Here is a 144,179-nt window from a genome sequence, read left to right on the forward strand (position 1 = left end):
ATCGCCGACACATCTATGTACACCACCGACCCCTCGTGTGTCTACGCCGCCGCCGCCGCCGAGTACGTTACGCCGTATATATGTGTATATACAGACAACGGTATAGGAATTTATAAATTTTTTTTTGTTTCTCTCCGCCGTCTCCGGGTCGTGGTCCTCCGCAACCCTCGCGGAGTATGACTCGCGAACAAATAAAATTTATATACACAAAACTATTTATTATTATATTACGATGGGGTGTATACCTATATACGTAAATATATTATATTATACGACCCTCTCCGCTCGACAATTTCTCTTTTTTTTTTTTTTTTAGGGGGAGGCGTAGGGGTTGATTGCGCGTATACTTATGCGTTTATACCGTACACATTCGGATACGCGGACGCATTAATATACTTATAAACGAAGACCTCGAAGTACATTATACATAACGCGTTCGAACGGTGCGTATTTGGTTTTTACTTTTTCCTCCACGGTCGAACGGTGTACGAAAGTTTTGTATATATTGTATTATATTAATATACACCCAACGACGCAAATCTGTGAGACACCGTAATATATATATATATATATGTGTGTGTGTGTATATTATGGGCGCGTGTGCGGTGTATTTTATATTTTAAAACGAAATCGTTTTTGTACTAACTACATTGAACTTCTTCTATAAGCGCCTTGTTTTAATTTGACATCATCATTATTATAATAAACTACACGCGATCATATAATATATTTTCTTTAATTATTCCTCGCTAATATTATATCCACGCGTATTTATAACTTACATAATTTACAGTGAATTTATCTTACAATTGTATGCATAACAATTTAAGATGCAACGTTAAAATAAACAGTTATAAAATATTGTCTATCATTGTAGTTCAAAATAAATTATTCATCCGAATTTAATCATGAATGAAATGAAACAAACATTGAATTAAAATAATACAATTTTATATAATCCAACTTTTTGAAATCGTATGTAATTATGACGGACTTCAGAGTTCAGCGAGTACGTGATATTATAATGCACGCATTAACATTTAGGTACAAATTACAGTAATAAAAAAAAAATATTATTATAAATGCAACAGTCACTTCAAATAAAATGTAAACTGCAGTTTTGCTTTAAATGCATTTAATTTTGGTAATAAGAAAGATTGAAAATATACAGTGGCTATAAAATGTATATAAATAAAAGCAAACCAAAAAATTAACAATATGTAGATTACACAACGATATCTATTTTCAAAAAATCAGTCCGTCATAAATTAAACAAATTAAGATTGATAAATAACAATTATCTAGAAAAATGAATCCACAATTATGGACTTAAATATAAAACTTTATAATCATAAATTTGTACTGTCTTAAAAATAAAAATTTGGAGATTTATTTTAAATTTTGTCTAAATGAATAAGTAATTTTTCGAGGAACAACCGTAAATATTGTTAATTACGTAGAGAGTATCAACCATAATCAAATACTAGGTACTAATGATTTTGGTAAATAATAAAAGTGTCGTTTGTACTACTAGATACAAGTAAAATATTGTATGATACGATAATCACATTTAAAGGAAACGGTTTATGTCAGAAGAGATAGGTATATTAGTTTTTAGTTTTTTCGTGTTTAGTGAAACACAGCCGTTTTTTATATCATGAAAAATGAAACAGATACGTGATTATGTACTATACAATACTGAAAAAAATCAAATTGTGAAAAGTATACTCGACATTAAATTTACATGGTTATATTTATAAAGTATAGCAAATGGTTAACTGAAGACTGAACTGTGTATTAAATAAGATTATTTCTCAGATGCTCATCTCTCTTTTCTTATTTATACTTTTATACTATTTATACTTTATGCGATTACTCAAAATCTGGTTTTTTTTTTAATTTTTAAATATACTTGAAGATCATATTTATGGTATTTATGTTCTATTTAAGGAGTTTCTTACATATATGGTTAAAATGTTTCGAGCATCTTAGTTAAATAAAAATACAATTAAATAATATAGTGGTGAAGATTCTGCATCTATCCCATTTAACCTGCAGTTTTCGACATTTGATGATTAAGGCAAAACAAATAAAATCAGAACACATAATTCAATAGTAATTATTAGTTAATAAGTTTCGTGCTATCACAAACGATAACGTATTTTTTTGTTATCTAAAACCCATTTATGTGTAGCATACACAATTTAATTTAAATGAAAATAATTTACAAAGCTCATGACGTCACTACATCAGTAATAAATAGTAGGTAGGAAATTTAACACCCATTTAGACCATTTTACCACGAAACAAAAATAATTATTTAATTCACCATTATGCGTGCGTGCCGCAAACTCGTTGTGATTTGTTTAAACTTAAACTTTAGTCCAATAATTTAAAAGTTATTTCTATTGAGATTCAAAAATATTTGAATTACAATGAAATAATAATATACAATTTAAAAACTAATCCAATGAACCCTATTTCGTTTACTAATACTTAATAATATATTTCATTATTTAGTATAATAGTTACTTAGGAACATTATGAAATACTTGCCTAAAATATAATAATAATTTCAACTTACAAAAACTCCAAAGCACAAAATAATAATACAAATAATAATAATCGTTTATTTATTTAAATATAAATTCACGTTGTATTTTCTATAAATACAGCATGAACCAATTTATAATGAACTAAACGTTCGTTTAAGACGCGGATATATCTAGAAAATGCAATGTTTTATAATTTATTAAATTATAATCATAGAACACTTATGTTTTTCATAGATAGTATTTATTTTTATTTTAAAAATGAAAGTTGTTTTTCTTATTTTATAATATTGTTAAAAGTTAAAACGCAATTATATAAATATATGTGGTTTCGCCAAAAGTAGTTTTAATTAAATTAACAGCCCAATAAATTATACAACGATTCCATTTAAAAAATTACTGTTTTCTTAAAAGTTCGAGTTCAATACTGGTAGGCTGCATATTTTCAAGTTTGAAAACACATTCATATTATTATTACGGACATCGAGCACAATATACGGCGAAGGTTTTTTTTCTTTCATAGAAGTATTGACTCTTATGCCGTATTATACGCATGGACTGCGTGCAAATGATTAAAGTGTTTCGATTATATTATTTATTATTAATAATATTGCGATTGCATAATATTCACAGTAAATAGTCCAATAAAGCGTTGAATATTTATAGTTTTTACATAGTGCGCATTGTGAATTGTAATATAAAAGTCGTGTTATCAGTTGTTAGTGTTTATTTGGTACGCTTTTTTTTTTTTTTATTTGACACCACACACGGTTTTAAACCCTAATATATTATAGCCATATAGACAGTTATGTACAGGCGACGGGCGTGCAATAAACGAACCGAAGCTATGTAGTGGTGTCACGAAATTCAAATTTTTTAATACCCTCGTTGATAAACAGCGCATATTAGGATGTGCGTTTGCATTACATCGATTAAACGACTATGAGAAGCTAACAATTATTAGATTATGTATTTTTTTTTTAAACGTCTGGGGTAATTCGTGCCTGTAATACTCATAGGTACAAAGGTACAAAACATACTTGTTACCTACAGTTATTGGTGTTGTGCTGGACTTAGTATCATTTTCACAGGTTGTATAAATTTGTAAGTATGTCAAAATATATACATTATTATTATCATTACCGACTTTGTAAAAACTATTACATCATAGTAGGTATAATTAAATTATATTATTATATTTATTTAGTAAAATAAACTTCAGCAATATTATGTTTATTGTTTATACTTCCCTAAATACTTAATTCACTTGCATTGTAGTCGTGTTTACTTAGTTGCAATAATAATAATATTATGTTGAACAATTACTTATAGAATAACTAATTTTTAGTATTAAGAATTCTTTTATTACCTAACTGTACATAGAAACTACATATACTTTTAATGGGTACGTTTATATCCGGACGTTTTGTCGAAAGATAATTTAACGGAAATCAGAATCCAGATTATATGTACTCGCTTGACCTTTACACGAAAAAGAATTTCGAATTTTAATTTTCTTTGTTTAAAAATCATTTTATTCTAGAAGTATATGTAGATATATGTACATTAATATGCAATGGGGTATGTAACATATTTATATTGCCTATTTTTTTTTAAATTAAATATCAAATTGCTTATTTACAAATCCTTAATTAAGCCTATGTGAACATAAATACATAATATAATCTCCAATTGTGCCAAAAAATCCAATCTCAACAAAATACAAACCGTTAAAATAAAATCTTACGCTCTATCACCAATGTCCCACCTTATATTTCTAATTTCATTCTCCACTCTGACTTAAAACCGAAAACTATCCACGAAGAAGCTAAAACGTACTATAAACGTTTTTTCAACAAACTATCTTCTCACTCAAATCCTTTGATATCCGGTCTAGCCGCTCACACGATTCTTGGAAACTGGTGCAGAGATCTTCTGAATTATGATAAACAAAAAAAAATAATTAAAAAAAAATATATATATATTTATGCAAAGGGAAGTGCGATCACTGGATGGTTTTTTTCCTCATCCTATTCGTGTTTTTAAAATAATGTAGCACGTATTCTTATGATGACATTGGGTATAGATTTTATATTCTCTAATATAATTAGAAAAAAAAAAAAAATATTTCCTAATTTAATTAAATTTTATCGATCGACAATATTTGCATTGTCTTTCTAAATATTTAAATTTAATAAAACTATAATGTAATATTACATGCTGTTCGCAAATAACCTAGTTGAATTGAACTAGATAATTTAAACATTACATAGGTACAAGGTACCCACTATCTTTCGCGGAAGTAATACGAAAGCAATTCCCGAGGCGTCGTCAGTTCAAAACAGGAAAAAAAATGGTACCCACTATCCCACTAATCTATATTAACTTAAATATACAATAAAAATACAGTATACATCTATATTATCTATTACTTAATGGCTAATAACAACATTTTCAGACAAAGAAAATTAATGTGATTTTTTTTTCGTTGAAATATTTTTCAAGAAAATAAATTTTGGATTTTGGTTTTAGTTAAATGATCCTTCCGAAAATAGCAATTGGGAAATACTTATTCGAGAATGCGTACGATTATCACTTTAATGTTAATTTTTGGCAGCATCACATAAACACATTGTGTTAAAGTATTTAAAGTACATAATATAGACGTATAGCCTTATAAAAGTTAAGTGATTAATTAATTAAACTAATTAGTTTAGGTAAGAATATAAGATGAAAATATGAAACAAATATATTATTACCTGTATACGTCAACATTTCTACCAATAACTTTACTGATTTTTACTTATGACATCTTTTCGCCTTAATAGGGGTTGATTTTGACCTTAACTTAACCGTAAGCACATATAGTACCACAAATGTATAAAAAAATAAACTACATATTTTTAGAATTATAAATTGAAGTGGCGATTCAAACAAGCGTGTCTTCCTACGTCACCGAAACCCAATTTGCTGAATACCAATTCATCAACAACTAATTCACATATTCCCAATTTGCCTACAGACCTGATGCCCAAAAAAATATTATTAAATATCAAAAGTCAGTATAAATTGTATAGAAAGAATACTTATACTCGTACATAACTTTAAACATAGCAATCTACTATGCGTGAATATTTCGTATATTTTTTTCAAAATCTATATTTCAGACGCTTATAAATAAATATTTGTAGATTTACACTCAAAATCTTTTTTAAAATTTATGAGAAACCTTGTATTATCGTTATTAATGTAAAAATAAACGTTTATAAGCAGTTCTTACTTCTCAAGTATACCCAATACTAAATACAGCATGTGTGTTGTGTAATATCCAACATAAATATATAAGATAACATATATAAGATTTTTAAATGTACCTACGACCTACGTACAGCACTACTACTATAGTAGCAATAACAATTTTATTAAATTTTACTGCTATACCAGTAATATAAACGTGCATCCTAATAGGAATTAGGATGTTATAGAAATTTGTACAAATGATAAGTGTCTTTCAATGTGTTTAATTATTAAATTTTAGATATGAATTTTTTACCACGAATTAATAAATTTCTTAATAATTCTAACTTTAAAGGCTTATAAAAAAATAGTATGGCCTCTTAAATTTATTTATTTTTAATTTGTGTACATAAATAACTTATGTAGAAAAAGAACTAAAAAATATAAATAAATGGTTTGATAAATTTATGGTTCACAGTTTTATTTGCTTTTTTTTAGTCCTATATGAACTAATTAATTTACATGAAAATTGTATTAAAAAAATCAATAAAACTATAGGTACCTACTTGAGGATTCATTTTTAATTTAAAACTATTACTAAAGGCGGCTATATAGGTCAAATATACAGTTTAATTTATATAGTGAAAGACGTAGGTGCATTGTGCACAATAAATACCAAGTACATAGTTATAATTAAGTATTAATATATAGTATATGTTTGATACTACTTTTATATACTTAAAAATATACAATTCTCAGAAAAATTTGAAAATTGAATTTGCAATAATTTATGAACGATAGTAATTTCTTGCATTTTTTATTTCAATCAGTTCCGGTTTCTAAAACGTATCAATACTTTCAGTTGAAGAGACGACGAATGCACTCTATAAATAATGCAGGTTTCACCGGCAGAGTTAATATTTTTACGTGTGTTTTTTCTCTATTGGAGCGTGTGATCTAAAATCAGTAGTATATAAAATATTATAGTTATAGATCATATATACGTTCTATATTCACGAGCTTCGAAGAGCGTCAATTCATAAAATACGAGAGTCTAAAATTGATGTATTCGATGTTGAAAAAACCTAATAGAGTCACGCATCATCGCTGTTTTCTTTTATGCGTTTTATATTTATAAATTAATAATATATAATAAAAACTAGCAATACAATACAATCGTAATAAAGTTCCGTTAAATTAATAAGTCTAATTGTCCAAACTTGGATTTTTTTATAACAATATAATATGACATATTTTGCAAATTGACATATTGTACTTAATCATATTTTATAATTACTTCTTCATATTTTTATCGTATACATATTTAGTTTAAAATATAAAAATGATTTTTATTATTAAATCATATTGGAAATTAGTCAATCATTGCTTTAAACACATAGATACACGCGCATATCTTTTAATTATTGCTTCCATCTTACGCTTTGAAAATGCTCTTTTCTACCTCTTGTTTCTATACCAAATTTACGGGTAAGCAAAAAGTACATTTTTGATTTCTATTTTAATTCGATATGTATATATAGTATATATATATATATATATTTAAATTACAAAACTAACGACTGAACAACATAATTTATTTGAAAAATATTCGAATTTCACAGTCGAATAATTTAATAGTGTCGAATGTTTTTAATGATTATTCAAACAACTATACATAATAGTATGATATTAATAATATATATGATTTTCATATTGCAATTAAATCAAGTACAACTGTACAAGTGGTACTTTATAAACTATTTTAAAGTAAATTTTTAATTATTTTTGAAGGCATTACATTTTAATAAAAATTAATTACTAACACGTAATGGTAAAAAATGTATAAGTATTTTTTATTATTTTTTAATTTAAAGGAAATATATTTAAAAATTTACAATCTATATACAATTATAATATTATAGCCTATAGTGAATAAATCGTGTAGCTAAATTTGATTAGGATGTACATCCGACAAGATGGGATTTATAAATAATAAAAAATAAAAAAATCAACCACGAACTATAGTATGTGAAAATGGATTATCGAAATCAACTTTTAATTAGTATTATTCATTAAAATTATACAATAGTGTATAATTAATATGACGTCATTGTCTTAACTATTGAGTTATTGAAAATTATTTATTGTTCCGCTGAATTAATATTGTAATTGATACGGTACCCAATAAGGTACCAAATAGAGGCGTAATTAGGGCGAGTACCCTTAGATCCCTCCGGAGCTTTATTTGAGTTATTTTACTAATATTTTGCAATATTTATGATTTAAAGGTAATCTAACTATAATATTATAAATAACCGTGGTGATCTTAAAATTTTTTGAACCTTAATAGTTTAAGGTTTTTTTTTTTTTTTGGAAGTGATATAGTTACATATTATAGTTTTCTACTAAAAAAATTTGATCCCCTCAGAGCTATTTCCTAATTACGCCACTGATGGTGTCAAATTAAATTTTAGATATATCAAAAAATATATACGCGTATACACATTGCACGTAGTTATATACTTATGTTTAATTATTTCAGTATAAAATATAAATATATAATGTATTGGTCATATATTATTGTGTGGTTTCAGGTTTGAATAAAACGTTGTCTTATTGAATGTTGAATCAGATTATAATATAATAGAGTAATAGATCATATTTTCATGTCCCTGTCGTTAAAGTTGTTTAGTCAAAACTCAAAATGCATGTTATTTTTGTATGACAGGTATGATACTCTGGTAAAGTGAACACTTTACCACTTTACTGTATATACTGATAACTGTTGTAAGCTCCGTTGAAGAATTATCCCTAGTTTACTGGTTATTCAACATTTCAAAAAAGAATACAGTTATTGAATAAAACATCGCGACGGAACAAACGCAAATGTTTTACTATCGGCATCGTCGTGGTACGCCACATTTTGGTGGCGTTCAGTATTGCGTACTTGCGTGAGCGGAAAAAACAATTGTACAAAAAGGAACGTGTCAAATGAGTCTTAGCAGTCTTATTAAATACTAACCAACTATAAATACATATATATCGAAATTGATATTATTATTTGTAGGAATTGACATTATAATTGTATATGTTTTCGTAAATTAATATTAATTATTCACAAACCCTATAATCTAAACTGTAATAATTGTAGTATATCTACCTATATTCAATATTGTATGTAATAAACAAAATTTTTAAATACTCTACGTCTACAGTTTTTCGGTACTCACTTTATAGATCTATAGGTCCACAACCACAACCACATTTTAGTCGTAAAACCAAGGGGGGTTTCAAATTTTTTCTTGAAATAAGATTGAATAGTTTCATATTTTATTACATAATATAACATATTTATACTCTAACCCTCCCCCCAAATATTTTTCTGGCTACGGCCTGGCGTAAGACAGTAGGTATCGTCTCACAAATCGCAATAAGTCAGTCGTCACGCCGCTGTTAAACGTCGTCAAACACCAAAACTGTAAGACCTCACATAAATAATTTACTAATGATGGTTGATGACCAACGAGGCAACGAGTTTGAGTGTTGAATATACCTATATTAGAAGTGTATAGTACTAGATAAATACTTAAATTCAATACTTATATAAAAACTATAAACAAATTTTCAAATCATTTGAATCAAATGAATGAAAATCAAACCTATTTTTAAATTTGGCGGTTTGGCACCCCAACACACGATGATAATAGCACCGAATAGATCAAGTTTGATAATAGCACAGAAATAATTCTGTGATAAAGATAATACTTTTAACGGACGTAGGATATCTGCATGTTTTGTATTTGTCGGCTTGTGACTTTGTGGTTTGTGCCATATTGCCGTTACCTGTTCGTTTGTGATGAACATTTTTTAAATTTTTTTTCTGTTTCATCAACAATTAATAGATCTGCACTACTGTATGCAAATTAATTACCTACTATTTTACTCGTTAAATGTATACAAATCAAATAAACTAGTAATTATTATTTTATGTCAAAGCAAAACAAAATAAATGCTTTAGTGAATGAGGTGCACTATACATCAAGATCATCAAGTAAATAGGCAATATTATTGATTATAGCTATTACTTTTACACAACACTCATTAGTATTTACTGATTAGAAGAAATAGTTTTAAACCATGTCTGAAAACGATCAGTGTGAATCGGAATACTTCAGTTCCGGGCCAGTTCGATATAGGAAACGATTGGATGCACAGTTTTATGATACGCCGTGTGAAGAAATGGCCATGAGTTTATTGGGCAAGATACTTGTCAGACGATTAGATGATAATACCATACTTAGGGGTAGGATTGTTGAAACTGAAAGCTATCTAGGCAATGAAGATGCAGCTTCCCAATCGTTCAAAGGGAAAATCACTCCAAGAAATGAACCAATGTTTATGAAACCAGGAACAGCTTATGTTTATTTTACGTACGGAATGTACCATTGCTTCAATATTTCAAGCAAAGGTATTTTCAGTTATCAAACATAGTTTCAGTTTCAGATTAAAACTGTTTTGTCTTGTTAGGAGATGGTGCTGCAGTTTTGATAAGAGCATTAGAGCCTTTGGATAATTTGAACACCATGGCATCCCTACGAAAACAATTTAGAAAATGTCCAAAAACACAAATGAAGAATAAAGATTTATGCAACGGCCCTGCAAAGTTATGTATTAGTTTTGCGATTGATATAAAATCTTGCAATAAACAAGATCTGACTTCTTGGGATGGAATGTGGGTAGAAGAAGATGAAAATAGTAAATTAATAGACACAATTGTTTGCTCGCCAAGAATAGGTATTAAATGCGAAAAAATATGGCAAGATAAATATCTAAGATATTATATTCGTGATAATCCTTGTATTAGTAAGATAGAAAAAACAAAAATGAATGAATTGAAGTATTCGCAAATTGAAAATATAAAATAAATTTTAAATACTAAATACCTGGTCTTAACTTTAAATAGTGTATTAAATCTTTATGTTAATATTTTTTATTTTCCTTCTAAAAATTATCATCAGGGCTTATTTAACATGTTAAAAATATTTTATGAATTTAATTGTTAACACCATGTTTGGTGTAATTTTTGGTTTTTTATTTCAGCAGTTAATGTTAATACATGGGATACATAACTTTATCTAAAATATAATAATAGTATCTATGTTTATTTAATGGTTAAAATTAACCATTAATATATAATCTATAGCCATGGTTAAGATTAAATATTATATGAATAATAATTAATTAACATAACAATCAATTAAATGTTTATAAAAATTATTATATATCCATACTATATATTATTTTTAATTGATTCACCATAAAAATTTTTTCAGTACATTATGTATTTTATTGCTGAGGTATAAATTTATTTTTTATTTATACAAGATCTAAAAATAAGTGGTTTTTTTTTTTTATAGAAAACAACTTTATTATTTTTTTTTTTTTTACTTAAACCTGAATAATCTTTAATAAATAAAAACTGATCATGGTTTTTTTTTTTACATTGTATTAAAATGTTGAGCATTTATTATAAAATACGAATGTAGTTATACAGTTAAAAAACAAATTAACAACAATTAATACTATTTAATTTGAGTATTTATCCCTAGTATAGCAATTTATGTAAAATAAATAACAAGAAAATGGTAACAAAAAACATCAACAATGTCAAAAATGAAATAATATTTTATCACAAAATAATCACCAGACTATATGAATTTACTGATACTTAAGTCATTACTCATTATCAATTTAGTCATAACACTCATTTCAAAATGAGAAACATTGATGTTGCTTAGTTTTTTGGCTCAGCAAAACATCCAAGCTTATCTGTAAATTTTAAACATTTTCTACTCTTCCTTTACGCTTTGGATCTGTTTTCTCTTGACTTTGAACTACAGAATGCTATCAGGAAAAAATATTTTAAATATAATTTATTTAGACTGAAATTATAATATTATGTACATATAATAAAAATATAAATATACCTTTTGAGAGTTGGAACATTCTGGATTATTTTTGCTTACTGTGCAAGGTGACTGGTCTCTGGAGTGTGTAACACTACTACAATTCGATTCTGCACTACATTCATCACCTAAATAATTACCATTTTTACTTTAAAAATTATACAAAATTAAAAATTATTTTTTTCTTTACTATTTGTAGATCTCATAGAAATAGGACATGGCATAATCACATTAGATGTATGCACAGCAACATCAGGGAAATGGCTCCTTAGATTATGTTCTAAATAAAAGTTAAAAAATATCAGTAAAAAATATTTCTAGATTTATAAAAAATATACCAACTTTGTTTTAAGGCACTATTACATGGTGCATAATTTGTTTCACAGCTAGTCATTTCTAACAAACTTGCAATTTGATTAAGTTGTTTTCTTCTTGCTTTAATACGACCATTCAATAATCTAAATATAATTAAATTGGCCATTAAAAACAAAAATTCTATATTTATATTAAAAAAAATTAAAAAAGAATGTTACTTCTGTCTTGCAGCATTACATCGAATATGATCATCAAAAATTAATTTTACTGTGTTTGTAAGTTTATATTTTGTATCATGCATAGTAATGTGCAAAGTTTTTGTTTCGTTATCAATTTTAGTAACCTAAATATTAATAGTTTAATTAGAATATTTTTTATATTAAACAATCAAAAAATATTTTAGTTTTTACTTCAGCGTCATGAAGATAACAAGACAATTTGCAAACACCCCAACCAAGGAAACGACTATGTGGCTCAACTAGTACTAATTGACTACTAATGATTGATAAATAACGTCTTGTTTTTGCACCATTTTCAGCAATTATCATGCAAGTAATTAAATCATTACCATCTAAAATTTAAAAAAAGTATATTAATATAGATTTTTGGGTAGCAAATAAATTTATGAGTATGTATTAAGTTAGTGAGATGTAATCAAAATTTTTACCACTCACAATGTTTTTTACTAATTTAAAAATTATAAATTCATTAAACAATTATTTATTTATATTAACAAAAATCCATAAACATTTTATTTATTTTAAAATTTATGTTTGAACTCAAATTATTTTAAAATATTATGTTATATAAACATTATTTAGTTAATTAATTTTTAATACATTATGTATATAAGCATGTTGTTAAAGCCAATAAAATCTAAAATTAATGCTCTAAAGTTTATTAGATACATTTACTTTAGCCTAAATTGAAAAATAATTTTTATATAAAATAATACTGTGTGATTCTTTATTTAATCAAACAACATTCATAGTTTAAAAAACCATTAATATTTTTGAAAAAAATATTTTTTGTTGTTATAGTTTTTAAGTTTTCACCTTTTTGAACATACATTTTTAATTTTATATACTGAAACTAAATATTTTTGGAATATTTTGATAAATAAAAATATAAATTTAGAAGAGTGATTGAGTTATAATACAAGAATTTAAAGCTAAAGCAAGTAGAGCAGAGAGATAAAGGGATATTTTACAAAATATTAGTCTACTGGTAAACTCTCCCAGGTCAACATTATGGATATCTGTAGGAAATATGTAAGCTCTCCCATATCAACATTTTCAAACTGAAATATATATTAAAATTCAAAGTTGCAATAAATTAAACAAAACAAGTAAAAACTGTAATACAAAAATAATAAAAACTATATCTCAAAAAATATTAGATTAGAAATAGATACCATAGATTTTTTTTAAATCTGTGTTTATATTATAAAAAAAACTTAATTTTATTATAAATTTTGTGTCTTAGATTTATTTTATGATTTTTATTAAATTAAATAAGTAGTACTGAAGATCCAGAAGAGCTTACATGTTTCCGTCAAGTAATACAGGAGTAGACCCGGAGAGTTAATATGTTTCTGTCAGGTAGTACTGGAGTAAACCCAGGAGAGTTTACCATCGGGAGAGTTTACAACCGCCCAGTCTATATACCTAACTTAAAATACTTATAAATTATAATTCATAAACTACTCACTAAAATTTTGATTTTTATGTATTAAAATACCCGAGAAAATATTCTGCTTTAGAATTTGAAATTAAAAATGTATGTTGTAATGTAAAAACTAAAAATTATTGTTTTATTTTGACTAGAGAATATGAACATTTTTTTTTTTTTATATAAAGTTAGTAAATTTTAAATTTCCTGTATATAAAATATATAATATAATTTAAAATTCCTTACTCAAGTTAATCGGAGTATCAAATACAAAACACTTAGTTCTGTCAACTAAAGGTAATTGTGTTTCTTCTTTTCTTTCAAAAGTCATTAATAACTTACGTATATTAAGAAAAGCACATATAAAATGCCTTGTTCTTTCAACCTAATAAATAATAAAACATATTGTTTAGAGTATATTAAATTTAAGTAGTTTATACAAGCAATCTTGTAATAATGTATTTAAGTTTATTATAATGATAAAATAACTTCAAATAATTAATTAACCTAATAAGATTAAATGAATTATAAATAAACTTAAATACTAATATTATTATTTAAATTATTTTCAAATAAAAATATCATGGTAGTACGTACATCCCCACATGGTAAACGTTTTGAAAGTGGTATTCCTGTCATTGGAGAATGGGCAGGCGGAAGTAACAATGTGGAATCACTTAAAAGTCTTTGAACATTAAGTACCTCTCTATGCATCTCATTATATTCATCTTCAAAAAGTTCTAAAAACATTTCTTCTTTCTATAAAATATAAGACTTAACTATTTTTAATCATAATTTTAATTATAAATAAATATATTTAATAGTATTATGCTTACTTTAAAAAATTGTCTAAGAAGTGGTAAAATCTTTTCTTTAGTATTAAGAATAACAGCAATATGTCTGTCGGATATAAATACCTGTTCCTCATGAATTGTTATTTTTTTCAGTAATGCTATGGCCATTTCTAATGTTACTGATCGTACATAACATACTAGAATATAAAAGGTAATAAATTTATTTAATAAATTAAATAAATGGTAAATCACATACCAGGTTCTGACACAGCAGCAATTATGTTAACAAGCTTATCTATAAGTTCATTTCTTTCATCATAATGAACAAATGAAGAACTATTTTCACTTTTAATGGGAGTTAAAAATCCTTCATAATACTCTTTGGAAAGACTTGAATTTTCTGATATAGCAAACAATAAACATATACCAAACAGTGCAGAACTGTCAGATTTTTCAATTATCAATTGGCTGAAAATCGATTCTAAACAGCGACTATGTACAGAATCAGCTAAACAAATAAATAAAAAAAAATCAAATCGAAATTTTTCATTTGGATAAGGTAAATAAATGTAGAAGGAAAGAGAGGAAGAGATACACTATAGAAGACAAAAAAATGTAGAATAGAAAATTATATGAAAATAGCTGTTGACACTAAAGGAATAAGTAGGTTTCAAAACCCTAAAAAAGTGTAGGACAAGAATGACTATCAACTGATCTCATGTAGCTGAAAGCAAAGGACGAAGAAAAAAAAAAGAAGAAAAGAATTAGTATAAAAATACCTTCATTTTTAGATAAAAGTATTTCTTTTTCTTCATCTGTAATGTTCATACTCGCTAATGATTTCAGGTCAAAAACATCACTTGATTCAATATCTGATTTTTCTTCATTTTCTTTTTCTGGTAATACTGATGCTTCATCTCGTAATTTAGTTTCTTCAGTAATCTAAGAAAAATAAATAAATTTTAATATGAGAGAAAACAATTCAATTTTTAATAATAAAACGTTTAATATCTACTTGATTCTTTGCAGAAAAATTGCTTTCCAATAAATATTTAGCTAATGGTGTAACTAATTTAGTTTGATGAATAATTAAAAAAACTTGTGTTAATAAAAATAAACAAATATCACTATTCATCAATGGTTGTTGTTTAACAGCATCTACAAACTACATAAGTATTACAAATTAATTATTGGACATTTTAATAGAATGTATAACATTTGATACTCTTAGGTATTTAAAACTTTTATTTACTTCTTCTGTTTCAACAATAATGTATTTATCTGGTGGTGCTAACGAATGAATATAATAAGGCACAAACAGTTTATCCATTAAATGATCAACAAGTACTTCATTTAACATATCAACTTTTGAGCTTAAAATATCATTCAAATAATGTAAATCGTCTAGATGTGAACTGACAAGATCTGCAAGTTTTACTCTATACTGATCTCTAAGAACAAAAAAGTATTTGTTATTATGTGAACTTTATGAAGTATTAAATATTAAAAATTAAATTACTGAATATTTTTTTGAGTATCAACATCAATTGGTTTAGCTCTTGCACTAGCATCTAATTCTAAAACATGTTTACCCATAAACCAAACTAAATTTCCAAAATATGGAGCACATGTTTTATCCCTGATAAATCGTAACATGCTTTCATCTTCAACTCTGTAAACATTAAGTGTCAATGTACGAACATATGTACGCACCATAGAATCAGGATGGTTGAAAAACTTAATTGCTTCTGTATATAGTGGAAAATCATTGGTTGCCTATAAGTTATAAATAAGAATTTGAATTAAATAATGGTAAAACATTTAAATACATTGTATTACCTCATTATAAAAAAAATGAATAGTGTTTAAATTAAGTTTAAAAGATAATGTTTTTAAAAAAGATATATAATAAGCTAAAACATCCTCATCAGAAAAATCCAGTTTATTTATGATTATGCTATTAACATGGTTATTGCTGAGTAAATAATCTAGAAATAAAATAAAAATATTAATAGTTGATTAAAAATAAATATATGGATTTAAAATAAACACTTACATAAAGCAGTCTTATTTTTAATGTTTTCAAATATAATATTTAATGTCTGAAGCAATTGAACACAGACATAATTTCCACACTTCTGATTCAAGATATGTAGAAAGTAATTAAACATATTATTTTCCAAAAAGTACCTAAATATGTACAACAATTGTCCATAAATATAAAAATAATCATTTTTTAAACTTATATTTTACATTCTGAGTAATTAATGTATTCATTTTACAATGATGTGTGTTTTTAAAAATAAAACTCACAATATTAAATAAATATCAACTTATGCTATTTGCTTTAAAACAGACAAAACTTATTAAAATACTAATAATAATAATATATTATTTAATTAAATAACAAAAATTATTATCTTTTCGATATATGTATAATAAAAAAAATTATAATATAAATACTGTATAAAAATTCTTTGATGTATTTGATTTTGTCTTTTAAAATATTCATTTAATACGATAGACAATTAAAAAATACAGCATACCAAGACTAACAAATTTTTTAGATATTAAATTATAACTGATGTTTTATTTTAATATATATGACAAGACTGACAGAGACTTCATTTTTCATTAATAATATTGATATAATAAGAAAGTAATAAAACTTATTAAGGTTTCATATCTTTTAAATATAGTCTAGAAGTCAATGTTATTATTAAGTTGATATTTTTTTCTTAATTAGCATAGTTTATTTTGAAGGTTGTACAGTATTATGGCCTTGCCAATCATAAAAAATATTTAATTTTACCAGAAAACTATTGAATTACCTATTATTTTATAATAATAAAATATGCTGTTTAACTTTATACAATTTAAAATAACATTTATTAATATTATTAGTAAATATATCAAATTTAGCTGTGAATTTATTTTGATAAAAATAATGAAATGACCAATATTCTATTATAACTGCTTGACTAGGCACCATAACTTTGAATAGTCATGTAATACTAAAAATATATCATACAATTTGATGATCACTATTTGTTAATTTGTTTCCTCTTGGTAAAAGTTAGGAATTTAAGTTTCCATTTGTTATTCTAAAATACTTTTAAGGGTTCTAAGTTTAAAAGAGTATCTATTAAGATCACTAATTATTATGATAAATAAAATATGGTATTTTAAACTGTATTATATGAATTTATTAATTTGGATAATATGATGACTATAACATTTATATTAAAAAGTAATCAATAAGTCATCATTATTGTTTTGATGTTATTGCCTACTATGTGTCATTCATTTTGTTTGTAAAACAACTATAGGTTTAAATAAATTAAAATATAAGCTAATTTTCTCAAATGACAAAACTATTTCAACCACCTAATTATTAGTCATTAAAAATAGAGAATAATAATAATAATAAAAAAAATACTTAGTAGATAATTATTTAAATGATTTTATTGCACATTCATATTAATTAAATATTCTGTAGTCTAAACTAAAAACTATCCACCTGTAGTTATTATTAAATTTATAATACAAAGCAGCGTTTCTCTAACTTTTTTATTCACTAGCCCTTGACCAGACATCACTGATTGATGTAACCCCAAATGTTAAATTGTTATATATTTTTAATATTTTTATATTCCAATTTTTGTGCAAACAATTAATAAATATTTCAAAAATAACAAACCATTTTAAAATTTAAATACAAAAAATTTCTTACCCCTCATATCTAGGTTAGGTATCTATTTTACCTATTACCTTTTTACGTACCCACAGTTGAGGAACGCTAACATGAAAGATTTATGAATAAGTTCCTATAGTAAAATAAATAATTACTCAAATACTGCTGGACTATTTTGATCTCCCCAAATCAAAATTTCAGCCATACTCCTAAACGATTCAACTAACAAAGTGCGATTGGTATCTACAACATTCTGATTTTTGCTTAATACTGTATAGATATATCTGTAAACAAAATTATACATAAACGACGGTGTTTCAATGCGAATACTAATGATATTGTACACCACAGGAATTACTTGAGATACTCTAACGAGTGGAGATTTTCCGGTTTTACCAATTTTTTTGAGCGAAACATATTGTTGCTTGTTTGAGTGTGTACAATTCATACCCAATTGTGTAACAATTCAATGGTGTTCAACATCGGTGCAGATCATTATTATTGTGATTCACTGATTCTGTGTAAACAAATTGAAAAAAAGTGAAAAATTTTTATTGTTACCAACGATATCAATGTTATTCTTATAATTAAACGACACAACGCTTAAAACCATTTCATTAACGTTATTAATATGGTTACGTATGGACTGTGATACAGCGGCCGTCGAGGACACTGGACGCTGCGTTGTAAGAATATCAAATTCAAAACAATAACATTCCTAATCGCGGTGGTGGTAACGGGTTATAGCGCGCGGGCGTGAGAAAATATGTAATCGCTGATTAGAGAATTGATAACAGATGTGCGAGGCAACTTTTACTTTCGCCGCTGCTGGCCCGTGTGATTGAACAGCTGATCGACAAAATTTTTACCAAATTTTTCACCACACTCTGTCAAAAAACGAGAAAAATAAAACTAAAAGACAATATATTAATTGAAAGGAGGGTTTGGATTTGAGTGATCAAAAGTGACAGGACGCTAGGGTTTTAAATTCTGATAGTCGAACGGACAGGCGACCGTTTTCGCCATGACGTTTCTTCCATGGAAAATGGTTTTTTTTGTGTTTTTTTTTTAATTATTTTATTTACCGTGGGTGGAATCACTGGAATGTCCTTGCACTTGCTAAGCCCCGAAATCACGACGTCCGACGACGACGGCAGCCACCAGTTTTGATATTTTCCGATGTTTGGTTCCCACATCAATAAAAACTATTTGGCGGCCAATAAAAACGATTTGTACATGTTAAACGATCACCAGACAACGTGCACCGCGATTTCCCGGTAGGTAGTGTTCGGTTTCGGGTCGGCCGCGCAAAATGCAAGCCATCAAGTGTGTTGTAGTCGGCGACGGGTAAGTCTCACAACTTAGTAGCTACATAACGATACTCCTATTGTGTGTATATATATATTGTATGTGTTTGTTTGTGTTGTCTATGTAAAAAAGAGATAATTTCTCACGTCAACTAGTACTCTTGTCAGTACGCCCAATAACTGTCTCACGTTTACCAGTCCCCGTTATCTCTGTAGTTTTTGGTTTCTTTCTCTAGAATACCGTTTTCAATTATTAAAGTGCTGTAACTATCAAGTACCATCATCATACACTACGTTGTATCTCTGTGCATTGTAGATTTTGATATGAACATGTAGACAGTTGAGTCTAGTCGCAAGCTTGTAATCATTTTTTGGGTTTTGTCGTCAATTAGAGATGACTCACATTATGCTTCCATAACATTACTTACCTAACTACCCAATATTTTCAGAAACATATTTTGTCAGTTATTTCAGTTGTTTTCATCCGTCAAAATTCAGTGTTTTATGTCAAACATGTTTTGCACACCTGTTTGATTTTTACACTAATATTTAACTATAGCTTGTTAATATTGCACATTTTTTTAAGAATTAAATATATACACATATACATAGATCTTTTTTTATCTAGTATGAATTTTGTTCATTTTACAGAGCGGTTGGTAAAACATGTTTACTCATTAGTTATACAAGCAATGCATTTCCTGGAGAATACATACCTACTGTGTAAGTAATTTGAAACCTTTAATTAATCCTACAGGTGTCTTATTAAATATTTTATGCGTTATCAATAAGGTAAATTTATTACTGCACTTAATTAATTTTTCTGTAATACCAATAATACTATTATTGTGTTTTGGAAATGGTTATTATTGATAATATTTTAATTAAATTGGTTATATTTAATAAATTATTTATTTTAAATATTTTAAATGCTGGAAATATATGACTTATTAAGATTTATAATTTTATACTAAGTTTGTTCTTTGTAGTACACATTTATATATGGTTACAATATAGATATACTATATTATATTAAAAACTAAAATTAATTACATACCTGATAATAATAGTTAAACTAATAAAGATACATGCTTAAGCAACTGTAATTACTTATCTCATGTTTTTATTATTTAAAATTATAATTTATGGTAACATTTAAATTCTAAATTATATTAATTATTCAAATCATATACTTTCTATTTATTGCTTGTATTTACTATTATTTAATAAAAATTCTTTTAAAAAACATTATATTGATTAATCTTCAATCTTAAATTCATTATAGTGTAAAATATAATTTTAAATTTAATGCATTAAATTTATTTTATTTTATTTTAGATTTGACAACTATTCAGCCAATGTCATGGTTGATGGAAAACCTATAAACTTAGGATTATGGGATACTGCTGGTCAAGAAGATTATGATAGGCTTAGGCCTCTTTCATATCCACAAACAGTATGTTTATTTTTATAATCATTTTTCTAACAATTAACAGAATATGATAAATACTATTTTGACATTTTTACTTTAATCAGAAATTTTACTTTTTTTAACAGGATGTGTTTCTCATATGTTTTTCATTAGTAAATCCTGCTTCATTTGAAAATGTGCGGGCAAAAGTAAGTTAATATTAAAAATTACTCTTTAATAAATATTTAATTAAATGTTTACATATTTTTAGTGGTATCCTGAAGTTCGACATCATTGCCCAAGTACTCCAATTATTTTAGTTGGTACAAAACTTGATTTACGAGAAGATAAAGAAACAATTGATAAACTGAAAGAAAAAAAGTTAACTGCTATTACATATCCACAGGTAAATATTTATTATTTATATTAATTGACTTTTATCTAATAATTTTATTAATTATTTATTTTTTAGGGTTTATCAATGGCCAAAGAAATTGGAGCAGTGAAATACTTGGAATGTAGTGCTTTGACTCAAAAAGGTCTAAAAATTGTTTTTGATGAAGCCATTAGAGCAGTTTTATGTCCTGTACTGCCAGTTAAGCCAAAACGTAAATGCACAATAATTTAACAATCATGACTATGTTGTCACTGGTGAGTTAATTCATTATCTTAATATCTAAATTTTCCAATCGTGAATTTTGTACGGTTAGGCTGTAAAGTTTTAATTTATTATTGTAATATCTATTATAAAAAAAATATCATTAATAATATCTTAAAATTAATTATTTTTCTGGCATTTAAAATTGAGGCTTATTTTATATATTTGTGAAATACTTAGGGACTTTAAATCCAAATGGAGGATTGTCCAAGACTGATAACTGTCAGTTCACCAATCGATACACATTTTGTTGGTGTATAACAACTAACAAAAAACAAAAGTTCTTCCTGCAAAATAATAGAGCGCACATAATAATTAAATTATGTAATATAAAGTATGATAAGAAATTTATATATTAACTAGGGACCTTTAATGCTGTTGAACAAACTTATGGCCTAATTTTATAGTCTAATCATGTAATCTATAGCTTAATCATTTTTATAAAGAAAAAAATAATATATATATATATTTAAATAATCCATAAGTTAATTAATTCTCTAATTGTAAATTAATACAAACCAATTTTCATTGTGAATTTTTTTTTTAATTATTTTACAATTTATTTTCTATTAAGTTGCTTGGTGCTACTTACTTTCTGTATCTTTTAATATCACTATAATTTTTTTTTTTTTACTCTCTAATGACATTGCCACAATATATGCTACTGTGTATGGTAATAGTTTATAATTAACATAAAAAAAATAAATCTACAAAATACCATCATTCATTTTGAATATCTTATAGTTACATGATAAATTGGACAACGTTGGCAATTTATTCTGAATTGTAAAAATATAAGCTAAGTGATGTAATATTGTTACAGTTCAATAGTAGCATGGTTATTTTAAGTTAGGCTGTAATCAAAAAATTATTTATTTATCTCTTAAGCTTTATGGATTTAAAAATAAGCACTGTGTGCTTATTATTATTCTCAATTATTTATCATGTATAACTGACATAAATGCATTTTCCAGTGGTTTAGAGTATAAAATATTGTGTATATAGAAATTATATGAAATATGTACAAAAGCAACAAAACCTATAGTATCATTTTTGTAATATTTGTTATGTCTAAAAAAATCAGAATTTTAATGTTATTTTTTACTGAGTTTCTTTATAAAATGTTGTTGGACTACTAGACGCATGATATTTATTATATAGTCATGTGTTTTTTTTTTTGTACGATATTCATTTTTTTTCTTTTTATTTTAACCTTGTAATTTCTAAATAAATGATATATCTTGTGTAAAAAAGATAGTTACTTTTATTTTTCAACCCCATATTTATGACTTAAAAGAATGTAGTCATTACTTTCATAAATAAATGATGTTTTATTGCATTTTTAATTTATATTTTTTATTACTAATTGAACATTTGTATTTCTTCTTTATTAATGTCTAATATATTTAAGAATACATTACTATCCTTTATACCTTGAATAGCTTATTATGATCATAGATCTGATGCGAATTATTTCAAAATTGTAACTGTTAATTAGCAAAATGTATAAAATAAATTAATTTGGGACCAGTTAAAAATGTTTATTAATTGAAAATTGAAATTGTGGAAAATTAATTAATTCATTATGATTTATTTTACATTTTGCATAATATACTTATGAATGATAACACTGTATATTATATATACATCATAATAGACCATTGAGTATTCATTTTAAGCTATTACAATTTTACAATACTCCTCATATAACCTTTTATCTTTATAAGAATTCCATTTTTTTTTTTATATATATTATTACTAATTATTATTTTATATTATTTTTAAATTAGTTATTTATTTTGTTACTTTAATTCAAATTATTTGTTCTGTGTACCACTACGATTAAAATTTTTGATTTCCATGTTATTAACTATCAAATAAATATAAAAGTACTGAAATCTAGATCAATTTTGGAATTTTAATATGTTTAAAAACTTAGTTTATCTGTACCCAAATGTCACAAATTATTAATATCAAAACCTTAATTTATTATGGTTTACCCATTATTATTAATAAATTGAGAATATAGATATTAGGCTTGCATTTACAATTTAATTAAAAAAAAATTATGACAAGAGTTCATCACCTACTTCTACACCGTGCTTTGACAAAAGTTTATATATTTTATTTTGTATCTATTTTTAGGAGTAATATTATCAGAATGTCTAAAAATAAATAGTTATTATATTATTATTATCAAAATGTATTCAATTTTTAGCGAAGAAAAATTAATATTCTTTTAAAAGATTTATTATTCTCTCATTTTGACACGTATTTGTTTAAATTAACGTAGATCATTTGAGATGATAATTAGATTTTTAGATTTTTCATCAATGCCTATTTGTAATAAATGGTTGAATATACAACATTTACCATGTCCAATTCTCAGTCTAATTATGGATTATAGTTCACGTTTGATATGATCATCTGCTGAATTATAATGTTAGCTGGTCTGATTGATGTCTTGCTAAAAATGTATATGTAGCCTGGATATTGTCAACTAATTCAGCAGAAACATAATTTGTACAATTATTATACGTGTTTAACATCTACAGTTTTCTTTAAGTTTGCTAACGGTAGTCATTCTGTAATAAAATATAGAAATAAATGTAATGAAGCCATAAAGATCGTATTACATATTAAACACATATGATTATTTCAATGAATAGACATTTTTTTAGTTTTGGCAAGTTGATAATTCCGTGAATTTTTTTCTATCCTTACTGATATCATGACAGAGATTGAATATTGGTCATTGAGTATTCAATTCAATTTGTAGTAAACCTTGTCAAAAGACAGAGTTGTAGTTTATATAGTTTGTATTGTTATTTTAAATTTGGTGTAAGCAATAAGTAATCTCATTTTTTTTCTGACTTTCTCAATATGCTCCAATTTTCTAGTGTGTGACTGAAAAGTTAAAGTATTGTGATTTAATAACAATAAAGTGTAGATATAAGTTGGAATATGTAAAATATTACTGTGGTCTGTGATTAAACCTAAGCCGATTCATTATTATTTTCAGTATGAGAGATGTATAGTAAAGCCTACTTTTTTATTTTTATTATACAATATCGTTCAAAAACATCAAAACGACAACTTATTACAAATTAATTTCTTGATAGTATACTACGTATTATATTTATCCTCCAAACTTGTATCATTAATGCTGGTGTTCGACTAAGGGCAATAACATTCGTTTCCTATTTCCTGTTCATGATATCAAATATTTACAGTGAACTAATTTGTAACTCGTATTTTAATTTTTAGTTTTTACTATAATATATAATATTATTTTGATTACTAAGAACATCTAGTAAGTACGGAAACGTGAAAATAAAACATCTTTGTACTCATATTACTAGTTATTTATTACTTATTATTAGTTTTAATTTAAGTACTATTTAAACATAAATTCCAAAAATTTTTGACCAAATATGAGAATAATTTCTATGTTTATTGTCTAATATATTCTACTTAATATATGTCAAATAAAAAACCACATTTATCATTTCACGAGGTCTATATAATATAATATGGTCTCTGACTTGTGTATCACCGACCACCATCGTCCATCACCTATACCGGCTATAACCAGTTACAAATAATTTTATTTTAAGATCTTATTTTTCTCTCATCTTGCGACATTTCGCATTTTTTGAGTAAAATGTGAGCCAACTGGCAACTTTTTCTCGTAATATATAGTGACCTACTACTGGTATGGCGTTACCTATCCAATAATATGAACTCAATTATCCATTACTAAAAACAAATATGTTTAATAAATTATTTTTAGAATCTATCATAATGATTAGTCTTAATTAACATGATTTCTAGTATTTTTTATCAGCAATTAAAAATGTAAAATGTTTGGTTCAGTCGTATTACGCACAAATAACAAATATTTATACAGTAAAATATCTCGTTTAAATTACTCATTAATTTATTACATAATATGTGTTATCATTACATATTATAATATACGTAGTTATTACACGGTATATTTGAAAGCGGCTTTCTTTGAGATTTTTTAGGCAAAGTCTCAAATATCCTAGAGGTGATTTCAAATTATCGGCTTATTTGACCTGGAGCAGTGCAGTGAACACAACTGTTTCGTTTCAGTTACACGTGACACTATAGTAGACATAAGCCATTTGAAATAAAAAATGTAATTACTTATTTAAATTTTCAGTGACACGAAATTAAGCAAAGCACCTACTTATGTAGTACCAAGATATACATATACCCTATAACTTATGAAGTTTTACAACACCAAATATTAATAACAGCGGCCATAGACACTCGTCCATATCTACCTATATTTGTCCTACCAGCTATTATTGATAGCTACTACCTATTGACTTTATTTTCCTTTTTTTTTTTTGTCTTCACTATATTATAAATTATAATAGGTATTATATTATATTGCCTATATTTGAACAAGATAACTTTTCATCATAATATATTTATCTAGTAAAAAATGGCTTATGCAAAAATTATACAATATTAATGAAATATAAATTAATTTTGCTTAAAAAAATATTTATTTATATTATAATCTTATGATAAACATTATTCATAAGCTATAAGAACTTTTGTTGTAAAAAAAAACTTTGAGTTTATGTAAAAAAAACATCAATATAGTTTAAAAATAATTTAATTAACCACATAAATCCGTAAAATAAGTTAAAAACAAACTAACAAGAGTAAAAACTTTAACTTTTAAATTCAAGTTACACTTGAGCAACATTAGGTATTCCAAAATGCAATGCTATGTAAAAAAAAAATATTTGTTTAAAAAGTAAGTATATGTATATATAGGTACTAGAAATACTTTTGGATAGTTTGGAGGTAGACACTCGAAATTTTAAAACGCTGAAAACTCAATTCAAATTAACCTTAAAATATGCCAACGTCACATTTATTGTGTATATATACGTGGTGATGCAAAAGTTTATAAATTTGTTGACTTTAAGTGATGTTTTCGACATCAGTATTAAACGCGAATTGATATAAAAATAAAGTCATGGACATTACCTACCGTAATTCTGTATGTAATTATTGTAATCATATACGTATAGACCAGATTATGCTACAGTAGCAGTAATTATCTGTTATTAATCAGCTTAAGAAATATTTTTCGGATATAGCATATTATTATAATTATTGAGAATTTCAGGATGTAGTCTACTCTAATAATCTCGAGTGTCATAACAACAAAGGCGATTTTTGTTGGAATTTATGGAGCCCCTGTTAATATATTGATCGTAACAAGTGTTGGTCGGAGGTATATTATATATTACACGACACGATGACTCGCAGCTAAGTATTTTTACATACTATTACCTATAAAGTCTAATATAGTAATAAATAACAATAGGTAAACGGATCAATCGGCATGCATTAGATTTTAAATTATAATATAATGCGTTGTATTTAAATCGACGGTGAGTAAATTGAGTAAAAAATGAATTACGATCGTAAATATATTTTTTTTTTATTTAGTCTTTTCTTAAATAAATAATTCATTTTGGAGTACCGAAATTATAAGCATAGACCAGCTGTTTTCAAACTGTTTCCCGCAGTGCCATAATGCTTATCTAAAGGAATGATTTAGTGAAATGATTGGATTTAATTAAATTAAACTGTATTATATTACATAGCATTGTTATTGTATGCACGTATACAGTACCTGAACTCCGAATGTATCACCCGAAAATAATAATTTAAAATTTATGTTTGTCAATGGCGTAAAGTGAGTTTCAATTTAATGTATACGTTCAAAATTATAAGGCTACGAATTTGTCTCGGCTTACACAACCCCCCATTCAATCTTCAAAAATTCAATTTTTAACGTACACGTGTGTTATTCATATTTTCCAATCTTAATAGTTATTAGTGTGTGTCCCTACTACAGTAATACTTTTTTCGTCAAAATTCAGTGAACCGAAAGGCATTAAAAATAATAGTTTTTCAGTTGCACACTTGCAGAGTGTATATTATTCATTATTGATTATTAATTAGTTTAAAAAAAAACACTAATTTAAAAATAAAATATCTCAATAAACAAATTATATGCACGTCTAAATAGTAATAACGAATATTTTATGAATACAAAATACTCGGCGGAATAAGAATAACGTGCGAATCGTTAGCGCGTGCAGCGCACACGCGTGAAGAGTTGACGACCACGACGGTCTAAGTCTAAAAGGGTCTTATGTTTTATAACGATGACGCCCATTAATATCGTTAACAAGTTATAACAAAATATATAAATTATTATCACTGTACGTATGTAATCGCTAACGTGCAAACTGCACACATAATAAACACGGTAGGTAGATACTATGGAATATCGTTGTACGATATCACTAATTACTAATTAGTAATCATTACTATGTCGCGGCGAAGCCAGCAAAATTATACCTAGTCGTCATACACTCTCATGCCCACTCGCACTTGTAATATTATACGTTATCGGGAGGCGTGCAGGCCGTCGCCGCGGTGTTTCGGATCGATCAATCCCCGCGAAGCGAACTGTGAAGATAATCCATAATATTAATCATATAATTATATCGGCATATCGAAAAACATACTGTGCAATGAAATAATAAAAAATAAATAATTTTTTACTCGGGATACACGCACGCGGCGCCACTGATATTTTTCAAATAAACTACTATTATATGTGTACTGTACACAGGCATAGTTCGGGATAAACTGGACGATCCTCAAAAAATATGTGTTCGACCGACGCTATGCGTTCCCGTTCGTTAGAATTCAAAAGATATTATCGATGCAACATGCAAATGTGCATATCCGACTAACATTCTGTCATTCTGATGCTGGTTGAGTGAAAAAAAAAAAAGAAAGAAAAGTGGACAAGTAGGTAGTCGCACTGCTTCACAGCAGTAGGCAATAAGGTACCTCTAGCCGTCGAGTGTAAGAAGTGTAGGTAACTCGTCATCGAGTAGGTCACTGCAGGAATGGATGTGTTATAATTGAATTCCAAGATTAATCGTTGTATACCGAAAACGATTTTGTCTGCGGAGACGGTATGTCAGTCTATGATATTATCAAGTATTTTTTTCATCATAATACATTTATATTGATATGACAGTGTAATTTATTTTAACATCAGTAAAACGTTATATAAATATATGCATAACCTCAAAATGAATCTTAATATTTTGAAAATGTCATTACGTGTATACTAAAATGTAATAAATAATAATATACGTACACCAGCGACGTAGCCAATGGGGAGGCTGAGGGGCCGGCTGCAGCCCCCTGAAATATTAAGAAAATTTAAAAATTATTTTAATTTTTTAATGGCCTATACAAATCGCGTCAAAAATCTTAAATTATTGTGTTCTATAAAAATTGATCAGCCCCCTCCCCTTGAAAAAAATAATCCTGACTATGCCAGTGACGTACACATTTAAAGTCCCCGTGAATACTTTTGAAATTGGGTCTTTTACTGAACGTGTACGATTTCGGATGCTATTACTTATACCATGCGTTGCCAGTTATTATTCCGTCAACACGGCATGCGAGTGCGGCGTCCATTTAAGATTTAATACACTATAGTGTATAGATTAATGACTTGTAGGGAGAGTCAACTGTTTAATAGTTTGTTAATAACTCGAGTTGGTCGTTACGAACCTATAAGGTATAAGGGGATAAAAAAAGGATTTTTATTTATTATTTACTATGTTCTTTAGAAATAATATTATGCGATCAACGATCACCGCGATCGAGTGTTCGGCCGATGCGTCCAAAACATCGTGTATGGGGGGTACGGTCTGCGGTTTACGATGAGTCTATTTTCTACCACGATAATAATTCATGATATGACGCTGCGCTTAAAGTCTTGTAATTGAATTTCTCCGTCATTATAATTTATGATATATTTGCATAATACTATTATACGTCTTTAACGAGCTGTTCGGCGATTGCTCGCACGTCCATATTATTCACTCGTTTGATGATCCGATCTGGGCACGGCGGCGACACGGATTACAATAATAACAGTACGGCTATATAGGTATACCTCTATACGTATAAATAATATACTACACAGTATCCCACAGCATCGTATTATTATTATTATGATTATCATCATCGTCGTGTTTGACGTTGTCTGACGTTTTGACGTTTATGGCGCGTTGTCAATTCCGATGAGATGGCCGTCGAATCATATCACACGGTCGGTGGAAAGGTCGCACCACGTCTATACCATAAACACTAATCAGTATAGTAGTCGTCATCGTACATTGTGCAGCAGGATGCCCCGCGAACCGTCGCCGCTAAATCGTGTAACTCTATTAAAATTAAAGCAAATATTAGTAGACTGTATACTACGTCACCAAATACCTACATAAATATTATTATTATTATTATCGCAATATCACAATAGACGCAGAGATGTAACCGTAGCAATCGAATAAATAAAACGATTCAAGTGTATTCATTTTAAATGGTGTACATATTAATTATTTCGAATCGCAATTAACGCTCACTTTTTACGTATAAAACAGAGCAACTGGTACCTACTCGCGCTCAAAACAATTCGAGAAATCTACTGCTTTTCGTATATGTATATAATACGCGTATTACCTCGAACGACTGATGAGTACCTACCAAATTTTACATTTTATAATCTATCTCACCACTCTTGTGCAAAAACATAATAATATTTATTTTCTGAAAACAAAATTTTAATATTTAGTTTATGCGTTTTTTTTTTTTAGAAGGTAAAAAATATACCACTTTTTCAAACTATTAAAATTTGAATAAAATATTTATATATTATTAGGTATTTCGTTTTTCATTATACGTTGTATATAGTGATTGAAATAATGACGACAACAACAACAATAATAATAATAGTACACTGTGTCCGTATTATGTGTACGTACCTTTATATGCGTAAGTAATTAGGTTAAATATAATCTAATAAACCGGTGAAAAATGATAACAAAATAACGGGATTTTGATAAATTGGTTTCCCACTTTTTTTTTTCAACTTAAAACTGCCACAGTGGTGCACTGACGTATTAACCGTACATCTACATAGTATTATTGCTGCCGGTGCATATTTATACGTTGACGTTATTAATATTAATATGTAATGAATAACATCGCGTATAGGTACATAATATTATCAATTATCTACAATTCACGTTTTTTATTCATGTACACACAATATAATTGTATTAAGTTTAACAAATATAACGTTTTTAATAAAGTGAAAACGTAATTTCATAAAAACGGTAAAATGAGTAAATAATAACATATATGTTATCTAATTACATTATATAGCTTAATGAAAATTTAACGGTAGATATGCATTGGAGTTTTAAATGAGAAAAAATACAACAAATCCGTAAGCGTAGAAAATAATTTATTCTACAAAATATCGTCGTACAGACTTCAAATACAATATATTATTATGTATTTTAATAAATAAATAAATAAATAAATATATAAATATAAATATAATTATATTATAAATAAATTAATAAATAGTGAAAAAATCTTAATATTTAATCAGCCATTGAGTACGGTTGAACTCCATTTCTGAAAAAAAAAGAATAAATATATAAAAAAAAAATTTACAATACATTTTCATTTTACGATTGTATCCCGATTTTATATGCTATAGCGTTTTACAGGTCATTTTTTTTATTACACCTTAGTCCTTACAAGGTGTTAACGGTTTCCTGGTAAATAATAAAGCAATCATCTCATTTCAGAGCGTACATCTACTATCGGTACGTCCCTTGTAAAACCGTGTGGATTTTATCCTCGCGCATTTTATTGTTATTATTATTATTGTAATCGTAAAAAAACCTGGAAGTCGACGGCACGTTTTTGTGTTTAACGTCGACACCCAAAACGCTGAACGTAGAAAGCCGACAAAAACGTGTTTAAGCAGTACACCCCTGTATTGTAAATTTGTAAACTATTCGCATATACGAAAAAAAAGAGAAAACAACTAATTTGGTACAGCTAAAACCGACAGCGTAATGGCGTTATTACATCTTGTGCACCTACACGATATCATCGAGAGAAACATAAAACGGATAATAATGATAATAATGCAGACAGCGTGATGCGCTGTACCTCGAACGGACAACAGCGATGAAAACTTTAACCAATAATAATCTTTGGGTTTTCATAAATAAGAACAAAAACATACAGCTATTGCGAGTATTTAATAAATTATACGCCGATGGTAAACGTAATATGCGATCTGCGAATGTATAGCGAACAATTACCGAGAGAGAGGGTGACTGACTACACGTTTGTCATGATTGTTTCATCACTAATTCACCACACACTACTACCAGAGGCGGCCGAACGCTCATTATTTTATACGTCCTGTTATTAATATTATTACAATGCACTCATATTCCTGAAGCCGCGCGTGTGCCGTTAACACGATCTTGGGACGGCCATCGGCGGTCGAAATCTAATGCCTATACACACAGGGTCAATTGTTTTGTCGTAGAACGCTCGTCACTTAAAAAACTATCGACCGTTTTGAAAAATAGCTTTTACACATTTTCAAGTCGTTACAATACGGAATGTTTGAAAAACAATAACGTCTGCGATTTTTACCAATATCATTTTGCGTGACCCTCTGCCGTGTCTCTCGCCCCTGTTTTACTACGATTTAACTGATAATATGGTTTTCGATGAATTCCTATTAAGCATGATTTCACTACACACACACACACATATATATATACGTATCAACATAAACTTTGATAGAACGATATAATTTCTACTGTGTAACCGTGCCACGGTATGGTATGGTAGACAGAAAATCGGGGTTGTACAGTACATTTACAACGGGTGTTATCGGAGGATTTGATGATTTCATACGCCGAAAGTTCAACTAACTAGTGATTAACCCCATATATATATGACCTAGGCCATTGCGTTTCCTCCGCCCTCTGCAATATTATAATGCGGCAATGGTGTATACCGCCAGCTATTATAAGAGGTCCGATATCGTATATTTTATGGGGTGGTTACATAATTTGTGACGAGATTCTATTGTCTAATGTCTTGACGTAAATGTCGTTGTGATGATTGTATCGGGCGGTCTATTGCTCTGTAGATTCGATCAGTAGACATTACCCGTGTCTAGTGTACAACTCCCCAGAAACATTTCTCGGAGCTTCTGTTAATCATAATAATAATAAGACACGACGACTGCGACCGATGTAATATATGATTCGTTTATAATAATTAATTTATTGAACAGCTGAAGGTGTTATGTTACACAATAATTTAATCATTTGTCGTGTTTTCTGAGTCGTATCACTAGTAAAAATAATCACCAGTATTTTCCAACGGTGCTTGATATATTATATTATATATCGAAAAATAGTATTATTCAACACTGGTGAATTAGTCTGTAGACAGGTGTAGTGTATGTATAGAAAAATTGTGATTTGAACAAAAACTCACAGGTATATGTTTAATAGATACGCATAAAATTAATTAAAAACACATAAAGTTATATATAATAATGGTGTCTACTGTTTAGAAACAATTGTTTGGAAATCATTGAATGCGAAGAACCCTGCGAAGAAGAATACGTATACCCATAACACGGTAGATAGGTACACAATATTATTAGACCACCCTGAACCGGAGTGGATATGACCAGCGCATTACTATATACAGTTGTATTAGTATAGGCATAATAGGTATCACAATGATATTGTAAATATAATACCGTAATAACTTCACCAACGGACACGTCAAAAGTCCCAATAACAGACTATTTTTAGGAACGAGGAATTTGCATAACTTTTCAATAAGAAAGCCTCCGAATAGCCGACGTGTATTTTAATTTTAATTTCAAAATAATGTCGAAACGACGACAGAAAAGCACGCTTATAATAGTATATCGATAACGGACTTATTCAAAAACAGATTTTTTCATATTAAATTGAATTGAATTTATATGTATATGCATTACTTTTATATATATATATATATATTTCAAATATGCATTGTTAAAATATCAAAATTATTACGTCATTAAAACATTAAATAATAATATTATAATTTAATTTAACATTGCAAATATTATTTTCTTTTACTCGTCTATTCTTTATGAATTTCAAACATCTTCCCCTTTGGATAGCGGACGAAATCGCGAGTGTCTGCTATTCAAAGGCTTTATACTTTAATAACAAAACTCATAATATTGAATTCTATTGCGTTCAAAAGATGATATATTTTAATATTTTATATTATGTAAAGATATTTACTGTTGTATAGAGTTGAAAAGACACAGCCGATGGCGTAACCAAAGGGGCATTTTATTAGGTTCATTTTGTCTTACGGAAATTTTCTTTTCCGTAACGAATATTATTCCATTGCAATAGACTCGTGAGTTCAAGTGATTTACGTTTATCGTGATGGGGTGTTTAAAATATGGAAATGATATTATAATTTTACCCAGTAATTTCACCCTAGCAGATGGGGAGGGGACCTGGCCTTTTACATTTACATAAAATATATAATAATATATTATAATATTATATAATATTATAATTATCATAGTACACCGCCGCGAACACGTCGCGTGGTCGTACACAACACACACCTACTATGGTTTAGAGGCCGCGGTTTTTTGCGGGACCGGTTGCAACATGGACTTCGTGGCGAACGTCAGTTTCTGCGACACGAGGTGGGCGATCATGTTTGACCGTCTCCACATGTACTCCCTAGTCTTGTCGTGGTCGTCCGGGCTGTCAATCTGCAGCTAAAACCGTTAAGCATTAACGTTCGGCAAAAACTTCTCGTTGGGGTCCCTAACAGCGCGATAATATGGACAAAGCACGCGCCCGCCAACCATTCACCGCATGCACGTGTTATTGCCCCACCAGTTGCTTCCCCGATTGCGGTTTTGTTGTGTATTATTTATTACAGCCGTTATTGTTATGTTATGTCGATGCGCCGGCGAGCAGTTTATTATAAGACGCGCGCACATATTTTTCTGGTACGAAAATCGACGCGGTATCCGGACCGATGTCGTTATGACGCGTGCCCTACGAGTTGAAGGTGGCGATTCTAACTGAAACGTTATATTCGTGTGCGCAGAGACATTCGATTATATTGTTATGATTATGATAGGCGCGGAGGTGGGTGATGTAATGTATTATAATAGCGTATACTTATTAATAGGTTTTGGGGAAAAAAAATAAGGTAAATGTACGTGCGCTCAAATTATAAAACATCAAAAACAATAATAATAATAATAATAATAATATTTAATGATGATTTCTATTAATAGATTTAGATGTTGTAGAACGCAATTATTATTGTTTATCCGACTTAGTCAGGTTTTAAAAATTAGTTGTTAAAAAACGTAATCGTTACTAATATGACGTGTACGACGTGTTTACCGTTTCCACGACTTATACGTAAAAACGAAGATACGATTACGACGGTCAATGGTAATTTTTTGTAAAGCGTTAACTATGATCGCGTGATATCGATTTTATATGAAGTAAAATAATAAAAATCCGCATTTTCTAGACACTTCAACGGCCGCAACCCATCCCGCAAAGCAATAACTGATATTGATTAGTAGTGTGTCTACAGCCCGTCACCGCAGTTAAACATTATATTATGTCTATAATATAATATCAATGGACATAAATGATGTTCGTAGTATTATATTATATTATTATTCGTGTCTGTCGGAAAATATGGTCGTGTACTTGTTTTGGCTGGTGTACACGGATGGAGTGCAACGTGGCCGCGCCGCCGGTAAGCACTCGCAAGTTAAGTCGGCCGACCAGTTCGCCGGTGGTGGCGGTCGCCGATCTCAGCTCCTTTTTGGCACCTCGTCCGAACTATGACAACACAAAACAAAGCGAATTAGTAAACTACACGAAGATATTTTATGACGATAAAATATTAGTGTACACGGGTAGGTATTATACTGCAGTTTGTTTATTAATTGGAAAATCAATAACCTCGATTCATGACGTACCTATTGCAATTATTTTAACGCCATACCTATGTATGATTCGACGGCTTCAGTCTCTTCTATTACGATTGCTAAAAACATGTATTATGCAAAAACGCCTAAAAGGGGATACCGATTTTTCAATCAATCGACAAACTGTACGTCATTAGTGTTTTTAGATCATTATGTATGATATAGCCGCATGACTACGTATTACCATACGTTATTGAATAGTTGATCGACCGCATAATACATAACTTATATGTAGGGCTCGGAACACACATAATTTACGTAGGCGACTACTCATTTCGGGCAATCTTAAAACGCAATAAGACAAGCGTTCTTTTCCATTTATCACAACCTACTTTGAATGCTATTTTTATGATTTATAGGTTTCAGTGCCACGTTCTACACTATACTTTTTAACTTTAAAAATAATCGAGCACATTTTGTAGAAAAAACGAGTAGGTATTTTCTTGTCAACTTGACGAGAATTTAAAATGTTAGAATAACCTATCATAAATATATACATTGCAATTTACGATATTTTTAGTGACATTGTTCACCAACTATCTACCTGGCATAAAACCTCATATATTTTGGCTTAAATACAAGTACCTATTTCAAACGTATATTTATAATAATATACAGTTTTGGGCGTTTTGGCACATTTAAAATAGAGTTTATAAAGCACTGCAACCATAAAAATAAATTTAATGCTACAACCGTAGACGAAATTTGAAGGGGGGATGGGGGAGCAGAAGTTGCTATTTTTTGTGAAATCCATGATCCAAAAAAACTAGATCAAAAATAAAAGGCTTCAATATTATTCTCAGCATATTCATCGAAATTGCGCACGTGGTCACATCGTCCACGATGAGCTCTTCGGCTTATAATGTATATCATAATGTAACTACGTAAAATAATGTAAGTGTACGTAGTATAACGTTTATACCTAATCTAAGCAGTTGTACTTAATAGTTTGTATTATTAAAAATATTAATATTACGATAAATAAAATATGTGTAGTGCACATAGATAATAATAAATAAAATAGATTTATTTTATTGTACCTTATGTAGTCACCATCATACTCAGATTGCGGTCAATGTTAGGAAACATATTATGATTGGTGACATAGAGAGGTTTTTATTAAATCTCTTCAAAAGTTCAAAGAGACATAACAATATAACCAGCTAGTATAATATAATATCTAGTAAGCGTAAATAATTTAATTATTATACCACAATTTATGTAAATTTATCACGGGGGACTACGTTTGTAACAAAATTATTCTGTATACGGAGTTAATAGCAATTTAACATCTTAGAACCGTTTGATATTTTGACGCACACAATATTATATAAAACATAAACTTATTAGGTTTATATTCGTACAACGCCGCTGTATACATAACAGTAAATATATTATGTACACAGTAAACACGAGTCCGGCGTGGCAAAGTCTAAAGAAATATAAAATATATGAATTTCTGATATTTCAGTAGCATCACAAGGCTCTGTAACATAGCTCGTTAACGACAACACGCACTTCGGTAGCTGTGTGGTGGCGGTGGTGGCGGCGCTAAGATTTATGATCTCAAAAGTATCAGACCCGAAACGCTTTATCCGGCGTATCACCCGCAACGCAATTTACACCAAAGCCGGTGCGCCGTAAAATTCCTGCGTTTTTTTTCCCTTAAGATTTTATTATTATTTTTTTTTTTCCGAATAATTCAGTTCGTCTAGAGGCACACGTACAACTTTTCAATCGAACCCCACACGCTGCCACACGTATTATAATATAATATTAGTAATACATCAAGTATAACGTTATAATATAAAATAAAGTGTTATATAATACTGAATTTCAAAAATCGGATATAGTTAAATATGCGACACGCCGATTATCGCTCATCAATTAATAGGTATGAAAAGTAATATCGTTGCGATCGGAAGATATAAAAAAATATGATGTACGATATAATATCTATTATAATTATGTCAAATTGTATAGAACATCAATTTTTTTGTTTAACTTCGCTAAATATATTACTAGTTAAGACTACATCATATGTTATAATATAGCTTATAAATAAAATACTACTTTTTAAGACGTTAACAAAATATACTAATATAGGTTAAAATGTTTTGTTTAAAAAAGTGCACTTTAAATATTTTGTTTCCCTTTTAAAAACTTTTTTTTACCTTGTTTTTTTAACTAAAAAAAAAAAAACTATAGTTTTTTAATATTTCACAAACCCGTCTTAAATAATATTTTATACAGACATTTTATAAGAAGTATAAAACAAAATAAAATTGGTTCTTAATTTCCTACCGTTTTATTTTTAATGAAAAATACTAACTTTTTAAAAGTAATAAGTTATAAAATGAAGTAAATAAAAATATATTATTCTTATTTGCGCAATATTTCAATATAATATTGCTAATATTATACTCTATAATCTATTTACTTATAAAAAAAATAAAAAAAAATATTTTAAATTAAGGATTTACAAAGGGATTCACTATGTGTAGAAGACAGCTATTGTTTAATAAAATTATATTTTTAGGTGTCGTTAGTGAACAACCTCCTCCTCGAGTTAATCATGTTAACCATCTCTTTCTCACAATGTTTTGTACATATTGTTGAATTTATTGTTATAGTTTATAAATATTTAATTTAAATAATAATAAAAAAATATATAATATTTTAGTTTAATTTAATTCTTCTTGTTAGTATGGAAAATTGTATTAAATATTACAATGTTTCCCTTCTACTTGAGAATTTTATCGAAAACGAACTTAATATTCCAAATTATTATACCAACCAATAGTATAAATTATTATAAAAACGAATAATTTTCCGAATAATATTTTATCTACACAAATCAAGAATACCAGATTAATAATAAACTAATATGGATTATGTGGTTCAAATTCGAATAACTATATAGGTAAATATCAAAAGAGTCAATAGCAATTAATGTTAAAGCACGCTCTATTTATTTTTATGAATTTCTCAGTCCTTTTCTCTAAAAAAAAAAAAATACAACCGGAAGCACTACATTTCGGCCATCTCAAAGTATTATCGATACGCGTACATTTTCATTTCAATTATACTCGCACAGTCGTGTTGCGTAATTAATTAATTTTTTTTTCATGCATAAATGGGAAGCGGAGACGTGGTCACTATAACAGTGGTGCAGAATAGCCACGATTAATTCTAACTCCGTGTACATAAAGCCATAGTACATAGCGCACGTTTTGCGGACACAGAGGACTGATAAATGAAAATGCATAATATTTTTATTGTTTCGAAAATATATGCAAAACATGTCCGTAACAGCCAGCACGCCTCCGATATGTATTTTCTCGCATACACTAATACATTAATAAGTATTATTATTATTATTATTATTATTATTATTAAAATAATAGTGTGTAAAAGTATTAAAAGTAACATAACTTTGGCACTTATGCAAATTTAAAATAATAAAATAATTTTAAAATGACATTCGTAAAAGAACAAAAAACATCGAAAAAGTGTAGAACAGAAGTAAAAAAAAATTAATTTAAAATACCGAACATGCGGCGTATTTCATAGAATATTTTAAATTTTTTTTGCTAACCGCATGTGAATTTACTGAATATTAAACAAAAAAAGCTGTCAACGGAGGAAAAAATAATCAAAATACGGTGAAATCAATTGACGCGTGATCGTGATCGATATTTATTTTAAATATTAAAGTAGCCTATTCCGTCCTTTTTAACTTTACAAATGGACTGTATTTAAATAGAGTACTTGTATGTACACATACGCATTTATAGTTGCCCGAGTTTAAAATCGAAGTTTGAAATAATATAGTTGGACCGGAAAATTGGAAAAAAAAATCAAAATTATAATTCGATTGCTTAAATTATTTATACGGTCAAAACGTGACGTCGGTATTATGTAGTAACAATAAAGGCATTGATTATTGCTGGTACGGTACCTATATAGTAGTATTACGTTGATCTTAATATCATTATAAATTCTATGAATGCATTTTCAAACTGTTGAAAATTCCCTAGTAAGTACTCACGAATTCGCGGTTATTTAAGATTTAACTACGTGTACCTATATAATATACTCAGTATATTCATTTCATTTTTTATTGAGGGAGGAGATATAGTAACTTATTTATTGGTCCTATATAAGTATAGTGGGGAGTTGATACCTCTTAAATAATTTACAGTTCATAAACCTATATGTTATTATTTATTATGTAATGATGTAAACACAGGCAAGTCTTTGAAGTTTAGTAGGATATATATATATATGTATAAAATAATATAAAAAGTTAGTAACTATTATTCGTCTTATAAACTATAAAGTATATAACTTAAGGAGTGTCTGCTGTCTAGTATATAATATTATATACGTATAGGTTGGTATTAACTAGGTAGTTAAAAAGTTAATTTTCTTAAGCTTTTAAATTCGATTAGTTGAGTAGTTAATTATCGAAGGAACAAACTTAATAGCGTAATTAGATTAATTTATTTTCCGTTATTATAATTACTTAGCTTTTTTTAAATTTTCAGTTAATTTTAAAAATAATAAGTTTATCGTATACACTTTAAATTAAAAATATATTTTAACAAATCTATAACTTACTGTGGTTAAAGTTACAAGTTAATAAACATTTATTTTTTTTATTTTATCGCACTGTAGAAAAAACAAAACTGTTTTTTTCAACAAAGTAATAATACATTTAAATAGCTAATAAAATAATAGTCACATATCCGGTAAACATTGTATGATATTATTTATTAATTAATATGATAATAATTTATGACGAGTACCAATAGGCCGTACCGGAAATTATAATAATAGGACTTACCTCTTTTTCGACTTTCAACGTTAGAGGGCCAACCAAAAACTTGGTCTTTACCGTCGTGTGGCTGTTCATCACGTTCACGGTGACGTCTCCGTCCCGGCGCAGATTGCTTAGACCGTACATGGTGGCTCTTGCTCTGGGCGGACCATGGGGCTTGGCAGCGGGCTAAAATTAGAAAATAGTAATTATATTACGAATAATCGATAACAATGTGTTTTCCCACACAAGCTAATATTCTAATACTATATACTATGAACAGCGCGTGATATTATAAACAATAAGGGCGTGATTTCGGTGCACTTGGCATTTTTTTTTCTAGTGGCATAATTATGCGATGCTTGTTTCGCATAAACCGATCGGTTTCATTTTATTTTTAATAGATAAGCAAATTATATTTTGAATTTTCAGGTTTTCAATGATATTTCATTTTCAATATTATTTAAACGTAAATTAAAATGTAATAAATTTCGTTTTAAGATTAATGGAATTTTATATTATAATATATTATTCTACTATAATGTTTAAAAAGAACATAATATGATGTATTATACTAAATAATTACTATAACTTATTTCTATAGAAGTACTATGCATGATATAATATTTAGAGATTTTATACACATACTATTTTTTTAAATTTTATATAGTGAATTTTGTAGATGTACTAGGTATTTAACAGTTTTAGGCCACGAATGCACTTTCTTAGTTTTTTAGGCCATTAATTTCCCAGTCCTAATTATAAAATATAATAATAACAATTTAATTTGTTGGGATTGGGGGCGTGTAAAGCCTTATAATGTTAGAACTTATATGACAATAATAATATACTTGATAATATGTACGTCTGTACGAGTATACCTATATAATCGGTGAAAGGCCTGTCTCCGCCTTTACGTGTTTGCGTTTACCTGCATTTAAACGACCCATTTGGCCATCTACGCGTATACAACTCGTCCTTTATAATAATCTAAAGCGGTAGCGTATATCGGTGATAATACATTAGGGCTGTCGGTGATGTGTTATAATATATGCCAATATAATATTATTAAACTTTAACCGGGTCCACCAGAACGGCGTGGACTAACTTTTGTTTGCCGGAAATTTTTTATTTTAATTCCAGAAATTGAATTTAATTGAATCGATTAATTTTATTTTATTTTATTACACCATTATTTCTCTTAAAATTATTATTGTTTGGCTGTACTTTTTAGAGGGTTGTTTTGTAAGTATCACGATTATATTATTATGTTTTTCACTGTACACAGTGTAGTACGTAGTAAATAAAACGTAGGTACACAATGTATAAGCTATCTGAAAAATATTTTTATAAACTTTGATATCACACATATATAATATGTTTACATGTATTATACGTAAAAACTTGAAAATGATTTATATTAAACAAGTAATAAATAAAACGATGTATAGCATGAATTTTGGAATACAAGTACAAGTATCTTTTTTGAATATAAACAGTCCGCATTTTTAATAGTTGTTTACATAATACAGTAGTAAAGAAACTCTATAGGGTTCTGTTCTGGACTGTACGTAATTTATTATAAAAATGCGGTTAGTCGTATTATAATTTTACCTAAACTAACCTTTGAGATTTTATAGGGTAGTGAGGTGAGTAATAGCTGAGTAATGTGGTTTATAGGTTTGTTTACGAAAAGTGGTCAGGTCCTTCATCTACCCAATTCAAAATATGTTAAATATATACTTCTTGGTGGTTATGATGATAAAGAAGAGGACTGATACAGGTCCACAAAGTGTTCGCCTATCTAACGTCTATATATTACATACCTTGTTTTTGGTGACTTTGGGCTTGTTGTTTTGCGCCTTTGACGCTCTATGTTGTTTGTGGTGCTTGCGCTGTGTTCGGGTCGATGTGCCGTTTACTGCAGCCGGATGCTGTGGCACATGGGTTGCCGCCTTTTCGGTCGCCGGAGTTGTTACAGTGCCATTTTTTGACACTTCCGCCTGTCGAACGCTTAAAAAAAAAAAAAATAATATGCGTTTTACACGATGACATATGCAATATTTATTTATCTATAAATTTATAGGACGAAGACCAACAAAAACAAGAATAGGTGCATAACGCATATAATAATAGTAAACGATATAACTTGTATAATAACTTAAAAATTAAAATTAAAATGACAATTATTTTTAAATAATAAAATAGGCATCAAATGGGGTTTTTATTTGCTAATTGCGTAAGATGTGATAAATATAGTTAATAGAAAAAAAGGGAATATAGAATACAATATTGTAACGGGTTATCTCTCTTAGTGAGTGGAAACTCTAAAATTAATTTAGGAAAGCAGTGGGAAAATCAATATTGTCGGAAAGATGTTTTTTTTTTTTTCAATTTCTAATCAGAGTCTGGTTTACAGTTTTGAAAGGGAAAACAAATCTTTAGCTAGTTGATAGGAGATGTTTATGGATATTTATTTTAAATCGTTAGAGAGGTAAAACATAGGAATTTCAGCTTCACTCTTTTCAAAATTTGAGAGTTCTTGGCGGTTGATGCATTCCGAGCGACGGAAACATATTAAATTATGTGGTGAGCGAACTAAGGAACAAAAAATGATTGTTAATAAGGAACGTGATCATAGTTAAAATGCAGAGCACATTCGTTAGATAAAACCAGGACCTTTAAGTGGCTTACGGAATATTGCCTCTATCTAATAGAATCTTGATCATGAATTGAGAATAAAATAAAATCCAAATCTTCAACTAAAATCATTAGCCGAAGGTGTGTTCTTGTTAATAAATAGTTTAAGGATACCATTGGAACCGGCGACAGAGTAAATGACAATTTCTTACATTTTCTTTCATGCTTTAAAGTGAGACTAAGGCCACTAAGAGTTTCATTTCAAGAAATGAATTAATATAAGTGGTTCACGAGAAATGTGCAACATCGCAAAGTAATATAACATTATAATAGGTATAAATAGACGCTGTAAAATATCTGCACTGGCGTAATTAACGTTTAATTGCGTATTTAAAGTAGATGTGAACTCGCTGATGACGATGGCGACGAATGCCAAACAGTAAAATGCTAAGTCTACATAAAAGGGGGTTCGCCTAAAATGTGTGTATTGCGATTTTATTAATATTTTTTTTCAAAGAACAAAAGAGGAGAACAAATAAAAATCATAGTGATAATAATAATAATAATAATAGCAAAACACCGTCAAACGAAAAACGTAATGAAAAAAAAAATGTATCCTCGTTTCCATTAAAAGCAAAAAAAGTTACGCTTGAATTATCGGGCGTTTGGGCTTGTGAAATTGATATTGTTTTTGTATCGTTGAAAATAATATTGCCAACGAGCTTTAATGTACGAAACTATTGTGCTGTAAAGTAATAAACCCTTTCGTACGGACGGACGAACTTTTTGTTTTTTTTTTCCGGATATTATAAAACGCCGAAAAACGTCAAACGCAGGAGATATTATTTAATCCAACCTGAAGATATTGTTATTATTTAGTTTTCACACTGTCCGATTTCAAAAACTAACTATGTACAATCTATATATATAATATATATATATATATATATACACTTAACAGTCGAAGGATCGTTATGTTGTTCCCTGTGGCAAATAAACAATATACACGTACCTACATAGTATATATATATATATAGTAAGCATATAATGTCGGTGTCAGTTGTGGTTACGCGGGCGCCACGTCTCAATATATTTGGCCGGTGTCTAATACGGTTTTGAATAAATGCGCACAGCCTGCAGGTTGTGGATTTGCACCACCGTCCCGCCGCCGTTCAGAGGGAGCGTATAATATATATATATAACGCGGAGGCGGCAGCAGGTGGTAACACAATTATATGATATAATATACATATATTTCGCCGTAGAGTTATAAATTATTCACGATAAAATCAATCCCTCGAGTTTTCCGGGAAGTAACCAGAAAATGCACGGCGTGGTATAATATTAGCGACGGAATGGTACTAATGCGAGTGAGAGAAAAGACTTCGTGCATAGGTAGTCTTATTTCCCGCGTTTCCGGTTGCAGGTGAAAATATGACAGATTGCGATTTATTAACATTTTAAATTGGCGTGTACGATTTAAATTTATATAATATAATTAGTATATTATAATATATATATATATATCGTTATTGTTGAATATGGTCCGCAGTCGGCGTGAAATTGCTCGAACCCGACATCGCCGTGTCTAAGATAATATAATGAGTGCCTATTATATAACTACGTGTGTCCCAAATTCCAGGCACAAAGTAATATGTGTGTCGCGTGATAACTAAAGTGATGTGCTTACGAGTTGTGTCCCAAATCAACGAATTGAGTCCATCGGCGTTAAATTAGACATATACAATGGTATCGCGTTCGACAACTGTATATGTGGCTATATTGCTATAATAAGAGTTATTGTATTTCGATCAGAAAAAAAGTCGATTAAATTTAATTGATGACGTATAATTGTAAAAACTAAAATTTTAAGTCAATTTTTAAAAACTGAAATCGTGAACGGTAAGTTTTAATAATATTTTTAACCACATTTATTATATAACACTAATATTGTAGTCATTCCCGCGTCTTCAATAAACGGAGAAGGTTTAATATTATAAATAAAATCAATTTTTAAAATTCAAATCATTTACCAGAAACAACACTGCATATTCGTATTTATTTTTTAATAGGTACCTAACCCGGTTTTTGGGTAGACAAAAGAAATTTTAAGAACGCAACTCGTAGTCAATATTTAAATTACAAAACCAATGATAGTTACAAACACCATCTGTGCCAAAAAATGCAGTTAAAAAACAAAAATTATCGGATCCAATATGATCGATGTTGATGCAGTTCTACGCGATATACTCGTACCATACACTTATGCACTTTAGGTACATGCGACGAAACTGTAAGTAAATCATAATACATATAAGTATTCACACCTCTAACAAAGACACAAGTACACTGTATTGAGTATATTTTAAAGCATCTCTATCTGATTGTATTTATCACGTAAACTGAATTCTAGATAGTTAAAATAAAACATTGAGAAAAAGTATAGTATTTTTTTTTAAAAAATTATTTAGGTATCTAGTAGATAGTCTGCTCTAATAATATTATAATAGCGAATCATGTATATTTTTGATTTGTTCGGGTCCAATATCGGTTATTGATAATATGCGCTCGCGGTTTTATGATATTTTCATGGCGCAATTGATGTTTACATATTTACTTTGGGATAAATTTACCGGTGCGAAAGTGAAACAATCGAATCGGTTTTTGCCTCCCGATATCGGCGAAATTAAAGAGCCTTTTTGTAAACCAAAACCTTGGTATTTTTTTCACGTTCAAATATGGATTATATGCAAAACTAGAAAACCCTTTATACGATTTTTCGCGATAATATATATATTTTTTTTTTTGTTTCAATAGTGGCGGATACTATGTAGTCTTTAAAGCACAACTGCGCAGTGCTCTCGGGCAGACGAGAGGGCGTGCCTACAACTGCAGCTGAAGTGTGCGTATTCGAAAATCGTGTATAAATATAATATTATTGTATTTTAGGCTTCCGCGCAGTTGAAAACGGTGCATTGTATTATTTGAATAAACGTTGGCGACGCAGATTCGTCGTGACGTTTCGATTGTTGTATGTAGAATACGCGTTACTACTGTGTGTTGTGTGAGTACTTGGTAATAGATTTTCTGGGACGTTTACTGCATGTATTTATGTGCACTTTTAAGCATGCTCTTAAACTCGCGACAATACGCTACAATAGTACAATGTCGTATAAAAACGAATTAGATACGCGCGTCTTAAACATTGCATTACAATCTCATCGTTGTATATATGTGTGTGTGTGTGTGTGTGTAATGTAACTGTTGTTGTAAAACGAATTTGTAAACGTACACGTGTCATCAGCAGATTATAGACGATTGCGCGAAACAGAAATTAAAATTTAAAAGCAATCATTTCAATCTAAACAAATCGCGAGCATTAAATACTTGTACAATAAATTAATATATATTTGTTAGGTACGCATATTGTTGAATGATGATTAGGTTTATGATGTATAGGAGATAGAACGTGATAACAGAAAAATTTTCAACATATATGGCAACTTAGCTTTAATACGTCTTTTATACTTTATACGCTATACCATTGAAAACTACAAAATTATAATATTTTCATTGTTTTAATTCAATCATAAACAGCGTTCTATATATATTGCGTATAAATCAGTTATTTTTAATATTTCATGCTTTAACTCAACAACGAAGGAAGAAGGAAACAACTAATAAGTTATTTGTATTATAACACAATTGTGTGTAAAATAGTAGCTGTGAATTTTTGGAGCTATTGTTCGTGTTATTACATTATAAATTGTATTAATGCGACCAGTCTTGTTGAGAATATTAAGATTGAATGCGATTGAATAATGGGATTGATGGTAATTGAAATAAAGCATTTTGGAAAAATTGAGAACGGTAGAAATTAATGTTTGCGGGGGCGGTATAGAATGAAAACCAAGAAACAGATGGGGAATTTAACATAATATATTAATCCGGTATCCTGATGCATACAAAGAGCAGAGTGATGTCATTCAAAGACTTTAATTTGAAGGAATGACAGTAATAAAGTTGGAGATGTGTTAATAGTTAAATAAAAAATTAAATAAATAAAAATGTATTACTACAGAGTTCTCATTTTTGAGCGTTTATCGACGCTATGATTTGTATGCATTTATTTAGAACACTTAAAACTATCCTGTATTCGTATTGATCTTATACTGTCGTCGTCTATTTCAATTTTCAAAAACCTTTTCACGGTGAATTTAATTGAATATTTAATTTATGTACTACAATGTATTTATTTACTGTAAGTAATGATAAAATAGATCCTAGCTATATATTTGAAATTGTATTAACAATTAACAGTATGCCAGTCTACTATACACTGCTAATATAATATGTTTGATATTTATTTTATGATGACGAACGACGGAGGAATGACAAAACACTATACGTCAATGCTGGATGAATTGACTCAAAAATATGTCTACTAGGACAGTAGGACATATATACATTTTATAATAACTGTTACTACTACTATTATTATAAATAATTTATAATTTTGATATAAATATTAAAAAGTCATTTATAAGTATAATATTATATTTTAGTGTCGTGATAATTTTCTTTTCTTATAGTTTGAATTTGTATTGTATTTATACGTACGTATCTAATATTATTTTTATTGCGATTGGAGTTTTTGTGACTTCAGTGATATTATAATATTACATCCATTAATTACAGACATCCATCCATAAAGCAATATTACAATAATAATAATAATTAATGGTGTATTGTTGTGTGTGGGGGGGGGGAGTATTGGAGCGTATGGGTATTTACTTTTTTAGTTTCATCATAATCTTGGTAATTAATATTTGCTCATTTAAAAAATATCTATCATAGCCAATTCATAGGTACTATAAATACTTATACCTTTAGAAATAATAATGTGTACAAGTTTTAAAACATTTTTAACATAAGATAATTCAAATTAGAGTTGTAATCTTATAAATGTGTAAATGTCAAACATTTGTTATTATTGTATGATGATAAGGTTTTTACCATTGTCACATACCTACGTAAATAAGGCGTATACATACGGTTTTTTTTTTCTAGCAATACATCACTGATAATAATCAACTTTTCGACTAGCATGTAAATCATATTATTATGTATACGAAATCGGGAATTCGTGTTAATTTACATACTATAATCTACAGAATAGAATCATGCATCCCGTTTAATAAATAGACTACAGGTTTTACCTTTCCCTTGATTCGACTTTAGTTTTGGTTTTTGGTTTTTGAGAGGTGGTACCCTTCTTCTTGTTGTCGGTGGTCTGTGTGGGTGTTTGTAGGCGAACGTTGACTGGGTCGTAGTTCTTCCTCAGCACCTTGTTGATTCGGCCCAGTATGTTGTCCACGAACCTGTTATACTTGGTGACGTACGAAGATGGCAAGGTCACTGGGTTACTGACCATCGCACCTGAACACGGACCAAATCGTGAATAAATAAAAAATTCTTTCCCTTAAATTCATAAACAACCGCAGTCCGCCATCCGCACAAAGTGTATAAAATATTCGTTTTGGCGACGAACGATTTTTTGCAGAAATGAACCCAGTGTTTCCCGACCGTCAATCGTACCCTCCTATTCGCTACGAAATATTTGTTTGATACTAAGAAGTAATGTATAAATTACGTATGAATATCTAATAATGTATAAAAACAATTTAAGCCCCCCTCTACGTTAATTTGGGCAGTTTTGTCATATTAATGACTGATCCCACAGGTTATCCCTGGTATTGGTAAATAAATATTTAATATAATAAAATATGAGTCCAAAATTATATACAATTATAATGACTAAAGTATAAAAAGCAAAGTATGCTAAGTATAAAAAAAAAATTGACCAAGAAACAAACTTTTCCCCTTTTACCCCTTTTTATACCTCTTAACTTCCTTAGACGAAGAATTTTGGAAAAATTTTCTTATCGGTTCTCTACGTCATATAACGAAACAGCTGACCAAACTTCATATTCATAGCTTCAGCGGTTCCGCCTATAGGCAATAATGAATCAATAAGTCAGGACGTGTTATTATATATACATATAGGTATATAGGTATATAGATGATAAAATTATCTTATAATAATGACGTAGATAATGATAACGAATAATGATCTACGTAAAAATATTTAGAGACACAGACAGGTTTTATGTCACACTTGATTTAATAGTATCAGCCATAAGCACCACCGGCTGGTAAATCTCGGTCGGTCGTTTTATCGTCAAACCCATGACTATGCGCCGGAAAAATACAAATAATTTAGTCTTATATATTGCAACATTTTGATTTTTAGATTGACAAACATTAAGCTTTAGAGGCATTCGACAAAAAAAAATTAAAAAAATAATGTCAGTTCAGATACCTGCGTAAAAATCGAATCTTGAATTTAAACGAAACAAGTTTGCGAAAACGTATCCGATTACGTTTTAAAACATAGCCCTTAGTGTGAAATTCATATTCATTATTTACACCCCTCTCCTGCGCTGTCCATAGATCAAAGTAAAGCTCAGGACTTGATTATACGTGTCCGCGGAATAGACGGACACTTGTAAGAAGTATGATATAAAAAAAAAGTCGTATTAATGTTATGGCAACCACGCAACGGCGCAACGGTCGTTAATCAATATGGATTTATAGTTCGTTGGTGAAATGCGACGACTGTATTTTTTCACACTCAAAATTCGGTGGATAAATCATTGGATTCAAAAACCGATTCTCATAGTTTGGTAAACACCGCACTTGATGACTGATAAAAAAAAAAAACGTCGACCAGAGAAGTATACCTATTACTTAAACGCATCGCTTACCACACTATTTCCGATCTTTATAAACGGAGTAGTAATAATACTACACGACACTTTTCCAACACTATAATGCTTGGAAAAGTACTCGATGAAAATTGAAAAAAAAAAGAAAAGAAAAACCGTCATCGTCAAAGCCAATATAATAAACATTGGCGGGTATACACGGAAAGACGAGACGCTAGTCCAATATAATATAATAATGATAAAAATATTAAATAATGACGTCCGGCGGCGATAAAATAATGCACTCGCAGCACGTCATCGTCTGTGCGATAAATTAGTCTGTTGTCGTGGCTTGTATAATATTAAGCGACTCTTTTTATAGTAAAAATTACGTCTAACAGCGTTAACGTTTTTGATAACATTTTTTTTTCTCCATAATTTAAAGATATTAAAAACAAAATGTTTGATTTTATTTTATATTTTTTGTAAAACATTTTTAGCACTGTAGTTATTATTTTAAAGTTCTTACGATTGTTTCATACATTTTTTATTTTATATTCCTATAACCAGACTAATTTTCTTACAACTCGGATGTATGAAAATTGAATATCTAGCTATAGTAGTCAATATTAGTTATAACTTATAAGTATTTAAAGTTTAGATGAGTGGTGTGGAAATACATTGGTACCCCGCAACATTTTGGTCCACTACAACTCCGCTCATTTAAACTTTAAGTACTTATAAGTACTTATAACTACTTGTGTAGGGTGGGATGTGCGTACGTTGATCGTTTTTCCAATTTAATCTCGGATTATAATACGTAGCGAAATATCGTATTTTGGTCAGTCACGCCACCTGCGTCACGATAATAATAATATTATTATTACTCATGCTGAACACAGTAGTATATCTACTTAAAATTTAAATTAATAATAACAATAATAAAGAACGTTGTAACTATACCTACCGTGGTTTTCGTTATACGATAATGATTTTTCTCATTGCTAAGACTAATAAGTTTTTTTTTTTTTAATATTAATATTTTGTAAATTTTTACTTGAACTGTGTCAATGAAAATATTTTTAAAAAAAATCAAATTCTATTTATATTATAATCTTAGATATTTATTTCATTGTTTCGCAAACATCATAGCTATTGATTTTAGTTTTATACTCCAAAGTAGAATATTTTTTTGGTATTATGTTAAAAAAAAATTGAAACATTTTATAAAATAGACTATAGTCTCTTATTTATTGTTATAACTTGTAAATATTTAAAGATAAAAAACGAGACTGTGATGATGTAACAGAGGCTGATACACCACAAACTTTTGCACTACTACTCCGTTAATTTAAACTTTAAATGCTTATAAATAATAAAACATCAGTTCAACAATATTTAATGTTAATATTGCAACAAAGTTTAGTATGCAAAAAAATATTACTTCGGAGAATAAGAAATATGGAAGTGTTATTTGAAAAAAATATGGATCATCCACATAAAAAAATAAAAATCTTAGAATGTTGTAAATATTCATAAAAAAAAATGCAATGTTTAGAATACAAAAAATAAAACGAATTCCTCATAAACTAATTATCTCGCACAGTCGCACGTGATATGGGCGAATTGTTAATAACAAAATAATAATGATAATAAAATAAATTTACCGAAGATCCGTTAACCCACCGGCAGTATTATTATTTTAACGGCGTCTTGTATTTTGTATATGCATATGTGCGGTATACATAATATTATTATATGGTGCGACGTATAGGTCAACGTTCTTGGCACGAGTGTGCATAACGTTAAAATGCGACCAATGTGTAAATCGATTTATTATTATTGTAATGAATTTCATATTAATTTATGGTGTTTCGCGATCCGCATTGCACAGTACCTACATAACTACACCTACAAAACGTAGTTGTGCGTACCATACATTACGATATTGAAATATTATAATTATAGGTTTATACTACGATGACCCGTCCTATCGGGGACGCCCGTATAGAAGTATTTCACTAGATTCGAAAGACTTTTAGTGTTAATCGATATAAACATTGAGCAATAAGTCGTTTGAACAGAAAACGACAAATGTTCACGCTCGTTTTTTTCTCGCCTATAAAAGAGAAGTCAAATACTGTTGTTTGAATTTTTTTTAATAAGCACATTTCAGGACCATATTTTCATTTTTTTAAATTTCTTATACCATTTAAAGAGTATTATTCTGCTGTGGCGATACAAACATCTTTTCTTTTTTTTTTTAATTAAAACTTACTCATTTCACTGTACATTTTTAAGCAGATGATTTTATTAAAAATGGTAATGTAACTAAATTTAAATGCATACTAGTAGTCCCCGAGCTATTGAAATATATAATATACTAACGATAATAGTTTTTAAAAACGGTTTTACAAAAATAGAAATTAGACGGTTATATTTACTGTTTATCATACTTGAATAATTTTTATAAATTATAAAATGTTAATAATAGTTATTGTGTTTGTGGTTCTTTTATTCTTAATATACACAAAGTTAATAACTCAAAAAATTATCATTCGAATTTCGATTAAAATGTCAAAATTAAAGAAGAAATCACGTAATTGACAATTTGTTTTGAGAAGAACGATACTCATTCGAAAAAAAAGAAGATAGTATCACCAAAAGACAGCACAAATAGTATATAATTCAAAGTATTCAAAAATGTGATCTTTAAATATATGCTAAACAATTTCAAAAATAAGAGTTTGAATAAATTCATTATTTATGACGAAATGGGGGTTGTTGTGGCTGAGTGAGCATATTATACTTGGTACTTGTCTTTGTACGAGTTAATCGTATATTTGACAATCCGATCGCGCGCGTCGTCGATCGTGAAAAAAATCAATGAAAATCGCATCACCGCGTAGCAGCTTCATAATATCATCGTCGCACAGTAATAGCAGAGTTATCACGGCGATATCTCATTGGAATTTACCTACATTTTCCGTCGGTTTTCCACCGCGAGTGGCTTGTCCTGCAATCTACCAAAAACGGGAAAACGGGATCGACTCGCGGGAACGCGCGGTCGCTTATTAGAAAAATCTCCGACGGCGGTTATTCGATGGATATTATTATATTACCATCGTTTGGCGGCGAATTCGCTGCCGATGTGTCATCGCGCTAGGGACGGCGAATGTGCTCTTAGAACGTTTCACAGACGAGTTTTCGAATAATTAATAGCGACATTATTGCGTTGGCCATTGCGGTGCAGTGATGGAATATCGTGTGCCGAATGACGACACCGCCGAATCGTGCGGAAACGCGTCGACCATATAATAATATTGTACCTATTATATTTTGGCGAGGAATAACGGGACAGGAAACGATTTCGACTGCCACGCGTCCGATAAAAACACGTACCTACCTACAAATAATAACGTAATTATTTATCAGCTATTAATCCGTCTCGCGGCGGCGGCGGCGGCTGTTCGCGCGAAATGGGACGGCCACCGCAAAAATAATAATAATAATAATAAGTGGTACGCGCGCGCTCCGGTCCGGAGACAACGGCGCACGACCAGTTTGGCCTCCTTAAAATTCGATAACTGCATTCCTGCGCGAACCCGACGACGACGGCTGTGGCAAAATATATACGCGCGGCACCGCAATCGAACGTTATTTGCGTTTAAAATATTATTATATTATCGTCTACTCAAATCAATAGCGTTTAATATTATAACCGCACACGGCGCACACCGTGTACAGCAGCGGACGGCGCATTTAAAATAATAATTCATGACCTGCACCGGCCTGCGGCTCTGCGTTTTTTCGTTTACGCCGCATCCTACAGTGTATACGATATGCAATTACGTAAACACATGATATGACTGATATTTCAGTACACTGCAAAAAGAAAATGTGAAAATGCCTGAGCAGTTTAAAAATGATTTTCTCACAATTTAAGAAATCGTGTGACGGAAACGCGTCGTACAGCGGTGAAATTTTTTATACAGAGACACGTTTAAATGCTAAGGACGGCTAGTAAAATAGAAGACGTGTTGTCACTGACTCTCTCGTTATTTGTGTACATACATAGTCGATAAATAGCGGTCGACGAGTATAATAATATATACTTAACGTGTTCGACATTATTCGATCACAGAGGTAAATATATATGTTAATTGTACTTTGCTGGTTTTCAATAGAATTAAACAACAACAAAAAAATAAAAATAAAATGTAAGCTATTATAGTCTATACATAACAGAAAAAATAATATTGTTTGATTTCCGTATGATTTTAATAAAAAGAGAAATCCGTTTTTATATGAGAATAATTTTTCGATATTATCGACACAGATATCTAAGAACGCTTCATATTATATTGTGTTTATTATACGTTTATTTATGGATTTCGGAAATCCGTTCAGTCCCTAAAGGCGAACGCGATGATAATCAGTTGGCTGCGTGTTATAAGCACGAGTATGCGCTCTTGGTGCAATGTATTTAGAGTTGAGCTCTATATCGCCGACTAGAGCCACAAAACCGCCTGTTTTGAAATAAATGATAACACGTCGTGCTCACTAGTTCCCCTCCCGCGATTTTTGTATGTAGAATTATTTTTTTTAAATTATTGGATAAAAAAAAAAAAATCCAAGGTTAGCTATTTTAAATATATATAAAAAAAAAAAACACGTAAGTATAATGTGCTGATCAGTCAAAATATTTTATAGATATTATTTATGTTAGATTGATGTACCACGCAGCATTGTTGTGATAAACGTAACACACTACACACACCGACTGTATATTTATTGTCCACGACACTTCAATATAACATCACGTTTTATAGAAGCAGGAAATACGCTCACATTGTTGGATGTTTGAATATTGAATGTCAATATTTTTTTCCTTCCTCAAAAATGGTTGTTCAACTAGAATAATTGTAAGTATTATAGAAAAATGATTATGCCACTCTATTTTCCTCTCTATTATAAATATAACTCATATAAATGCAAATACTTTTTTTAACGGAAGTCCATCAATATTATAATAATATCCAAGGTTCCGGAGAAAATATAAAAATTCAAACAAACACAATAAGAAGGATTGTGAGAATTACGTGTACCTCTATATAGTAGGTAATAAATTGAGTGAAATATGTTTATAGCCCCGAAATCGGTAAAAAAAAAAAATAATAATAATAATAAAAACAGCATAATATAGTTTACATTTTTCTTCAAAAATATTGTCCGCATTTTTATTAGAGGTCAGTTCACATCATTTTTCTAACATAAAATAAATATGTAATATGATTACATAGTTTAATTAAATATACATTTGAAAATGTGTTAAAGCGTTTGATATAATTATATATTGTTACGAAGTCGCAGAAGATCATTAATTGTCAGACAAACATTGTTGGATCAGCTTATATATATATATATATATATATAGGGTCCTTGTTTTCCTCTCCATCCGATTATCAACGGAAACCAATTATATTATTACAATTGTTGTCAAATGCGCGTCGAGTCATTCGGTACCATTGTCTTGTGCGTAAATGCAGGGTACGCAAACAAAGTGATTCTAATTTGGTGAATTGCTATTGGATCGTGACTCGGAGTTTACGACGTGTATAGACACTGCATCAGACTTCAGAAAACGCGTAAAGCACGCTACACCTGTACACGCATTTATCGATGAACAAAAAAGTAATAAAGACCGTTGCGACGGACGACGAAATGTAAATAAATCGTTTTCGATTAAGAAAAAAAAACAACGCAGAACGCGTTTAAATAACCGTGATGGGTACGGGGGGGGGGGCACAGATGAAACGGCTTTTGTAAATGTGATCGAAAGTAAAACAGTAGGCACTTAAACGTCGCGATGAGATACGATTATTACGAGTCCGCCGTGTGGTGGGGATTGGAGAGAAATTTCCCCGGGGGCGGCTGCGGGTCTCGGCCGTTTAGAAAGTACCAGTTTTCTGGAGAAACGATTTTCGTGGGACATGACATCGTCGCCGTATCGGCGGCGTATATCATATATTATTATAAACTACATTATAATATTATTCTATCGGAGTACACACGTACGCAACGTGTAATATATAAAATACATCGCGTCGTGTGTATACCTACGATTCCGGTTGCTTTCTACGCAGCTGCTAGCTATATATAGCGTCCCGGCACGCCCACATAGTCGACACATATACGCGACCGGTATGGAGGTCACATCCTTGAACCCGTTTCGGTGGGAGCCCGCGCCCGTCTTCGCGCCCGCATCCGGATGTAGGTTTCCGGAATACCACTGGACGTGGACAGGTCGGGTATGGGTAAGTGTATAGGCGACACAATAAATTATTAATTAATAATTATTGATAATGCGTTCCCCCTTGTTAAATACGTATCGACAGTGTACATTTTTTGTATAATAATAATATGTCAGATCGAAGAAAATGCAAAGAAGATTTTTGCGTTTTATTGGTTTTGATAAGTTCCTGAACATATTAATAACTATTGTACATTTCATTGTATCGAAATTGTTTTTTTATTTTTAATGCTTTGTCTATCCGTCGAAAAAATGCAGACGTTTCCAATTTCCTTTCTTTGAAAGTTAATAACGGCCCGGGTAGTTGGGTACTCGAGGATTAGGGCCAACGTTGGTAATAATGATTATTATTTATGCAGACAGATATCTGATATCTACGCGTTCGAGACTCTAATACTATACTCTCTCTGAACATCGCTCTCTCTCTATCTATCTATCTCTCTCTCATTTGCTTCCTCTCATTCATTACAGGATAACATGGGATTGGTGACGTCACAACCTAAGATGTACTGGTCATTTTATCAGACCTCTCGTCTCCATGCGAATACGGATGTATGTATCTACGGTCAACTGCAAAGCTAGGTACGACTTTCTAGGGCCATAGTCTTGGCAAATATTTTATTATTATTATCGTTACGGCCGTCGAGCTAATCGTATGCGGATCGGTACGCGATTTACGTATAGTTTGTAGTGAAAACGGTCGTCGGTCGACAACAAAAAAACTGTACTCATCAATGTACCGAAAACCGAAGAAATATTATAACTGTGTATCTATTTATACAATAATACAGTATTCGTAGATTGAACGGCGATTTTAATACATAGATACGTCGAAATGTGAACATTAAGATAGGTTATATTGTAATAGTTACTAGTTAGTATAACTGGTTATAACGGTTCTATCGTGTAAACATGTTGTAATTGTACCTCCGAACAAGATCTACAATGATTAGTATAAATTTCAGGTTAAATTCAACAAGTATCGCGTTAAATCGTAATATTATTTTTTACACAAAAAATAATAATATTCCGTGTTTCATAATAATAATGATAATATAGTTCCCGGGAAATAGCTTGAGAATTGGAGTATACAAGGCGAGGTAGAATAAAAATGAATAAAATACTCTTATAAAATATTGTACTTATTACTGTGATATCGTGAAACGCGCGATCGAGTGTTGTATAATTAATATTTCCTTATTGTAGTAATCGGTATTCTACGTTTTACTACCTTCGCGGGCTTGACTACTGAAGTATGCGCGGCGTTCGTCTACTTATTGGATCATTGAAATTTACAAGCTCGAATAAATTACGCGTGTTAAAGTGCACACACAAAAAAAAAAAAAAAAGATAAAAAAATCAACACCGACACGCACGGAATAAACCATTTGGCGGTTTATAAACAAAATACAATAGATTATACCTACCTAATATTGTAATTAATCACTGCAGTTCGTACATGTATCGTACCCGCAGTGTGTTGGAAAATCGTACGCGAAGTGGGCCGATGATAAATCACCGCAAAAGTTTTGGGGGAAATGGAGCTCGATGTGGCGTAAATATTCGCCTCGACCTATAATAATACTGTAAAACGCGGTAAATGCAGTAGGCACGGTGTAATGCTATATTAATCATAATATTACATATATATATATTGTTGATATGCCGTTGGAATCGGCACAAATCTGAGAATGTTACACCCGACGAAACGTCGACTATTCGAATGTTTTTCCTATTTCTAAACGTTTCGGCGATACCGATTGATTGTACGATGGTCGTCACTGGTCACTCCATTTTTTACACCGATTTGCGGTGTATGTATGCACACATGTTGTAAGACCAACCAAATCGCACGTGGCGCGTACTTGCCGCATATTATAGCGTAATATTCGCATGCTGTTTTTTAGCGACTACCGCGGTACCCCACATACGTGCGGTCCAGAAAATCGTATAATTTGACTTAGGGAAGCGAGTAAGCGTTCGACTGCTGTTTAAAGGATTTGTATAGATATGTCATACACGTTGTGTATACAGTGAGAAACACATTATATTATTCGCGATCGCGCACAGCAACAGGAGTTGACTAGGACCTCACTCGCTCGCTTTGTCTATAAAGTATCGAAATATATGAATTCGATTTTAGTTTTATACATATTATTGTATGGTCGATTGATCACTTTGAAAATAACTATTTATGTGAAGTTCTAATAAAAATAGTACACGAATTGCACTAAAAGCACTAAGAACGATTAAGAACGCAGTGTAACGGCGGCGGATGCGGTGGAGGCGTAACCGGACGAAAGTTACCGGGAATTTTTATGCACTCACGCGCTCGGCCTTTGGCTACAGTTCTGGTCTCGCCGGACTCGTCGTCGTCATCGTCGTCATCGTCGTCGTCGTCGTCGTCGTCGTCACTGCCACCCGTGGCCGCGGCCGACGAGTCGTCTTCTTCGTCGTCGTCGTCATCGTCGTCGTCGTCGTCGTCGTCGTCGTCGTCGTCGTCGCTCGAGTTGGCCGGCGCAGGGGCGGCCGCAATGCTATTGGATTCGACGGCCTGCACGGAAGACCCGACGGACGCGACACCGTCCTCGCCGTCCGTCAGATCGTCGTCATTGGGCACGGGCGACAGCAGCGTGACGGTGTGCGGTCCGTCCTGGTCAGTAGGCGACGCGTCGTCCACGTTACCGACGTCGTCGTAATTGACGTTGGACACGGCGGTTCCGTCAACGCCCGTCCCGTAGTCCGACGAGTCGTCCGTCGGCTGCGATACGGACAGGCCCTGAGCGGGCGCCGCCGTGGTGGACGCCTGTCCGAACACCAGCGTGCTCACCGAAGACGTCTCATCCTCTTCGTCGTCATCTGTGGTCATGCAATACACAAGAACAACGATAACGTCCGTTATATTTTTGTCGTAGATGTACAATATAATAATAATTGTTGTCAATAAATAAAATATAATATTACAATACGAAATGTAAGCGATTATTAAGTAATTTATATTTACACGAAAATCCAACAAACCCGTATCCTCTCGGCCGCGAACATTGCGAAGTTTAAATAGCATAAATAATATATTCACTTATATGTACTAAGTCATACACTTATATTACAACCCACACCGAAATCATTTTTTTTTTTTACCTCCGCGTGGATATGACGAAGACGTAGGTATAGTGTCCCTTTCAAATTATTATATTAATTACATACTTCCTTCGTGCCCGTCGTCGCCGGAGTCACCTCCATCGTCTTCATCGCCGGATCGCAGCTTACGGTACGACGATATATGGTATATACATAAAGTCGGTTATTGTATATCATACAATGTAGGTACGTGTAGGTTAGTATGGTTTATTGGTATATACGGACTTCGAACATTTTTTTACGCTACCGCGATGATATATTATTACCATAATCCGGGATAATTCGTGTGATCGAGATGCGACCTGACAACCCGACCAACGAATAACAATAATTATTATTATTATGCACCTCGTCGTCTTCAAACACGTCGTGGTTGGATTTAAAGTGAAGAGTTTTAAAGTGGACTTTAAGCCGTACGTACAGCGCGCGCGCGAGTGCGTGATTTACACTTGCAGACCGGTGCACATTACGGTGTATCGTATATACCTACATCATGGCAATACCGACCGGTACATGATATTATTATAATAATTAATAACTATTGTAGGCAGTTATATATAATATTCGACTGATTTAAATATATATATATATATATTAACGATATTACACGCACGTGGATTTATGCGCTTATCGTAATAATAGTTTGGCGTGGAGTTAGTAAAGATATATAGTGTAGTAGTGCTTGGACAGGAAACGCATATTACATAATAATATTATATACTATATTATAATATAACGGAATAAGGATTTCCGGGCGGAATTCCCTGCAAAGTTCTTGCGAGCTTGCGCGACATTTCACCACCACACCCTTCAGATATACATCACTACACCACGCACAGAATAAAGCGAAACACGACGTATATTATGTATATGTGTGGTGTGTGTATGTCAGTGTATGTGTGTAAGTGTGTGCGTAATATACCTTCACCGTTATTGTTTTTTTTTTTTTCATACTTTTACCGTAGGCACATTTATAATTGATATTATTATACGCTATGGTTATAGTAATGACGACAATAACACTACTCGTAGTGTGTACGAAATGTATTAAGGTGCGGATTTAAATTATTAACATAATGTGTTTTCAATGTATTCAAATCTGTTTATTTGCTGAAATATTTGCTATCACAGCCATGTTTTTTTTTAATTTTTGATAAAAAAAAAAAATAAATAAATAAATAATAATTCGTTATTATATGACACTCAAAGATATTATTATAATAAATCTTACGCTCTATATTGAACACGAATTTACATAATTTTGTTTTGACTGTTATTAAATGACACACTATAATATTATATTTATATATATGTATGTATATGTATTCGTTATTCGAGTAGTTGTTTGGTAACAAATTGTCGTAAATAAATATATATTTTTATATATTATTATATAGGTATATATATATGTATAAAAATAAATTATAGGTGTAATATTATAGCGTTGAAATATTGAATTTCTAATGTCTAAAATAAATTATTAATAAATAAATAAATAAATAAATAAATAAAAACTTTAAATAAATAAGTTTTGTTTTTACATTCTTAAATCTATGTTGTTGTTGTTGTTGTTGTTGTTGTTGTTGTTGTTTGTGTTGGTTTTATTTTGTATATCAAAATGTTTTTGATCGAGTCCGTTAAGTAGTGAGATGAGTTTCTCGATGTTGTTTTTCACATGTCATATACAATGTAAAAATGTGTATACATAGATTTAATTTTATGTACACATTGTCGTATCTTGATGTTATGTTTCTGTAATTGTTAGTCTCCCGCGGTCGATCGGGTTCGATCAACCTAAAAAAAACAAACAGACACACAATGCCAAAATTACACTCGTGTCATAGATTCCAATAGATGGCATATATATGTAGGTGAGTTATATGGCGTGCGACATGCTACACGCAAATAAAATAATAACCACGGGGGGAAATGGAAACAAAAAAAAACTGAACCAAAATTTGTCCTCGCCGGATTGATCAATTCTGAGATATAAAAGGTTCGTAGTTGTCGTAAGTGGTCTAACCACTATAGAAAATAATAACGCGATGTTGCACGCCGAAAGTGGCGTTTTACGAGATTCGAATCGATACAGTAGTATACGCAAAAGTCGACGAAACGACGTCATATTTTTTCAAAAAAAAAAAAAAAAAAAACCAATAGTTCATATTATATTGTTATTATCATTACGATGATAACGTTTCTTATAATTTCTTAACGATACGATCGGGGACGAATTTTGGCCGAATTTTATGCATATCGTTGTTGGTTATTTTTACTTGAATAAATGAAATGATCAAATGAATGAGTGGAAAATATAACATTTATGTCGTGGAACTATATATTATATATACATTTATATCGTGGTAGTAGTATAAACATATATATATATATATAGTGATCGTCCAGTGACTGTTATGAAACTGGTGAGAAAAGCAATATTAAATAAAAATCACTATAAAACATAATTGTTATGTGTTTATGTTTACAGTTTTGCATTGTTCACTGTTGGCAATTTGTTTTGGTAATATGTAGTGCTTTTGTGATGATTTTTCGGTGTCAACGATCGAGAGTATTAATCATTGTTTATCGAGTCACCGTTATCAGGTGAGTAAAGCGAGCAAAGATGAAGAAGAAGAAGAAAAAGAAGATGACGATGATGATGATGACGAACGACGAAAAATAATAATAAGAAAAAAAAATAAAGCGAATAATATTATTATAAAAAGTGTGCACAACAGCGATTTTCTCAGCCACGTACCATTACGGGGATGTAATTAGTATGCTCACTATACAGAATCCGGCAGGTGTATAGTATTAGCTATGTAGACGCGTGCGCGACGGCGACATGTTATATCGCAACCGAGATCGGATTTTCTCCGTACGAAATTGCGAGAAACGCATTTATTTATTTATCGGCTTACGAGTTTCTTTTATTTTTTTTATTTTCGCTCGCAAACCGACATTATCACGACGCGTACGTTTGGTACGAGAAATTTAGAATCTCGGAAAACGGCGGTCGCCTGAAATACGGACTCTGGCGAAATCGTCGGAACGCTTGGCACTCTCGACGGCGATCGGGGAATAGGTGAGGGGGGGTGGTGGTGGTGGTGGTAGAGCGGCGTTTCCACCGTCCGCTTCCATTATCCGCCTTCCGTGGACTCAATCGATTTCGATAGCGTGTCGTCTGTTCGACTAACTGAAAACGGATATCGATCCGACCGGATGGACACAGCGCACGGTTGAACCGACGTTTTAATGTCGTTTTCGGTATAGACCAGTACACATAAGCCGAGTGTTTTCGATCGACAGCACGCGCTGTAGTGGATCGATCCGGTTGAATCGTCGACGAGAAAACGTCAAGTCGCTTTTTGTCGAACGGAATTATAGCGAATCGCGTACTGTGTATTTTTAATCATATATATCTGGACGTGGGAGAATATTATCTATTAACGATAAAAACTGGGGAGGGGGAACCCCACCCGATATATCAGTAATCACGAATTTCGGCGTTTCGGGGGAAACGAGGTGGGGAATCTGTGTTGGCACGTGGCGTAGAAAAATAAAGGTGCCGCGTAAAGCAGGATTCGCACCTTACGTTTCATATGAGTGGAATATAATATCCAACCCTACGCAAAACGGTGTAGTTAGAACCCGACTTAAAGCGTTTTAAAGACAGTTCAGACACGTCGCTATAATAGCTATTATATTGCCTACGTGATAAAGTAATGTTATTTAATTATGTAAATCGAAAACCGAGACTGACCTCCAAGGATATCTTCGAAGAATCTGTCGAAGTAATCGTCGTCGTCGTCTTCATCATCGTCATCGTCGTCGTCGCCACCGGAACTCGAGGCTGCAGGGGCTGCTGTGGCAGCGGAACCGGGAGTCGATCCAGAAGCGGCGGTCGCCGGATCGGCGGCACCGTTGGCGGCGTTTGCGCTGGCCGGTTGTGGCGCTACATCTTCTTCCTCGTCGTCGTCGTCATCGTCGTCGTCGTCGTCGTCATCGTCTTCCTCTTCCTCGTCGTCGTCGTCGTCGTCGCCGGTGATGTCCAAGTCGACTACGTCGTCGTCGTCGTCGTCGTCGTCATCGTCCTCGTCCGTGGACGCTTCTGGTGCGACGGCGGCGGGCGCAGACGGCTGAGCAACCGGAACCGATTCGGAAACGGGGGCCGGTTGCACGGCGGCCGTCTCGGCCGACTGCCTTCCGCTGTCCGGCGACGTGGCCACCAGCTTGTCCGCTGTCTCGGGTACGGCCGCGTTAGCGTTGTGATGTTCGTGTTCAGGTTCGGGTGTCGAGCTAGCGATGGGCGACGAGCTGGCGCTGTACATCAGTGCGCAGCACCCCAGACTCACGATCAGCACCCATTTTATCATCTGTAACACCATCGCGGCACAAATAAACACGCTGTCGTTATATATATACACACACACGCACACACACTCACAAACACACAACACACACACACACACACACACACACACACACACACACACACACACACACACACTACACACACACAATTATCTACGTTCGGTGGTATTATGTACACGCCTGCATGTTGTTCGGGGCGCCCCCTCGCTAACGCTGAGTTTGGGGCTCGGGGGGCGCCACGTCCGAGTAAAGTATTTTTTCAGAATATAGAGAGTCGAGGCCTTGAAAAAAAAACCGTGTCCTCGTGGCTGCGACCAGCGTGGTGTTGGAAATATATACGAACGTTGTGTTGTGTGACAACTATGTATTCAGAGAAGAGGGCATCGGCCGGCACTCGGTATTTCAAGTTTAACGGTTTTTTTTTCTATAAGGTCGACTTTTTGTTTAACCGTCACCCAGAAACGTGGCCGAGGCACGTCGCTGACCTACACGCGTTCGCGACACCAACTCGAAACTGGTTCAAGTGTATACTCCAATCGTTATGTAATAATTTATTATTATTATTGGTATAAAATCACCTTGAACCTTGGCGCGTTCCCAGAACACCGCTAACAAACCCGTCACAGAACCACCACATTGCGTGTACCTTATTGCCGTATAATATTATGATAATATTTATAGTGTATTATTACTACGGCACTACGTCTACTTATGCGTTTTTTCTTTTTTTTTCGCCAACGATTATTCGATTTATATTGTATCATAATATTATACATAATTAACATATAATATACTTAAGTTGGCGTAAAAAAAAAAAAAATAATAAATAAAATAAAACACCAAGCTAAAAACAAGCGCCTTTGGTTTGCCAACTCGTACGACGACAACCTGGTAAAGCGTTTGCGTTTTGTGCGATCCCAGAATCCACAGGTGGAGGAATTCATACAAGAAGTTATAATATTCTCACCGATAGATTGCGAGAAGGAGGCGACTTGACATCGCTGATCTCATTAGGGACATTAATGGAGACCGTGGTAGTATCCAGGGGTCGTTTATAATATTTTTCATCCTGGCTCGCATACATCCTAAAATGTTTAGGGTAATCTCAGTCCGATTCTACACGCCAAATTAAAAATATATTATTATTATTTTAATTTTTTTTTGTCATTTCTCGAACCGCTGACATTTGCGTTTCGGTTGCAGTACGTTCCTTCGCAATAAATTATAATATAATATTATAATATACTTGATTGTCGTGGCTATTATTGTTGTTGATTAACGTGTACGAGTTTAAAATATGTGTATATTTATTTTATGTTTATTGTATTGGATAAAATAACACTAACCTTTGAAATGTATTAATAAAAACTTCTTCTAAGCGTCAGTGAATATTCCGCACCACGGAATTGATTTTCGGCTTACGATCCGAACAGCAGTCGCGAATCGGTGAAAAAAAAATTATAACTCGCAACACTATGTGTAATGGCACGCACGCACGGAATATTTGATGGTAAACGCACGCGAATCAGCAAACCGAACACACTGCAGCAGTTGCACGACTCTCCAACTATTCAGTCAACTCTTAAATGCGCGTACTGAGCTTCGGCAATTGACTAAAAGAGTAGTTTAAACTTAGAAGAGCTATATACCGGAGAAGGTGCCGTTATAGCTGATGACCTGCGCCGTGCCAAGTGCGCGCCAAGAAGACTTTCCCTAGGACGTGGTCCCCCTCCCCTTCGTCCTCTCGGCAGCCGGAGAATAGTGTTTTTTTTTGAAAACAAAAATCATCGGCTATAACACACACGCACACACAAACGTTCATATCCATCTATAATTTTCCAATGTGAAACTCATTTTGTACATCCTATTTTATATAGCTCCGTTTGCATTCCAGCTGCCCAAAATCATCACGGTCTTACGTCCGCATCCGTAATACTCCATTATTATATTTTATCGACGTTTATGTTATTAAAATTATAACTATTATTTAAACATCGTCGTTGCACGCTGGACGTATAGCTACGTCATGTACACTGATAATACGTATTATAATATATATTATACGCACTTCGAGTGGTATAATATAAATATGCGACGAATGTAGTTGCCATAATAATAATATATGATATTATTCTCGTGCGCTAAAGTATTAAAACTCTTACTATAGCCAATGCAGATCACAGCATCGATTCATTAAGTTTATTATAATATTATATTTTGTATTTTTGTCGCTATAATTTATTATCATGACCTTGGTGATTGAAATGTTTGTAGATGCTTGAAAGTATTTTTAACCATAGATATCGATTATTTTACAGTTAACATTTGAAAAATTCAAAAATAATAACTATTTCGTTGAAGTCGATTAAAATATTGTTGTATTGTATGCGTTATTCGAGGTGACGTGGTATGACGAGGCGTGTTTTGCTCGTAATCTTGTTTTTTTTTTTAGGTACACTATATTTCAACACGTCGCAACGGGATTTCTAAATGAAATAATTGTTAATGAACGCAATTACTGATCTAACGTACAACGTATAATATTTAAGTTTATTCCGGTTCTGACGGTTGCTTCCAATCATACGACGACATTATTGCTCATCAATGCCAACTGTACTATAGTAATCCGCCGTTAGCCCGAGGTCTGTAACGCAATGCATTAATGTTTAAGCTGCCGTGTATGGTTTAGGTACATAATAAAACACCTGTATCTCTCTGTGCGTTAAAATTACATTTTTATAGTTCTATTGTCTCTAAGGTAATATGAACGCATTATATCTCTCGTTTTTTTTTTATCGATTTTATATCTTAATGCTTTTGCTTTTTATCATTAATTAGTAATAATAATTACTAAATAAGTATTATTAACAATGTCTGTATGGCGATTATTTTATGGCTTATCACAGCTATAACAATCGCTATACGTCTATTAAGTATACGCGCGTTACACCTATAATAAATTTTCAACTAAGTTTGTGATAATTAATAATTATTATTTGTTTTAAGCTGAGTGGTTAGCAAAAAAAAAAAAAAAAACATTGAGTTATTTTTGAAAATGTTTATAGGCATTTGTAAAATATCGTTACTTAGGTTTAATTTATACTGGCTGGCCGAGAGGGGAGAATTTACTGATACTAGTAGTTTGTCAGAATCAACAGATGTACGGGTAAGGTAGCGCACCAAAAAAGCAAAATTGTTGGAAGAGAGAAATACGTTGGTGCCATTTTAAACTTTTTAGTTGCATGCATACTAAAGTGCTCAACATTTTATTATTATACATAGCACATAGTATATATACCCACAGGGTTATTTTTTAATGCCGTTCACTAAATTTTGCAGTGAAGCTACGGAGTTACTATTACGTCACTTTACCAACCATAAAATAATAAGCTTGTTTGTGAATAATATAATGTATAATATATGAAATAATTTGCTTAAACTCATAAATATTACAACAACTTACATCTACGGTACTATAAATATGTATAATATGATATAATGTATGTCTGTAAAAAGTAGATGAAATTAAAATAGGATTACTCCAAATAAAATTTATTTTTTATACTTTTAGACTTCCTAACGTGCATCAAATCGTCGTAATATTAGTATATGAGCCAATCTTCCAAATAGTAATTTTAAATAAATTTCTTCTTCTTAAAAAAAAAAAAAAACACACACATATAAGACAAATATAATATTTAAATATTTAGTGATTATGATTAATTTTATATGAAACTTTAAACCAATATATATAGTAGTGTGATATTTCAGTAGATTAAATCAACATTGAAAATAAGAAATACGAAAAGACGCATAAAAATTATATCATGATTAATAACTGATACACCTAATTATGATTAAGGTAAAGATCATACCATTGTGGTATTGTTACTGTGGATTTTTATAAATATTAATAAAAATAGATTGTTAGCTTTAAAATTTACTTATTATTGTAAAAACGTAAACTATATCAAATTAAATGGAAACTTGTTTTTATTATTATTGTTTATTTGTTATACGATAATAAATATGAATCCATATAAAAACAATAATTTAAAAATTATGCACATTTTATTATTAAAATAAAAGTAAATTTGAATATGATTTTATCAGTAGGTATAAATAAAAAGAAAACAGTTGTTTAAATAAAAATAAGTCATAAATATTTTGTATTGATAAATGTTTATAGCCAATGTAAAAAAAAAACTTGAACAATAAAACCTATTCTGAAAAAAAATCTTAAAACAGTAATTTTGTTCCAAGTACCTATAATACATCTATTCAACTACTGATCAAACCTTACTAAGTAGTTTATAGATTCCGAGAGGAATGAGGAAAATATAAAAATGTCATACAAATGTTTTTTTTTAAATTTTTCATGATTATTGTTCAATATATAGAAATCCCAACAAAATATTCATATAACATATACCTACCTAGTACTTATATTGATCTTAGATCCACTCCATTATTATTCTCTATTCGCTAATTAGAGCTATAATATGGACAAGGGTCTTTAGACTTTAGTGTCTACTGTCTAGACAAGAGCGTGTTTCTAAATAATAATAAACATTTTTTTCAGAGTTTGGAAATGGCCAAAAAATATAGTTTTTTATTCGTATTGAATTATTTAATAATTTGTATAATTTTTCTGTATCTCATATTTTCGTTACATATTAACATACATGTATTTAACAATGAGATAATGAGTGTTTCAATTCGTTTAAAATATAAATCAAAGAAATAAAAAAAGAGGACGATGTATTTTATATGTCGTATTTAATTTAAATTTGATTATGAATAACAGATATAAGATATTTGAAAAAAAAATAAGCTATTCTATTAATTAATATAATATAGAATATATACCGTTACACTTAGCATATTCCATACTCGTATGTTATATATTTGATAAGGATTGAAACAAATTCAATCAAAAACCAATATTCCTAGCCTGAATGCACGAAATATCGTTAATTATTGTAGGTTAATACTGCTTAAACGGATATGAACGCTTACATAATATCATAATGTAATACACGCTTTTGTGATGATTTATAGAACTAAGTTTAATACTAATTATTTGTCTACACACATATCAGCAATAAAAACATATTTTTTGGACGCTTAATAAATCCGCATGACTGTGTAAGGTTATTAGTGGAATCTGTTTATTGACAGGAAAAAATGCGCTAATCCCATTTCCCTGCGCCGAAATGGCCAAATTCAGGTTATATTAAACGAGAATATATTGATGCCATAAATCGTGTATTAAAAAAAGGAATATTAAATGGTATCGTATGCTTCAGCTGCAGTACATATTTACCGTCACAAATTTTACATCAACATTTAAATGAGAGTTAATATACAAGTGGTTCACCAGAGATACTTATCCCTATTTTTACCATTTATAATGAATTTATTCAAATTTTGATGGTTTAAATTAAAGTATACTAAATACTTCGTATTTTTCAATCCTTTAATTTTAATGTGATTTTGTGTGTTGTATTATAATCTTAATTTTTTCAAATGATAAACATACTTTTTTACTGTAATTTGTTAAGCGTATAAGCAGATAATTTTTTTTTGAAAATGTTGGTATACTTACATCAAAGAGTTTTTGGGTAAGGCATTGTAGTGTATAATAACAAAAAAAAAAAAAAAATTAATTATAATAACGAAATTGTTCCACAAAAATAATAAAATTAATTATAATAACGAAATTATTCCACAAAAATAATAAAATTATAAAATATATTTAATGAATAATCTAGTATTTATTATACTCGGGCAATTTTCACAAATTAAAAAATGGTAATAGTTTAAAATTAATTAGTTCAATAACTAAAATTTAAAAATCCCTATAGTACCCTTTTAACCTACTATTAGTCATCATGGACAATGAACCTATTATTCTTAGTACACAAAGTCTTAGTCACAACTTTAACACTAACCGGAAGACATTTTAATTTAGAAAAATAAACATTTTCAAAAAAGTCATCTGCTAAATTTAAACGTTTAAAGAAAACGATTATAATTATTATTTTAAAAAAAAGTTAATATTGCCCACAAGGCACTCCTTAATTAATACAAAAATCTAAGTAGGTATTTGAAAATATGTATGTTGTTTAAGTGTAATTTTTGTTTTTTATTAATTTTTTTATTTAGTCCATCAGTTAAAATATTGATCTATTGAATCTATATTAAAAGTAAAAAGATTTTCCAATAGAGTAACTTCGTGAAGAATAGTAATTATAACTACTAAATTTGCATTATAATGATTTAAATAAGTATACGTCATAAAGTTCCAAAAAATCAGTATTCGAAATATTTATTATTAATGGATAATGGGGTTGAGCTCGTGATTGGTGTTGTATCATTCCGTATATTATTTTGATTGACACGTGTGTAGTAATAATAACATAATACATAATATATGTAGTATATATTTCATAAAAACAATATAACATGTATATTGTATACATATGTGTGTGTGTGTGTGTGTGTGTTCGTAATCCCACGATAGATATATTGCATTTTCTATGTGATATATATTTGATATGTAAAGTTTGTGCAGCTAACCAGTAGTTATCCCTGAACAGAAACACCGCGGGATGAATTGAATGATTAGTGTCATATTAGTTTAATATAGTTGATATAAATGTATATACTCGTATATTCGCGCGTGGGATATTTAATAATAATACGTCAAAATCACTCGGAAGAAAATCGTTAAAACGTCACCCTTCGTGTTTAGGTGTGTACATATATATTTATATACATTATACAGGGCGATTATTTTATCGGATAATACTCATTGTTTCTAAATCTATCAATGTTTATGAAAGTATTCATTTTACATTATTTTCAATCGAAAAAAACACGTTTATTTTAATATGTTTTTAAGTTTTTTACTTTTTTGAATGTCGACACACATTATTAATTCCATATTCTGAAGTTGGATATTTTTTGGAGTATTTTTATACATAAAAATCAAAATTTGTATGAGTAATCTATGAGTTATAACATAAGTATTTTTAAGTATCGGCGAGCGGAGTAGTGAGGTAGGGAGATACTCCGCAAAATGTTGGTCTATTAATCTTAGGCTTTTTTAAACTTCAAATACTTACAACTCTTAAACTACTCGTCCGAATCTCGATTTTTATGTATCAAATATTCTGAAAATATTTAGTTTCGGAAAAATAAAATTAAAAATGTATGTTATCATTCGAAATGATAAAAAATTTAAAAATATAATATTGAAATAAATGTATTTTATTTCTATTGAAAATAATGTAAAAATAATATTTTCATAAAAATTAATAGATTTAGAAATAATGAGTGTTATTCGATAAAAGAATCATTCTGTATAGTGTAGACGAGTCGTGAGGGGCGAGTTACATCCGTTGTATGTAAATGAGGAGGGTGAAAGTATAATATATTGAGTAGAACATATTCATTTTTTGGAGAACCACGTAAAACTCTCACGTGATTGTTGTTCGCATATATTATAATGATGATGTTATTATCATTATAATAACAACATAATAACATACACTGTATTATTATTATAAAACATCGATTACATATATTATTATTATTATTATTATACCTATTCACGGTGTCCGTCGTAATATTCCGTGAATAATCGATTTGATTATTATACCTAATATTTGATCTATTGGATTTGTATTTTCTCTTTGCCGTTATTCATCGGAACACTGTATTATATACATAATTCTATTATCACGGCCATAAAGTCAACAATATCAATACGGACCGATCACAATGAATGATAATATTGTGTATTCATTTTGGCAACATCCTAGTATGGGACGTTAATGGGAACTGTTCCAGTTCATTTATTAAGGGCAGAATGCGGCTTAAAGAATAAAGATTAAGTAAATAAAAACACCATAATAATTTAATAATATAAATAATAATAATATATTAATATTTTATTTGTTATAGGTACATTATAGGTATAGTCACTGAAAAAATATCAATTAACTATATCTATAAGTATACGCGTGACTACTTGAGACACGACATATGTATACAATTTTAGGATTATTACACGATGGTTACCACTGGTTTTGTGGCTTTTGTCCAAGCGAACCTAGCGATGTTCGTCCGTCCGTCGCCTTTCGTACGACACGACGGACAGACCCGCGTATCGTACCGTATGTCACGTCTGTGACGGTATCACCGGCTGTCTAACGAAATCCGCACAGAGCCTACCCACGGACGATTTGGGTCCGTTCACGGAGACGAGAACCACGACATGGCGTGACACGATTTCCGTGCTAAACCTCAGCCCGTCGGCCGACTTGCGCTGTATACCGTTCGCTTTCGTTATGCAACGATAAGCTTTGTTGTAGTCGTATAAAATGCGGAGGAATTTATGAGTATATAACTCAATATAAATTATAACCATGCCATTATTAGGTATAAGTGTAATTTCTACGAGTGAGTTAGGTTAGGTTTTGAGGGTAGTGTTTATTCGTGATGACCAGAAGGTCTACTGCGTATACACTCCACTAGAACGCCGACGATAAGGGCTTAGATGCCGGACGAGCCACTATGGGGCCGCGATCCACGCACTCGCCGCTAGGCCCTGGGGACACGAGGGATTGCGACTGATGCTAAAACGCTGGGCGGGCCACCCGCGGTTATGAGTTATTCGCCTGCCGTTCCCGACGCCATCCGTATTCGTGTGCGGACAGGATGGACGGCGAAGCGAGAGACCATCGATGCCCTTTCGCGTCGGTTCTACGACCGACCTTTGGGTTGCTCCTAGCCGATAACAGCCATGCGAGTTAGTTTTACGCGTGACTATTCGGCGGTCGTTTATTCGTTATTCACGATTGGTCCGCATGCAGAACTTTTCCTTAACACGGGGACGCCATACCGGACGACTCCGGCTACGAAACCGCAGCGGGCAATAGGAGGAACGACTGGATCGCATTAGATTAGGATTGCAGTAATAGAAAAAACAATGAGTGGTTAGTTAAATATCTTCACGTCGTACTATAGAACCTGGGCATATTATCCTACAGAGATCACCGTTTTTGTTTTAATGAAAAAAAAAAATGATTGCGCCTATTCAATATTTATTCAGATAACTTAGTTAAAAAAAACGAACGTGTAAACACAAATATGCATATTTAAATAATTAAAGTGAATATTGTGTTAAGTTAATTACATTATTACAATTCACGATGTATATAATAAAATATAAACATAATTCATTTTTTAAAAGAAACAAAACAATACAATCAAATTAAATCTGACCAAAAACTGTATCGGTTAAAAAAAAATACTGAAATAATATTAGTATAACGAATTAAAAATAAACTTTATGAATATTATACCCATCAGATATTTTGATTATTCTGACCTCAGCCATCGACGTTGTTCACATCAATAATAATATATTCATAACTATCTCAAATAAAAAACAAAATAAAATACATTGACTTAGTTTTTCTCTCCTCTGTTTTCCCGTGTACACTGTATTCCCATAGGTGCAATATTTTTATTGCATTGAATAGTTTATTATTATTTAAAACATTGTTACAGTTGTATAGATATGTCATTATAGATAAAAAAAAAAAAACATGTAAAAACTAAAACAAGTTTATGTTTTGTAAAATACTTGATTATTTTTTTTGTACATTATATTATTAACCATACATATCACGGTATTTGTATGTATGTATTGTGTACCTATATGTCGATACAACTTTGAATAATACACATTGATAATAAAGTCTTGAACAAACTATAATTAGAAATATATAAAATTTTTGTATGGTTAAAAATGTTAAAATTGAAAAAAAAACATGACAATGAATTGGTAATAAAAAATTTATAAAACATGGCATGTTCAGTTTTTAAATCAATATAGTACACGTGATATAAAATGTTATTCTTGTAGATAACCATTAATAAATAGACATAAATGTTTTAAAATTACGAGTCATTTTTCAAACACTCAATAATTTTTCAACTGTTTGATTTGTTATAAACTTTAATATTACAATATCAATACAATATTAATAGTGAATAAATTGAATTGTACTAAAAAAGATACTGTATAGAAAAAATGTTTAAAATTCTAGAGATTTTTTTCGGAAAATGGAAAAGTTTCCAAATCATTCGAGTTATGACTAGAATATTTTATACGAATAAAATACAAAATTTTATTTATTTTCCGAGAGTTGTATTGTACATTGAACTACACAAATATGGGGTTTGACTATGAGTAATTTAATTTTTTTCGCCATTCTAACTTAACTTCATAGTATCATATTTTTTCAAAGGCAGACATCAACTTTGAAAGTTTTAAAAAATATTGAACGACAAAATAAAATTTTCATTAAATAATTAAGTAATGCGAAAGCTTAAATTAATTAAAAGTAACAAAAAGTAACCAACGACTAAATAAATTAGTAAGTTAATAATTTAGTACTCAAGTAAAAAAGTGTGTTATACATTTTTTTCTATTTAATGACTATTCAAAAACAGGATGAAGATTAAAACAATTCTTTAACAAATAGAATAATGAATTTTTTTGGTGGTTAACAATTGTTTATAATAATATGTAATCTCTAGAAATGTCTGTCTATTGTAACAAAACCACTATCGGTCGATAAATAAAAAATGAATAAGTTTGTTGGTTGTATTGCGGATGATACAATAATATATTGTATTAATTTATATGGTGTATTTATAATTGTACAGGATAGTGTTTATAATAACTACATATTTTATGAATAAAAAAATAATTCTACGCTTGGAAATGTTACTCCAATAGTTTGATTATTATCGCGTTTAAATAAAAAAAATTTTGTAAAACAAATTTTATTATAATATACTTAATAAGTTTAAGCTATTCTACGTTCAAATTAGACGAAAATATACAATTTAGTAGACAAAAAACTGTTCGTTTTTGAGTAAACTATTAAAAAATTGAATGGTCTATATCGGTTGTCCAAAATGTTGTTATTTTTTGTACTTAAGTCAACAAAACAGTTGTTAAACATTTTTTTTTTCAAAGAAAAGAGTAATATTCCAAATTTAACATTACTTTTTATGTATTTGTTTTGATGAAAAATTTAATTTTAGTATTTTACTAGTAGACACTTAAGTTTTTGTTCGACTATGTCATAATAATTATTATTCAACATTTTTAAACTCTTTATTTTCAGAAACAATTTTATGAGCATAGTATTTTAAAATAGACTGTTTCATTTTACACATAACATCTGCCATTTTGTAATCACTATAATCCCACTTTTGGTTTCATTTTTTTCGAATAATTATTTTTTTCAGAAACTATCAATGGCTACAAATATATACAACAGAAGTGTTTTTAGTATGGTAAATTTCTAATTAGTTCATAGGAATATGAAAGAGTGTGTATGAAAGTCATCAATGGGATTTTTTTTAACCGGTTAAGTTTCTATATTAGCGGTTTTTTGACATTTTCAACGGCATGGTAGAAAACCGGTAAATACGACAAATTTTGCAAATACGATGTCCACCAGAAAAATTCCATACGCGTCCGACAAAAGAAAGCGAACAACATATAATAATTTTAAATAGATATGAACCTATTCGAGTTATAAATTATTTTTATGCCATTTCACCGCACATCATCATCGTGTTGGAAATTGATTAGCAAGCCACTAAGACCGAACGCTGCCAGCGTATAGTGTAATATAGCTAATAATATTATTACGAACATGGTTTTTTTTTCTTTCTTTTTTTTTTTTATTCTTTTAAGTATAAAAGTAATATTCATGAGAAAGTTTTACATTTTCGTACAAATGCCGCGGGCTCTCAACCACGTGCTAATAAAATTGAATTTTTATTGAGCCGATTACCACCTCGCCATGTATGTAGATACATACGTATAGTTAATATTTTATTATATTAGTTCGGTAGTATAATATTTAGTGTAAAATAGTTTTTGTCATTAAATGTAATCCATTTTAATGCGGTGCCGCGTAGGTTGTTGTACAGTACATAATGCATTATGTACCTGCATGTAATACGGTTCACTGACAATTAAAAGAAAGAGAGAAAGACGAGGAAAAAAGTTTAATTAATAAGCAAACGAATTACCGTGTTTAATTCTTTGCATGACACGAAACCCGATTTAGATTTATAAATACCATAATTCGGTTTATCGCGGTGGTGAGAAACTCTTGAAGCCAAAAACTATGTGGTTGATGACATACATTATTTCATCACCCCCACACACACAATATTAAATGTCAGGATGCGCACTGTGCAGGTTTACGTTTGTACACGCGCGTCAGTGGCGGTCAAATGATTTTGTCATGGGGAGGGAATAGGGATATGGCTAATTTTTTAATATGCACTACTATTAATCATTAAAATATAATTTATGGTTATGCCTAATATCAATTTTTTTTAATTAAGGTAAATTGGTACTTTATTTATAACAGAGTAATATTAACAATATTTGTATGCAGCACTTCATTGGAGGTTATATTTATAATCCCACGATGAACAGCCATAGTGGACAAACCATTGAGACGACATAAATAAAACATTTCACACTGATTAGTTAAACAAATATTATCGGCAAGTCCACAACTTCATTTTCTGTAATGATCTTACGGATCATACTGTTTTTTTCATCCGAGTCCGAGTGTTTAGTGGTAGAGCAAGTAAAATAGATGGTAATTTTTCTTTTATTAGACATTATAAACTCATAAAATAGACTATAGACAATATATATTACAATTTACAGCAGACAGTTTAAATATGTATAATGCGCGACACAGTATGACTGTACGAGGCACGAGTGACGAGTACGAAAGCCGAAACACTGTGGCCTGTGTAACAAAATATTGTGACAAATGTAATAATAATCAATGAATTGGGTAACTATAATGACATAGCTACGTATTAACTATTAAGAGGACGTTCTACCCGCACGTGTTGTCTCTGTCTTATTGATGTAGTTCATAGCAAATGTACCGGTCAAGGGAGGAGTGTGTTGTAATTGAATATTCACGATCACCGAGCTGGGTAGGTATAATTCCCGTATATTTTGTTTGCAACTAAATATTAATAATAATAACAACCTTGTTCCTAGAATGAGTAGAATCTAGATAACAATAATATACGCTCATAAGCGTTATTTTGAGAAAAAATTAAAACAAAATGTAATACATTAACTTTATAGTACAATATACATAAATGTAATTGTTATAAATATTAAAGAAAAAAAGTCATGGGGGATCTATCCTCTTCATCGCCCCCTCCCGTTTGACCGTCACTGACGCGCGTTTAGATCAAAACGATTGTTTTTGAACGATCATAAAAGCACTGTTTCCATTAATCATATTTTCACCGACGTGAGCGCACACAGCCAGAGAAAATTCAAAGCCCTCAGAACCGTCGGAAAAATCGCTCAATCAGAATCCACGACCATAAAATTCGTTGTCGTTATTAAACTAATAGTATTTCTATTAATAACTGCAAATCACTCTTCAAGCCATTAAATGTATATAAGTATCTGTCAATGGGTTAATGACCACTGTTTTTTGTAAAAATAAATAAATAATAGTAATACTAATTTAATTCAGTGAACTAATCAGGATTTTATAGCTATTTGAAGCTACATATTTGCATGCAAACAGTTATAACACTATTATTATAATTTAAAGTAATTATTTTATTACGTAACATAACATAATATCTCATAATATTATAATACAAATAACTCAATGAATACAGTTAATTACATTACCAATTAGTTTAAAGTGTAAGGTCTAAGTAAATTACTTCAACCACTCTTTTAATTGCCTTCTTGGGAATTTTTGCAAAAATGTAGAGAATGTGTAAAAATGCACAACATAAAGTCTTCACTAAATACCTACTTCTCTTTTTATTAATGTTCACCGTTGCTAAGCGGTTGGCTTGATAATTTTCCTAATTCAGTAATGTCATTGAACTTTTATTTTAATTAATCCTGATTCTTCACTTATCAGTATTATCTTTCAAAATGTGTAATGCACTCTTAATTAGCGTTACAACTTCTGATAGATCTTATTGCTTGCATTACAAAACCATACTTACTGAATTGTATAACTGTATTATAAGCAAAGCAAACTATTGCTAAAAAAAAAAAAAAAAATACTCATGAAATGGAAGTTATAAGTCTCAACAGCCCCAAGTTGGCTACAATGAAGTCTAACGAATGATAATGACGGATATTGAATAATTATTTTTTTTTTCATTTTCATCACGCTCCTAATCTTGTTATGAAATCGATATATTTTGATCCAGCTACGTATCTTGGAAGATTTTATAATACCTACGTAAAAATAGTAAAAACTACCATCGGTTGTTGTTTAATAGGATTTTAGTCACACGTATGTAATATTGTATATATAGTCTAAATATTTATTGAGGATGTAACTATACCGTTAGGATTACAACACTTTTATATACGTATTACATATTATATTATAAAATAGGCATACCTGCCCAACGATAACCGAATAAGTTATTAGGTATTGTTTTTTAGGTTCTCATCAGTTTCTATTATATTATCCTACTCGATATCAAATATGCCCCGTATAGAGACGTTTTCTCTTCGGTGTCAAGCTAAATAGTATTATTTTCTAAATACAGGTTTCAGCTGCTTGCGCTAGCGTATAGTTACTTAATGCATATGAAATTATAACCAATAAATGGTTTTAGTTTGAACGTAGGTATACAATTTGGCCTACTTATGTATAGTCTTGTAATTAAAAAATGAAATAAAATAAAAAAAAAACAACGCTATTTCTACGAACTTAATTATTGACTTTGAAAATAAAGTATATTTCTAGTTGATTTAAATCACCACAGTTACTTTTTTTTATCGAGCGAGATCAGCGGTGAAGGCCGGATAAATGAAACACAATGAATTATCAATTATCCAAGCATTTATGCCGTTTCCGTTGTACTTAATGCATTTATTAGTAAGCAATAATTATTATGATTTCGATATGCCACCCTCGTCGTTCAATACGGATATACATATGCACATCGAATGAGATGTGGTCGTTTTATGATTAATGCAATAGCAGCACACTATCATTTAAATAAATGCATTAAGCGTTCATTCATAAGTCTATATTATACACGTATATTGGTGCATGCATGTGTGTTAGTTGATTAAATTGTTACCAAATAATATTGTGCGAATACATTACGAATGTTTATTTTTTTTCGATATTTGTTGGTTTTATAAATTGTTAACCAATCGAGCTTTGAACATTAGTCAATTGAATAGAAAACCAATATTATTGCATTTCATCGGTGTATATTATACACAAATACACAATTGATAGCGTTCTGCTTTGGATATTTTCATGGTATATGCATTTGATAATGCATTTCATAATAATTTAATTAAATGAAACACTTGTTATCAACATCATTTAATGTATAATACATAATATACTTGTTTTGTGTCGCAAAAAAAACTTTAATTGTTAATAATTTACATACAATTGTTATATATCACCGACAATATGTCAATAAATAAATTATATCGATTTATGTTTATTATGGTTTCATCAACTATAGTTTAAAAAATCATCTGTTATTAATTTACTTATAACCATTTTCTATAATATACAGCAACACATTTTCGTCAGCTTATTTAAAATCGACTGACAACGATTATTTTTTTTACCCAATCATGGAAAATGTAAATACCTAATGATATTTTTATGAAATGAAATGAATGCAATTCTTAACTGGTTTATTCCAGACAATTAATTGTTATCACTCTTATCAGTTAGGTTTATTGTTATACATTTATGCCAGTAAGCCATAATAAGTATTGGCACGAAAATAAACAATGATGATAATATAATGACAAACATAAATCACAATAAACAATAACAGCATAAAGATAAATGAAAAATTCAATCGGTTCAGACAAATACCCGTCATGTCCCATACAATGGCGAAGAGTTCGATTTCGTTATTATCGGGACACGCAGCGTTTAAAATTTTAAATGAACATATTTGAAAAAAATTAACTGCTGTCTGACGATTGTGCCCTCGGTATTTGCAGTTTATTGTGCGGCACAAAAACACTACGAGTCATACGATAATATTATATTGGTGCATTCCGTTTTATAAATAAATCGATTGATTATTATAATTTCAGGTATAAAAAGTATATACCTATCAAGTGCCATCGCGATTCAATCTGTTAATTATTATTGTCTAAAGTAGTGTTATCTGCACGCCGAGAACAATCGATTACCGTAGTTCGATGATCGTTAAACGGCGGTGGCACGTGATGCACTCAAATCATTATGTATAATATATGATACTAAGTGATTTTCGTTAATCATTCAGAAGCTTATACATCACAGTACCTATACACTGTAGTCACGACCGAGATTATTTTGTGAGCATCCAATCAACAAAATATGTATTTCTATTAGATTTTTAATGCGAATTTAAAGATTATCTTAATATAAACATTGACAGTACATAATATTATCAATTTATTGTTCATCACCTTTAAGTGGTTGATGGGTTGGTACAATTAACACAAATTTTATTTCCATTTGTTTATTAACAAAGTACTGTAATATTATAATGTATAACATAATATCATGCCGTATGAGATAGGAAAGACGAGGTCCGGGTCCGGAGTCCATCTCTTCAGAGCGCCACTGACAGTGTACGACATTATAATAACAAATATGCACCGGAACAGGGTTGACGGTAGTACGTTTCCGCACGAAACGTGGTAGGTAATGGTTACATATTATTATGTAACTTACATGTGCATACAATTAAATGCATTACTTTACGTACTGTACTGCGTACAAGTATAATATAACATAAATGCATAATCGTAACTATATCCATATATTATAATATAAATAAGACTTTTCATTATTATCAACGCTAAGAGACGGTGTGAACAACAATGCATTTTTTTGAATGCTAAACCATTGATTTAACACGTTCTTATGCAACACGAAAACTGCTAATGCAATTTAATTGCACCCACCAACTATATTTGCATTTATAATCTGAAGCCTGAATAAACTGATAAGGAAATTTATGTTACTGTATCGATATGTTGTAATTTTCGTGTAGATGCAGATGTATTTTCGAACATAACGCGTATGGGTGATTTTTACCTGTAATGTCAAGTGTGGGAATTTACATTCACCGGAATTAACTATACAAGAGTATCTTATATATTATTAAAATGCGGTGGAAATAAAAAATCGCCCAAAACGTTAGTATATCGGCGAGACGGGAGAAAGTCACTGGTGGCAGTGCGCTGATGATGTTCGTCGGTAAATTGGTCTAGAGGTCATAGTATAATGATTGTATTATATTATATCGAACTCGGGCGAACAAAATATATAACGTTGATAGAATGGGCGTGTTATAAGAGTTCTTTAGTTTCTAGTAATAATCTACTTCGATTGAATTGCGCGAACGGCCTTTGGAGGTGGTTTCATTCAAAAACCGAACTCGAACAATCGTATAATAATAATATAAACACGGACCGTTGTCGTCTTCACGGACGCCGTCGCGCTCTCGCGGAGTCGAGTGCGCGAGCGTTCGATTAAAACATTATTATTATTAATTTAAAACACAAACGAGCGCGCGTACAAGAGAGTGAAGTCAAACGTCGGTGTGTAAGTTATACCAGTAGGTAGGTTCCTTATAAGTACGTTGAACTTGTCCTGACATCCTTGACCCAAAAAAAGAAAAAAGAATATCGGGTAAAAAATAAAAATTATCTGTAATAATCTGTCGGAACTATCACCGGGTAAAAGAAACTGAAAGAAAGACGTCGCGGGACCGGTTCCACGCGCTACCGTGGCACTCGCACCGCGAGGTTGTAATATACTAATATACTAGATATAGGTACATTTTAAATAAGATAAATTATAAAATACGATAAAAGAAACACAAGACTAGTATTTATATGAAATATCTCGAAAAGAAATCATTTGATGAAAATGTTGTCTATACATCCGAATTTGTTCTCATCGCTGGGATTTTTATTTAAAACTATTTTCAGGGCTTGCACACAAACGGATGCTTGTGAATGTTCTACACTATGTACACAATACAAATTTAATATAATATAGAAGTTAAATAAATAAGACACACATAACGACATAACACTAAAACAATAATGTTATATTTAATATTTAGGTTTACGTAAAATCCTAGTACTAATATTTATTTGCATCGTCACGATTATTTGAAATTTTAACAAACACTTATTTTGTTACAGAAAGCCGTGATGGGGAGTAGAAATTAAAAACCCGCGTACCAACTTAGACAGAGTTGAAACTAAAAACCGAGAAACGCAATTTTTAAGCGTTTGGTTATATGCTTTGAAAAGTTTGATTTTTTACGTTTTGGTCTTGTTACCGATTAACAGCGGCAACAGCTTGCAACTGTGTTATTTGAGTATATTACCTATACTACGTACAGTGACACAGATGGTACGTAGCAGATTAAAACTAATTTTAAAAATAGTTTCAATTAAATTTAAAGGTGATATAAATTGTATTATTTACAGATTATGTGAAACCTACTAGACAATAATGAAAAATAAAATTGCTAGTAATCGTATTAATTAGGTACACAAGTTTTCGTCCATTTCATCAATGCCTTACAATGTCTGAGACTCTGAGCTAGGTACTATTAAACGAATATCTGTTGATATAATTACATTTTTCAAAGACTTTATTTTATTAATATGCACATTGTACACACACGTTTAAATTAAGATTTTTCAGTTTCTAATCATTAATCATGTAGTATACATTACAATTGTCCTATTTTATCTTTTAATAAATACAACTAAATTTATCATTGTACAACAAATACTTTAGTTTTTAGATATATGTTGTCTACCATTAGTTACTTTTGAAGTATTTACAACTGGATTCGACAAAATAGTGTTGAAAACTTTGTCATTTTCATAATTTGTTATTAATAACGTAATATTGTTTTTTTTAGTCTTACCTAGGTAATAACAATAAATGTAAGCTAGACGACGTACTATGATTGTAACTAATGGCATACTAATTTTTCACCACGAATAATATACATTTTTAAATTTTACTGCGGATTTAAGAATATTATAATGATAAACGGCTATTATGAATAAAAGCTACAGATAAAAATTTTCAAAAGTTCAGAAGTTCAGAGAACATCATACATAATTTAAGAAAGAATTCAAGATTGAATACAAACGAGGACATCTTACATAACATTACTTCTTTCTTCCAACTCATATTTTTTGACTATAGGACCATTTAAAATAAATTGAACTACCCAATTACGGTAATTACTGGTTTTAAATAATTGTATATTATATAAAGAATTTAGTTAAACTAATGACACTAAAAGTGATAGCGAGGAGTAAAAACTTAAATATTTTATTTTTAAGCACTTTTTTTATTATTATCTTAAACAATAAAATATATTGTTTGTAAGTCATACAAATTGTAAAAATTGTTATGACATATAATATAGTACTTACGACCACAAAAGGTAAAAAATAAATAAATCCATTGAATTCTAAATTGCATGAGCTGTATTTCAGATGATATTAATGTCAACCAGCTAAATGCAGTTTCTGAGCCAATGGGGAATAATATTTTGTTATTACGGCCTTAAACATTTTTGTGAGTTGTGAGCAAGTTTTAACAATTCTATTCACATAGCTAGTTCAATAGCGGGTATAAGTAGTTGATTTTGCTCTAGACAGTATTTTTTTTTGTGGGAGGGGGCAGCAAATTTCAGCGAGCGACGTGTCAAAAATATTTTTGATTATATTACACATTTTATGAAATGATTAATGATACGATTATTGTAACGTGCATGGTTAATAGCCAATGGGTATATGGGAATGTAGCGAATATCGGTTAACTAATGATTTCTGGCTTACTCAAGACACGAACTGCAGGAGAGTTTGTTGCGAAGGAAATAATATAATCGATTATACTCAATTTATTAATGAAAGCATTCATTTCAGTGGTTATTTTAAATGCTTAACAGATAATGCATCGACAAAATCAATAATAGATTTGTATAAGATAATGAAAGATCGTAGTTTGTCGTATGTCAATCCATAAGTACATTACTTATTGCATTACTCACGTTTTTATGTTGAGCTACATAAAATACTTCAGCGGAACACCCATTCAATAATGTTAAAAATGTTAAATCATATTCTAGATCATCCATGATCGATAATCGTTTAAATTTCACGATTGTACAAAATATTGAAACACAGTGTTGTCACTTGTCAACACCATTGAGTTATGAAAAAAATAATCGAACATTTTGCCTGAAAAAATAAAATTTAACTTTGGTATTTATTTGTATTTTCTCTTAAAATAAATGTATACATGTATTGACTATTTGATAAATAATTCATTTCGATATTCAATAGTAATAGGTACATTGTACATACATGACATCATACTCATTCTTTTTCTTCTTATACTCATATAGGTTTTAACATACTTTTAATTTTCTTTACTCTTACGCAATATCGTATTAATTCGTTCTGTAGTAATAGGTTTGAATTAAATTTTTTAACCATATATATATATATATATAATACATTAAAACCAGACGAGGAGCACGAAAAAATGTATATCCGCGGTAGCTAAGTTCTAAACATGCCGCCGAGCTGACTACAACTTTTTTTTTTTAATACACTCACGCAGCCACATCTGCACATCTTGTACTTCTGTTTAATGGCTCACTGTTTTACAAGTATATAAGATCATTATAATAATATGAAGCACAACGTTTCAATATAATACATTATAATTTACATATATAATGTCAAATGTTATCGCGTGAACACAACGGTGGAGTGGTATAATATATAGGTAATATAGTATACGCTATAAAACCTACTGCCATTATAGTAGTGGTCCGCATATTTTTCTCGGGCTTGAATACTTCAATCGGGACTTTTCACGTCGAACCGATGCGACATCGACGTCGTCCGGACAAAACTGGTCGGTGTCGTATTTATATAGATATTTATAATACATACGTTACCTATATACTTTCACCGCGGTTTCGTATGCGGAATAATAAATGTATATTTATTTTTCAAATCGCCAATCGGAATATTCTAAGGATCGATTTCGTCGCATACTTTCGTTTTTCGCGTTTTCCAATGCCGGTATATACAATACATGGTATCGGACGAGTAACAGGTACAAAACAACATAATAGGTAATAATAATATAATGCTATAGTACTGTATATGTAGGTGATATTATACGCGATATAAAGATGTGATCCCGAGCAGGGGCCTACGTTAAGTACGCGCGAGAGGGAGGTGTGGCAGAAAAGCCCTCGTTTTCGGCGTGAACGGACGTCGGGACTGTAGACAGTGCGCCCGCGGGAAGTGTTGAAGGGTGGTGGGGAGAGGGTGGAAGAAAAAAAGAGTGGGGCGATGGACCGGCCTCCGGACACCGGACGGTGGCAGACCCAGTGACCCACAAAAACACGCGCGCGCGACCGACGTCGAAGGGCACAGAACGCGCTCGCGTGGCGGACGCATCGTAATTAATAAATTCCTGAACGTCGTCGTCGTCGTCGCCGCCGCCGCCGCAGCTCACAGTCGACTGCTATAATATTCGTTCGATTGAAATGCCACTCGGCCTCATACACGTATGATAAATAAAAATTATACCGCCGCCGCGGTATACAATAATATTACAATATCATACGATTTTTATATATTATCATCATACTGTGTTATGCGCTCGAGAACGTCACCGTGTACCGTGTACACATAGGCAGTAGATAGATATTATAATATTGTCGTCTATGGACGTAGTGAGAGTTTTTATTGCCAACTATTATTATCGTCATCGTCATCTTCTTCGCCGTCGTTCGTTTGCGCGTACGTTTCGACGACGATCATGATTTACCTGCATGTCCAAACGCATTGCGGTGCAGGCGAAAAATAAAATGCCATTCTCGTGCGGCGAGCCCAAGTCGCGCTCGCGTGTCGAGAAAAAACCGACGGACGATCTATACAACTGTCGCCGCCGACGTAAAATATTTGCATATATTAATAATATACACGTGTATAAATGGGCGCAGGCTATCGTCCGGTTTTCTGAATGGACTCGTGAACATAATGATCACTCTTGGCGATGTCGGTTGACGGTGAGGTGTCGGTGGTGGCGGTGGTGGTGGTAGCGGGGGGGGTGGTGGGGAGTGTTCCCCTGCGACCGTTGTAGGTCACGGCTACCGCGTCCGTCGCGGCAGGACACGACTATATAGGTACAACAATAATAATAATAATAATAATAATAATGTAATTTACCCGGGGTGGACGGCCCCCGGACCATAAACCAGTTTCATGGTCACCTGCGCGCCGCACGGAGATACGTGTTTAAGTTTAAGCGTGTACGTATAAAATATATACATACGTACACGCAGCGATCGTCAAGTCGGACTATGCGGCGACTCAGACGGGCTAATGTACGAAGAGAAAGCGCGGCATCTCGGTCGGTCCGGGCCAGTAGGCTATATCATAATATTATATTATTATTACTTACACTATTTAGGTGTGAACGTGTATGATTAGAAAAAAAAATTAAACATATTTCCTCTGTTGTCCGGCCGGCCGACCGTCGTTGAATACCAGAATATATACATATACATATATTTTACTTTTGATTCGGGGTTTTCACGGGGCATGTGTATAAATAGTACATTCCCAAAACCCGATAACGCATTATAATAAATACCTTTGCGATAATCCCAATTGTTTTAATGTGAGCTTATCATTGTGAAAATTAAATTTTCGAGATTTTTACACTTAATAAATACGATTAATCTTAATTGTATTGTTGATTTCTGTTGAAAGATTGAATTTAAATATATTTACCTTTCACGGAGATACCCCAAATGATAATATGGAACTTAATAAACATACCTGTATTTAGTGTATTTTATAAGATTATTTTAACATTAAAATCTTATCATATTGTAAACTATTGATATTTTAAATACAATTTTTACTAAATGATAATATTTTGAACGACAATATTATACATTTTAATTCAACAAAGCAGAATATTTTTTTTTTTTTATTTATTAATATAATTGTGTCAACACACCAAGTATTTTTACAATACTACTATTTTACAGATTACAGATTATAATATTATTATATAACGTATAATAGTTTTGGTTAGCTATGAGTCTGGATCAGAATCTGAAGTTAGAATGTTTTCTGAGAGTTATTGTGTTGTATAAAAATCAAATGTCGAAAGAGCAGCTTATTAGCTTTTAGTAAATTTAAAGTTTTGATGAGTGGAGTGGTTAATGGAACAGTGGCCAACAAAATGTCAAATGTCAGTCCGCTATCCACCTACCCCGCTCATCTTAACTTTGAATACTTATAAGTTTTAAATTATATCTAATTAATCACTCGTTCATAATTTGATTTGATTTTATATAATATTTTTTAATATTTTTTGGGGTAACGATCGTTTACTTTAATACGAATCACCTTGTATATAATATATCACGTCGCCCAACAATAATCGCAGACAGGCACGGTCATCCGGAAGAATTATTGTCGTTACGGCGGGACGAAACCATATCAAAACTCAATGTGTAATATAATGCAATACGCACACGGATTTATTTCAAATTATTAATAGCGTTGTGGGAAATGGCCTTTTTTTTCTCATTTAATATATTTATTTCCAATTGAAAAAATAAATTGATTTACATCGATATTACCATAATAACCATATTTTCCACGTAACTGTGTGGCGGCCTATCGATTTAAGGATGTGTTCGTATGTTCGGTAGTATTTAAAATAAATCACGATGGCGCTTAAGTAAGCACATACTAATAATATAATAGCCTTGTCAATATTATTATTGAGTATCATCAACATCTGCATGACTACATCCTATGGGAATAGGTATAACGAATTTCTAAAATGAAATACCTACTTATTAATATATAAATCGAAAAAACGAATCATAATATTATAATGTGAGGGGGTGGGGGGGGCACACCATTCGCGAGAGACGTTGTTTTGATTTTAATTTATGCAGCGGGACGTTTAGATTTAATATCGCACATAATAAAAACGAGTTCTGTTCGAATCATGCAGATATTAGGTTATACTGTAGCTATCATATTATATATATATAATTTTTTTTCCTGTTTATTCTCACCATATAGTATAATTATTTACAAGTTGAGACCTAATTCAACATTCTAAATAGATAAAATATTTTATTGTATATTGGTTTTGGTTTAATGAAATTGACGATCTGAAAAGAGATTGTTACTGGTGGAGGTTCCCTAGTGACTCGAATACGTGTTCCGGGAAGTTATAGCGCGTAGGTACATTGTAGTACTTTTGCATTCGGTTTGGAAATTAATGACTGACAGATCAATTCCCGCGGAACTAGTACGGTTCAACACTGTTTCCACAACAAATCGAAATTCTACTTTTTGCCTTTTGGTATTAGATGATTATTGCTTTGAACAACTTTCTTTGTTGGTATTGGTTTTTGATCAAACAAATAACTTTCAATTGTATATAAATCAATTATAATAGTGTCCTAAATTGTATTGGTGTTCTCAAAGATCATGCACAAGTTTTAAATACGATAACAAACCTTGTGCCAACGAAAATTAAGTCCCAGAACAAAATAAAAAGTTTTACTTATAATTTGTTGTGGGTATTTAGAAAAATTCTACTAATGTGATATGAAACGTATTTTTGTTTTGTGTATGAATTGCCAAAATTCATATTAGGTCTGTAAAGTTATATAGGTATTTACGATGTACATTGCAATAAATATTGTTTTCTAATAACGATTTAACTAAATAAAGGTAATAATACGAATCATACCTAAATATTATCGTTTTGTGAACGAAATGTTTGTAATTTATTATAATACAGAAATAGTTTTTAACCACATGTTGTGTTCGTGTATTATTTTATATGACTAAAAGATATAATTTCTGATATTTTCTACTTAAATATAATACTACTTTTACAAGTGTTTAGAAACAACGTACATACATTTAAATAGCTCTTAATATAACACTATTATGACTCACGCGATACCGATTCTGTTCTGGACTCGTTACAAATGAATATTCATTAATAATAATATAATACAGTGCATTGTGAAGTATAGTTTTAATTCAGTCAGTTCTGTAAGTATACATACATGCACAAGTTAATATTATATTTATTACTTTACAGACATTTTTAATATCAATTATGTATTTAGATTTAAATATAACAATTATAATTAACTGTATTATTTAACAAACAGTCATATATATATATAATTTAAATGTAATTATTGCACTAAAATAGTGTTTATGAGAATTATCATATGCCAACACAATTATATTATAATATTATGTATTTATTCAAAGTAAATTATTCGTACGCGTTGTTTTTTAAGAGGAAATAATAACAATTTTTTTATTTTTATAAGATTAACAGTTAAGTGAACACAATACTGTATATAAGTATTTAGTTTATTCTATTCAACTATACAATATTAATGTATCTATGTTGTTGTATATATAAAGAATATAAATTATGAGTATAAACACATTACCTATCTACATCACATTATTTCATTTCATTATGTGTTTTTTTTTTAAATGTCTGTCTACTAAAGTAAGCGTTGTTAGTACAAAATATATATAGTAATCTTAAAACCCAGCGAGAAAAGTTGTATGGAAAACATATAATAAAATCAAAACAGTTTTTACGGATGATCAATAATTCGAATAACATCCACGATTAGAATTTAAACATTAAACATTGCAAAAAAAAAAAAAGAGTAGCGGATTTCGCCTCCCTTGAATTTTAATTTTTCATAAAGTATGATAAACTATTGTCGAAAAATCAAAATTATTCAACCTCGTCCATGCAAATCAGTTGTTTGACGTTAATTTCGTTAGTTGGCGTTTTGTAATGTGTATTTCAAAACCAATATCTCTAAGTGGTTGGAAAATCAATAAAAAAATGAATTTTTGGCTAATCAACATTCTAAAAATATTATACTCTTCCTATAGGCTATAGTACAGTTATAGTTAATAAAATCCTCTTCGACACAGTAAAATATAACATTATGTACGGCTGCTGTGGATATTATATTATTATTTTAATGAGTTGAAACATGAACACGGTTCTCGAGTGCAAATTTTGATCTAATTCCGACCAGACATTGGACGGATAGTCTTTATTGAATTTAAACTCGTTTCTAAAAGATCGGCTTGCATTGATTACATATTTTATGCACAATGCGAATACTATTTCTTGTAAATTATTAATTACATTATTACGGATTTCCACTCCTGTGACCAATATCCTTAAAAACGATCCACCCGCTAACTGTAATTTGTAGTTTTTTTGTTTACAATGAGAAATGATAAAAATAGAAAATAAAACCATCTTAAAGTATCGTATTTTGCATACAGTTTTGGTTTTAAGCGCGTGATGCATTTTAGAAACGTAAATATTTGCAAATATGTGAGACGGATGATATCTCTGGAATGGCACGTACCTATTACTTTTGTAATAATAATATTATATTTTTTATTTCAAAGATATTTCGAAGAAGTTTATTTTTGTGTCATGATACAGATGACCGGCATTTTCTCCGAAGTTTTATATATTTGTATATAATTTATAAGAAACGTTGGCATTTGTTTCAATTTATTTCATCTGGACATTTATTGAATCAGGAACTCAAATTACGTTTTTGATGAAGTATTCAGTACAAATGGACTGCGTTTTATAATTCATAATTGTATTTGGTATGCAAACTATCCATATAAATAACATCTTCATTCAAACATTGATTTCGATCTCGACAAAATGAAATACGAATTCCGGGCAGCACATTTATAATTAATCAAATAATGACTCATTATAAATTATACACATACATACTATAAATTATAATAATAATGGAGAAATTATATTAAAACGTTTTGTTTTTTGATTTTTGAATAGTTACTCGATTAAATGCAACAACATTATTATATTGTATTCAGGTGATGTCATTATATGTAAATAGATGTATTAGAAAGTCCATATTATATTGACGTGAAATTCAAGTGTAATAGTATTTTATTCTAAAGCAACGCGTTTAATAATATTCAACGTAATGTGCGAACGGTGACAGCAAAAGTTTCAACAGTTTTTCCCCTTTATCGCGGTGGTCGGCGGAATTTGAGAGTTTTCGCGTAAATGCTTTAACAATTATGAACAGAAATATTAATATCGTTTGGAATATTAATGTTGAGCACACGTAGAATGTTTTGACTACAATATTGTGCATACACGTTATATTTTTGTTTTGTTTTCTGTTCTCAGAGTAAGAACCAGCAAATATTTACGGAATAACTTTCAAATTCATGTCACTTATGCATATATTATACTTGATTAATGTGCGTTTTCGTTTAAAGGTTAGATGTACGGTAGATATATGTCAACATAATATTGTAATAGATGATTTAACTACATTTGTCAATAATATATTCTTATATGGATATTTAAGTACATTTTCAGTGACAATTGTCAATTTGTCATAGTGCGCTGTTCGCATTGGAAATGAAAGTTTCCAATGTCATCAAATGTTTCAAAAAGACTCACATATTATACACGGGATACTACTGATACTAAAAATTAAAACCAGATAGGATTTTGAAATCAGATGTGAAGCTGGGCATCCGTCTCATGTTGATCATCTTGTTATGCGTGTTATAACAATGGTGCATTTATATTATTATAACTATATGGGATAATTAATTGTGTTAAATAACAGTAATAATAACCTGCCAAATCGATTTGTTTGTAATGGAATGTTATATTGCGTCTTGTATTTTTTTTTTTTATCATATTATGGTAGCTGTTGATAAGATCAAAAACAACATCGCCGAAGTACCAGCTAGTCACTGGAAATATTGTGTTTGTAATATAAACTTGCTTGAAAACTTTTGTTGTACTTATTTTCTTACGAGAAAACTAATTAACGAAAAAATAACATTATCGTTATACAATCAATACATTTTTATTGCTATACTCAGAATAATATAAGTTTCAAGATTACCAGGAAACCTTGCACTCTATTTTATTGAATGGACCTTAAATTAAAATTTAAAAATTGATTAATATCAATTTATTTATATTTATTATTAAATACAGTTGATAACGGTAATGATAATAATAAAAATATTAAATTTATATTTGCATAAATTTAGTGATTGTTTCGTCTTTTATTCTTTACCATTTGATGAATACGTTTTTACAACCCAAAAAATATTTTCTATACTAATAATTTTCCAATAAACGAATATCGAAATGTATTATTACGCATACTGTTGGTCATAATTTATCGGCGGGAATTAAAAACTTTGTACATATTTATGATTTATCGAACTGTGGGCAACTAATTGATAAGTATATTGATTTAATTTAATTTTTAATTTTTTTTTAAATTGATTATAGTGGACTTTGAAATAACAAATTATTAATACTTATTAATTTAATTCAATGCATAACAATTTCCATTTGCTTTAGGCGTATTGCAATTTGAAATAGGTATAGACAGCTTATACTTAGTAGTATATTTAATAGCTCAGTGGTGGTTAAACGGGAAGGGGGGGTGACGGGGATAGATCTCCCGTATATTCATTACAATTAGATTTATGTATATTATACTATAATGTTAATGTGTTAAATTTTATTTTTTTCTCAAAACAACGCCTATGAGCGTATAATATTATTATCTAGTTTCTAGACTCATTCTAAGAATCTCTATTGCTCTAGTGCCCTGATCGATGTTCGCGAATTCAATAACAACACACTCCTCACTTGTTATGAATTAAGTACTAATTTACCTTAATTTGAAAAATTGATATTAGGCATAAGTGCATAACCATAAATTATATTTTAATGATTAAGTAGTGCATATTAGAAAATCAGCATGGCAAAAACATTTGACCATCACTGACCTATTAACATATAACTATCGAATAAATTTAAAATAGATGGTAAAATTATAAAATTTCTATAAATAACACAATTCATGAGAGCAGCAAGTTATCTAGAACAAAAATATTCAGAAAAAATATTAAAAAAATTATTTATTCACAAATATATTTTCCACACCCTCTGATATAAGTATGTCGTGGCCATTAGGGCAGGCTTAAGGCTTAACCTCTAAATTGCCGCAGGTACTCCTATTGCAATTTGTAACTGTGCTAATTTTTTTTTTTTTACTTACCGCACTAGAGGTTCTGTTATACATAATAGTACTAAGACTATTTTTTATGGTGTTACTAGACTTATAATAATTTTCAGTAATATAATATAACTCTATTCACAATAAATATATAATCGTTATATTTTTACGTTTCTGCAATTTATAAGTACATTTATTAGAAAAAAAATATTATTATACATATACATTATTACACACACGTGTGTATCTATGTGTGTAAACTATTAAAGTTGAGCGAAGACTGAGTTTTCAATTGTAATTGTAATTCTGACATTTTCACATACATGATACATTACACGCTTCTTGTTTCGTATTTATTGTACACAATTGTTAACTTTTATAATATGGACAATTAATATTATTATCATGAGTTATGTTCAGAACATTTTGTTAAATTAACAAAGTAATGTTGTATATGACTTAAAATTCGTTTTTTTTTAATTACCACCTAGGCCATACTAAAATTATTATAAAATATTCAATTTTCAATTTTTTTTTAATAAGTAACTTAACATTTTGTTAAAAACTTATCCTGTACTATTCCTTTTTATGGTGACTATATTATAATAGTGTAGTAGATTATGTAAATAATATGTTTAATTTACTAAGACAGTTATTAAATCAAGAAATATTAATTGTCCAAAACGTGATTAAATAAAACAATATTTTTTGTATTTTACTATAGTTATAGATTTGTTTAATCGTGGTTTTAACTTTGTGTATTGTGTATACAATATTTTTTAAAAGAACTGAAAAAAAATAAGTTATCACTATGAAAAAAATTAATCCATTTAAGTTATTAACTTACTCGGAAAATTAACTTTTTAACTTTTTAACTAGTTAATGTCCGACTTGGCAATTTAGTATATAAGTACAAACGGCATTACCTATATCAAGACAACTTTTAAAATGTAACGTGACATCGATGTAGTAGTGCAGTTCAAAACTGTAGCAAATAATATAATTTATTTAACTGGGACAATATTTCAAAAATACGCGTACACCGCGTATTGGCGGCGGCGGTGAACGAAACACATATAAATTACAGTAACTATATTTTAAAGAATGCGCGGCGAATAATCGGTTTAAAATGTTTAAAGACGACATACCTCTTCTACACGTCCGACCTGCAAATGATGATGACCTACCCAAATCGTAATTCCCACGTTATACCCATACCGTATAATATAATACATAGATGCAATAAATACCGACCGACCGAGGCGGCTTAAACGAAACCGACTGCTCAATGCCGGATTCGCTTCCCGCATTAAATGTGTTTTGTTTTGCATATATTTAAGCTGTTATAATAGCTGCAGCAGCACATCTCGACGGCACGGCGGTGTGATATTATCTCGAAGCGTATGTGTTTAGAAAGGACGATAAATGATATAATAAACCAGTGACAGCGGGCGGGCGTTTAAAATAATAGTTTTTCAAAGAAAAAAAAATAGTTTCGGGTGAAACTATATCTGTCATTAAAATAATGTCGCAGAAGACTGCCGCCAGTGTAGTGTTTCGATACTTTATAACGGCATTCGAATGGCGGGGAGCGGTGGTAGTTTTGGTCGATTAAGACGCAACAACACAAAGGCAGTTAATGCGATAATTACTGGGGCGCGATAAACGTATAAAATACAATAGGTATACATGGATAGGTGTATTGGTCTAAAAGCGAAAATACCCTTGTACCGCCCACACGGAAATCGGTTACTTTCGTTCTTGTTAGACATGGCTAGCACGCGCTAGTAAAATGTAATTTAACATGGTCGTGTGGTTTCGAATTTTCTTAAAAGTAACACGCGTCCTATGTGCTCGAATCAATGTCAGGGAAAGTGCTTCATTGCCGGCTAATCTCGCGCGCTTCCCCGGGCTAGATCGGTCACGGGTCTCGATCGTTGGAACTGTGCGCGGTATAAAAAGAAAACAAATATTACATAGACTATTATAAGTACGATCCGGTGGTAATAACAAGTGATTTACGTACATGTGTAAACGTATGCTCTGCAATAATGCGTTTGTTATTTGATTTTGGATCTATAATTAGGAATTCCAGTTGGGCTGGGTTAGTACACAAAATCGAGAAAATTCTCTATAAAATATAGTTAGTTATGCTAAATGTTGTCTTAATGAAGTGGTTGAGGGTTTGTATGTGGAATTTAGTCTCTAGCTAAAACGCATATAAAATAGCTGATGTATAATGTTTATTCTAAAATTATGTAATTTAATTAAAATCGTATAATTCGAAACTGTTAACTCAGTACATTTATGATGTGTTGATGTGAGATGAAATGATTAATAAATAAATTAAAATAACAGTTGAAAATATTAAACGTATCGGCTTGAAATATGATATTATTATGTGTTTTCTGATCAAATACATCATAATATTATATTTTTATTACAGTGATAGTAGATTATTGCGATCGTCTACGATATTCATGTCATATGCTTATATTTCTACGATTGATAAATATTTACTTCAGGTGATTCGCGGGGCATAAATCATTCGGATAAATGATTAACAATTTAATCAAGTGAAGCTACATAGTTTGGGCAAGAAACGGATTGTTTGAGAGAATCAATATTTAAAAGGATGTAAGCGCTCTATTTTTTTCTTTAGGTCTTATATAATAAATTTGCGTTTAGCTAACCAATTTGATGTGGTTAGCTAAAATAATACAGTGAATTGACATAATACTAAATGTAAAGTTTTTTTTTTTTTAATAAATCTGTTTGTTTAGGTACGCTAGCTTTTATTTACGATATTTTAATTTTCGGTGATACATTTTAAATAACTAACATTACATTACATCAACACGACTACTTATATAAATTGTGTTTGAGGAACATTATTAATCATACCAGTTAAAATACTAAGTCTTTAAAAATGTCATAGGTATGTATTAGACGTGTTAGATATTCATAAACATTTCAACCAAACGATAAACGTATTATGACGAATTAGAATCACTCAACGAACGATGCATTGAAGTATTAAATGTATTAGGTGATATAAATTCGGCCAAGCAATATGTAATTTTGCCTAAATGAAAACCACCGGTCTGCGTAGGTTAACGAGGTTCGGGAGACTAGTCCGCGAGCGTGGAATTCGAAGACGTTATTATATTACAATACCAATCGGACACGATAATAATATATAATATGTACACACGAACACAGCATACATTGAGTCGAGCCTGTATACATAATGCATATACATATATATATATATCGGAGAAAGAGAAATTTGTCCGTGTGCATTTGGATTCAACGCGGCGGACACACAATAATAATAATAATAATAATAATATTTTCTACTAGGTACATAATATAGTAGCCAGGGCTCGTTACTTTCTTACGGGTGGCGTATTAAAAACTTGTTTCGTGTGTACAACGATGGATATTTCCATTCGGTTTCTGCCACGTCAAATGCGTCGTGGCGCTTTTTTGTCGTTTTGATTCCCCCCATTTACTGCTATTGTCGCGTTTATCCTATTTACTAATACAACGTTGTTTCAACATGGGTTCGGTTCGGCTAAAGGACTATATAATAATAGTGCGCTGCACGCTACACCGTTATATTTTAATAGCATGTTTGATCGCTATATTTATCAATAGGACATATAGGTACTCGTTGGAGTAGACACAGTTCGGGTGGAGGCTTGGGTGCGTGCTTGGCATAACACTTCCAATTTTGAAATCAGAACCCTCATAATTGACGCCATGTATGGTTAATTATTTAATTTATTGTTCTTATTCTGTGTAAATACATTATTATATAGTACCAATACGCACAAAGCCGTTATTAAATAATTATTTATGATTATTGCATTGGGTGGGTGTAATCCGTGATCAAATGAATATTGAATAGTCGAACAAATTGGGGATTTCAGTACCCCAATGTTTTCGTTTAAATTGCGCCCTCGCTCATCAGGGTATATAATGTCTCGCACAACAAGTACCAGCTACGTGAAATATGTATATTATATGATATATAAATGTATACCATGGCAAAGTCAAATACTCATGTACGGTTTAATCGCAGAGAATATCGTGAATAACGAAACACTGTTAAGGTTATAGGAACTATCTTATAATATGTTGTTATGTAGGTTTGCACGCTTTTAAGTTTTATAGAGGAGTTTGATACGAAGTCTGAACCGGACTTTGTTTCTATGTTATGCACTGTAATAATGTAATGCATACCTATAATAAGTTAACATTTGTTTTAGAGGGATACGGTAAAACGCGAAATTAAATATTCGTTTTATCTCACATTTCACTTCGCTGCTCCGTCTTTATGGAAATTCATGTAATTCTGGGTTTACGACAATGACAACGACTCATTTTAAACTTTCCATTCTAACTTTACGCTTGTCTAAATTATTTTGGATACGTTTTTTGATGTTTTTATGATTCAACGACCGAAATGGCGTATCGTAATTGTGACTGGTAAGTGATTGTAGTCTGGTAGTCTTGAATGTCGTAATAAAAATTATTAATGAATATGAATATCCAAAACTGAAAACGCAAAACTATATTATCCAGATAAAACTTATTACCTGTAATAATTATATTTTATGTTAAATCAATGATAAGAAAAAAACCATTATCCTACCGATTCACTTATTAAAATATTATTTTAATTAAAAAAAAAAATACATAGAAAAATCTATAGCCAATCGTATTAGCGTAATGATGTCTTTACATAATACGTATACTTCAAAAATGAGTTTAAAGATATTTTTACTACTCCGATGTAATGTTATTATATATAAACATATTATATCAATATAATGAGGTATGACAAGAGTATGTTGTAATGGGGTAAGTAAAATGGATAAGGAATCTACGCTTAGAGAAAATACTGAATATATTATAACATAATAATCAGGGACAGGATTGTGTAATATACAATATAATATATGAATGCATAAAAATGTATATGCATTGTACAATAATAATATTAAAACTTTGTAGTAATTAATATGTAACGCAAGTACAAATGAATGTATTAAAGTATATCGAAAAAACGACGGAGTGACTACAGTTAACTGAATTTAGTGAGTCTAACAATATACTTGTATTGAAAATAGATCATTTTTTGAATCAATAATAAGAGAATAAGAACACATGTGATTAAAAATAACGATAAAAATAAAACGGGTACAACACCGTCAACTAAAAAATACGATGTAAAATAAACTCGAAAAAATATTTCCAAAAACTGATTTAAAAACCAGTGAATGAATTGAGAAATGGTACTGTAAAAATATTAAATCGAAAGTGTATAGAAAAATAAAACACGAAAACGTAAATTATAATAATAATGCGCATGTTAGTAAATCTGTTTCGAATTCATCAAAGAAAAAAAATATTTTACCAATGCATAAAAAGAAAATAATAATAATAATAATGATATAAGATACAGACATTTTTCTTTTGAACAATAATTGAGGTTAGGTATTAATATTAAAAATATTATAAAACGTCAATACTAAATTAAAAATAATCGATGAAATATGAGTACAGGACTATATTATATATTATTGTAGATTTTAGTTAGAAAATGTTATTGTTTTCTATAGGAAAGTATAGCTAATACAAAATGACAAAATAGATATCATTAAAATTGAAAGGTTAAGTGCATATATTTCACTGATTTTCTTTTCTTTTTAAATTTCCCAAAATAGTAATAATTATCTCTTTAAAGTACTCTACCTACTTTTAATTAAAAATTTATTGATGAGACACTACGCGAGACCTTTGGACATTTGTGTAACCGAATCAGTGGTTACGCAAATAATTAACATGGAAAAAAATACAGTGTTAAAAAATAATAATCATTCATTACTATTTTGTATTTATTCATTTATTTCGAATTCAGATTTATGGGTAATAATAAATTAAGTTAAAATCATTGATTAGAAGTACCTAACCATAAATTATCATCCGGTATTTTCACGGACAATGTTTTGGAAAATAATGTATAATTATTAGTTATTATAATATCAATCAAAATTTTCTTAAGAAACGTAAAATGCATTTTATGATTAAACATAAAAATAAAAGTTAATAAAATAACAATGTGAAAAAATATTATTTTTTTTGAAAACAAATTACTGTTGTTCGCATAACTTTAAATTATTATAGGTTGATTCTAAAAATAATAGTGAACTCCATTATTGGATTTTAGTTTAGTTCCCAATATGAATACAATTTTTAAGCTTTTTTACTGAGTTTTAAAACTTTTAGTTTATTCATGGGTAAAATCATTTTTCATAACTTATTGTAAAATTTTCTTCGTAGCCGGGCTTAAATATATATTTTTTAAACTTAAAGACAGGCTGAATTAAATAATTTTTAACAATATAAGTTTTAACTAAAAAAATTATAACTGTCTGGATATATTTTAAAAATTAATATTTATTACATTATCACAACATTACATTTATTTTATTTTATTCTGTAAATTTCTATAGAAGAGAGTAGAGATGTGTTTTAGAACTAATATTTCGTTTCGATTTCCTGTCTGTAATATTATACCTCGTAACGAAATATTCCTAAGCCAGTATAAATTATATAAAACATCCGAAACGCAAGATAAAATTAAATTTGAAAGTAAAGAAAAAATGTATGAAATAAAATATTTACACAAAAACAATACAATTATTCGATCGAAGAAAACTATAATATAATATTATTTTTTTAAATTATCAAAAAAAAAATAGTTTAATATATTTTACATCTTTGAGAAATAACATAATCGGATCTATAAAATATATTGTATGAATTAGTTTATTAAATATAACTTAAAACAATAAAACAATGATTTTATACATTTTACCGATGTGGTATTGTTATAAAAAAAGCTGAACATTTACAATATTATCAATAATAAATAGTAAATAAGCAAAAATATAAAATATATTATATAGCATCATAAACCTAGACGTGTTCAAGGATTAACAAAAATGTCAATATTCGTTAGTAAGTTTTCGATAATAATTAATGAGCAACAAATGATTCACGTGATGGTCGGGTATTTTGTATAATTATTATTAAATCATCTGCGAAAATACATGACCTTAATTTGAATATCTTTCATAAATTTTGTATATGTTTAGTGTTTAATGACACGAGTTTGGAAAGGTTGAGTTACAGTTAGAATAGCCCGAGGACGAATAAAAAAAATACAACGACTAGTTGATAGAGATACAGGAAATGTACATATGCGAAGGACTTATCACAATATTATGTTGGTTTGAACACAGGGCGTGAAACTAAATGATTTTGATTAAATCCGAACATTTTGATTCTCAAAAACATTGTAACAAAAGCATAAAATAACACAATTTACGGTTATAAAAATTATAGTTACATAATACGATTATGTTTATAGTTTGTAGTTTTGATAAAAATTAGCCATTAGGGGTAATTTTAATTTAGATATACAAAATTCAATAGATACCTGTTGTACTGTTTATATATTTTTATTGTTATTCCACTGCTGTAAAATTATTTTTTTAGTGTACAAATGCATTTAAAGCAACGTCAATATCATTGGGTAATACTTGACTAGTAATTGAAAAGTAGATTAGGTTATGTATAGGTACAGTTTCAGAATTTTGGGATAATATTATAAAATATGACACTGTAAAATTAAAATATGATAATATACTATTCAATTTTATTGTAAATGGTAAAAAAATTAAAACAACATATATTATATTAAATATGTATATATAACTTCTATGTAATTTAATATAAACTGATTTATTTTATGAAACAAAAAAAAAAAAAAATATAATAAATAAATTTAAATAATAATTCTATGATTATTTAATAATACACAACTAGGTAATCATTAATGTATCAATAAGTATAATAATTTAGTCTTAACTTTTGTATTTGGCCTGTTTATTTTTAAAATTTACCATAAAAATTTCTGTTGAAATTAATAAGTACGTTGTTCTTTTGCAGTATCAACAATGATATTATGCACAAGAGTTTTTTTTATTGAATAATGCGGATTTGAATTAAAATCTATATTACCACACTATATTTTGTTTGAGCACAACTTAAAAATGTTTTTCATTTGTCAATGTGTTGTTGTTGTCTCAATGACCACCGACATTATCTAAAAACAAAATAATACGTTTAAATATGTTGGTAATACTACATATTATTAGTTGCTTAAAAATATTCCGATCAAAACTATGTTTTAAAGAACTCGTTTTTACGGGTGGATTAAATTCGACATAATGCAGTATTTTCGTCTCACAGGATATCTTTTCGTTCATTTTATTCGCTGTCGATGATGGGTTATTATTTATTATTTATACAAGTCATATTAATATTGATTTTATGTTCATAATATAGAGGTTATACTAAAAGTTAATCAAAAAACAATTGTAATAAAAAATAAATCGAAGACATATATATGTACATATATACATATATATAAATATATATGTACATACGAAAAACATTAAAATAATACTAAGAATATTTTAAGTATAAACACGATTATTAATTTAAAATCTAAAGCAAAAGCTAAATATATTATGATATATTAATTTACCTACATAGATTACTCATTATATTGATCAAAGTGAAATTATTTTTTAGTTTTTAATTCAAAAATTTTACCGACCGTCAATGGTTATCGTTTTATTACATATTTTATGTTATGTCGTTACACGGTGTGCGATACTCATTATAATAAAATCAAGCGAAACTTAAAACGTTTGTGGAAGAAAAAATAGAAAGTACATACTTCAAAAATAAGCAAAACGCGCTAGTATTCGATAAGACTACGGTATATATTAACGTATAAATACGTATTAATATTCGCGTGTAAGATGCGAAACACAAAAAGTTATTGTCAAACGATACTATTAGGAGAGGAATTTTTAATTACTTATGTATTATTAAAGAAACTCACGTCGGTGCATGGTTATGTATTGTCTAACGAGCCGAGCAATTTCGTGGGCCTGGTCAGTTTGTAGTCTAGCCACTCGTTGCTGGAACAGGTTGCCACACTTGAGCTCTAAGTAGAGAGTGGCACCTTCGCCAGCTCTCACTTTCCTAGTCGATATAACTTCACTAAATGGCACTGTTGATAAGGTTTTCTAAAAACACGTAAACGTCATCGAATAATTATATTTTCAGGCATTGTATGTATTTGGATATAAAAGATTTTGTCCGTTTATTCAATTCAGAGCCCATCTACTCACATGGGTAACAATGTGAAGGAAATGGACACCGGTTCTGTTCAGAGCCAATATCTGTTGATCTCCGCTGCGTTTGACCGCAAAGAAGCTGGATCCGAACAGTGGCCATTTGCTTAATATTTCTGTCAAAAATGTACACAGTAAAATATTATTATTAAATAATAAAAATATGTATAATTTAGTTGACTTAGTTAAATAGCTACTCGCAACGTCCCACACTTATGTTAAAACATTTTTTTTTTTTTTTTTAAGGAGACTGTGACATTAAGTTTTAGAATGACAGACGTTATAAATAATAAGTAGGGTTTTTTCAGCACATCCAAATTTTAATTTTAGGAAGTTATGTCAATAAATCGTGTCATATTTTTCATTTTGCATATTTTTGCGTACCTAAAATATAATGTATATTTATTCATATTTCAACTGTATATATAAATACAAACAATTCACATTTAATAGTAGACTTCAAAACTTTTAACTGTGGTGATGTGTCAGCTGAGACAATAAAGCATTACAGTCTAACCAAAACCATACAGTGTTTAAAAATTGTCATTACGATTTATCTTTTAAAGAATGTACAACATTTAAGTGCATACAATAAAATCGTACGATGTTGAAGGGAGCTTTAACATATACAATATTACATAAAGATTCGTATCTATGGGTAATTTTTTAAAACTGAAAATAGGTAACTTGTTATTTCGTGTACATTACATTTAAATTGTTAGTTATTTTAAAACTGGTAATTTATAATAAATCATTGTTTTCAACATTTAAAAGTTAAAGTTAATAGTGCATTTTATAATGTATATTGTATAATAAATAAGATTTCTGTGTAATAAAAACTATAATTTAGCAGATTTATTCGTATGCTAATCAATGTTTTTTGATATTATTTATTTTAGTTGAGTTATAAGTTTTTATTAAGTATAAGTAGAACAAAATTAAGATGATAAGTATGCCAACATTAACATGGAAATAAATATGTCCAACGTTCACCACGCAATATACACAATAATAGAATTAATATTAAACTTATTTATTTTAACCAATTCTCAAAGACACAGAATCAAAAATATGAATTGAGGTATACAAAGTGCAGTATAGATATACAAGATGGGTTTGTATACAAATAATAAGTTTGCCGTATTAGTTTCTGCAGTCTTGAAAAAAAAAACTAAAATTAAGTATCGTGTAATCACATAAAATGCATTCTGTGGGCTTTGTTAGAAATTAGGTATGGTGCGGTCATTAATATGCAGCAGAACAGTACATACGCGTAACTAAACGTAATTTCACTTAAATATTTTATTGTTAACGTAGTTTATTACAGAGAACGAGTTTACGTGTACTAAAATAATAATAATAATAATAATAATAATAAAAAAAACAAGATACTTATTAAAAATATAACAAAAATATCTAAAATTATGCAGTTATTCTTATCATAATATCAACATAATATGTTAATATAATAGTATACTTTGAATTAAGTATACATTTATTTAAAATAAATTATACTAAATTTGGCAGGAAAAGTGTTTTGAGTTACAGATCATTAATGTTGTCACACAAAATAAATTTGATCAAAGAAAAATACAATTATAATAAACTATGTAAATCATCTCATAATTAAAAATTTTAATTTACAAATAATTTACTACATTTTTTTTGATTTTAAACACGTATCGATTTCAATCCAAAATATTTTATGAATGTTCTTAAAACTTAAAAAAAAATGTAATTATTAAAATCATATGATATTATTTTAGTTTATGTTGCATAAGCATTGCGATTTAAATTTTTAAGAAAACAGTAAAATCATATATGGTATAGTGATTTAGGCTTACAAACTTGCGATTTCATGACAAACACTCATGAATTTGATTAATAATGATGACTTACCTAAAAATTGAGCTTTAGCTTCCACGCTGTGTAGGGTTTCAATTTGCGGCCAATTGTTTTGAACCATTTGTACCAGCTGCTGAGGATTAACTTCATTTTGCATGAGCGCTGGTTTAGGCAAAAGGAATTTCGTTTCTTTTAACGTCGGTGGTTGAAGCATATCAGCTGCTCGGTGCAGCAGAGCAGCTAATCTACACACTTCATACTATAAAAAAAAAAAATCAAAATGTTGTGTTAATCGGGTACGCAAAAACAAACTATACATAACACATAAAATTAAATGTTTTAATTATAATATAGACTTACCAATAAATCTTGGGGTAACTGACCGAAAGGCAAAACCAACAGTAGGCCTTCTAAGTAGTCGGGTGCGATTTGGTTGAATAGCACTTGAACGTATAGTTGACTATCCAGCCGCAGTGGGAAATACCAAACAGACCGGCAGAATATCAAGTAAAACACCTAAATGACATCAACAACATTTCGCGGTTAAAAATGGATTTTGTTTGACTATAGCTCGCGGTTCATGCGTGGTAATTACCTGTTGGTTTTTGTGTAGCTCAGTAGTCACGTCCAGTATGTACTCGTCCGCGGCCAATGGCATCGTGAATGCGTCACCTTCGACGATACAGTATAGCGAGAATTCCTCCATCTCCAACGGGTCGTTGACGTTGATCAACGAACACATGCCGGCAATAACGTCGGCTACTACGGTTGTGGACTTTGTATTGACCACGGTTTCGCTGCCACCCGGCAACCGGTACATCTGTCTCTTGGAATTGCGACCAGCGGACACGGCGGTCACCTCCTCGACGCTGGGTACGTTCTTCCGGCCGCCGTACCTCAACGTTTTACGCAAATTTTGCAGGCATACATTCGCGGTACCTGAATAAAAATAAAATCACGTATTAACACCACACACAGATTGCTCTCAACATAATATGTAAAGCTTAACATAAACATAACGTTAGCCGTTAATGAGTTAAAATTTAAAATACATTTTATGTGTTAATATTAAATAAAAATTTCTAAATAAATTTAAATACTTTAAAATTTAAAAAAAAATATTATCCACAGCCCTTTCAAATATTATTCTTAATGTTCTAACAATAGTTTAAAGTGTAGATAAATAAAAACTTAATTAAAATTTCCTTCTTTTTTACGGTTAACCGAAATCGAATGACGCAATATTATTTATATTTATACGTTAACATGTAAACACGATGAAATATAATCAAATTCGTTTTTGGTTATGAATTATTACCGTGAAAAGCTCTCCTCTTGTCGTAAGCAGCCGTTTCCAAATACTTCAGCAAGAAAGGTCTCAGGTTCTCGGAGCACGTGAAGTATGCTGCGACTATGCTGAGTAAACGCCAACCACGTTGACACGTCTCCGTCTTGTTGTTGGTCGTTTGCTTCATTAGCTGACAGTAGACTTCGTCTCTCAAACTTTCAAATTTATGGCAATGCTAAACACATATAAGCGTACAACTTAGTATTAATTTTAAATTATATACTCTACGGTATTCAAAATAATACCATGAGAATGGTGTAAACACATTTGACTTCCGTGAACTCGGGCGTGGTAGGCAAATCGCCCATATACCTCATAACGCACTCGAAGCATTCGATGGCCAGTGCATTTAATTCCGAGTCTAACTTTAACAATGATTCGGATATAGGGACGTTTGTATATTTTACCATCTCCAGTTGTTCTTTCCACGTCCAATCGTCATTCTTCATCTTGGAGTTTTGTATGACTTTCAGTGAACCGTTTATTTCACCATTCGCGGATTTCAGCATGTCAAACCTAGAAACAAATCAAACAAAAACATTAGTCAATATTTTTGTTGAAAAAAATAGTTGATAAATAATTTAAATTACTTCTCCGAACTGTGTCTGAAATTATACATGGCAAATTGAAGTAACGAATGTTTACCGTCATCTGCAGCCTGTAGGCAAATAAATTAAAAATATTTTAATGCACACATTAGTGAAAATCATCAGAATAATTTTGTTTTTTTAAATAACACGGATAATTTATTCGTACAAAGTGGATAGGAGGTGGTGATTCATGTTGTTTATACGGTGAAGTTGGCTTGGAATACTTAGTGTTTGTTTGTTGCCACCCTAAAAAATAATAATAAAAATATAATCTATACTATATAAAATATTTTAGTTTATTATATAATGACCACAATAAAGTATAATTGTATTTATTTACCCTTGTGTTCTGTCGCACGGATCTTGTCATCCTAAAATTATAAAAAGTACAATATTTAATTTATGAAAATAAAAACAAAATACAGGAGAAGAAAATAAAGTAATACAGAAAAATGCTCATGCTGTGGAGAAATTAACTAAAAATATTATATTTCTATTACCACTTGACGAGGAAGTCGACCAAGTGGAGCAGCATCCTTCCAAAATGAGCTTATCATTGAGTGTATTTGCCTGGATCTATTAGAATGGAACGGTATTGTTTCACCTGACATTATAGTGAGCTGTACAGAGCCTCCTGCTTTACCCATTGAAACATCGGCAATGTCTTCAAACCTGGTGAAATACAATATTTGACGTTTACATTATATTTTTTAGTATTCTATTACATATTAAAAATTAATATTACATAAAAATTGGGATTATTAAAAATTAAACACGAACTGTTTTAACTCACGTTAGTGTTTGCATAATTTGATATTGGTTTTCTTCTTTGCGTAATAAATGAAGGCCCGCATGTGCAATTGCTAAATATTCGACTTCTCTGTGCTGATAACCACACTACATCAACATTATTACAAAAAATATATTTAATATCAAAACGTCGTTTACTGGACTACAATTATGAGTCATAATGATTAATATAACACATAATATTAACATACCGAAACCGGAAATATGCGTGAAAAATATAATGGCCACTGACGAGCCAGCTCAACGATGGAACGTTTGGTACTGGCTTTGTGATGACCCGTTTGCATGTTGCTAGCTGTCACTCCAAAACGATCCAATAACTAAAACATTTTTGTTAAACGGTTATAACGACAACTATTTCTAGGCAATTTTAAATAGCCCTAATCTTTCCATTTTAAAAAGTTGACAATAATATTTTCAAATCGTTTCAAATAGATATATCTTTTATATATATATATGTATATACGTACGTCTAACATCTCTTCACGTTCATCGGCGGATATTCTGGCATGTACCGAATGGAATTTGTTGAACATGTCGCCGACTATTTGACAGAATATCAAATGCAACACCAGCGGACTAGACATCGATTCTTTGGGGGTAAAAACCTAACGAAAACAATAGAAAACAAAATCGTTTCACTCTGATTCCAACTCATACCACGTATGGTGGATGGTGTTACTCACTTCCTTCCGGATATTTAATTTCCACGGTACGCGGTTGTAAGTAAAATAAGAGTTGGCTGGCGTTTGCAGCAGCTTCGTGGATTGTCCGTCTTCATTTTGTATAGGCGATTGTATTCTCGTTTCGGGACGACCGTTGAACTCTGGGCCTTTTTCGATCTCGTGCTGTGGTTCGGCAGTGTAGTTGTTCGGAACTGCATTCCGGAACATATTGTTCTGGTCGTATTCACGCGTCACGGGCTGTATGGGAGCCGGAGGACCGGTACTACTCTTTTTCCTAACAAAAATAGTTATAGTGATTAAATTACAACTTAATCATATTATAGGTATACGCTTAAACAGTTGAAATGTAATAATGATCAATTATCACCACTTTATTATATTATATTATAATTATTATCGAACGTGACTCACATGTTTTGATTATAAAAACTGTTGGATCTAGATGGGGTGATAGGCGGTGGTGGCAACCGCCAACCGGAGCTTTCGATGCGTTCAACTTGATTGCGTATCACGTTATTTGGTTGCACGTCTGAAGCGTCTTCTTTGACCACGCTCTGAGAATCAACACTGTCCACACTACCCCATCTCCCTGCTAAAATAATATTTACATTAGACAAAAGAACAAAACATTATTATATTTTCAAATATTTAGTTTTGAACGCGAGGTAGCAATTCTATAAATAAAAAGTACGAGGATCAGAATTTATGCATTTATTCCTTTCGTGTAGGACAGCCTTTTATCACGCGCAGGGAACATTTTAATATTTAAACAAGTCTTATTACCTAGTTGCTGCTGCAAAAGTAGTCGTCTGTCAGTGTCTAATTTCCCGGCCGTTGGTATAGGCGTTGGCATATTGTTCATGGCTTGCGGTCTGGGTTTGCTGGTCGTAGATCGTAGACTGTGATTGGCTGTCACCATTTCAAGCTTGTGTTTCATTTCGTTGCTGATCCTTAGTTTTCCTACGCTCCCCGGACTAGGTCTTAACGCACCAACTTCCAACGATTTATACGACGATTTGTGGACTTCTGTTTGGTCTTTGGGTGACGGTTGTTTCATTGCTTCGGATTGTTGTATTTCGTACTCTTCCCATTCGACTCCGTTCATATCTCCATCTTGACTCGAGTCCTAAGTACATAATTTGATATAACATGTTTAGTGAATAAATTTAGATCGATATTTCCGACTCACTGGTAATTTGAAGGAATAACTATTGATATATTTTATTTTTATTTTTTTTGCGTCAAATATATTTTATACTTTAACAAGTAAGAAAATTCGTTAAAAATAATAAAAAATAGTTTTTAAAATATTAATAAAAAAAAAAAATATTTATTCAAAATTAAATCCTATAAAGTTATTATGATTTAAATTTACTTGTGATTGCTTGTGTCTTTGGTTTTGTTGTTGTTTGGACATTTTAAACTGTAAAAAACTTTGATGTGACGGAAACCCGTTGATTTCACCTGGCACACCATTGCTAGTGCCATCACTTGGTGGCGGCCATCTCCATTTGCCAATGCGTACAGTTTTTGCTCGGCCATACGGATCCATAAATGGCCTAACCTCGCTAGGATCGCATAAGTCTGGTGGCGGTGGCATAGGAGGTGGTGGAGGTACAGAACTCTATATAATGCAAATATATACAAATTATAGTCTCATATAATAATATATAATATGCCAATATATATAAAAAAAAAACAATAATTTTATAAGTATAAAAATTATTACCTTTCCAATGTTAGAATCCATTGATGATTTTCTGCTCTTTAACTCACTTAAAACATTTGTAAACGTTGAATGTGGTGATCCTGCACGAAGTCCCTAAAATGTATTTAGTAAACATTGTACCATATTCAAATATAACATAAGTAGTTTAAAGTCTTTAAATAATTGAGTATTCACTTGAGACTTATTTGTGGGGGTAGACTTATGTTTAGGAGGTGAATTGTTCCAGACGCCTGATGTATTTTCAGTTCCAACCTACAATATAAGTGGATAAAAATTAATATATTTCGTTAATTTTCAACTATAATACTTAAATAAATAATAAGATGCATTGTTACTATTCTGTTTACATACAATGCATGCCATTAAAATCACTTGATTATGTCATTAAATATTATTACAACTATTCAAGACAATAATATAAATAAAAACATTGTACTATTCGTATGCAAATTTTCAACGTTAATTACTTCTAGTCTTTTTGTGTTCAGTGGAAGCTAAAAATTGAAACAACAGTCAACGGCATTACTGTTTTGAAATTATTAATCAGGTTTTATTTGGCGCTATACAATAATTTTTAATGTACGCTTTTAAAAGTAATATAATATACATATAATAATATAATATTATGGTGTATATTTAAAACTATTACAAATGATCATTTAATGTTTTTTCGGGATTTATAACAGTTTTATCATCAATATATTGTATGTCATGTTTAAATTTATAATCCACAATATAGAATACTGATAACTGTATTCTAGCGGTTCTATTATAAGATTTTTATCATTGTGGAAAATTTGATTATTGCATACTTTAAAAATGACCGACGAGTAAATACATAACGTTATTTATTTTCCATTATTTAAATTATAATCGTAATATAAGTATCAACATATTACTGCTATAATTTTATGATAAAAATTGAATCGTCGAGTACGACTCTTAGTCTGATGTAACACATACCGGTGGCAATAATTGTTGCTGTTGAAGCAACTGGTGGAGGGCTTGGTTCTGTGCAAGTATTTGTTGTTGAATTTGGATATTTTGCGCCATAGCGGACTGCAAAAACGCCTGATGTAGGTTTGTTTGATACGCGAGCATGCTGTCTCCCGACGATCCGTTGCTGGTGGTGTTGGACGTGTTTGCCGGTACACCGAGACCTGCGGCGGTAAAATCGAATCCCATATTATCGTAATTATTATTATTATAAAACAATGGGCGTAAAAATGAAACGTAAAATAAATTGGGCAACAATCGATGCGAACACGAAAAAAAAATCGCAAAATATTACAATAATAATTATTATTGTTATTATTATTGTCGTAACGTACGGGATTCGATAATAAGTTATTATTGTTTACGCGACGCGTTGACGGCGTTGCGCGTCGACCCGTCGAATGACGTCGACAGTGCGTGGCTAGCAGGAAACGGAGCTGCAGGAGAAATTTATTTAGAGCGTACGCATCGCGGCATCCGTCGTCTACATGTGAACTCTCTCAGGCCATTGTTTTCGTCTTGTGCGACCGCATTAATGATGATAATAATAATAACAATAATAATGGTATCGTTTTGCGTATATCGCGTTGTCGTTTTTAACATTTAGAAATAGAAAAAACCGAACGCAAACAATGCGCCAAACTAACCGCCGTTCGGAGTGTTAAACATGCTCTGTGAGTTCATGGCGGGCATGAGTAACGATGGTGGCGAAAGAATGGAGGGCAACACCGGTGGCGAGCCGATGAGTGGCGACATGCCGAACGAAGCGTTTCCGGGCTGTCCGGAACCATTCTGTGGAAATATAAAAGCACACGATAAATATTTAGAAAAGTAATATTACAGTTTTCGATAAAGACACACTCGTAATAACACAATATTATAATACAACGTTATTTATATATATACGGGGTGGAGTAATGTAATAAATATATTAAACTTATTATGACTAAAAATAATATGGTAGAGGAACATGTGAAATTCTTTTACTGATAAATTAGTAATTATACAACGAATTACGAAAAATTCAAGCTTAAGAATAACAATAAAAAAACAAAAAAAGAATGTGTTATACTATTCAACGAATAAGAACTTAAAGGGGGGGAGTCAATGTATTTTCTATTATTATAAAATGTTAGGGAAGCAATTTCCCCTGTACTATATTATGGCTATGGAGACACTGTCTTAACGTGTTAACGATACGCGAAACTGAGTGCAAAACGCCCACCCTGTTATTTTTCTCAGACGTTAATATATCATACTAAATCGAGTATAAATACCTGTTGCTGTGAAGCGACGCCTCGACCGCCGCCTTTAACGGTCCGTGCGAACATCGAGATGTCTAACGACGGTTCAAAGTCTTCATCCTGTAACGGACTCTCATTGGACCTCAACGCCCGACTACTTTCGATCGATCGTTCACGGCCGCCACCCTTTATCCTCTTGGCAAAGTCACGAGAGTCTAGAGATTCGCAGTCCTCCACAGACTTGCTCTTCGATGAACCTTTAATAGACGCGGCTAGCGATCTGGCGTCAGACAGCTGGTCCAGAACTGGATTGAACAGATCGTCGAGGAATTGATCCACATCCGACGCCTGCGACGGCACACGTACCCGTCTAACGTGCGATGCTGATCCAAAACAGAGAACGACATAGTTTTGTAATATTATATTATTTTAGTTACGGCGAGAAGGGAAAAACAAAGTTGAAGGCTGTAAATTAGTGTCATTAAAATATTAAAAAATCGCCTTGGATCACCGCTGTAGCGCGTCTTTAGAAATACACTTCTTTAATGCAACTGTAATAATAATAACACTATGATGTATTTCCAGACACATACATGTAAACGCAAGGTCAAAATACCCGCATGCATATTCACATGACTGTGAGAATATTGTTAGTCAAAAAATTTAATACTTTTCTATTATAACTGGATTCGTTTGTTCAGGAAAACTAAAGACTTGCAAAAACAATTGTCAATAAGGTATTTAGTTTTTTTCCTATTTATGAATTAATACAATTTAGTGTGATTCGTAAGTATCGTTTTGTTTTATACTAAAACCTCGGTAGTGAACTCATATTAATAATAATTAATTTTATATTTACATTAAATTTTTAATGAGTATAATACATGTCATGTTATATAGTTACCTAAAGATGGAGCTTCGCTTGTATCAGACATGGCGCAGCTTCTCGCTTCAGACTTGTCAGAATGTTTGTTATCCATTTGTGATTTAATAGAATGTGAACCGCGTTTACCCGCATACTGTGATTTTATGAATCTGTGAAAAATAACAGTTATTTTGTTATTTTGTCAATAATAGAAGTATTTTTATGATAAATTTAGATTATATATATAAACACGTTTGCTAGTTTACTATTTTAGAATTATTAATTCGATTGCAATAAGTACATGCGTTTAAAAAATTACACATTACACTATTACGAGGTGTCTTTTTTTACCTGGGATGGCCCTTCATGTATGAACCTTTGTCGTCTTCACTTCTAGCATTAATATCTGGATAGTCAAAATCGATTTGACTATGGGACATCACATCTGATGATGCACTGTAAAATTTTTATGAAAAATAAAAACTAATTTTAATAAACGCAAACAGATTGTACTAAACACTAATAACCTATCAATAAAATTACCCATTATAGTTTCTCGTTTCGCCCCTTTGGCTAACAGACTCTAAATTATCGTCATCGACAGATTTGGCGATGTCGTCATCATCATCGTCATCGTCATCGTCGTCATCGTTATCGTCTTCGCTATCGGTGTCTTTTTCAGTTTCTTGTATACGCTCCATTGACATGTATCGCTCGTTGAGCTTGCTATGCGATAAGCCCAATGAATCTAGTTTTTTCGGAGCAATAGCGATTTGTGGTACCTACAGTGAATATATTGCAATATTTTAAAACGTTACATTTACATATAACATAATATTATAATAAATCGCTTGCATTACTCACCGGAGTTATTAAATTGTCGAGACTTCTGGATCGACTAGTCTTCTCGAAGTATCTGTCGTTTAAAGCAGATTGCCGTGAAAGACCGTTTTCTACGCTATGATCTCGAGACACTGATCTTACTTTTTGCTAAATATTGGAAATACAAATTAAAAAAAAAAAAAAACATATAGTCTAGAAGATATATTTTTAGATAAAATAGTACCGGGCGAGTAAAACACGTGTATTACATACTTCAACTACTAAATTACTAGAAGTATATTATTTTAGTTTGTTAGTTTTTTTTTTTATTAATTCAACGCCTACATAACGAATAAAACGTATATATTAACAAACAACGCTTCAAGATACCGAATTTTAAGAATAATTACTAATTCATTATATAATGTCATGTAATAAATACTATTGAACATTTCTTTGAAACATCATTCATCTATTCATGTAATACCTTTATTCATTTAACGTACAGATAGGCCAATGAAAAACTATAACAGAAAATATTTTACGATTCAGACATTTATTTCTAGGACGAGCGTAATTAACCGAAGACAATTTATTTATCTTGCTCGTTTAGGACGAATTGAATAACATCGTCACTCATTTTATAAGAACCGAAATAATATTTCTTAGTAAACGGTATTATCAAATAATATATATTATAAAATTGAGCAATATCGAACCACTTTTACGTCACATCCAAAGTAATGTACGATCAAACGTCGTTAAATAGACTTTTCGACTTACCGGTTTCACCATTGGCGGCTGAGGTGGTGGCACAGTCGGTCGGCGGTTCACAGACACGGGTTCTACCTGTTAACATCGAAAAAATAATTTTAAAACACGTACGAAAATTAGTGAATGCGGGAATATTATTGTACATTATTGATTTTTCAACAATTCAACAAAATAAAACTAATACTGTATATCAGATATGTTTGAATGGAGGAGTTAGGATCGATGCAGACCCGATTTGAAAAAAAGATACTTATGAAGTAATCGATGTTGGAGCGGAAAAAGATATAAACGGAATAGAAGGTTTATTTGAAGCCTGTTATCTAAAAGGGTAAAAAAATCACATATAATAGATAATACGAATTTGTGATCAAACGGAAGTTATGTTCATACCTATGAACATACAGTGATAGTACACAATACCTTCGAAACGGGCGTCATCGTTGACGACGGTTGTGGCGAGTGGGGCGGCTGTCTCCCGACCGGATATCCAGGAGGCGTTTCCACTTCCGATATGGAGTCAAATACGTAATCGAACCCATTTCTCTGGTCGTTGTCCAACGCCACAGTCCATCCGTTGCATTCGGCGATGCCCCTCTTGGCTAATAGGGCGGAAGCAACCACGTGGCACCGGGTCCATGATTCTACGCCGGCGGTCATCGTCTCGCCATCGGGCATTGCGAATTCTAACGCAGTGTTGAACCGTTTCCAGTTAGCCCGCCACTCCAGTAGACACGGAGCTGAAGACCGGGCCGGCGGCGTACAAGTGTGCCCCGACAGCAGTTTTCTCTGGCACTACGCTTTTGTAGCCATCATAGCCATGATCGGAAACATACCTAAACAAAATGAAGGAATAAAAACTATTTTCAGTGACTGTGGTACGAATGACTATTAGGGTTAGCAAACAGGACGTAAAAAACGATTAAAGAACATTATTTTTGTTCATAAATAAAATTATAATGGAATGGAACCAATAACATTACAAATTATTACGTTTACTAAACTTTTTCACAAAAAACGTTATTACATAATAAGTTTTTTAAAAAATTAAGATGATAAACTTTATAACCTATAATGCTCTTTGAAGAATTATACGAAGAACGTTATTTGTATAAACTAATAGGTTCTTCGAATTTTTAACACAGAGAACATCACGAACTAAATCGTTCTTCAAACTTTTAAAATAACGTTATAAAATTTAAAACAAAACCACCTATCTTTTAACCATTTTGGATTTAAATTTATTTAAAAATATTAAGTAAGTACTATAATAATTAATATCAAATATTATAGTATATAATATTTACTGATAATAGACTTAATATACAGTATCATTAATTTTTATTACTCTATTGTAGAAAATATCAAAGATATTGATATTTCAAATTCCAATATAGCTTAATAAAAATAAAATAATTTCATGATAGGGTTAAGCCGATAAGATATATATTATATAATATCTAAAACGTCGAAAGAACGTAAGGAACTTAAAATTTTTTAACGTTTTCTAGTAAAATATTCGGCGAGCCATTTAATTTATAACGTTATATATATAACCGTGTGTTTATTATAACTTAATTTAACGTTTATCTCAAATAAAGTTCATAAATGAATTATAACGTCACCCTGATCACTGCGATTTTGTAATAGTACTATTATTATTGGTATTATCTATACAGCGTGTGTCATTAATTTACTTCAATAAGTATTTATATAGCGGTCCGGTTGGGGGAAACGCTGACAGACAGCTAGCCATCAGCAACCAGCATCTTTCGTTATTTGCTTCAACGTCGTTGCGCCACGTCTGGTTTACCAGTTGACATAGAATTTCGTCTCTCAGCCGTTCGTTGGCCAAACCCTAGGCAAATTGTAGACATTAATTACAAAAAATACAAATAACATTCAAGTTATTTGATTATATTCATACGTATATTGAGACAAATATAATACACATCTATGGTTAACATTAATACTGTTATTGGTTAACAACTAATAAGGATATCAACAAAATAGGATAAAAGCTGACATTACAGGTACTCTGGTCGATAGCTCTCATGTGACCATCACTTGGGAACAGAATCTAAGCAGCGGTGCACGGATACGTTTCATAAGACATAATTCAGTCTTTTATAATAATCTTTCAGATAAAAATAAATTTGTTCTTAAATAGACTAATAATAATAAAAATAACCTTATAACTTGGTATAGATAAAAACAATAGTTAATGTTATAGTTAAATGGGTGGCAAAACGAACAGTGACGTAATAATTAGTAATTTTCGAACATTTACAAAATGTTTATATAATATTAACAGTCTTATCCGACATTATGTGCAATCCGTGGTTTTATATTTCATACTTTTTATTATACAGTATTCATTTTTGTGATGGTCACGTTTCATTTGATATTAAACAATATTCGATTTATAGGTAGGTAATAAATATAAGCTATTGCGGTTTTGAATGCTATTAAATTAAGTACTATTTAATAATACTATAATATACTAATAATACCTATTACGATAGGTTCTAATTTAATAAATAGCTATTAACGCTGTTAATCAGTCGATGAGGCAATAATACCATACACAATTGGTTGTAAAATGTGCAGCAAATAATGCTACAGTTAGGAAATGAATGTCCGGTTGGTTACAATATTATAGAATAATTAGATTATAATGTTATTAATATAAATAACCAATTGATTAATGGAGGAAGATTTTAAATAATATACCATCTATAGACTATAAACATTTTAAATATAAATACATAATTGGTCATCGAATAAAAAAATAATATACTTTGTGAATGATGTAGTCTGCTAATGCCTGTTCTCTTTTGGGAGATAATGTCGTGTCGTTCATGAATCTTAATATTAATTTAAAAATCGCAATTGAATCCATGTAATCGGAATCTTTACTTTTGTGGAGAAATGGAGTTTTTATAGGTTCTTTTTTCATTCCCCATACATGAGACTGAAACAAAAATTATTACATTTTAAATACTATTTTTTACTAATTTATTATATGATATGTATATTACTTTGAAATAAATATTTGTGAACTTCGAAAATGCATGTTGATCAATATCATTCGGTAGAGCATATTGTTCTTGAATCTCTACGATTGGACCGACTACTTTTACCAATTGTCTCTTATTGTGTAATGGTTGCCATTCTATAATTAAAAAAAAATATTAGTAAACATTTTCAAGCGCTGATTATAAATCGTATTGTTAAAAAATCATTTTTATTTACACTAGGACAAATGGCCAGTTTATATATATAAAAAAAAAGAATTCAGTTACTAGAATATGTATCTGGGATTGGCTCGAGGAAGTTAATTTCGCTTATCTAAATATTATAATATATTATAAAACTGGTCACAAAATAATTTTATAGTATGATAGAGAGAGGGTTTGGGTGACTGAGGGAGGTGGTGAAGAGCAACTATTTCATTGTATGGGTAAAATAGTATAAATTGTGGTCCCAATGAACCTCCATAAACTTTTCACGTTCTACAAAATATTCCTAGATTTTAATTAAAATTAATTTAAGGTGAAAAAACAAACTAGCATAATATACGTATCAGGAGAGCCAAATAAAACTAATAAGATCTATATGCTGATTTATATTTTAAAACAATTATTTAATCAATATTATACTTTGAATAAATAAAAAGTTATGCATCAAATGAAAATATAATTTTTTTATTCAATGGACCGTCTTAATTTATAGTTAATATATACAACAAAAATAGTGAAAAGATCATATTTTTTTAAATAGGCTATTAACTACAGATGTATTTTTTACTTACCTGCTAATAAGTATTATGAGAAAATACCAATAATATATCGATTGAACATAAATTAAAACTTAATTAGTATTATTTAAAACAAAAATTAAAAATGATTTAAAATAATATTGTTGATCTAGTCAGTGTTTAACATTATTACGGGAAATTTAAGTCCAAAATAAAAAAAAATACTAATAGAGTACTATAGTAAATAGATCATAAAAATAAAAGTAGAGTAATATAAATAAAAATTGAATGCAAATATTGGAAGTGAACTTTGTTCTCAATGGATCATTATAATGACAAAAAAAAAAATAAATAAATAAATAAATGGACAAATTACCTGAGCAAATAATATAATGTACATAACTATACACACATTTAAATATTAATCGGTTTTTTTCTACGTCTGAAAACTATTTACCTTCGATTTTATTAAATATTAACGCGAGTTCCGCTGGAATATCTAACGCGTTGAGATTCGATACAGCATGTGGCCTAGCATTTCTTTCCTGTTCTTCCTTTTGGGCCTTGACTCTTGCTCTCTCTTTCGCTAAGTTAGCTTTTCTTTTCATTTCCTCCTATTGAATTGGACACAATCGAGATTTAATATAATTTATCAAGAGCGTATATTAATTGTATTTGTACATACCTTTAGTTGGTTATATCGTTTTCGCTGCCGTCTACCTCTAAAAGTTGCTTGCGCTTTAACCACACCACGTCTCAAAGTCTCGTATCGTCTTCGCTGCATCCATCCACGAACGGATGCTTGCAACTTGATCGCACTCTGCCTTTTTGCGGTATACCTGGTCCGAGCGAGGAACCCTCTGACGTTTCGCTGGAGTGTGATTGCTGCGGTGTTAAGAATGGCAGCTCGTTCTCGTTCTAAGTGCCGTTCAAGATTTTCCCGCAGAAATACCCGGCTCGTGCCCAACTGATATTCGTCCGAATGTTTTTCCAAAATTGTTTGACAGATTTCCCTAATACCGGATAAAAAATGTTTTATTATATTATTATTATTATACTGATCATTTTATTTTGTTTTTAAATAATTACAATATATTAAATACCTGTTTGGCGTTCCTTTTGGCGGAAGTTTTCGTTTTCGCACCAAAACGCGATACCTATCTACAAATTCGATAAACTTCATGCGGACCGGATAACCTAGCTTACGGATCCGTATCGTTTCCAACATTCCCGAATATCGGAGTTGTTCCAATACCGTGGGCATATCAAATTTCATCGATACTTTTTCACAGTTTGGTTTAATGCAACGCACAAACCACGGATGGCATCTAAACGACAAAATATCAATTGTTTGAAGACATAAAATTTAAATGCACATTAAAAACATACCCAGATATAGACTCCAAGAGCTGTTGAAGTGAATCGTGAAACCTGGCGGCTACAGTCGGGGTTCTCGGCTTCATGGTAACAAATCTGCCATTAGCCTTGTTTAATGTTTTTGAAGCTTCAAAATTATTCCGTAAAGAGCTGAACATTTTACTCAACATCTAAAAACAATTATTGATTATTTATTGACAAACATTATTGAAAATTTTAAAATAAATCACTATACAGTGAACATGAATACTCACAGGTAAAGAGCTAGATATTAATAATTGCACGACATCGGGCCTTAAAGTATCGCGGTTTTTGTCCAGAAAACCATCAACGTTATACCATACCGGTCCGGCATAATGGCGAACACCAAATTCTGGACCATTTAATCTGGGTCTAGAGTATAGTTCGTTCAATGCGTGGTTGTAATGACACTTTTCTAAAAACGATACATCGGTGGCACGTGGAAAATTGGACTCGTCGTCTAAAAGGTGCAATATACCCACAGGCTTTTTTGATAGCAACTGAATCACTGGCAAATTGTCCTGAAAACCGTAAATAGCTTAACTAAGATTTCAAAAAAAAATATAATAGTGTATACAAGTTTATTATTTTTGTATTTACATTGTAAGCAATGTTTTGCCATTGAATTTTTTCCTTGGCATACTCTTGCTGTTCTAATTTAAATATATGTTTATTGAAGTATACTTGTAAATTTTCATTGGCGTAATTAATACATAACTGTTCAAAACTGTTTTCCTAAAATCAAATAATATTTTAATTAGTCGATTTTGATAAAAAATACATTAGTTTATTTTTACTTTGAAATCTTCAAAACCAAATATATCTAAAATCGATATAGCTGTTGTCTTTTTGGTTCCTTTGTACACAATGTGATTAATCCTTGCAACAAGCCATGTAAAAAGTGAACTGTATAGAGCTTTAGCAAATGCATCTCTAGCGTCCAAAGCTTGATCAATATTTAGTGCAGTCAACACACGTTCATTACGTGCTTCCTAGGGAAAACAAAACAACATTTTTTTTAGATAAAATTAATTTATAAAAATTATTGTTATTAATTAAACACGAACGGTGGTTTTGGTCGTTAACGCTTCTTTGATACCATCCACATCTAATCGGAGCAAATGTCCTGTCCATCTGATTTCTGCATCAGAACCAATTTCAACGCCTTCTTGTCCATGTTTTAGTTGCTTACGATGAAAATAAACATTTCCCAAGTGTAAAACTGTACAAAATATTTAAATAAATATTAATTTCGTCTGTGATTGAAGTGCAAATATTGATGCGTACACGCAAATAATATAGATACATTCATTATGCAATGTGTTTTATGTCTACGTCATTTTTTTTTTTTTTAATAATATGAATTCTATATTATTGATTTGATATAATTTAACGCGAGTCTTACACATTTTAGACTCTAAGCAGAAAGACGAAGCTATTGAAGATTTTATAATGATGCATGCTATTTGTATGTGTATATTTTTTAGAATCACTATTTTTGGGTCAACATAAAAAACTTAATGTTTCATATAGCACTTTTATAAAATATGGTTATATTAAAAAAGAGTTAAGTTTTTAAAAAGTAATTTTCTTTGGGAAAATGAATAATTTAAATTGTGTATCATACATTTTTTAAAAATTGTATTAACTGTAATACTGTATCTGTATAATTTTAGAATATTTATAAGTAAACAATAAAGCAATACAACTAATTACACATATCAAATAACATTGAAATGTATAAAAATAAATATAAATATGTATAAATTATTTTATAGTATTTACCTGACGCCAGTATCCGAAATATTGTGTCTTGTTCTTCCGACGTGAATCCGAGAACTTGCATCGCAGACATAAGTGATTGAAAATCTTCTCCGTCATATTTTCCATCAATTTCACAGTTTCCGCCTTGATTTAAATAAAAATATTTATCAGCCGATAACAAGCCGTATTTAAGTTTCTCCTCGTCGGCGAGACCCGCCAATAGCTCGTAAAACACATGATAATTTCGTTCTTCTGGAGCTTGTGTCACTATTCTTGATTTTTCCAGTAGATATTCTGTAACTTTAGCGCCTAGTATAACCCCTCTGAAATCGCAATATTTTACATAAATTATTTATTAATAAAATCGTTAAATAATAATAGTTGTGGTAAGTTATTTAAAATCCAAGATTTTATCGTTTTTAGTGATCGATGATTGCTAACAGTTCTTATGGAGACGAACTGAACTTTTAAAGAATACAATTTTGGACGGTTGTTGACACATTTTTAAGTGACTATATTAAATTTATAAACATTTGCAAGTAGAATATTACATATTATTGCTATGATTATTATGAACACTTTTATAATACATTAAGTTATTAATAAATTACCATAAAGCAATGCATAATTTAAGAAATTGATATTAAAATGTTCATAAAAACGGAATTAATTAATATTGTTCAGTATTTTATTTATAATTATAGAAAATTTAAATTAAATAATTTCATCAGAAAGTAGTTAAGACTTAATTTTTGTCATCACAAATGATCGATTTATAGACGTCAGCAGAAAGATATATTATTTAATATACATAAAATAGTTACAAATTAAAACTGCAGTAGTGCCAGTATACTAACGACGTCTAACAAAACATTCGTCAGACTTTCGATGAGCATATCCATAATAATACTCTGTTACGTACAGAAAAAAATTTTGGGCACTTTCATTCTGGGTCCTTGAATTCAATTCCCAGTAACATAAAATAGCCCCATCCGCCCCTGTCTGTACGAACAAGTCAAGCAGCAGATATTAAAGGAAAAATTTGAAAGAATTAACTATACCCAAAATTAAGTTGAAACTGCTAATTTTTTAATTTAATTTAAGGAAATTGTTAACAGACTTTTTTTCACCGATACATCAACTTGGAAACGTAGTTCCATTAAATTTTGTCCATAATCGTGTTATTTTAAGAACAAAAAGTATCATTTTTTAGATAGTCAGTCTGTAATCTCGTATTATCCAACATTGTAGATGAATGCAATTCGTATTATAATATTATTAGTGAATTTAAAACTATTACGTACTGTTTGAAATGGACTTCTAAAAACTTTCCAAACCGGGATGAATTGTCATTACGCACTGTTTTGGCATTACCAAAACTTTCCAGTAATGGGGACGCTTCTAAAATTTGTTCGGTAATGAGATTGGATGGCGATTTATTAACAGCTGCTAAATACTGCATTATAAGCTTAGTGGATTCCGTTTTACCAGAACCTGATTCGCCAGAAATGACGACAACTTGATTTCCTCTAGGAAGCATTCCGTAAGCTGCGGAACCAACTGCGAACAAATGACTGAAAGAAAAACACAATTTAATATATTTTATTTATAAGCTTCAAAGTAATTTTTAATTTTTACTCACGGTGGTAATGTTCCTAAAATTTGGCCTTCGTATTTTTTTACCATGTCCAACCCATACATATCGTACATTTTGTAAGGATTTACTGCTACTAATATGCTTCCAGTATATGTCTAGAAAATTGAAGATAAATTAATATAATAAATGTAGGTAAAGTTACTATATTTCTGAACAAATTCGTCCTTCCAAAACAATTAAGTTAATTTCAACTTTTGTTTTTTTAAACGGTTATATGAGCTAGGTACTTACATATATAAGTTCTTTGTCGTATCGAATTTTCAAATTCCACAATAACGAAGCCTCGTTTAAGTCTCTAAAAATACATTACACATAATAATTTAAGTATATTTCATTTGTTATTCTTAAAAAAGAAAAAGAACTACTTACGTAAGTTGTATCATGTCTTCAATACCATTTTGACCAAGATCTTGTCGCCGATTAACACCGTTGGAACTTGTAAGCGAAAATATTTGCGTCTGTTGAATTCGAAAATATTATATTAAAAACGCAATAGCAAACATTTTATTTAAGACTTACTTTCCCTGCAATAACAGCCTGCACAGTGAGTACTTGGGCAGGTTTGTGGTACTCCAAAACTTCTCCGGGTAAGACATGGCCAACACCTGGGTCAAACCACACAAGTTCTCCCTAAAATTAAAAAATATTATGTAACGGATAAAGTTTTTATCAGTTTATGATCATAATTATTTACACGTAAATTTGTATTTATACAATCTTCGAGATAAAAATGAAATGAATTTGTCTTTAACCCCAATTATTCAAACTGTACCCAATTATTTTTATTTTTTTAAATTTGTGCGCATAATTTACTTACTTAAATTTTACGCAGATAATATAAAAATATGTTAATAACAAAAGTGGTTTTTTTTTAGTCAAGAAAAATAATAAAGAACACATACTGATTGTACTGCAGTTGGGTATCGATTTGAAATAAAATTATTATCCAGGCTATGTAGATAGATAAAACTTTAGAATACCCAATACCCATATCTTCCATAATATGTTTATAGGAATGAAATATTTTTCTTTATAATGTAAATTGATTACAAGTAATATGATCCTTAAAACGAACGCAATAAATATCATGACAAATTGAGCAATATAATGTAATAACAGATGGACCCGAGACTTATCTAATAATAATTCTAAATAAATAATGGTTGCATCAACGATTTCATTCCGGATACACGAGACTGCAGTGGCCGGAAACAACAAATTCCAAGTAAAAAAAATAATAATAATAATAAGAAGAAGAAATATTGTGGAAGTTATACAAACATGCTTAGAAATTATGGGATGTATAATTTTTTACTGTTGTTGGACAACTACGAAAAATGTCTCGGTAATAAAAATGTTTAAAAACAATGATAAGTAGCTTGGAAATTTTCAAAAAGGATGGTAATAAAGAATATTAATTTATTTTTGTATTACCTATTGTAAGCGATACATAATAAGTATAACCATTTTCCAACACACAGAAAATAAAGTCTATACTCTTTCGGGAGTAGGTATAGGTACGACTACGCCTTCTACTTTCTAAAACAATTTTAGGAAAGTGGAAACTATAAAATTCACTCGTCGCGATTCCAATACCATTTTTCATAGTTGTATAAGGTATATTTATTGAAACTATAAATAATTATACCATATAAAATGTTTCAAGATCACTTTATTAATATTAAATCAAACAAAATAAATGATCATATTATCATCATTATCATTATTATTATTATTAGCACGTATAGGTTATTAGTTGTTAAGTAGATATTAAAAATATATAAAACGAAAGATTTAAATAAACGTATTTTTAATTGTTAGAGTGTGTTATTTCAGTTTATATTAAATTTATTAAAATATCAATAAACCAGATATTTTATATTTTAATAATAACTTAAAATGTGACTCAATGATTTACAAATTGAGGACAAAATCTGCGTTTTTCGGATTTCTTAACAAGCCGTTGGGCTTTCTATAGAAAACGAACACGTTGTTTTGTTAAAGTACACAATGGTCAGCGTGTATATTCTTTAATTGTATAAATTAATCACGATTTATAATTATAATGAGTTTAATCACTGAACATAATCTCGAAATTTCTTTAAATAAACAACAACTTATTGTGTATAAAATCTACGGAATAAAATATTTGAAGCGTTTAATTTATCTCAAGTACCTGACTAATTAGTATTTTATTTTATTTTTAATACATAAAAATAAGTTTTTATGTGAAATAGTAAGCATCAATTATACATTTATAATATATAATTTAAAATATTAAACGAAAGGAATCAAAGGAAATTCTCCAAAAAAGATACTTGTTAGCTAGTCATTGATTTTGAGTGTAGGTAATAATATATACATTTTTACGATATACCGTTCAACAACTTTTTATTTTTAATAATCATAATATACAGAATGTCTCACGAGTGTATGTTAATTTAAAGTGGTGGTGTAATGTTGATTCTATTAGCATATTATTTTTAAATTAGGAAATTCTCGTGAAGCAATTTGTGTAAAGAGCCACGTCAAGAATTTAAGTTGGTTTTTAAGTTAATGAATTGAGAAGAAGTTTTAAATATTTATATTTAAGTAATGTGCCTAACGTAGAGTGCTCTGTTTATGCTGTGTAAATATTGGTGAAAAATGGACTCAAGTTCTCATTTTTCAATATTAATAAATTTAATTGAAATTCACACTACAAATATAAACATTTTTTCACAGTAAAATGCAACACAGTGGTTTTAGGTTCGTAAATTACCGAAAACGCAATTTGAAATTAATTCCCTGAAAAACTCGCGAATAGTAAATAATATCGAAAAATTCCCTACTATTTATTTTTTATCGGGTATGTTAAATAATAATAATAATCTATTTCAATTATATGTTCAAATATTTTTCTCAAATACAATACATAGTTAACCTTTAATTGAAAAACAAATTAAATTGTAATTTTTTTTTAATAGATTAAAAATAAATTATGAAATATAGGTAACCACTGTTTTAGATATTTATTTCAAATATTTCTTCATCAAGTAAGATAGTAATAATATATGTATTTAATATTTAATTCAATGATAAATCATATTTAGCATACGAAAAATGGTTCTCAACGAAGGTGGTGGTCAATCTATGTTATTATGAGTAGGTATCCATAATTTGTTTTCTGATATAGCTATCACCAAAAAATTATTTTTATTATTTATTATTATTATTATTATTTTAATAATTATATTATAATTTTAACAAATCTTTAAATTTTTTTTAACGATTATTTTAAAATGTCTTAAAAGTATTATCTCTTTAAATTACCAATTAGATCTAATTAACTAAAAAAAAACCACCATTAAAGTCTATAATCAAAACATTTTTTTCCACTAAAAAAAATTTCTTAAGACACAATTAAAAAATAAACAAATTTATTAAATGTTCTGCTAAAAATCTAAAATAAAATTAATACTTGATATATAATATAAATTCAAATATACATGTATATAAATATACATATACGTATGTGTGTGTGTGTGTGTGTATTGTACAATTTTCAGTGAAAATTTATTATGTAAAATTACTTTTGATCAAATGGGTTATACAAATTATTATTCAAAATCAAACAGTGTTACACTAACTATAATACACTGGATTTAAATCTTGAATATTTCACTACATAAGCGCACACATATTAGTAGGTATTGAACTATATAAAATATTATCTACTTTAATTTATTATGTAGATAGAATACCAATAACAGCTTTGGTTGTATTTTTAAAGCCGAAATTCTCTTTGGTGGTCGTCGTGTTTTACAAAAATGTGATTTTATTAATATTTTTAGATTTCTTACTTATATAAAAATATGCAGTGATTGTATTGAACGCCATTATACGATTAGAAGAGTATAATATTTGTCACGCATAAATAACAATTAAATGTGCGAATATGAAATATTAAGTTAAAACGTGATAAGTGATAACAATTTAAAGCTATTTAATAACTGGTAAATTTTTAAAAGTCATGTGAAATATATCACATCGATTATACTATAGAATAATAGTTATTCTTTCACAAAGACAAAGTTATCCAGTTAGATTGTATTATACAAATTTAGTACAAAATATCCAAGACTAAATATAATAATATGATATGTACAAAATATCTTACCTATTAGGTAGAAGATTAATAACATCTTAATTGTAAAAAATAAATTTAATATAACTGTCTATCATCAGAAAAATAATTACATAAATTCGTTTTCATATGATAAATCCTGGAATTTTTTAGGAGTATCAACCTAAATTACCAACCGAATATTATTATTCAATATTCATACATTTTTACAATTTATAGATTCATTAAATAGCAATTATGTTTATCTTAGTTGTAATTTATAAATATACCATATATCTATATTTTAAAGTACTTATTTTATTATGTAGTATAGCATATTTATAATTCATGCATTGTTCAGTTCTAAATTTAATGCTAGTCGAAAAAATACAATAAGTACATACATAATTGTTAATGTTATAAAGTTTTATATGCACAAATAAGTACATTTTATACGTGACCAGACTGTGTTTTGTAATAATGTGTTATTATTATTATTATTATTTTAAATTGTAAATAATTTGTCATACAGAATACGAGTACTGTAGACAAATTTAAACAAGCTTCTAAAAAGATTGGAAAAATTTTGACGATCACAAAATTTCAAAGTTTCAAACAATATATCAGCTATTTTCAAATATATATAATATACTATTATTATTTAAAAAATGCCCATGACCATTACATATAAAAAACAAAAATTGACTTCCACAATGAGATATTAATATATTTTTCTATTTTCAAAATAATTGGTCAAAATTTAACATTATTTTATTCAAAATGAATCATTATGTCATTTAACATACATCCCAATTATTGTATAACATTTTTATATGATTAAGTAAAACTGTTGATTTAACAATAAAGAACCCTTTTAGTACTTATATAGGTATATAATTTTTTTTTAGGTTGAAATATGTAGTTCTTCACAAAAATTAAGTTATTCAATGTTTTCATTTTATATACCAGTTTTAAATTTATTTTTCGGAAGTAATAATTCATTTAAATGAAAATAATTAAATAATAAATAATTTGTTTATTTGTTGAATATTTAGACATTCAACTGAGCACAATATTTAATTTACCAACTCATGAATTAAATTGTGTAAATATCGCGAAAAGGAATGATAAATGAGATAAATGAACTTATTTATTCGAATTCTCAAGAGAAATTCAGATTTTACTGTTTACGTATGCGACTCATAAACATTATTTTTTATTTTAAACTTATTATGACATTTTGTCAAAAGAGCATAAGCTTATTTTAATTATGTTTCAAAAATAATGCATTTATGTTTTAAAAAAACAAGAATTAGTTAACATTCTAAAAATTAAAATGTTATTAACGTTATTTATATGTTGTATGATATTTATATAGAGGGTACACCACACTACTTAATATGTGTTAGTGCATGTATGTGTAAGTTTGTAAATGAATGAGTTGGTATGCAGTTAGTTTAGTGTAGTAGTGCTACTCTGTTATAATATGTTATAATCTAAATTGTGCATTTGTGCTTTTTGTTGCCAAATAGCATCATATATTGTATGTATGTGCTAAATGATCGCGTACAGAGAAATTGACTACACATTTGAAACACTATCATAAATATGGTAATCATTTATCTTACATGCATGGATTTTAAATGCCGTTTAATAATAAAATATATTTTATAGTTACGATAAAATGTTTAAATTCTACGAAAATAAAACGTCTGTTAAAGTGATCGAATAAAACCACAAAAATAATAATAATAAACTACTATACGTACAGTTAAACGGCATAATCTACGAAAAATAAAATTAATATTAAGCTCATATTTTTCGTTATATAACGAATAAAGAATACATATGAACCAAAATTATTGGAAAAAACAAAATAACTTAAGGCACCAAGTAAATTCTTCAAAAATATATAAGTATTGTTCAAGTGGATAAATTAAATAAATATTATTATATTACTCGTTACTCGTATTACATTACTAACATATAAGACGAAATTGATAATAATAAAATATATTTATGTATAAATCCCGAAAGCAAAATGTGATGGTCGCGAACTTTTGAACGACGGGATAAATAATGCCATCGATATAAGAAAAATACAAAAAAGTATGAAGGATGAATACTGTATTTTGTTTAAATGAATTTAGTATAATACAAAAAACAATAAAATCGATAATGTAGAAACAATTGGATCAAGTCGTCTTTTGAAAATATAAAATTACAAGCGGTAAAAAAAACAATATCTTTAAAATAGTTACTACGAATAATAATATGAACATTTAATCACGGTACGATCAATTTATTTATATAATATGTATATGTGTGTGCATACATTGTATACACATCATAGACTCATAGTCTATAGTTATAGTTAAATTTTTCTCGTTACTCTGAAACAATGCTATTCACATCTTTCTATAAAATATAATACATTTAATATAATAATTCTAGGTACAATCTTTTAGAGTAGACTCAAGGTTTTGTTCACTTAGTATTAACGAAAACCTTTAAAAAAAATAAAAATAAGTTAACAAACAATACAAAATAATAACGGTTTAACTATCATTTTCTAAAGGGAATTGCAAAAACGATAGACCATCCCAGTTTCCTTTTTTTTTTCACGAGTTTCCCAGGGGACAAACACGATGACGATCATAGGCGTGCGCGTAACGTGCACCGTTATAATATTGTTATTGCACTGATCGTAAATCGCGAATGGATAGGAGGAAACAAATATTGATGACTTAAGTCTATAGTGATAATATAATACTTCGATGCAAGTGGTACAGCCAGTTTTCTTTTTTCGTTAATGATTTTTTTAGGAACACATCATAGTCTTTTTTTAACTTATATTTTTATTAAAACGAGTACTTAATACTTAATACTTATATAAACAAAAAACATGCATAGTACGAAATATACGTATGAAAATTGGTTTTTAACCTATATTACATGGAAACACAGTGAAAAATATTCAAAACACTAAATACATACGTATTACTATTAATTGAATAATTATAATTATTAAATTATAATTGAAAAATCAATCATGTATACTGCATATTATTAATGTAATAAATACACAACATGCAACTACACGAGTATTTATATTTTATTATTATTAATCGGTATAACTATATTCCGGTTTTAGACCTACTTGTTATATTCGAGTTTAATAAAAAAAAAAAAATAATTGAATATATCGATTAATAAATTGTATTTACGAATTCATACTAATTTCAAACAGTTTAAGCAATGAAAATTATTATTATTAATATTTTATTTCAACATACTATTAAATGTTAAGATCTACTTTATATAAAGTTATGACCATTTTAAAACCGTACATATTTTATGAATTTTACAACACTTATTAGTTATTCTTTACTTCAAAATTTAAACATCTAAAAAATACTAATTGGGTCTTAGATAACATGTTTACTTTATATTTTATATTGGCAAATTCAACAAGAATAGTGACCATATAACAAATATAATATTAATATGTATGATAAATTATTTTATAATAAAGTTCCTTTTATTTCGTGTAGATTAATTCCCTATAAAAGGTTTAATTACCTTGATTTTGTTTATTTATTTATTTAAAATTCACGCCTAAAGGTATTTTACAGTACAGGAAATTAAAAACACTTATGATAATTTGATAATGATAAAAAACATGGATAGCAAAAATATACAGTAAGTGTATAGTGAATTTGTTAGCGCACTAATCTTATAGGTATTAGTATAAAATATTATATTAAATAAAAATAATTTGAAAGATAAAATACTAATTTATGTCACTCTTCAGGAGAAACGAAAAATATCAATTATTTTGTTGGTTATTACAATTTATAGTTAATATGGTAAAAAACCGTTGTGTTTTATGCTTAAAAATATTAAATATACCTACATCACTCAATAAAAGTCGATAACCATAGTATAACATAATACATATGTATATAGGTATTAGGTACTAACCTCGCGGTACGGAACGGTTTTGGTCCCACCGCGGTCAGTGGCGTTGGCGGCCACGTTATCGTTGTCGGCTTGTCTGATTACGCACGGCAGCGGGTGTTGGCCGTGTTGGGGCTGCAGTGGCGTCATGTATTTGTTACAGTTATCGCGACCGCCACTGCCGTCGTTGACAAAAATAATTGCGTTATCGGTGGCGGCACCGTTGGTCCGCGCACGATCGTCAATACCGCAGCAACCGCAACCGCGAACACGGTTCATCGATCTCCGGGGCGGATGAGGACGGGTCGCCCTCTCCGGCATAATATCGCGGCCGCCAGCGGTCAACCGGTACTTGACCCGGCGGTTGTCGGCCGTCAACCAGTCGAACTGTCGGGCGCATTTTTGCAAAAAGCTCTTGGCCACCGTGCACGGTTCAGGTGGATCGCTTTCCGCCCAAAAATGGTCCGACAGCTCCCACTGGCTTATCGCGTTCCTTTTCATTGAATCTCGCGCACCGCACCCCCGACACGCCCGGATACAGGAAATTGTCGATTAACGCTTATCATTATTCACACTAGTATAGACGTCATTACATCGATTTCTCGATCTTGATTATACGCAAATATTTTGCGTACAATATAATTATAATATAATATTATATATCGGACTAGGACACCGGAACTGCGCCGAGACGTTGTTATGATGTGGGTATATAGTATTATAGTGCCGTTTGGAATGGGAGGAAAAGCCAGTCAGGTCGCCACTGGTGCGTGGGTTATGAGGCGCTATGTGAATAAACTATATATAACAATACTTAGAATTTATATTGCTATTATAATATATTATACAGGTACATTTGCGGAACCCATTCGGTGTTGAAAAAAACGTTTTAAAACCGAATCAAACGTCCGTGACGCGACACGGTAGCCGGTATATTATTATCGTTTCCTTCCAGCTTACAGCTCCTTTATTTTATATATATATATATAATATATTTTAGGTATAGCAGTTGTTTGGCGGAGCGGTTTCGCTTTCACTTCATAGTCGGCTAGTAGCGAAGTACAAAAATCTCTACCCCGAAAGGTTTCTTCCTCCCGATATACATGATTATAGTTCTGTAGCAAAGCGGGGTTCCAATACAAACGACATTCGTTGAAATAATTGCGAAAAGTATATTCTGGACGAACTCGCACAGTATTTATCTACAAACGTATAAATAACATGATTTCGAGTGATATTAATATATTATTTCAATGATTAGCGTGTATTGATATACGTTTCAGTAATATTTTACGCAATTTAAATAAAAACTTGAAATAATATAATTATAAAACCAATAGTAAGATATATTTTAGTAAATTGTGAATAAGAAATATTGGAATTTTCGCGATTATTTTATAAAAAAAAACCGTAAGTAGGTCAAAATGTGATTTCAAAATGAAAATCAATTTTATAAATATAATGCTCAGTTAAAATGTCATATACTCAATAATGGTTAAGAGATGAGAAAATACGTTTTATATCTATACATAGATATTATTATTGCATTGAAAGTCGTAACCATTCAGGGAATTTAAATTTAAGTGTTCATTATAAAATATATATTCATTGAGTATATTTCATTTTTAGAGTATAGTTATCACTGAAATATTTTATTCGCTTTTTATAAATTGTTAAAATCACAAGTTCGAGATATTCATAAAATAAGTCTAATTTATTCACCGTCAACATCAAAAACGGGGGTTTTTTACGAATATGTGTTCAAATTATATTTTATTTGAACAAATAATATCTATATATAAAATAGATTTACAAACTTTGATTCATATATACATATTATAATGAGAACCGGGGTAATATTTGATAATATAGTGAGAATATCATTAGAGATTGTCTAATTATTAGAGGGATATATTCCAAAATAATGGTATTTTTAAAATGTTCTATAACATTAAAATAATCAATGAAACGTTATAAATCATAATGATTTCTGTGGAAATTAATTATTTATAATTAACATAAACAAAGTACCAAAAATATCATATAGATAAAGTTAATTGGTGTACACGACATTCTAAAATTACCCAAAACAATAAGGATGATTAACTTACATGACGGAATTATATTATTATCTTTTAATTTGCAAACTTATTTTCGGGGATGGTGTAGTATTTGAACTTCTCGACGAATTAATATGCAGATTATCTCGGTTATCGATATTGTGAGTATCTTTTATTAATTATCTGGATTTCTGGAGACTAGAATATAATATATTTTGAGGATATATAATAATACGTATAGAATGTAGTTAATTCCAATCTGATTTTAATAATATAATACAACCAAGGAAATTATTTTATAATGTTACAAAACGGATACATAAAATATATCGTAAGACTATCTATCTATAATATTATAACAGAGCGTAAACGTGTCCTGCATCTGCAGCGTGTTCGAAAAACCGTTAAAGGACAATAATAGTGCATGTGAATTGTATATAATATAATATTATAATAAGACGGTATGAACGAGATGAACCGATTGGTATATTATAATATTAAATTATTATTATTGTGTATCGCGTGGCACAACAAAATTATAATAATTAAATTATGTCGCAAACAAGACAGGACTACGCGCGTGACCGCCTTCGTCGTATATGCTACAGAGAAATCGGGAAACGCGAAATGCGAATCGATCGTTTCCGCGAATTATATTCAACATAAATATACCATCAACATTACCATACTTACACAGATTGCGACCATCGTTTTACCTGCCTACGACTGACTTTCTGGCGTGGCCGAGATAATAATATTATCCTCTTGTACGTGATATAGTCCATTTATAAAACAATACGTTTTGTTACGATTTAATTTTGAGCATCAGCAACCAACGCGTGTAATCAAGTTTGGAACGTCTATTATACCGGATGTGATAATAATAATATGCATAATAGGTACATATAGGTTATTATGAAGTGGTCGAATAACGTGATTACGCGCAAACGTTTCGAGTACCGTACTGGAAAACCGTAATATTATTATCTAATAGTATAATTATAATATGATGGCAGTAGAGGTAATACTATACAGATACGCACAAATCGACAGCGGAATACATTGCACGACTGGAAAATCGGTACCGAATTCGAATGTTACTATAAATATTATTGTTACAGTATTACGTAAAACCGCTGCCGTTGTTTCATCCGTTACATAATATTACATGGAATATTATAAGTGCACTAAGAACCACGTAACCCGCCACTGCAGGAGGTGTTGGTATGCGTATGTCTAAGCCGTTCTAGAAGAATTTCAAAATTTTTCAATTTTTTTCATAAACCAGAATTTGTCGCTAAAAACCGTATTTTTTTCGTTAGTGTTAACAAAAAAAGATGAAAACCACAAATTTTAGCAGTCCCAACACGCGCGGGGTATATTTTGATAAATATATACTCGTATATATAATATATATATATAAATTAATATTACGCACACAGCGAACTATATCGAAACGCGGACCGCAAACTCGTACGTGCACACGTACGTGTGGTTTTCGGACAACTATATAATAATACAACATTATGCGCGTATATACGGTAAAGTACGTCGAACCGTATAATAATTGTTATCATTATCAAACAACGGACACACACACACCAGCGCGCGTCCGATGGGTCGGTAGATGGTTTTACACATGATATTATGTACCTATGTAATAATGGTGCAGTAGGTGCATGTGTGCGTAAGTATGTAGTGTGCTAGTCCATGCAACACCCATATATATATATATAATGAATATGCATTTGTCTTTATGTGTGTATGTGTGTGTGTGTGTGCACACCTGTTAATGAGCGCGATTCTTCAGTTTGTACAACGCGAACGGGAAATAGTCCAAGGGTCTCTGAGTGGAAGGGCATCGTGGTGGTTTACGGTTGATGAGTGGGGTGGGGAGAGGATGAAGAGGGGATGTCTAACCCGTATGTCGCTGCAGCGGCAGCAACAGTCAAGGTACGCTGAGCGTGAACGATTAAAAAAACAAAATTAAAAAAACCACGAACATTACATTACAAATGGTTTAAAATCCAATATTATACAATTCAATACAGCACGTTATGCCGCCGTGCAGTGCAAGCTGCTCTAAATTATAGTTGTTAAATCGACATAATTATCGAAACGGTATAATATATATTATATTAAGTGTGATAAACCCTTGTTCAACACAAAATAGTTAAATAACTTCAAAATTGGTCACAATTATTATTTTCAAAGCGTTAGTAGTAAAAAAGTTGAAAAAAAAATGTCTGACGAGTACTTATTTAATTTGTATTGCTACTGTAAAAATGACAGCAAAAAAAAAAAACAAAAAAATCTTATCGTTGAAGTTAAAGTCCAAACAACATTGAAAGCTGTCTAAAAATAATTTTGAAAAACCTGCTTACAAATTTATTAGATTGATTAAAATTTTGACCAGTAATGCTAAGTTCATAAGGGTTATTATAATAAAATTATAAATGGCGGTATATTATGCATACATTTCACAATGAAAACAACTTAACATTGATATATTATTATGTAATCACATAATTTATAATATTATAAATCACATTTGCTTTAAGTGACGAGTATAATTTTGATTGAAAATGATACTATTGGGCATTGAACATTGGTATACCTGTTTGAGATCAGTAGGAGATAACTTCGTGTAAATCAAATAGATATCGCAACATATTATTTAGCTAAATTGTAATTTTATTTAACTACCTATAGTCTATACATAATATAAGCATACGATATAACTACTAAACCGACTCTGCGGGGTAACGTGATCTATACGTAATTACAATGTTATGAGTACACAGAGTTCAAGAGATGTTCTGCGATGAGAACCGTATAGAATATTATAAATTATAATAAACATGAAATTAAATGTCATGGCACTACGTATATTTTTTCATTAAACTGTTATTAATCGCATAAACAGCGGGCTCAATATTTTGTCGTAGTTTAGTGTAGCTAAATTTAATGTGTTTACTAAGATAATTTACATATTTACTTTTATCCAAAAATTAAATATGTACATAACTATTTTAATAGTAAAATAACTATATATTCGAGAACTGCTTTAATGAGACTACCAAATATCGTTTGAGTTGATTATTTAAATAAATACTAAGTGTAAATAATTAAATTAATCTTTCATCACCACGGTTTCTCAAATATATATATACAAGTACCAACCAAATAAATAATAATAATATTATTAATATACACGTGTCTGTTCTAATCAAAACGTTTTGCTACTTCCACGTTTAATTATATACTGAGGAGTCAAAAATCTTTATATCTTATTACATAGGTACAAGCGGTACAATAAATCAGAAATATACTGCAATAGTGCTCACATTACGCGGTATTAGACGACTGCGTTGGAATATGATAACGCGTATAAAATATATTATATTGATATAGTACCTATATAATATGATACTATATGTTTGAAATGTAAAATGCATAAAATATTGAACTAATTTTGATTGGTTTATACATTTTGTTAATCTTGTTTTATCATTCATACTATATAGTATATAATATAAATGTTTACATTTATTCTCATTTTAACTTAAATATTATATCGAAATAGTAAATACCATAGGTATACGTATAATTCTTATTATAGATATTTTAACTGAAAACACGATATATCATGATAAAAAGCTAATACGTAAACAATAATTGAACATTTACCATACTTTGATCCTATCGTGAGATTTAAAATCACTTTAGAAATTATTATGATATTTTATAACATCGGCCGTCTGTAAATGGATTAGGTTTGACTGTTCAATATACCAAAATACGGAGAATCTACCAAACCTTTGATCAGATCTCATAATAAGTTTTCCCATCAATTTCATTAAAGCTTATTATCGGTTCTCCGCGGTATATTATAAGATATAACGTTCATCGCCTTGCATAATGATGTCATTTACCGACTATTGACAAACTTACTATATTGTGGTACACCACAAAAAAATTCCCGACAAATTAATCATCCACTCAAACCCTATCTGATCCAAAAGTTAAACTTCATAACAATACCTACCAATATTACCCGCTGTCTAAGACTTACTAATCAAGCAACAACTATTTATAACAAAAGTACATTTTAAGGATGCTGTAAAGCAGATTAGTGATTATAAAACGTGTTGTCTATCTCTCTCCTTAAGTCTATAACATAAAAAAATATATATTCACTGTAAAAACTGTAGGTTAATTGTTGAAGACATAATAAAAGTCGTTTATAATATAAATATCATTAAACAATATATATTTTTTTAAATATTACACCTACTACGTTGATAAAATGGTGAATATTGAAGGTCATTACTCATTATCAAATAATACATACGTTGTACATAGCCATTTGGCTTTTAAGATATTTAGAAAAATTAAGAGTATATGGATAAATTATATGGATAACAATAATTAATAACCAAGAATAATTTATTTTTAAAATGTAACAAACATTTTGAAAGTTTGTAAATTATAGATAATGGCCATTAATAACTATTAATTGATTAAAATAATATATAACTTATGAAATACTAAAATTGAATCGTTTTACAATTATAATTTATATACGAGTAAATGATTAATTCTTATATCGTATTTTCAATGTATAATAACATTAATACACAATACTCAAAACCAAAGAGTAAAAGTTATGATTAATAATAGTGCACTGAGATAGTTGCTATAAGTGGTTAATGACTTGAAATTAACTTTACACTCTACAAAAAAAAAACATTAGTATACAGCCATTAACTAAATAAGAATATATAAATACTTAAATTAAGTTTCCCAAAGAAAAAAAAGAAGAAACTATTTTGAACAGACCTTATGAATGGCAAATGTAATAATTTTATAAGACAAAAAGTTATTTTAAGTTTTTAAATGAATAGATAATAAATTAATAATCTAAGGTTAACTATAGGTTTTCATCTAGAATTTAATAAGACGTGATTTACAATTCAGGTTATTGCATTATTTTATAATAATAATAAAAACAATAACAATAACAGAGGCCTTAGAAAAGTATAATGGTGTTAAAAAATTAATAAAACACAAATTAACAATGTCATATTTAGTCTATGTAAAATTGCCTTTCAAAAACGATTTCTTATCACTTGACATTTTAATAATAAAATATACCATGGCCTCAAACACTATAATACCCAACCTCTGTTAAAATAATCATTTTAATGTAGAGCACATGTAATGCAATAATATAATATGTGTCTTGGTGAGATTTGCATTTAAAACATTGACCCAATCGACATTTTATATTTTTTGTCTGCGTATATTATTTTATTTTATAACATTTGTAAACAGAGCAAAAACAAAACCAATTATCTCTCTATGTATGAAAAATTATAATATTTTGTCATTTCGATTAGAATTAGGATGAATAAAGTATAGATTTGAATTGTTTTTACATTTACCATTTTATATATACACATATAAATAGCGATCAGGCTCATTTAATATTTAAAACTATCGGTACGTATTTTTTTCTGTGTATTTAATTATGTTAATTCAGTTCAACTAAAACTGTTACTAGCTAACATGATTACGCGATTGTAGCAATTAAAACATTTAAATTCACGGTTGATCGATTATGGACCTGAAGGTTGAACATGTTGATTAATTTACGCTCGTTTGTTTATGCTTACATATCAAACAGACAATGATCATTATTACATTCAACCTCGACCCACCCTCCTATGCAAAAGGGTCCCCTTCCTGTTCTATTTATAAAATGCCCGTTCCTTTATGATAATATGATAATATATTATATTTTGTAAGGGTTAATTGTTGTTATTATCTATAGACTATAACCATTGGTTGGTTTAGTCAGACAAGATTCCCTTTGGAGCTCATTGCATTATCTATAAACTTTGACAGTTAATTAAGGATTATAGAAGACAAGATATTATTATTTACTTTTGTGATAGGCAAATATTTTGCTCATAACATAAATAAAGGGATTCATATAACTTGATAATATATCCAATTTATATATTTTTTTAAGTATTTAAAAAAATGTAAAGCATTGTTTTATAACACCTTTTACTTTGATGTAGCTCAACTGCCGGTTTACAATATAAGAGTAAATTAAATAATTAATAGATCAACTATAATACGTATACATAACATTTGAGATATCGAAAATAAAACTTAAAACATATTCTATATTATAGGTAAATGTTAACAGTGTATAAACTAAAGAAGAAAGGATAATTATTAAGTAATTTTAGTGGGCAGCAAAATTATTTTCCGTTGGATTAACTAAAATAATATTTTATAAGAGGTTCTCAATAATTTTCTTAATAAAGGCCAAATTTTAACATTTTCTAAATAAATATTAAACGGAACTAAAATTCATAGTTGTTGACAATCTTTTTGAAAATATAAGATTTAGCGTTTTAAATAAATATTATAAATTATAATATTGAATTTTATTTAACTCACAGTAATTATATTTAAATATTGTATTCAAAGAATGGTAAAAATAATTCACCAGAGTTACAGTAAGGCTATATAGTGTTCAGAATTCTTATTATTTGATAACAATTTTATAGTAATAAGAATAACCATTTACCATTAAAATAATGGGCCGTCGTGCCTTGACAATTATTGCCATCTACGCGTAACACCCGGTAAATAATATTTTATGTTTAGGCTTTAATAAAACTATTATGTAGAATGAAGTACTAAGGATAATGTAATTAATGTTTGTATTATATTGCTGATATTTAAGAAAACATAATACGTTTTCGAGCGAAACAAGAACATTTTTTAGATCCAGCAATAACTTATTCTTTAGTCTTTACCTATTGATTCATTGTAAAAAACAACGCTAAACATTGGACGCTAAAAATAAAACAAAAATCACAGTATCCTTCGTCATTTTATACCACGTTAAACTATGTGTATCATTTTTTTTTTATATGATTTAATCACGTGGTTAGATTATAACTTATAACATATTATGGTCTTAAAAATATATTACTAATAGGTATTTAATATTATCAGGTTAGGCGTTATTATAATATTATTAAAGATCGAATTTAAGATTGGTCTGAGTGAACACGTTTTTGCCAAGACTCGAGTATGGCAGCAATGATAATAAGACACGTGTGTTTCTGTAGTGTCCACTCAAATCAGATAAGTAAAGCTATTTATTAAGTTAAGGAATCCGGTGACCATTATCCTCAGCAAGACTCACAATGAACAATTTGTTTTTGAAATGAGACACTCTGCACATATTATATTTCAGCGATACACAATAATGGAGACCACAGTTAAACCTATATATATATATGTAGCCAAATATAGGTATGCACTACATGATCTCTGTTTGATTATGATAAGGTATATAATATTAACACACGAGTTACTCCCACACGGGCGACGTACAATTACATATACCATTATGTATATAGTTTCAAAGAGACGTCGATGCTTGCATTGTTTCTGCGACGTTCTATATTATATTATTATGTTTGTAATGAAATAATACTCGGGGCCGTACCTTTTGGAGTTCGCTGAGTGTCAGCGTGGGCTGCGCGGTGGACATTGTGACTTGAGTTCCAGTCATGCCATTAACATCTCGAGACTGTTAGCCTGAAACTGAAAACAATTTCTATCATTAAATCGCGTAAACGTAAAAAATGCGTATATATACAATTAAAAAAAAAAAAATCAAGAACGAAACGACACAAAGAGCGTATTTGAGACAGTAATATAATATTATAAAAGATTAAAACATCAAGTACCTATATATATCAAACGTATATTAAATTCACTTAGTAAGATACATAGATATGCAATGACATTGATATCAGAGTCGCCAATAAATATATTCTACAACAACACAAAGGATATGTCTAATTCTATCCTTTTTTAATATCTGTGAAACTGTCGGAGTATAATATTATTTTATTCTACTCGAAACGCCTCCCTGCACAATTGTCAATAAACTGTTAAGCCCATAGACAGTTGGACATTTTGGTATTTTGCATAACAAGTCTCCAAGTTGTAATTTATTTACATACGAAATTTGAGTTGCAAATTATTTATCCAAAACGTGTTTTACATATTATTATTTTAAGACTTCTATTCAAATCATCATAATATGAAACAAAAATGACAATTTTTTACTGAAATATACATTGTTATAACTATTGATAAACAAAATGCAGTGTGCTCATCCAATTCTAAGCTAAATTTAATTATAATTATTAATTTGAGTAAGAATATTATAGTGATAAATTATGGTTATGTCTTAACTTAATAACACACACAAATCAATAACAATTATAAAAACTAATAGTTTTTATTTAGTTAAAAAATATATATATATATTTTTATGATTTGTTTGAATTTGAAAACAATACATGATTTTAAAAGTAAATAAGTTTACGAATTTTTAAATTTAGAATGTTAAGTTCAAATTAGCTATAAATTTATCAATGCCACTAATGTTGTTAGTTAATGAATAACAATAAAAACTAAAAATATAATATATTTGAAACTTAAATAAGGTTTCTTATATAGAAAATAATATAATTCAATATTAAAAATTCATTAAAGCTTGAATATATAGTTCTTCAAAATACTACTCCTTAGAAAATATAAATCTATAAAAACATTAAATGCAAGTGTAGGTATATATATTATTCATATATTTAAATATCATTCAGCCATTTTCAACCCTTTTCTTTCTATTATACACATATCAATAATAAAGGTTGAAAATATACATTGTTACAACATATATTTTATGAATAATTTTATTACTTACTGACATCATATAATATTATATAAAATCGATAAGTTTATAGTAATAACGGTATGTGTAAATAATAAATAATATATTTATTTTATCTAACACACGTAAAAAAAATACTAAAAATATTAATTTTGTTATGAAACATACATATTTGTTTATATAAGCAATGTTTTCAATTAAAGTTAATATCATTAAATTTAGTTTTTACAATCAAATTTAACCATATAATATATATATATTTTTTTTTGTCAAAAAAGAGAAAATATTATTTTTGATAGAAAAAAGAAACTATAGTAATTTTCGTAGTAAAAAAATTAAAGCGTATTACTGTATTAATAAGTAAGCACATTAACTAAATATAGGTATATAATATTTACATATTATTCATTCGTACACAGTGTTTGAAAATAGTATCGAATGGCGGTCATTGAACAAATTATGTGTTTGAAGGGCGAAACGATTCATTTGACTTAGAAAAAAAAACTTAATTACCTGAAAATATCCAACGATTTAGGCGTGAAAAAACTTTCTACTGATTATTACTGATCGGTAAGTACATAAAAAAAAAATGTCAATCATTGGAAAACCAAAAAGAAATGTAAAGTTTAAATTTTACAATTTTATTGCGTCATAAAATATTATGAATAATTGCCAGAATAATTCCTCAGTAATACTTTTACAAGCTACAAGTAAACATAATAGAATTTAAAAAAAATAATATTATCTTTGTAATTTACGATTACAAATAAAATACGGAGATTTTTTTTTACGTGGAAAAATATCGTTATACATATAGGTATATATATATTTTTTCTGCAGTAAAATTTAAAACTGAATTCTAACACTTGGTGTTTACTGTTTATAATAATGTTTGATGTTATATGTACCTACGGTTAAATCGTACGAGGTACTCTGTTTTAACAATATAATTTAATTGAAATTAAACGAATGTTTATTGTATCACGTCCTATAACAGCCGCTGATAATAATGCTCTCAAATGCATTTTATCGGAAATACTAGCACGCTAGACTATTGAAGGGACGCAAAAATATTTGAAATTGTTTTTGTAATAAAACACATTCGAAGGATTTACGGGTGTTACTGACTATACGAATCGCAATCGAAAAGAAAAGAAAACAAAAGAAAACATAACGCCTCCGCACAACAATTGTGTGTCAACGCACTGATTTATGAGTTATTGCAAAATATCAAAGATCATATATATATTATTATGAGTTTTAACAGAATTTTCAATCTGACCAAACGAACGTTCATAGATGTGATGTGCAGCCTACAGTTCATCCTTGCAATTGTGCGTTTTTTTTTATTTTCATCGGTGTTACTGCATTGCTGTATCAAAATTTTGTTTCGCACGCCCGACGTTTAAAAAAAAAAAAACCAAAAACAGCTTTTTATCATATCTCGTTATATACACTTATACATGGTATTGAAACACCACAATAGGCCATTAATTTTATTAGTTCCATTCCTCGCAGCTGTTACCTACCATGGCTTCCATCGGATGGGCCAGAATAAAGAATTTGTAAGGGTATAGATATCTACCTATAACGCGTCATTATTTTCCTATTATGATTATAATCATCTGTTACAACTAATTTGATTTTTTTTTTTCATTTGATCGAAATATCATTTTAGAAACAGGTACTTCTAAAATTAAATACGATTTATTACTGGGTATTGAAATATATTATATTAGACATTAAAATATTATAATGTAAACATAAAATTTGTTTTTTTATTTATAATGTTATAATAAACTATTTCTTAGTATGGTATAATAGTATGCAAATTATTATTAATATTTCAACGAATGAACATTAAATAAGAAAATAATAAAATTCTATAAACGTAAATTTCAATAACCCGTGTTTTCATAAATGAAAAACAAAATTAAATATAATTTAATATTGAAGATATACTAAAAAAATTAAATGCAGGTATGTAATTATTAGTCTCAAATATATCAACACACATTTTTCGAAACTTTAATTTAAAAATAATAACAATGTATCTACATACAGATTTATAACAGCATAACAATTTTATTATTATGCAAGTTTCAAATACTTATTATAAAATATTTTTTGTATGAATATTTATAGTATAATATTATATATCAAGTATATTAGAATGCAATTAAAATTCAAAATAAAAATGAATAGAATCATAGCAAAAATCAAAAAACGTTCTCGATTTATTTAAAAAACTAAATTTTTCTTTCAATAAAACGTAATTTAAAAAATTAATAAAAATAAAACTTTGAATTAAAAACAAATATAGCTCAAAAGAATTTACTAAAACTTTTACGCATCTACAATAAGCCTCGGGGCTGTAAAAACTAGAAAGTAAAAGCCAATAAAAGAAAGAAACAGCGGTCAAAAAAAAAAAACGCATACACTCCACCAATGTACTTGAGAAATTTCTCCCTTTCGATTTTAGAATAATTGCCGGTTTGGCGAGGCTGGCACACCGTGCGATGGCTGCATAGATACACTCACAAACATTAATAAACAAGGTTAGTAGGCTCGGGCACCGTCGAGAGAGCAGCAGCGTGCACTTGTGGAACCGGTTTTTTATTTTATTTATTATTATTATTTTTATATACTTATCAATAGCGACATTCCTTTCA

At 29.9% G+C, this 144,179-nt stretch overlaps 5 protein-coding genes across 9 annotated transcripts in view; 2 read left to right on the plus strand and 3 right to left on the minus strand.

Moving 5' to 3' along the window:
- The first annotated feature begins 9,608 nt into the window (after nucleotides 1-9,608).
- On the plus strand, nucleotides 9,609-10,729 carry LOC113549283 (DNA-3-methyladenine glycosylase-like). The gene is made up of 3 exons (XM_026950510.1): nucleotides 9,609-9,840; nucleotides 9,909-10,257; nucleotides 10,317-10,729. The coding sequence occupies exons 2-3, from the start codon at nucleotides 9,927-9,929 to the stop codon at nucleotides 10,712-10,714; spliced, it is 729 nt and encodes a 242-aa protein (XP_026806311.1). The 5' UTR covers nucleotides 9,609-9,840; nucleotides 9,909-9,926; the 3' UTR covers nucleotides 10,715-10,729.
- Nucleotides 10,730-11,318: 589 nt separating this feature from the next.
- Nucleotides 11,319-19,041, minus strand: LOC113554943 (protein CLEC16A homolog). Its single transcript, XM_026959050.1, has 18 exons — nucleotides 18,588-19,041; nucleotides 18,385-18,513; nucleotides 16,592-16,725; nucleotides 16,375-16,523; nucleotides 16,055-16,311; nucleotides 15,788-15,986; nucleotides 15,551-15,700; nucleotides 15,315-15,477; nucleotides 14,792-15,043; nucleotides 14,578-14,732; nucleotides 14,339-14,500; nucleotides 13,988-14,126; nucleotides 12,481-12,641; nucleotides 12,289-12,413; nucleotides 12,098-12,213; nucleotides 11,946-12,035; nucleotides 11,777-11,883; nucleotides 11,319-11,693 (listed from the first exon to the last, which is right to left on the minus strand). The coding sequence occupies exons 1-18, from the start codon at nucleotides 18,644-18,646 to the stop codon at nucleotides 11,628-11,630; spliced, it is 2,613 nt and encodes an 870-aa protein (XP_026814851.1). The 5' UTR covers nucleotides 18,647-19,041; the 3' UTR covers nucleotides 11,319-11,627.
- Nucleotides 19,042-19,329: 288 nt separating this feature from the next.
- Nucleotides 19,330-22,761, plus strand: LOC113549643 (ras-related protein Rac1). The gene is made up of 7 exons (XM_026951039.1): nucleotides 19,330-19,576; nucleotides 20,188-20,259; nucleotides 20,875-20,992; nucleotides 21,094-21,156; nucleotides 21,219-21,353; nucleotides 21,420-21,598; nucleotides 21,786-22,761. Exons 1-6 carry the CDS (start codon nucleotides 19,542-19,544, stop codon nucleotides 21,573-21,575), a joined length of 579 nt encoding a protein of 192 aa, XP_026806840.1. The 5' UTR covers nucleotides 19,330-19,541; the 3' UTR covers nucleotides 21,576-21,598; nucleotides 21,786-22,761.
- Nucleotides 22,762-31,018: 8,257 nt separating this feature from the next.
- On the minus strand, nucleotides 31,019-65,343 carry LOC113550535 (acidic repeat-containing protein-like). 5 transcript variants are annotated; one of them, XM_026952430.2, is made up of 10 exons: nucleotides 65,044-65,343; nucleotides 64,665-64,782; nucleotides 63,087-63,699; nucleotides 58,490-59,041; nucleotides 48,322-48,541; nucleotides 42,289-42,475; nucleotides 40,490-40,651; nucleotides 35,357-35,491; nucleotides 34,241-34,395; nucleotides 31,019-31,184 (listed from the first exon to the last, which is right to left on the minus strand). In XM_026952430.2, coding segments are annotated over exons 2-10 (2,142 nt in total). In that variant the 5' UTR covers nucleotide 64,782; nucleotides 65,044-65,343; the 3' UTR covers nucleotides 31,019-31,183. The 5 variants fall into 5 exon arrangements, with proteins under 5 accessions (XP_026808231.1, XP_026808230.1, XP_026808232.1 ...); XM_026952429.2 differs by having other exon boundaries at nucleotides 31,020-31,184; nucleotides 34,237-34,395; XM_026952431.2 differs by having other exon boundaries at nucleotides 31,020-31,184; nucleotides 34,237-34,389; nucleotides 65,044-65,342.
- Nucleotides 65,344-100,938: 35,595 nt separating this feature from the next.
- The window catches only part of LOC113550650 (unconventional myosin-XV), a 52,771-nt gene continuing 9,530 nt past the window's right edge, over nucleotides 100,939-144,179 (minus strand). Inside the window, 49 exon segments of the mRNA XM_026952612.1 lie at nucleotides 100,939-101,216; nucleotides 102,024-102,210; nucleotides 102,316-102,434; nucleotides 104,218-104,422; nucleotides 104,524-104,679; nucleotides 104,759-105,102; nucleotides 105,482-105,686; nucleotides 105,757-106,027; nucleotides 106,102-106,169; nucleotides 106,268-106,347; nucleotides 106,442-106,472; nucleotides 106,602-106,773; nucleotides 106,895-106,998; nucleotides 107,103-107,231; nucleotides 107,382-107,519; nucleotides 107,598-107,871; nucleotides 108,009-108,189; nucleotides 108,381-108,723; nucleotides 108,973-109,221; nucleotides 109,327-109,419; nucleotides 109,501-109,578; nucleotides 110,290-110,486; nucleotides 110,970-111,114; nucleotides 111,600-111,949; nucleotides 112,471-112,601; nucleotides 112,783-112,887; nucleotides 112,975-113,213; nucleotides 113,296-113,421; nucleotides 114,037-114,102; nucleotides 114,448-114,819; nucleotides 114,821-114,860; nucleotides 115,722-115,882; nucleotides 116,825-116,998; nucleotides 117,066-117,199; nucleotides 118,242-118,398; nucleotides 118,470-118,797; nucleotides 118,888-119,112; nucleotides 119,174-119,331; nucleotides 119,416-119,703; nucleotides 119,783-119,917; nucleotides 119,980-120,174; nucleotides 120,250-120,404; nucleotides 120,968-121,269; nucleotides 122,251-122,520; nucleotides 122,589-122,698; nucleotides 122,835-122,898; nucleotides 122,973-123,061; nucleotides 123,123-123,233; nucleotides 140,269-140,366. Of these exon segments, the coding sequence (XP_026808413.1) occupies nucleotides 101,197-101,216; nucleotides 102,024-102,210; nucleotides 102,316-102,434; nucleotides 104,218-104,422; nucleotides 104,524-104,679; nucleotides 104,759-105,102; nucleotides 105,482-105,686; nucleotides 105,757-106,027; nucleotides 106,102-106,169; nucleotides 106,268-106,347; nucleotides 106,442-106,472; nucleotides 106,602-106,773; nucleotides 106,895-106,998; nucleotides 107,103-107,231; nucleotides 107,382-107,519; nucleotides 107,598-107,871; nucleotides 108,009-108,189; nucleotides 108,381-108,723; nucleotides 108,973-109,221; nucleotides 109,327-109,419; nucleotides 109,501-109,578; nucleotides 110,290-110,486; nucleotides 110,970-111,114; nucleotides 111,600-111,949; nucleotides 112,471-112,601; nucleotides 112,783-112,887; nucleotides 112,975-113,213; nucleotides 113,296-113,421; nucleotides 114,037-114,102; nucleotides 114,448-114,819; nucleotides 114,821-114,860; nucleotides 115,722-115,882; nucleotides 116,825-116,998; nucleotides 117,066-117,199; nucleotides 118,242-118,398; nucleotides 118,470-118,797; nucleotides 118,888-119,112; nucleotides 119,174-119,331; nucleotides 119,416-119,703; nucleotides 119,783-119,917; nucleotides 119,980-120,174; nucleotides 120,250-120,404; nucleotides 120,968-121,269; nucleotides 122,251-122,520; nucleotides 122,589-122,698; nucleotides 122,835-122,898; nucleotides 122,973-123,061; nucleotides 123,123-123,233; nucleotides 140,269-140,334 (8,340 nt within the window). The 5' untranslated portion in view covers nucleotides 140,335-140,366 and the 3' untranslated portion in view covers nucleotides 100,939-101,196.

This window comes from Rhopalosiphum maidis, chromosome 4 (assembly GCF_003676215.2).
Source record: "Rhopalosiphum maidis isolate BTI-1 chromosome 4, ASM367621v3, whole genome shotgun sequence".
Taxonomy (NCBI): Eukaryota; Metazoa; Arthropoda; class Insecta; order Hemiptera; family Aphididae; genus Rhopalosiphum; species Rhopalosiphum maidis.

Coding starts and splice junctions, on each gene's coding strand:
- LOC113554943 (XM_026959050.1), bottom strand. CDS start 18,646: ATGTTTCGCTCAAAAAAATTGGTAAAACCGGAAAATCTCCACTCGTTA. Junction 18,514..18,587: donor CACTCGTTAGAGTATCTCAA/GTAATTCCTGTG, acceptor TTTTGTTTACAG/ATATATCTATACAGTATTAA. Junction 11,694..11,776: donor AATGTTCCAACTCTCAAAAG/GTATATTTATAT, acceptor TTTTCCTGATAG/CATTCTGTAGTTCAAAGTCA.
- LOC113550535 (XM_026952430.2), bottom strand. CDS start 64,781: ATGTATGCGAGCCAGGATGAAAAATATTATAAACGACCCCTGGATACT. Junction 63,700..64,664: donor CTCCTTCTCGCAATCTATCG/GTGAGAATATTA, acceptor ATGGTGTTACAG/ATGATAAAATGGGTGCTGAT. Junction 34,396..35,356: donor GTGTACACCAGCCAAAACAA/GTACACGACCAT, acceptor TAACGGTTTTAG/CTGCAGATTGACAGCCCGGA.
- LOC113549283 (XM_026950510.1), top strand. CDS start 9,927: ATGTCTGAAAACGATCAGTGTGAATCGGAATACTTCAGTTCCGGGCCA. Junction 10,258..10,316: donor CTTCAATATTTCAAGCAAAG/GTATTTTCAGTT, acceptor TTGTCTTGTTAG/GAGATGGTGCTGCAGTTTTG.
- LOC113549643 (XM_026951039.1), top strand. CDS start 19,542: ATGCAAGCCATCAAGTGTGTTGTAGTCGGCGACGG. Junction 19,577..20,187: donor TGTGTTGTAGTCGGCGACGG/GTAAGTCTCACA, acceptor TTCATTTTACAG/AGCGGTTGGTAAAACATGTT. Junction 21,354..21,419: donor CTGCTATTACATATCCACAG/GTAAATATTTAT, acceptor TTTATTTTTTAG/GGTTTATCAATGGCCAAAGA.